General features: G+C 45.1%; 5 protein-coding genes, 2 non-coding genes and 2 pseudogenes across 7 annotated transcripts in view; 4 read left to right on the top strand and 5 right to left on the bottom strand.

The window, feature by feature from the left end:
* Positions 1 to 7,561, top strand: part of si:ch211-153b23.3 (uncharacterized) — a 9,021-nt gene extending 1,460 nt beyond the window's left edge. The window contains exons 2-11 of the mRNA XM_056285199.1: positions 2,620 to 2,799; positions 3,089 to 4,567; positions 4,667 to 4,759; positions 4,898 to 5,002; positions 5,225 to 5,334; positions 5,425 to 5,616; positions 5,938 to 6,100; positions 6,225 to 6,390; positions 6,703 to 6,797; positions 6,931 to 7,561. Coding sequence (XP_056141174.1) covers positions 2,643 to 2,799; positions 3,089 to 4,567; positions 4,667 to 4,759; positions 4,898 to 5,002; positions 5,225 to 5,334; positions 5,425 to 5,616; positions 5,938 to 6,100; positions 6,225 to 6,390; positions 6,703 to 6,797; positions 6,931 to 7,016 — 2,646 coding nt within the window. The 5' untranslated portion in view covers positions 2,620 to 2,642 and the 3' untranslated portion in view covers positions 7,017 to 7,561. The remainder of the gene's footprint in view (positions 1 to 2,619; positions 2,800 to 3,088; positions 4,568 to 4,666; positions 4,760 to 4,897; positions 5,003 to 5,224; positions 5,335 to 5,424; positions 5,617 to 5,937; positions 6,101 to 6,224; positions 6,391 to 6,702; positions 6,798 to 6,930) is intronic.
* Positions 7,562 to 50,171: 42,610 nt separating this feature from the next.
* On the bottom strand, positions 50,172 to 55,832 carry si:ch211-153b23.4 (uncharacterized protein LOC335392 homolog). Its single transcript, XM_056292390.1, has 9 exons — positions 55,729 to 55,832; positions 54,829 to 54,942; positions 53,007 to 54,686; positions 52,818 to 52,917; positions 52,559 to 52,707; positions 52,316 to 52,428; positions 51,351 to 51,440; positions 51,126 to 51,248; positions 50,172 to 51,013 (listed from the first exon to the last, which is right to left on the bottom strand). Exons 1-9 carry the CDS (start codon positions 55,781 to 55,783, stop codon positions 50,915 to 50,917), a joined length of 2,523 nt encoding a protein of 840 aa, XP_056148365.1. The 5' UTR covers positions 55,784 to 55,832; the 3' UTR covers positions 50,172 to 50,914.
* Positions 55,833 to 56,776: 944 nt separating this feature from the next.
* On the top strand, positions 56,777 to 59,035 carry LOC130122062 (glutamine amidotransferase-like class 1 domain-containing protein 3, mitochondrial). The gene is made up of 5 exons (XM_056291092.1): positions 56,777 to 56,829; positions 57,494 to 57,606; positions 58,102 to 58,273; positions 58,408 to 58,609; positions 58,706 to 59,035. The coding sequence occupies exons 2-5, from the start codon at positions 57,499 to 57,501 to the stop codon at positions 58,896 to 58,898; spliced, it is 675 nt and encodes a 224-aa protein (XP_056147067.1). The 5' UTR covers positions 56,777 to 56,829; positions 57,494 to 57,498; the 3' UTR covers positions 58,899 to 59,035.
* Positions 57,988 to 58,060, bottom strand: trnar-ccg (transfer RNA arginine (anticodon CCG)). Its single transcript has one exon. It is a non-coding gene; the product is annotated as a tRNA-Arg (tRNA).
* A 1,542-nt stretch (positions 59,036 to 60,577) lies between the features above and the next one.
* Positions 60,578 to 84,277, top strand: LOC130109668 (glutamine amidotransferase-like class 1 domain-containing protein 3, mitochondrial; annotated as a pseudogene).
* Positions 84,278 to 84,657: 380 nt separating this feature from the next.
* LOC130109657 (glutamine amidotransferase-like class 1 domain-containing protein 3, mitochondrial) lies at positions 84,658 to 86,984 on the top strand (annotated as a pseudogene).
* A 4,375-nt stretch (positions 86,985 to 91,359) lies between these two features.
* trnar-ccg (transfer RNA arginine (anticodon CCG)) lies at positions 91,360 to 91,432 on the bottom strand. Its single transcript has one exon. It is a non-coding gene; the product is annotated as a tRNA-Arg (tRNA).
* A 26,940-nt stretch (positions 91,433 to 118,372) lies between these two features.
* On the bottom strand, positions 118,373 to 121,062 carry zgc:174917 (uncharacterized protein LOC565650 homolog). Its single transcript, XM_056295273.1, has 6 exons — positions 120,793 to 121,062; positions 119,619 to 119,811; positions 119,388 to 119,479; positions 118,750 to 118,889; positions 118,563 to 118,667; positions 118,373 to 118,470 (listed from the first exon to the last, which is right to left on the bottom strand). Exons 1-6 carry the CDS (start codon positions 120,908 to 120,910, stop codon positions 118,384 to 118,386), a joined length of 735 nt encoding a protein of 244 aa, XP_056151248.1. The 5' UTR covers positions 120,911 to 121,062; the 3' UTR covers positions 118,373 to 118,383.
* A 1,969-nt stretch (positions 121,063 to 123,031) lies between these two features.
* Positions 123,032 to 136,344, bottom strand: si:ch211-153b23.7 (uncharacterized). The gene is made up of 7 exons (XM_056293064.1): positions 136,050 to 136,344; positions 132,827 to 132,977; positions 125,946 to 126,089; positions 125,569 to 125,691; positions 125,035 to 125,280; positions 124,634 to 124,759; positions 123,032 to 124,270 (listed from the first exon to the last, which is right to left on the bottom strand). Exons 1-7 carry the CDS (start codon positions 136,190 to 136,192, stop codon positions 124,031 to 124,033), a joined length of 1,173 nt encoding a protein of 390 aa, XP_056149039.1. The 5' UTR covers positions 136,193 to 136,344; the 3' UTR covers positions 123,032 to 124,030.
* Between the last annotated feature and the right edge of the window lie 7,835 nt (positions 136,345 to 144,179).

The following is a 144,179-nucleotide window of genomic DNA, read 5'->3' as shown; positions in this document are numbered from 1 at the left end:
ACACAAGGCAAAAAAAAAAAAACCCAACAAAAAAAAAAACCTCAAAACAAACAACCTCCCCCAAAAAAACTCAAAAACCAATAAAAAGAGTAAAGGTTACAGTGCAGTACAAGATGAAAATCAAAAGCTTCAAGCCTTATTCAGCAAAAGGCAGCAGCAAAGAGAAAAGTCTTCAGCCTAGATTTAAAAGAACTGGTTGTTGTAGCAGACCTGCAGTTTTCAGGGAGTTTGTTCCAGATATGTGGTGCATAAAAACTGAAAGCTGCCTCTGGGGACAGAAAGCAGACCTGTCCCAGGTGTTGTGAGAGGTCTGGATGGGTCATAGTGTAGCAGTAGGTCAGACATATTTTGGCCTTAAACCATTCAGTGCTTTAAAAACCAACAGAGGGGTTTTAAAAACAATTATTATCAATGTATTATCAATTATACTCAATTTGGATTAAGCAGAGTATTTCTAATAGCAGGGCATTGATTCATTTCTCACTTTAAGTCAAGTCAGTTTTATTTGTATAGCCCAATATTGCAAATTACAAATTTGCCTCAAGGGGCTTTACAGCAACACAACACTCTGTCCTTAGACCCTTGCATCGGATAAGGAACAACTCCCTAAAAAAAACCTTTAACAGGGAGAAAACATAGGAAGAAATCTCAGGGAGAGCAACAGAGGAGGGATCTCTCTCCCAAGATGGACAATGTGAATGGATGTTGTGTTTACACAATTTACAGAATACAACATTGAAAGTGGATAACAGAATTATAATGGAATTATAAACGTTACCAGTTGAGTCTCTAGTGTTACCCACACAAATTACATTCGACTTTGCCGGTTGAGTCTCTAGTGTTATCCACATACATTACATCCAACTTTGCCGGTTGAGTCTCTAGTGTTATCCACATACATTACATCCAACTTTACCGGTTGAGTCTCTAGTGTTATCCACATACATTATGTCCAATGGTTTCACTTTGTGCCCTGCTTGTTTACAGTAGTATTGAGCTAAATATGCAAAATAGATATACTTATGATTCTCACTGTCCCTCTAACCATGCTATCTGGGGTGGTGGAGCCAGGTAGGGTGAAGGATAGTTATGAAGGGGCGTCCGGATAGCGTAGCAGTCTATGCCGTTGCCTACCAACATGGGAATCGCCAGTTCGAATCACACTGTTACCTCTGGCTAGAATTGTGACTGTAGGGACACAATTGACCATGTCAGTTGTGTCCCTGCAGACACAATTGACTGTGTCTGCGAGTGGGAAGCCACATGTGGGTATGTTTCCTGGTCGCTGAACTAGCACCTCCTCTGGTCGGTCGGAGCACCTGTTCAGGGGGGAGGGGGAACTGGGGGGAATAGCGTGATCTTCCCACGTGCTGCATCCCCCTGGCGAAACTCCTCACTGTCAGGTGAAAAGAAGTGGCTGGCAACTCCACATGTATCGGAGGAGGAATGTGGAGTATGCAGCCCTCCCCGGATTGGCAGACGGGGTGAAGCAGCAACCAGGATCGCTCAGAGAGTGGGGTAATTGGACAGGTACAGTTGGGGAGAAAAAGGGGAACCCCCCCCCCAAAAAAAGGTATGAAGCTCAGGCCATCTCTCTAGCCACACTGCTAGCCTGGAAACTGCTACTACAATTCTGTAAATCTGAGAAACTCCCAATGTTTGATATGTGGCTGAAGGAATTAGGAAATGTATTACTAAAATTAAATTCACTATGTTAAACAGAGAGGGACTCTCTAGGAAAATCTGGTAACCGGTCGTCAATCTGATTGGAAAAATAGGTCAACTATGTCATAGGGTCATACCTTGTAACTTATGTGATGAATTATGTGTAACTTCTCTTTTGTCTTACCACCAATGTTTATTTTCTTTTCTTTTGTTGTTGTTTTTTTACTAATTCACTGTGCATTTGTTGTTTGTTTGTTCTGTTGTATTTCTATACCGCTTTTCAAAATCAATTAACAGATGTTATCAAATCAAATCAAATGTCTTTATTTCGAACATCCAAAATAAAAGAAAACATGACCAAGCATAAATTTAAAAAAAAATCAAAAACAAAAAACAACAACAACAAATGATAAAAATGAAGCCAGAAGAATTCAACAAAAGAATTCTCAATAGAGAACCCAACAAATATATATCTGAAAAGGAGCAGGAGGAAGTTATTACTTATAATTCCCTACCTCCGCTAATGCTCACTTAATAAACCTAAATAATAAACTTAGTTTTTCACATATCAGAGTATGTCATTCTCAATATTTATCTGAGAATGACTTAATGAAAAAAAAACAAGCAATAAAAGCAATAAAAAAAAACAAAAAAAGAAAACAATAACAATGATTTCCAAAAAACAACAACAACAGCATGGGTGTCATGGTCATAAGAGAAGCAAAACCCAAAACCTTAAAAAAAGACATACGCATGATGTATGTTTTAGTCAGCAAAACAGAACAATAAACGCGCTACGACACAAAATAGCAAAATGATCTAACTGGATGGAAAATTCCTATGAATTGCATAATTGGTTATGGTGTCAAAATATAACTTGCAGATTGCGTAATTCATTGTTGAATGTTTCTTCTTTGTCGATTGGGCCATCACTTCCTTTGTTTGTTCTTTTAGCTGAACTTGAGAACAGGCTTACCATGGCAACATCAAATGATTTCCCTGCCAGTTTCTATGGTGAACCGGGAGTACTTGGCATGCTAGCCAATGGGATCAGTGCATTCCTTGTACTTCTACAGAACTTCAATGCTGCACGCACTGGAATACAGCCAGAAGGGGTAGAGAACATTCTTGCAGGTGAAACGTCTGGAAAATGTGATTTTATTTATGGTGCAATTTTAGCCAATTTCGAACCTGTACATTGATTTACTGCCTTACACATTAGCCACTACTCCACATTGTGGTCTGTGACAGTTACAGTTCTGATGTTGCCCCAGTTAAATTACTGTTTTTTACACATTTTCACACAAAACAATGCACAAGTATGACATTCCTGAATACAGTGGGGGTACTAGTATTGATACATAAATGCATAAGTAAATGATGTTAGAGAAACAAAAAACTAAAACTTATGCCTCCATTGCAGGTGTTCATCTCATCGTGATTGGTGGTATATGTCAACTGATAGCTGGCTTGCTGTCATTCCGAAAATATGACCACCTAAGTGGCACTGCTTTCATTGGGTATGCTGCTCTCTGGGCCAGTTATGGTGCTACCCGGATCTACAATGGTGCTGCAGTTGAAACTCCCACTACAGAAATGATCCTACCGATTATGAACAACATGTCCTTGTCAGATAACCTGACTCTTGCTAGTAATTCATCCTCGTACCTAACAGAATCAGCTATCTCCGGCCTGATACCCTATATTCTACTCTCTTTTCTCCTTGCTTTTTGCTCTGCCACAGTCAACTACATCATGCCTTTTGTTTTTGGGGCCATCACGTTAACCCTAGTGTTTGAAGCAGTGGCTCTGGTGGCCAGTTCATGGGCACTTGTAATCTCTGGGATCCTGGAGCTTCTCATTTTGCTCTTTGCTATCTACGGCTCGGCTGCACTTCTTGCCAAAGGCCTCACTCAACGTTTATCACTCAAGGGCTTTGGAACTCCCCTCTTCAACGTCCTTCTGCTAGGCACGGCCAATTCAGCAAGTAACCAGTCTGTTGGCCAGGAGAAAAAGAAGAACACAAAATATGCTGAACCAATGGCCCTGGGTTTTTTATGCGACACTGTTTCTCCATTTGTCTTTCTTTTCTACAGCTTTGGATATATGAAGTCCTTTGCATTAGGTGTTACATGGGTCTCTATTATCTCAGGTGCCCAGCTGCTCTCCAGCTACTATGCCCACTTGCGCCAAGATTGCTACCATACCACTAAGTTTGGCCTTCATGCTACATACTGGCTTATCAAGGCCTGGGAGGAGTTTGTGGCATATACTCTGATTATAGAGGACAGTAAAGTGGCTTCTGCGAGAGAACACATGGTGGGGAACTGGTTCTTTGTGGCAGCAGCTTTAGTGCTCTGCATAGGAAGCCTCAAAACAGATACCATGGAGTTGATTCATAATGTACTGTTTTTTCTGCTCACAATCTCCACTGTCCCCCAGATCCCTCTTAAAGGATACTACATATTTTTTGGTGTAGTCTGCTCCCTGTTTACCGCAGCTTCACTATATGGCACCTTCTCCCGTCTCATCAACTCCATTGCAGAGAAATCCCTGATCCCTGTAGGCTTCCAGCCCATCTCAAATGATAAACTTATGAGGATTCTGGGTTGCTGCAGGTCCAAAGTAAGAGATCAGGGGCTGTCAGTCCATACTGATCAGACTCCAGATGCCTTGTTCTACCTCTGCAATGGTATGGCAGCTCTCTCAGCACTCCATACTAGTGTGTCCAGCATGAATTCTTCCTTTCTCCATCTGACTGTTCCTTGGGTGCTCATATCTGGAGGCCTCATCCAGGCATATGTCAGCCGGCTGCAGGTCCGGCAAGGAGGACGCTTTGGATCGGTTATCCCATCCTTTTACCTAGCAGTGTGGGCTGCCTGGACTTGGTTTAGGTTTGCAGGTATTTTTGTTTAATTTGTTTTGCTCTATAATAAGTATAAAGGTTACTGAAATACACACAACATCATTGTACTACTATTAACAAATCATACTGTTCCAGGTAACTTGCTCCAGCATTCTGCAACGGCAACCTCCGGTTTCACAGCGGGAGCCATTGCTTTTCTGGTCATTAATGCTTTCCTTATGCTGATTGGTGAGCTCAGTTAGATTCTATTGTATATAGGCACAAATAGTTATGGTTATCTTTTTATTTTAACCAACAGGAAATGTCATTCTGTTTTGCATGCCTCAGCAACTGTATGATTGTAATTTATTCCATGGTCTTTTTCAGCGGCATACAAAAACTTGGTTCTGCTGTTTCTAACAACAATCATGGAGGTGGTACTGGTGTGTTTCCTTCTCTCCACCCTGCAGAAACTGCCATACCAACTAGAAAGTAAGGAGTTCTTATCATACCACCACTTAAGAATCACATTGTTATACTTGTGAGTACAAATATTTGGACAATTTGCCACTTGGTTCTTTGAATGATCAAAATGGATCTGCAATTTTTTTGAACAGAACGTTTTAGGAACAGAACATATAAGGCTTAGACTTAACCTCTGTCTAAAAATAGAATTTTGATATTTATAACATTTCAGTAAATTTATTCTTACAGTTGCCATGCTCGCAGTGTTCTCAATAATTTGTATATATGGAGCCTTGGCATCACTGGTCAACTGCATCTTCTCACAAACACTGCTGCCAATGGGCCCATGCATATTAAAGGTGATTGCTTGGGAACTCCACATTCTATTCTATTCAATTCTATTCTATTCTGTTCTATTCATGAAAAACTCTCTCCATCTATGACCTCAGCATGACAAGAAGCAGGAGGCAGCCCAAGAGCTACCTTGTGCTGTGGCTGACTCTCGACTTACAAGTGGTCTTCTAAAGATCTCTGGACTACTGGAGGAAGGTGGTGTGTGTGGTATCCCAACTGACACAGTGTATGCCCTGGCTGCATCCTGCAAAAAACCCCAGGCCATAGAGAGGATCTACAGCATTAAAGTAAGAATGGAGGCCATTTGGTGTCATAATATTCTGTAGTGTGCGACATGTCCCAGAAACAAGTGCAGCTATCTCTATTACTGACACATGATATATGTGAAATCAACTATGGCGAACAGAACTGTTTATTCTAAAACACTTTTTAACTGACTTTTTTGTGTCTATTTTTCCTGCTTATCAGTGATTTGCCTGCTTCTTTTAATGTAAAATACACTGACTGTATTATTATCATTATTAAGTTTTCAAACTGCATTTTGTTCAAAGTTCAGTCAAATATTTTGTGTTAAAACATAAACCTATATCATCTTTGACCACTTGCAGGACAGACCAGCAGAAAAACCCATTTGCATTTGTATTTCAAGCGTGGAGCAGCTGGTGGCAGTCAAACCCCCCTTCAGTTCGCTTCTCTGGGAGTTCATGAGAAATGTGTACCCTGGAGGCATCAGCTGCATCGTCAGCAAGGGAGACTGGCTCTTCAGACTGGGTATAGACACCCTGCCTGCTAAAACTGAACATCTATCCTATAGCAATCAGTTTGCACTATCTTTAGTTCTCCTAAAATCTGTTATGGCCAGGGATCCCCTTCACCTTTATTTTGCCTTGTTTAGGTTTGGGACCAGCTTATGACCGTGTGGGGACAAATGACAGCATCATGATCCGTGTCCCTGACCACACCGTGACCGCACACCTGTGCCACATCACCGGACCGCTCGCTATTACCTCCGCCAACCCAAGCGGTGAACCGGACAGTACGCACCACAGCATGGTGATCAGGTAAGCCGCACCTCACAGGACTCTGTTGTGCTTAAGTCCTCAAGATTGGCTGTTTCAAACCATGACTACTGTGCATCATGTTTTAATTTCGAGAGCACTGCAAAGTTTGGTGCTTGGATTTCAAAGTAGAAGAGGTTCATTGCTGTTGCTTTCACTGCAGCAAATGTGATCTGTTTCATCAGAGGGGCTGGGTGTGTTTGGTGTACCAGAATGCCAAATATATAAACAAACCCTTTATTTGTATATTGTTATTCATGCATGATAACGTCACATACTTCATTTATTCTCTTCGATAACAACTGTTTGTTGCAGCCGACTGGGACACAAGATCCAGGGGGTGCTATGTGATGGGGAGTCTAATGAAGTTGTGGCCTCCACTGTGGTCAACTGCCTAAAGATTGATGAGGGTACAATGCAGGCTCTTTTTCAGTGAAACTTGTACAGTTTACAAATTAATATCAGTCCTGGAGGATAACATGAATAGCTCAGTGACCGCCCCCCCCCAGCATCTAATTCAATACTGTGTTCTTGTTTCCACAGGGACCATTACTATTGTGAGGGAAGGCTGTGTCCCTGCAGCTAAAGTTCGACAGATCTTTGACTGTGTGAAAAGCAGTATGCTGTGATGCTTTTTTTCCCCACTCAGGAAATATTTTTTAAATGGAAAATATCACTTGAAAGACTTATTGAAGTAGATTGGAGGTTGGAAATTTGAAAAAAAAAATGTAGTTTTATATTGTTTGTTATTTCTGAATATATAAACCATGTCAGCGTATTAGTTTCAGAGGATATAATAGCATGATTGTTTTAAAAATAAAGTTTATTATAAAAGTATGAATTATTTTTGTACTTGTAAGTCTTAATCACCCTACATTTAGGTTAATGGGAATTGTTAATACTTTGTAATTTTGCTTCCTTGCTGCTCTATGTTTAAACTAATTTTATAATCTTGGATAGAATATTTTTTTAAACTTTTTTTCTCTAATGCAGTATGAAAATATTAGAATATACAGGGAAATTAAGTTGTTCAAAAGGGACAATAACTCAACAAAACTTATAAATGATCAAGCTATTCTTTCACTATTATCTTTGATAGCTTTTTCAGTATGGAATGCCATGTCAATTCTATGCAGTGTTTAATGTTATTCACAACTTTGAAATAAAACTATTGCATTTATTCAAAGTGGGTCCGTCTCTATGTTTTTTATTTTTTATTTTTAAACCAATATATAAAGAGGTCATTAAATCATTATGGTAGAACCGACTACTGTTTTCATCATTGAATAAATAACAGACTGACTTACCGGTACAGATTTAGGACTCCAACAAAATAAAACTAGGAGTTTTATTTTTTTTAAAAAGAGAAGAAGAAGCTTTTTAACATCAGTCTTACAAGAGCTGAAAGTAACAAGGCAGTGATTAAACCAAGGTTAATGAGGCAGAGCAAGCGTTAGATTAAGGGTTGGATTCGACACATCAAATATTAATCCAGCGTTATCCAAAAGAGCATTCAAACAGAAGAAAAATGTGCCACTATTTGAATATTACAGTTGTGAGTGAGATTTTGTTGTCGAAATTATGATTACAAGAATCTTTTCCCAATGATTTCTCCCAAAACGAGGTCTGAAGTATTTGAAGGAGTGTTATTTGAAAACTAGTTTTGGTTTGATGTTAAATTTTACATTACCAAATAGTTTGATGTGATGAACCTCAGCTGGATTCTTGGTATATGGTATTTTTGCATATGTAAGCAGGTAGTGTAATATAGTGATATCGTGTGAAGTGTCCATGGTTATTGTGATAATAATAATAATAATAATAATAAAATAATAATAATGAAAAAATAATAATGCATTTTATTTAAAGGTGCTTTTCATAACACTCAAGGTCAATTTACATCAAATACAATGAATTTAATGCTGTTAAAGTGAATATGCTAGTTTAAAAAGGTGGGTTTTAAGAGCAGTTTTGAAATCTGTAATGAAGTCCAGTATGCAGATGTGATGAGGAATGGAGTTCTAGAGTTTGGGTGCAGCATAGGAAGAAGCCCTGGCACCCATTGTGCTGAGGGTAATGGCTGGTAGTGTCAATGGACCTGCTGATGAAGACCGCAGAGAGCGAGATGGAGTGTAAGTCTGAAGGAGGTCTATGAGATAAGCAGAGGATAGATTATGAAGAGCTTTGATTGTTAATAATACAATTTTATAGTTAATCTGCTGTGATACAGGAAGTCAGTGTAATTGAAACAGCAGGGGAAAGACATGTTTGAATGTGTAGTAACCCGTGCTGCAGAATTCTGGATGAGTTGAAGTTGGTCAGTAAGTTTGTTTGGGATGCCTGCCACGATCGCATTGCAGTAGTCAATGCATGATGTGACAAAAGCATTGACTAAGACTTCCATGGATCATTGTGTTAAAGCAGGGCGTAGTCTGGAGATGTTTTGTAGATGGGAAAAGGCAATCCGGGAGACATTGTGTATATGACTGGAAAAGGAAAAGGTGCTGTCTAGGATAACACCAAAGCTCTTAGCCTAAAAGGAGAAAGGTATGGTGGCTCCAGAAATGGTGGCTCCAGAAATGGGGAGTGAGTGTGGTGGCCAGTGATACAGAGAAATTGCAAAAAAAGTCAATGAGACAAGGATCCTTCAAAATAAGACTTTTATTGACATATCAACAAAGTCTGAGTCAGGTCTGCAGAGTGACTGAAAATCAGACAAAAGCCTCCCTGTCTTTATACCATTTACAAATCTAGTGAACAATCTACTTGCGTCAGTCAATGTCCTGCTGTTAATCAAGGTTCTTGTTGATCAGGACATGTTGGCGGAGCAGGAGCCTCTCTATCGATGCAAGGATGACGTTAGGATGTCTTCAGTCATCGCCCTTTGACAGTCTAATGGTTGTCTTGACATGCTACTATTGTTTTTCTGAGTAATACATGATGGAATGTCGCTCATCATACTTTTGGGCATAAACAAGTTTATCTTCTAATGACGTTATGTCCTGGTTATATGGCCTTGTGCTACTTGCCACACTTGTTTGTCACTCTAGTCACATGAAATGACGGATACCCACATGTGCCCTTACGTACTACCATATGAGCAAATATTAGTTTTTGAAAGTGTAGATTTAATGCCAATGAGGGGTAGCGCAGTCTTACAATGGTTGAATTCTGGATAGTTGTTAGTCATCCATATCTGTATATCATGGAGACAAGCAGTGAGGGTAATGGAGGGGAGGGTGGAAGTGGGTTTAGTGGACACATAAAGCTGTGTATCATCAGCATGAATATCATAATACCAGAAGATGTTGCCAAGAGGGAGGAGGTAAATAATAAATAGGAATGTTCCCAACACTGAACCCTGTGGAACTCCAAGAGGAACTATCAAAATTTCTAACCGGTAATTCTGAATTTGTACAAAATGTGTCCTGTCTGTAAGGTAGGAAGCAAACCATTGATACACAGTGCCCCCAACTCCAATGCTAGCCAGATGATCCATGAGGAGCATGATATGATCCATGATAAACAACTAAAACAGAAATGGAAGGACTGCAGTGTTAGGGGGTAAACAAAGGAGTATATTCTTTTTTTGGGTTGTTGGCATTGGAGGGAAGGGGGGTGTTTCTCTTTCTCTTCTACTATTTTGTACTGTATCATACTCTGTTGTAATGGTGGTGTAATGTGTGTTTTTTTTGTTTTTTGTTGCACTCATTTAATTGGTTGCTTGTAAAGTTGGAGATCTCAGAAATGTACCAACTCCATTCCTTATCCGATGCGAGGGTCTAAGGACACGATGTTGCTGTAAAGCACCTTGAGGCAAATTTGTGATCTTGGGCTATACAATACTTGACTTGACTTGATTGCACTTATATTTATCGTGCTTGAAAAAGGCATCTGTTAAATGCCCGGTCTTATTGTCTTCTGAAAGAACTAAACAATCACTGTGGCCTTAACTGTTCAATTCCCCCAGTTGCATTTCAATTGGCTCTTCACTGTCAGTCAGTCAATGGTCGCTTTTACTGACAGAAACCACCCAGCATGCACCTCTGAATTTGCAGCCTCCCACCTCCAAGATATCCTGATTTGCCACTTCAAATCTATGATGTGGGGAAATTAGCAGAGCTCATCTTTTCAACGCAGGGGGGGTTAAGGTCAGACCCATTTTGAAGGTACTAAATGATTAAAATGTGGTTATCAGTGTGTATAGAATGTATTTTTGTATTTTCAAATGACAAATTACTTGTATTTTAATTAAATACATTTACTCATACCAGTATTTTTTCTTTTATTTTGATACATTTGAGGATCAAGCATTTGTAATTTGTAACAAGATACTTTTTGATATATTTGTACCCATCTCTGCATGTACCCTGGTTCTGCTGAATGACAGAAGCGAAGCAGGTGTGGGCTTGGCTAGTACTTGGATGGAAGACCTCCCGAAAAAACTCAGTTGTTGCTGGAAGTGGTATTGGTGGGTCAGTAGGGTGCAGTCTTCCCTGTGGTCCTAATAAAACAAAAAAACTAAATAAATGAATACAATCAATGTGGCAGGATGAGGAAAAACACAGGAGACGAAGGCGAGTTTGAACTTTATTCCTCAGCTCCAAAACCAAGCTGAAACAGGAACAACCTTGCACCAGAGAGCCCGGGAACATAAACCACGCCCCCAGCTCACAGTCCTGCGGGGTGAGAGGCATAGCCCCTAGTGTCCGCCACAACAATAAAATAATGGGGGGAAATTTCAATGCCCCAGTGACGTGACGGGGAGACTGTGCTGTAGGACAGTGGTTCTCAACCTTTTTGGGGTCCTGGACCCCCTGTGTATTTTTAATCTACCCTGAGGACCCCTCCACCTGATCTTGGGGGAGGGGGGTTGCAATTTGTAGAAACAGTAGAAACTGCATTCTAGCATTTATTCACTCTTTGGGGCAAAAATAAGAGCTTTCAGTTGTAACTTAGATTTAGTTAACAAAACAGAATTCTTATGCAGTAACGTTCAGATATATGTAACAAAACAGAATATGTATTCAGTAACTTTCAGATATATGTAACAACAGAATTTTTATGCAGTAACTTTTAACAATGCAAACGGGAGCGAGATCTCTTATTAAAATACAATAAATTACACTTGTGAAACAGATGTAATTAGAGAAAAAAGTCCTGTTACTGTTATGTATGCACACATCGACAGTGCTGCATTTGATTTGGTGCTGTTCTATTGTGCTGGGATCGATTGGTGATGCCTGCGGGCTCTGGGTTGTTTGATCGGGTCTGCCTTTGATGCCGTGTCAGTCTAAATAAAGAATGCCACGGAGAGGATGTGTCGAGCGACAGCGCTGTGTCCTGACGTGATTTAAAAAATACAATATTGGCGACGAGGATGGCTGATATCTCTCTCCCACCACCTGCCCCCTTCCTGGCATTACCTGGCGAGCCTCCGGTACCATGGACTCGCTGGCTACATAGTTTTGAAAATTACATCATCGCCTCAGGGCTCGACGACGTGAGCCAGGCTAGGAAGACGGCTCTGTTGCTACACTGCTTGGGAGCAGAGGGTCATCGTGTGCTCGGGTCTCTGGGGAACGTCACAAGCTTTGCCGAAGCTGTGGGACTTATGAGCACCCATTTCGCTGCTCCACAGAGTGCCCTCCTTCGGCGATTTATATTCCGTCAGCGACACCAACTGCCTGGTGAGTCTGTGCGGCAGTACGTAGCTAATTTGCGAGGGCTAGCTAGCTCATGCAAGTTCGGCGCGCTTCAGGACGAGATGGTTCGTGACCAGCTAATCGAACACACCAACAACGCAAAGGTGCGTGAGACTCTCCTGCTGGAAAAAGACGATCTGCTGCTGTCCAGAGCAATTACCATCGCACTACAGGTTGAGGGAGCAGCTGAGTGTGCTGCTATGCTAAATACACAGCAAGTGGCCACCTCCAGTCAAGCTGCCAACGACTCCTCCCTCTACTCACGGCTGCCCCTCGGGACGCAACCCAACCAGAGCGAGGCGGGCGCCGACTCCACTGGGGACGTCTTGCAACTGCAACGACGGCGTTCTCGGCCCCGCCCTCAACAGTCCTGTGGTAACTGTGGGTCTCGGTCTCATGTTTCAAGGGCTCAGAACTGCCCTGCCCGTGGCCAGACATGCCGTAGCTGCGGTAAGCACAATCACTTTGCCAACGTCTGTCGATCTTCCCCGGCTGGGTCAGAGGGCCACACCCCCCAGTCTTCAACCGCCGTCATTCACAAGGTGAGCTCTGGGCCAGTGTCATTCAAATCATGCACAGTCAACATTAATGATGTGTGCATCCCCCTGCTGTTGGACACCGGTGCAAGTGTGTCTCTCCTGAATGTTGATACCTACAGTCAATTTTTCGGTTCACTGCCACTGTCCGCACCCTCAGCTGTCCTCTGTGGGTATGGTGACTCCAAAATCGATCTGGTTGGCTCTCTCCAACTGACTGTCCGCTATGGAACCAAGCTGGTGCCCAATGCAGTTTTTCATGTGGCACGCCGTGGGGCCAACCTGATGGGCCTGGACCTGTTCTCCGCTCTGGGGTTCTCCCTCTTAGACACAAGGGGGGCAGCAATCCTGACTGTCGCCACACCTTGGCAGCAGAAGTGGCCATCGCTGTTTATGGGGCTGGGCTGCCTCTCCGCCTTCACCCATCAACCTCTCCTCAACCCTGCTGTGAAATCTGTCATCCAACCACTGCGCCACATCCCGTTGGCTCTCCGTGATGGGGTCTCTGCCGAGCTGCAACAACTGCTGGAAGCTGGCATCATTGAACCGGTGGACGCATCACCTTGGGTCTCAAACCTCGTGATGGCTAAGAAGAAGTCGGGGGGCCTGCGTGTCTGCGTCGATCTACGTGCAGTAAATAAGGCAGTGGTCCCTGATAAGTATCCACTGCCCACCTCAGAAGAACTCACTGCTCAGTTCTATGGCTCTGAGGTGTTCTCCAAGCTCGACCTCAGACAGGGGTACTTACAGGTGCCCCTCCACCCCAGCAGCCGAAACCTCACAGCCTTTGTGACACATGCAGGAGTGTTTCGCTACACCAGGATGCCTTTCGGTCTCAGCTCCGCCCCTAGCTGCTTCCAGAAAATCATGGTCTCCGTGCTGGCTGGCATACTGGGCGTGGCCATTTATCTGGACGATATAGTGGTACACGGGCCCACCAGTGAAATCCACGACAAGCGCCTTAACATGGTCTTCGCAGCCCTGTCCAAGCACAAGCTAACTCTCAATGCTGAGAAATGTGTCCTCTCTGTGCCAGCCATCGACTTCGTGGGGTTCCGGCTGTCAGCGAGCGGTGTAACTCCACTACAATCCAACGTGGACGCCATTCAGGCCATCCCTGAGCCCAGCTCGGCCGCCCAGGTCGCCTCCTTCCTGGGTATGACAAGTTACTACCTGAGGTTTCTTCCCCAGTACTCTGCGACCACAGCCCCCCTGCGCCAGCTGCTGCGTAAGGACGAGCCATGGGTGTGGTCAAAGGCATGCAGTGACGCTGTGCGTGATCTCAAGACTCAACTGACTTCACCACCAGTGTTGGCTCACTTCGACATCTCCAGCTCCACCTTTGTGACCTGTGACGCATCAGCCACAGCGATAGGGGCCGTGCTGTCTCAAACCCAGAACGGTGTGGAGAAGCCCATTGCCTTCGCCTCCCGTGCCCTCAACCTGACCGAGCAGCGGTACTCCGTGGGTGAGCGTGAGGCATTAGCCTGTATCTGGGCTTGTGAAAGGTGGCACCTCTACCTCTATGGCCGCTCCTTCACCCTCAGGACAGATCACCAGGCCCTGACAACGCTGCTGTCCACTTCTGGGACAGGCCACAAACCCCTGAGGCTGCACCGTTGGTCTGACCGCCTCCACCAGTACAACTTCGGCCTGCAGTTCACCCCAGGCAGAGACAATGTTGTCGCCGACCTGCTCTCTCGCTCTGTCTCCACCCCAGCTCCACAGACGGACACTGACTGTGTGGAAAAGGACATTGTCCAAATGCTACACACACCCCTCCAGGCCACTGTCTCTCTGCAGGAGCTGAGGGCAGCCTCCGAACAGGACCCTGTCCTCTCCCAGCTCCGCACCTACATCCAGAACGGCTGGCCTCACAAGGTCCCAGAGGAGCTGGCTGCGTTCGCCCGAGTCAGACAGGAGCTCTCCTGCTGGAACGACACCTGCGTGGCACGTGGGTTTTGCACAGTGGTCCCAGCTGCTCTCCGTGCACGTGTTTTGAATACGGCGCATGAAGGCCACCTGGGCATTGTGAAACTGAAACAGCGCTGCCGAGACCTGGTGTGGTGGCCGGGGATAGACAGAGATATTGAGGCTCTGGTGAAGGACTGTTCTGCCTGCCTTGTGAGTGGCAAGACTGGCCACCAGGCTCCCCCACCCCTGCAACCTCTCACCTGGCCCTCTCAGCCCTGGGAACACCTGCAGTTGGACATTTGTGGTGAGATCCATGGAGTTCCCCACCACCAACGCTTCATGGTGGTCGCCTACGATCTACACTCAAAATGGCCTGAACTCACCACTTCCGGCACTGTGACCTCACAGATCATCATCGACTTCCTGGACTCTCTTTTCTCTCGCTGGGGCCTCCCAAAGGCCATCACCACTGACAACGGCCCTCAGCTGGTCTCTGCTGAGTTCACTGCTTGTCTCGAAAGCAAGGGCATCCGTCATATACGCACTGCGTACTACCACCCCCAGGCCAATGGCGGCATTGAACGTTTTCACCAGTCACTGAAGAACGGCCTCAGAGCACACATGGCCCAAGGGTGCTCTTTCACGCAGGCCATCCGTCACACTCTGCTGCACTATCGGGCCACACAGCACTCGACCACAGGCGTCTCCCCAGCCTCTCTCATGCTAGGCCGGGAACTGTGCATGCCCCTTGACAGGCTCCGCCCCTCCACACCTCAGGCACCTCCCTCTGGGGTCAGAGCCTCAGTCACTCGTCAGCAGACGCGGATGAAGCAACGGTTTGACCAGTCAAAACGAACCAGGGTGCCAGACATCAATGTGTCAGACTGGGTCAGGGTCCGCAGGCCCCACAGGGACAATAAAATGGCTTCATACTGGTCCTCTCCTCTCCAAGTCACCCATCAGCTGGGCCCAGCCACTTACCTCCTCAGCGATGGCACTCGGTGGCACTCCAGTCGTCTACGGAAGGTGTCAGCTCCGCCACACACAGCTGGTGACACAACCATAGCCATTCCCTCAGCATGGCGAGACGCCCCGGGGCTTCATGCAGCTCCTACACGGGCCCCAGACATTTCTGGGCCTCAGCTTCCCCTGCCATCTCCCTCCCCACCTCGGCCTGCCCAGCCTCAGGCCGCCCCGCGACCTGTTCGCACACGTTTACGCCCTGGCCACCTAGAGGACTTTGTGTCAACCTTTCATGTTTGAAATCCTGCCGGGGGGGGGGGGGGGGGGAATGTTATGTATGCACACATCGACAGTGCTGCATTTGATTTGGTGCTGTTCTATTGTGCTGGGATCGATTGGTGATGCCTGCGGGCTCTGGGTTGTTTGATCGGGTCTGCCTTTGATGCTGTGTCAGTCTAAATAAAGAATGCCACGGAGAGGTTGTGTCGAGCGACAGCGCTGTGTCCTGACGTGATTTAAAAAATACAATAGTTACCCTTTATAGTTTAGGTAGATAAAGGTCTCAGTCACATTTGAGTAAAATAATTCTATTTCTATAAATGTTATAGGATCTTTTTTAAAAGATATTTTATTTTCACGGACCCCTTGCAACCCCTTTGCTGGCCGTGCAATGTGCATGGCCAGCAAAGCCTCTACACCCCACTTAAATGGGCTCACAACGCACCTTCCAGCCTCTCCTCTGGTACTGATCCATCAGCTCCTGGTACTTGGACCACTTCTGCTCATTTGCTTCCTCCATCCGGTCCTCCCAGGGAACCGTCAGCTCTATAAGGAGCACCTGTTTTGAAGAGGCTGACGATAGTGTAACCGAGCATATTTCCGCCCACTGCGGGATTCAACCCATGGTTCTTTCCATGACACCGAGTGGATATTTGGGTTGTACGTAGCACTGAGATCTGTTTATTCGATCTATGTGGGGGGAAAAGATACCGCATCATCAAAACCCAGACTAACAGGCTGAGGACCAGCTTCTTCCCCAGAACTGTAGCCTCCCCCCAACACACACACCTGCCCATAGCTGCTGAGGACTAACTGCTACTAAAGCCGCTGCAGTATGAACAACTATGTGCAATAATCCCATGCACTATTTTGAACTTGAGAAGCCGCTGCTATCTTTTATTGTCTCATTATCATTTTTGCTACCTCCCTTATTTTTTTACTACCTCACTTGTTTATACTAAATGTTGTCTGTCCTTGTTTTTATCTTGTTTTTTTAATCATTTACTTTGTCTAGTGCTGCTGGTCTGAGAGTCACCAAATGTAATTTAGTTGTATGCGCACAATGACAATAAAGTTATCTTGTCTTATCCTATCTTATCTCTTTCTTTTTTCTTTCTCTAATGTGTTTTGATACCCCCCTGCCCCCGCTTATTGTTCACAGCAGTTGAGTTTGTATTGTGCAGCACAACTTGCATTGAATTTGAACTATACATCCAGCCATCCATCCATTATCCAAACGGCTTAACCTGCTCTCAGGGTATACAGTACAGTGGAATTGAGTTTTAAATGTACTATAGTAGCTAAATTAACCTGAGAGTAGGTGAGAAGGGGTAGGAAAAAGTAAGTGTATACTTCCTCCTACTCCTTTTCGAACATGTAACAAATAATCTGATGCATAAGGAGATCTGTTCGCTGAGTTTGATGTGTGGATTTGTTTATCACTTCAGATTATTGGCAATGGCTTATCTGTATTGTAATGATTGGGAAAGATGGTTTTTCTCCCTGTTAAAAAGTTTTTTTTTTTAGGGAGTTGTTCCTTATCTGATGTGAGGGTCTAAGGGCAGGATGTTGTGTTGCTGTAAAGCCCCTTGAGGCAAATTTGTAATTTGTGATATTGGGCTATACAAATAAAATTGACTTGACTTGACGGCCGCTGAATTGATGATGGCTATGTGCTGGGGCAGTGCAAGGGACTATGGGACTGTTACGTTCAGTGTTCAGATAGTTGTTTTATAAATGTTGTGTTCGTTGTAGTATTGTTTGTTTGGGGTTTGACTCGGACTGGGTAGATGACTATGTTACTTACTGACTGTAGGGCTGTGACTAAGATTGACATGTTCAAGAACGAGGTTGTTAGGGGAAGCCATTGTTTGATAACCATGGGAAGGGGCAGAATAAAGCTGCATTCCTGGGGTTGTGCAGCGTATGGGACACAGGAGCTACCATTCCAAAATGCATCCTTGCCTCTTGCCTGTCCTTTCCCAGCAGTGGCGTTCGGTTCTGATGGAGTATGGGACACGAGAGTTGCGAAGAGATCTCGATTTCTCCATTCTTCCATGCTGGCTCGCCACAGTATGTTACAGCCTGCTTATTTACATATTCGATGTTTCTGCTTTTCAATGTAGGACAGCTGAAACTGGTTTGTTGAGTGAAACACTACTTAATCGGATCGTATGAACAAGTTGAAGACAACCTGGGTTTTCTGTTGATATTGGACATAATAGAACCACTCTTGCTTCCTTGTTCTGTGACTAAGCATGCGATCATTTTCTGGTATGAGATGGTTAGTTTGATAATGTAACAAAGCGTGAAATCATTGGTGATACGTCACTCATTAAGCATGCCTACTTCCTGCTTCCTGTTGGGCAGCTGGCTCCTGACACCTCAACTTGATGTGCTATCTCACATCTTATGACAAGTTAAGTGGACAATACGACAATCTGCAAATACCAGAATTGATGGACTCATGAAAGAGGTTCAAGATGTCAAATACAGCCTTCAATTCTCTCAAACCCAAATTGATGACCTGAGAGCGAGGGAGAAGAAAGTTGGTTCATTTGAAACAATACTATAGTCTCTGTCCTCTCAGTGCATGAACTCTGGAAGCAAAGACATCTTATCCAAAATTTATTATTTAGAAAACCAAGAGTTGATGAAACACTGTAAATATTGATGGTCTCATACAGGACAAGGTCTATGAATCTGGGTCAGATCAACAAACTGAAAATTGATCCAAAGTCTGTTAAAATTGAAAGAGCCCACCACACTTGAAATGTGAAACTGAACTCTCCATCCATCCATTCATTATCCAAACCACTTATCCTGCTCTCAGGGTCGCAGATATGTTGGAGCCTATCCCAGCAGTCATTGGGCGGCAGGCGGGGGGAGACACCCTTGACAGGCCACCAGGCCATCACAGGGCCAACACACACACACACACACACACACACACACACACACACACACACACACACACACACACACACACACACACACACACACACACATTCAAACCTAGGGACAATTTAGTATGGCCGATTCACCTGACCTGCATGTCTTTGGACTGTGGGAGGAAACTGCAGTCAAACTACTCTGAGAAAGTAAAACCAATTGCAGGGAAATTCTTACGGTACAAAGACAGAGAACTCATTCTTGTCAAGAGATCACCTCAAGAACACTACAATTCATGTAAATGAGGACTTCCTCTGAATTGCTCAGTAAGAAGAGAGGAGAACTCACTCCAGCAATAACAAACCAGGGAACGAGGAAAATATGTTGTCGTTAACCATGACAGACTAGAAGTTAAACCAGGACAGCTTCAGTGGATGACAGAAACTGCACACATACCACAATTAACTATGTGTTTCTCTTTCATTTATTATATTTGAAGTCACCATCCTCCTTCTCATTAGACATTGAGGGACTGTTCTTCCTTGTTCTATGCTATAAATAGAACAAGGAAGAACAATAATTTTCACTGGTAAGAGATGGATTGGTTGACAATATAAAACAGGATGACAGCATTGGCAGCAATTGAAAAACGTTAGATAAATACATCAAGAGCTAATTACACCAATTTATCATCAGATTTAGACATTAAGCATTCACTCCCACTAAGACCTTCCATCACTAGAGCAAAGTGGAAATTCTGTATGAAGTTTTAAAGATTATTTTTAAAGCATTTGTTCATTGGGATTTTGATGAAAATTAAATTAAGGATACAATGTAGACGGTAACATACAATTTAGACAATTACTCCATCCCTCCTCCCCCTAAACAGCTCATCAAGGAAAGAAAAATAAAAGAAAAAGAAAAACAGGAGGGGCAGCTATGGTAATGAGATAAAGTACGTAGTGTACTTTAGACAAATAAAGTACAGTGACTGTACAGACAATAGAGCAGTAACAACATGAGGTGTGTCATACAAATGTAGCGCATAGCATAAAAAATACTAGCTATTTGAAATGTAAATGTACATTCTATAGTATCAAACTCCTACATAGGACAAAAGTCTAGAGTGTGTTGCAGATCTTCGCTTTCAAGAAGATGTAGAAAATGGCCCTAGATTTTGTAGGAGTCATAGAGATTACGTTTGAGACTCTATGTTAGTTTCTCCAGTGCAAGAAAGAATGATAAGTCTTTTAAGCCAGTGGCTGACGTGAGTGGCATGACACATTTTTCCAGTAGATAGAGATCAGGCATTTTGTGTGACTTAAGCAGAGATCAACCATTTTAATTTCTTGTCTTCTAAAAAATTGATTTCAAGAATATAGGCCCAAGGTGCAGAGTTTGGGACTGAGAGGGATGGTTTTAGAGATTATTTTGGAAATTAAACTTACTATATGCGTCCCCGGATTACGAATGAGTTCCGTTTTTTTAGTCTGTTCTTATGTCGAATTTGTATGTAAGTCGGAACAGTTACGTATAGTTCACATCTAGCGTCAATTAGTCAAATGTTTGTCTCAGTATATAGTACATATTTTACCTAAAACATCGTAAACATAATAATGCAGTAATAATAATAAATCTAACTACAGTACAGTATTCATAATGAGAATGTGTATAGGTATAAAAACATCAATTAGTCAAATGTTAGTCTTATCATATATCATTATTATATTTTAATTAATTATATATTATTATTATATAGTATATATTGTAGCGTTCACCGCTATTACAAAAACACACTTCAAAACTTACAACCAAACGTTGCTTTATTCATGGCTGTTGTTGGCCATTGCCACGTCGTACAGACCGCCATTAAACCTGACACCTGACTCACAGGAGGTCGTCTCTCTCTCCAAAGACCCGACTCACTAACCCTTGACCCGGCAACAGTGTACCCCCCCCCCCCCCCCAGAATAGCAAAACATCTCCCCCAACAATGTACAACTAACGCTTAACCCCCCCCCCCCGGGAACCTGAACACACTACAATATTTTACCTAAAAAACAACACAAACATAATAAGTCAAGTCAATTTTATTTGTATAGCCCAATATCACAAATTACAAATTTGCCTCAGTGGGCTTTACAGCAACACAACATCCTGTCCTTAGACCCTCGCATCGGGTAAGGAACAACTCCCTAAAAAAATATCCTTTAACAGGGAGAAAAACAGCAAGAACCCTCAGGGAGAGCAACAGAGGAGGGATCTCTCTCCCAAGACGGACAATGTGCAATGGATGTTGTGTTTACACAATTTACACAATACAACATTGAAAGAGGATAACACAATTATAATGGAATTATAAACTTTATGAAGAATATGATGTGCAGGATGCCAAGCGGTGTGCAGATGCCACCGGAACAGCCGAGGACCCAAGCCACACGACCAGCATCACCATGTAAAAATAAAAAAATAAAAAATAAAAATAATTAGTTACACATCTTAGCGAGAGAAGGATATAACATTGAAACAAGATAACAAAATTATATGGATTCATAAGATATATAAAAAGAAAATATGATGAGGGGGATGCCAAGCAGCGTCCAGGTGGCGACGGAGACCATGGGAGGAGGACCGACCGCACGTGCACACAAGGGAGACTTCACATGACACCATTCACGCACAGAAAAAGAGAAATAAGAAAACATAATTTAGAGAGAGAGGAAAAACACGTGAGAGAAGAGAACAGTTTGCAATAGTCATTAGTCATAATCAAATAGTCACGTTCTATATGTTATGATCTCGTCGGCAGAATAGTGCTTGGTAAATTCATTGAGACAGAAAACTGACCCACCATGCAGTACAGGTTGGGAAGCATTCATCTTAAAGGCAACTAATTGTAGGCTAAGGCAAAAAGACGAGTTTTAAGTTTGTATTTAAAGGACTCAACAGACTGATTGTCTGATGGCAGCAGGCAGGTTATTCCAAAAGAACGGGGCCCGATAGGAAAAGGCCCTGCCACCAGCTGACTTCTTTTTAACTTTGGGTACACACAGGAGCCCTGTATTTTGAGAACGAAGAGCTCGAGATAATGCAGTAATAATAATAAATGTATCTAAAGTACAGGATTTATAATTAAGAGAGGGAATGTCTGTATAGGTATAAAAAACCTTAAACAAACATGTCTTTGGGCGTCTGGGTAGTGTGGCGGTCTATCCCGTTGACTACTAACACTGGGATCGCTGGTTTGAATCCCCATGTTACCTCTGGCTTGGTTGGGCGTCCCTACAGACACAAGTGGCCCTGTTTGCCGGTGGGGAGCCGGATGTGGGTATGTGTCCTGGTAGCTGCACTAGTGCCTCCTCTGGTCGGTTGGGGCGCCTGTTCAGGGGAGAGGGAGAACTGGGGGGAATAGCGTGGCCCTCCCACGCACTATGTCCACCTGGCGAAACTCCTCACTGTCAGGTGAAAAGAAGCGGATGGCCACTCCACATGTATCGGAGGAAGCATATGGTAGTCTGCAGCCCTCCCCGGATCGGCAGAGGGGGTGGAGCAGTGACCGGGACGGCTCGGAAGAGTGAGGTATGAAGTATTAGTGGATGACAAGGCAGACAACCAGAATAGGGTTTAACATAACTTTACACCACGTTATGCTCAGGCATCAATTCATAATACATCACTTCCTGCATCACTCCACCTAGCATCCTGTCCTAATTAACATCACAACATTCCCCCTACTTAGCTGAAGTCCCCGACAGACTATAACAAAGGTAAACATATTTTAACAGTCCTGTGTAATAAACAAGAACTCAAATGCAGTGTCTATCAAATGCATTAAACACCATTTGTCCACATATCATTGAAATGATTCAACTAATGCATGTACATACCTCTCACTTACAACAGTATAAGATTTTATTTTTTTAAAACCAACATAGTTAAGAAAAGTGTACATTAAAGATAAGGAAGATATAAGGTTTCTAGTCACAAGATGTTATCTCATAATCCTATGTTCCATAGTTAAACATAGTCCTTGTAGTGGGCTGGTTTGATTATAGCCCTCCCAGATCTTGTGTGTGTTGGCTTTGGGCTTTTGAGCTCCTCTGCATTTGTGTTAGTTTCACCAGTTGGTGTGGTAGGTGTTTCATCGGGGCCCCTGTGATTCTTTTGAGCTTCATCTTGAGATTGTGGCTCAGCAAAGCAGATCCTTTTGATAATCTGCTGCAGTTGTGGATTGTATAGCTCTCGCAGATGGCTCCTGCAACATCTGACCTTGTTTCTATTCGGTGTTTGGACAATGTAGCTCCTTGGCTCAGTGCACTTTTGCAGGACAATTGCTGGGTGCCATGTTCCTCTCTCCTTATTTAACACAGTGACATGCTTGCCAGGGTGGAGTGGAGGTAGTTCTCTGTGGCAGCTGCAGTCATGATGTTCCTTCGTTACAGTTGCTCTGTGAGCCAGATGCATTTGGTGTCCCTCTTTGCCTGGGTCTGCCCGACTTGGCAGCAAGGTGGTAACAGGCCTACCAAAGATCAGTTCTGCAGGTGAGGGTAGCTAATTATCAATAGGGGTCACTCTGACTTGTAGTAATGTTGTATGTAGATCACCCCCATTTTTCAGAGTTTTCGTCACAATTGAGTTGATATGTCGCACATGCCTTTCAACGAACCCGTTGCTTTTTGGGTAGTGGGGTGAGCTTGTTATGTGTCTTATTCCCCAGTCGGTTACAAACTTTTTAAAAGCCTGCCCTGTGTACTGTGGTCCATTGTCAGTTAGTATTTCATCAGGGCATCCAAATAAGGACATGTATATTTGCATTTTCTGTGCGACTGCTTGGCTAGATACTGGAATTTTCATTTCATCCACCAGTGGATATTTTGAATATCTATCCACAGTCAGCAAATATTGGTGCCCATTGATTTCGAATAGATCAGAGGCTAAAGATTGCCATGGCTTTGATGGAATGTCATGTGGTTTGAGAGGCTCTTTTGGATTTGCATCATGATGTTCCACACATATACTGCAAGATCTGCAAACTCTTTCAACGTCGTCATTCATCTTTGTCCAATAGACAATTTCTCGTGCAAACCGGCGTGTTTTCTCTATGCCTTGATGGCCTACATGTAACTGTTTTAAGATAGCCTCAGTCATGGAGTCTGGAATGAGAACCTGCCTGCCCTTGAATATGACTCCTGATTCCACTGTGAATTCATCCCTAAAGGACCAATAAGCACTCAGGTCTTTAGGCAGGTCTTGTATCTTTTCTGGCCATCCTGGGTGAATCAGCTCTTTTAGCGCACTAAGTTTAGGATCTTCAGCAGTTTCTGTATGGAGTGCGTCCTGTTTTTCAGAGAAGAAATGTATTATGGTGATGGTGTGCAACTCTGGATCCTCAATCTCTGCATCAATTCCATCTATGCGCTCCTCTAGCTCAATGTCACCATGGTTTTCTGGATTTGGTAACCGGCTTAGAGTATCTGCCAAGACCATTAGTGTTCCAGGTCGGTACCTTACTTCATAGTTGTACCCCTGTGTCTTGATCAGCATGTGCTGGAGTCATGGTGGTGCAGCATGCAGTGGTTTTGCACATATGGTGATGAGCGGTTTGTGATATGTTATCACTATGAATGACTTCCCGTACAGGTAGGTGTGGTGTCGCTGTATCCCATAAACAATGGCGAGCATTTCACGCTCTATGTTGCTGTATCTAGATTAGCAGTCTGTTATGGTTTTTGAGCAAAAAGCAATGGGTCTGTTGTTCTGCCCCAATGCTATATCTGGGTCTTTCTGTGACGCATCAACTTCAAGGATTAAGGGTGTGTTTGGGTCGTAATATTTTAAACATGCATCCTCAGTGATTGCTGACTTCAAGTCTTCAAAGCATTTTTGGTGATCTGCATCCCATATCCATGGTGTTTCATTTTTCAATAACCCTCTCACTGTGTGAGCTTTGTCTGCAAACTTTGGTACACAGGGTGATAGGTACGTCAACATTCCCATGAACCTATGTAGGTCATCTTGTTTTTTTTTTGGGGGGGGGGGGTTTGGCATTTTCTGTATGTCTCTGATTTTAGCTGGGTCTGGTTTGATGCCGCTGTCTCTATACAGTTTGCCAAAGAATGAGATGCTGTTCTGTTTTATTGTGCATTTGTCGGTGTTGAACACAATACCTGCTTCAGCTGCGCGTTCCATCAGGTTGATCAGGTTTCTATCGTGTTCTTCCTAATTTTTTCCCGTATACAGCGACATCATCAGCTATGCTGACCATGCCATGAAGGCCCTCGAGGATCTGGTCCATCTTGGCCTGGAAAAGATCTTGAGAGACACTTAGTGCAAATGGCAAGTGTTTCCAACAGTACCTGCCATAAGGAGTGCGAAATGTTGTCAACAGTTGTGAGTCTTCATCAAGGTGTATGGACCAGTATCCTGCTTTTGCATCGAGCTTGCTAAAGATTTTTGCATTTGCAAACTTTGGGTTCAGTTCTTCAATGGTTGGAATCTTGTGCAGGCACCTTTTCATGCTGGCATTCAGCTTTTGTGGATCTAAACATATCTGTAGGGACCCGTCCTTCTTGGTGCCATATGCAAGGCTTGAGCACCAGTCTGTGTGTTCTTCCACCTTTCGCATCACGTCTTGTTCCACAAGTTTGTTTAGCTCTTCCTGGAGCTTGTCTTTGATGTGGATGCTGCATTTCCATGGTGGGTCTATGAATGGCTCGGTGTCCTCTTTCAGAATAAGCTTAGCAGTTCCCTTGCAGTTGCCTATTTTATCAAACTGGTCTGGGTACGCTCTCTTAAGGTCTGCACAGGTTGATATTTTTGGTGGTTTTGTTTGCTTTGCCGGTGCATTTTTTCTGGTTATCATTTACTTTTTCTTTTACTGTATCCACATTCAGTTACAAGGCTTAACAGCTCACTTGTGGGTAGTCCAACTACAGCTAGCCCTGGTACATCCACAACATAGAACCTGGCATTGAACCATTTAGACTGCTTATATTGATATGGAATGTTAATAGTCCCGAGGCAAGGGAACTCATGGCCACTATATGCAGACGGTTTTGTGTGGTTCTTTTTTAGTTTTTTTTTTTGTGGGCATAGGCTTCGTTGCCATACATTTATCTAAATGTGTGCAGTGGGAGTGTGTTCCCCGAGGCCCCTATGTCTATTTCCAGACGGAGTGTATGTCTACGGCCTGGTAGATCAGGTGGTCTCACATTCAAGGTTGTGTATGCCTCCTCTGTGGGTGGTTTGCTGTCAATGCTATGCATGCACTTTTCAATGATTGTGATGGAGTAGAACTGTTTTTGATACATCTACTCTTCATCAGGTTCATGGCTGTCAACATCATCAATTTTGGACTCACTTCGTTGTCTGTGGCCCTTTCTGGATGTTTGGTGTCTGTGATGTTTGTTTTGTGGTGGGCGAGACTTACTTCTTTGACTTCTACTGGAGTATTGCTGCCGTCTGTCCTTTCTGCAGCATCTTGCCCAGTGTCCTTTCGCGCCACATGAAGAGCATTCATCATTATATGCTAGACACTGACATGGTTTATGGCTTACCACAGTTCTGACATGTTCGCCCTCTGTTTACAGCATGTACTTTTCCCGAGTGTGACAGACCAAGCTGATTTAGCTGTTCATTGCCTGCTGATAGCGCTTAATATTTTCGTCCTTCTGTTAGTATTTCAGCTAAGGAGTAGCCTTTGGGTTTGCTATACAGATCATTCCTCAGAGCGTCATGTGGTGTGCTAGCTATAATAAGCTCAATCAGACGTTCATTCAGTTCCTCATCAGTGAACTAGCATTTCAGTGCTTATGTTCTAGCTCTGGTCACAAAATCATCAGAGCTCTCGTCTGTTTTTTGTCTATATTGCATTAAGTGGAGCCTGTGGATCCTAAAGTTCACTTTCAGTTTTAGCTGACCTTCGAAAAAGTTCCATAGGCTCTCAGGCTTTTTCTTGTCTGCCTAACTGAGTCCGCTAGCATTCAGTCGTTTTAGCCCTTCGTCTCCAAAGCCACGGCATATTTTCCTTGCATCTTTGGCATCGTCTGCTATTCCCTCATCTTCTAAGTAAAGACACATTTTTTGTCTGAATAGCGAGATAGCCTCACTCAAATCAGGGTCGGACCAGTTCATTGTCGGTAAATGCGATGCCATTTCGACTATGCTATGTTTCCACTGTATACATGGTCTGCACGCTCCCGCTAGCTTCCTAGCCTGACGTAACCTGCGGCTTACACTCACCGCCTCCGAGAAGAAACTATCCTTGGACAACTCTGCGTCTCACGTCAAGCACAAAGCGGGTCTTTGCATCGGTTTTATAGGCAATCCGTTACCGCTGCCACCATGAAGTATTAGTAGATGATAAGGCAGACAACCAGAATAGGGTTTAACATAACTTTACTCCACGTTATGCTCAGGCGCCAATACATAATACATCATTTTGCATCACTCCACCTAGCATCCTGTCCTAATTAACATATCACAATAGGGTAATTGGCCAACTACAATTAAGGACAGAAAAAAGGGGGGGCGGGTCATGTCTGCATGCTCAATAACCCAGGTACGAAAATCAACTTACAACGTTGTATCCAGATGAACCGATTCAACTTTCTTTGATTAAACAAACATTTCAAATTCCCCACCTGCCGCTGCCCCCGGAGCGAGCCGCGACTGGCGGACGCTGGCCGCTTGACGCCAGAAACGGGTGCCCGCTCGGGGCTAGCCTCTCTGCCTCACCGGGTAAGTGAAAAAACGATGAGAGCATTTCACCGCTCTCTGAACGCTTTATTATTTCCACTTTCGTTAATCGTTTTCTTTTTCTTCAATATATCACCATCACTTACATTAGATTTACGCCTTGAAAACATGATTACGAGGGTAAATACACGAAAAATTTAAGTGCAAACACAACGCACGCAACAATGTTTACGCGATCCGACTTCAAATGGTGATGACAGCGTGATGTTGTTCTCCCTCGGGCCGACGAACTGCTTATGGTGCAAGTAGTCCGTCCGTTTGTTAGTACGAACCATTGTGTGTAACTCCTCCCAGTTGGCCATTCCCGGAAAACCTCCAAAGGAAGGCGCCCAGGGGAGGCTGTTGAGATATGACACCAGTGTATTTGTATGACTATGTGTTACTGTGTACTATTATTTTGTTTACGACTTTGTTTGTCCACAAGTAGACGGTGTTGCGCTTGCATGCGCGGATTGATTACATCACTGCGACGCTGTTCATTTTCTTCTTCTCCCAAAACGACCAAATAAACGAAGGCTGCATTTTTTCCCTCCAGCAGAAGTTCGGTAGTCAGTACGATTCTTTATAACGGTTTAATAATCCACTTCATCTGCGCAGAGATAGACATAAAGTATTAGTCTAGCCTTCTAACAGGTTATGGGCCCAGATAACGTTGGATTATTTAGTAGTGTAACCGGTTATTTTCTTGCCCGGTGCGGGATTCGAAACGAGTGTACTGCACCACAAGGCGACATCGCTAACCGCTCGGCTAAAGGGTCAGACCCGTTAGTTAGGGGCTAACGTGTCTTATTAGTAGTTTACAGTAGTTTGATAAAAGTACACGAAGTGTGATAACCTCGGATGGCGGGATGCGCACCGGTTAGCACGGAGTAGCAAGTTAGCAAGTGTGAAGCTAGTTAGAATCGAGAGAGGCTATCGGGAAGCTAACGGAACGCTAAGCTAAGCTAACGCTACCTAGGGAGATGGAGCGGAAGAAGAGCAGGTGGCCCACATTCAACGGACAGGCCGATGAGTATGAACTGTGGGAAGAGCGAATGCTCTGTTGCATGCATGGTGTGGGGCTGAAAACCACCATTCTTACCGAGCCCGTGAGACCTTTGACAGCGGAAGAGCAGGCCCTAGACGAGGAGCGGAACGCGGACGCCTACTGCGCATTGGCGCCTTTATTGGACAACACAAACTTGGGACTGATCTTCAGAGAAACGAAGAACTAAGGTAGAGAGAGTCTACGGGTGTTGCGGGAATATTACATTGGTAAGGGCAGACCCCGGATTGTCACTGTATGTAACATTGACTGGTCTAAAGAAAGCTGATAATGAGACGATAACCGAATACATTATCCGAGCTGAACAAATCATTACGACTCTCAAAGGGGCGGGAGAAGCACCGAGTGAGGGACTAATGATGGCCATGGTGATGAGGGGGTAACCCGAGAGATATAAGCCATTCACTCTAATGGTGACACATGGCGACAGTGAGTTGACATTGGGACAATTTAAGGCCAAATTGAGAAACTTTGAGGCGGCTGAAGATGTAGCTAATGCTACAGCATCGGACGAGACGTCCGAGAGGGTGATGAAGGCCCACGCAGCGCCTAAGAAAAAGCCAGTGAAACACTGTGAGGGAGATGATGAACAAACGGTGTGCTGGCGATGCGGTGACAAAGGCCATCGGAAATCGGACTGTTCACGCAGCGTGTGGTGCAGCTTCTGCTGGGTCAAGGGTCACATGGACAAAGTGTGCAAGAAGAAGGACCGCGCTGATGGAGCCAGGTGTGCACGCGGGCAAGGTGGCGGCGGCGGTGGTGGTCACAGAGCAGGTCGAGGTCAGGGACCGGGGAATGCTGCGGAAGAAGAGAACTACATCTTCAGAGTGCAGGCTGGAGAGACCAGCTCAGCAGGATCAGGACGACGGCAACAGTTCAAACCAGGATTGATTGTGGACTGTGGGGCTTCTTCCCACATAGTCAATGATAAGAAGTTCAAGAGCTTTGACAGCTCGTTCGAGCCAGAGAAACACTGCATGGAGCTGGCGGACGGTAAGCGCACCTTTGGTGTGGTGCAGGGCAGGGGAGATGCTACGGTATGTCTGCTCGACAGTGAGGGGCGATGGTGTAGAGTGACACTGCTGAACACACTATATATTCCATCGTACCCCCAAGAGCTCTTCTCTGTGAAGTCTGCGACAGCACACGGAGCCAGTGTGTTCTTCGAAGAGGGCAGAGGTGCCCTGATGTCACTGGATGGTACCAGGTTTGACATTTTTGTACAGGGGAAAATGTACTATTTGCAAACTGAATGTGTTGTTGAAAAGTGCCATGTGAGCCATGATATAGAAACTTGGCATGAGATAATGGGCCACTGCAACTATGACGATATCATAAAGCTACAGGATACCACTGATGGTATGCATATAAAGGGTAAAGTGTGTAAACCTGACAAAGAGTGTGCAGTATGCATAGAAGGGAAGTTTACCCAAAACAAGAACAGGAAACCTACAGACAAAACCAAGACACCACTGGAGTTGGTAAACACTGATTTAGCCGGTCCTGTGGCAAACGAGTCCATTAATGGTTTCAGGTACATGCAATCATTTACAGATGTGTGCACAGGGGCAGTGTGTGTTTATTTCTTAAAAACAAAGAGTGACACAGTGCAAGCAACCGAGAAATTTCTGGCAGATGTAGCTCCCTATGGGACAGTGCAATGCATAAGGTCGGATAATGGAACTGAGTTTACAAGCAAGGAGTTTCAAACCCTGTTGAGACGGAACAAAATAAGACATGAGACGTCCTGCCCATACTCTCCCCATCAAAATGGCGTTGCAGAGAGAGAAGGACGCACACTATTCGAGATGGCAAGGTGTATGCTAATAGATAGTGGTCTACCAAAGAGCCTCTGGCATTATGCTGTACAGGAGGCAGCCCACACCAGAAACAGACGCTTCAACAAGCACACAGGCACTACGCCATACACAGCAATGACAGGAAAAAAGTGCAACATGGCTAGAATGCAAAAGTTCAGGACAGAATGCTATGCTTACCAGCAGGACAAGGGAAAGTTAGATTCTAGATGTGAGAGGGGGCGTTTTGTAGGACACGACAAGAACAGCCCGGCCTAACTAGTCTACTACCCTGACCAAGAGAAAGTACAGAAACACAGACTAGTTAAGTTTGTACACAAGGCAACTAGTGAAAATGAGACTCAGACACCAGGTCTGCACCCAGAAGACTGGGTAAGAGAGAGAAAGTCTGTTGAGACAGCTGCAACTCAGCCTAGAGTACAGAAAAATGTACAGACTGACGGTACACAGTCAGCACCCGAGGATGATGACGAGGAGCACCCAAGGGTGACGTCACAAGCCTCAGCCCGTGGGAGGTACCCCCAAAGGGAACGCAACCCTCCGAGATACCTGATTGACTATAGTCAGGGCGACAGTGATGACGGCTCACTCACTACTATAGATTATGCATACAGGGCAGTGTGCGGTGTCCCTCTGACCTTTAAAGAGGCCATGGAATCGCCAGAATCAGAAAAGTGGTCCAGGGCAATGGACGAGGAAATGGAGTCTCTAAGAGACAACAAAACATTCACCCTTACAAAATTGCAAGAGGGGAAGAAAACAGTGGGAGGAAGGTGGGTGTATGCGATAAAGACAGATATAGACGGACACGACAAGTACAAGGCTAGATTTGTAGCAAATGGATATAGTCAGAGAGCTGGGGTGGATTATGGGGAGACATCTTTGCCGACAGCCAACCTAACAAGTGTTCGAGTGCTTCTACAGAAGGCGGCTCAGTATGACTTGATTTTACACCAGATGGATGTAAAGACGGCTTATCTTAATGCCCCCATAGACTATGACATATACATGGAACAACCTGAGGGTTATATTGAGAAGGGAGAAAAACTAGTGTGTAAACTAGAGAAGTCAATCTACGGCCTCAAGCAGTCTGGCCACAATTGGAACTTACTGTTACACGAGTGTTTGACAGGTGATGGTTTTACACAAAACCAATCAGACCATTGTGTGTACTCCAAGGAGTCAAAGGAAGGGAAAACGATCATTATAACCTGGGTAGATGATCTTATCATAGCATCAAGCAGCACAGAGATACTGAGTAAAGTGAAAAAGATGCTGTCCACAAAATTCAGGATGAAAGATCTGGGCAGGTTAAAGTGCTTTCTTGGGATGGACTTCACTCAGTCCGCCAACTGTGTAACAGTTTCACAACAAAGGTACTCTGAGAAAATATTGGAGCGTTTTGATATGCAGGAGTGCAGGGTAAGAGAAACCCCATGTGAGCAGAAATTAGACTACTCAGAAGATGCACCAAAAATGTTTGGTGTGTGAAATGTGAGTGGTATGGGTTATACCAAGTTTTTTTTTTTATTTTGTTCTATGAATATGAAAAGGTATACAGTAAGCTCATGATTCCTAAGTGGGAGCGTTGAGATATGACACCAGTGTATTTGTATGACTATGTGTTACTGTGTACTATTATTTTGTTTATGACTTTGTTTGTCCACAAGTGGGCGGTGTTGCGCTTGCATGCGCGGATTGATTACGTCACTGAGACGCTGTTCATTTTCTTCTTCTCCCAAAACGACCGAATAAACGAAGGCTGCATTTTTTCCCTCCAGCAGAAGTTCGGTAGTCAGTACGATTCTTTATAACGGTTTAATAATCCACTTCATCTGCGCAGAGATAGACATAAAGTATTAGTCTAGTCTTCTAACAGAGGCATCCTAATCAGATGCCCGAACCACCTCATCTGGTTCCTTTCGACGCGAAGGAGCAGTGGTTCTACTCCAAGCTCCCTGCGGATGTCCAACCTCCCCACCCCATCTCTAAGGCTGAGCCCAGACACCCTACGGAGGAAACTCATTTCAGCCGCATGTATCCGCGATCTCACCCTTTCCGTCACTACCAAAAGCTCACAACCACAGCTGAGGGTTGGAACGAAGATTCACTGGTAAATTGAGAGCTTTGCCTTCCGGCTCAGCTCCCTCTTCACCACAACGGTCCGGTGCAATGTCCGCATTACTGCTGATGCTGCACCAGTCCGCCTGTCAGTCGCCCGCTCCATCCTCCCCTCACTCATGAACAAGACCCCGAGATACTTGAACTCCTTAACTTGAAGCAGTAACTCATCCCCAACCCAGAGGGAGCAATCCACAAATTTCCGGTAGAGAACCATGGCCTCAGACTTGGAGGTGCTGACTTTCATCCCAGCCATTTGACACTCAGTTGCATACTGCCCCCGTGTGTGCTGGATGTCACGTTCTGACGAAGCCAACAAAACCACATCATCTGCGAAGAGCAGAGATGCAATTCTGAGGTACCCAAAACGGATATACTCCTCACCTTGGCTGTTTCTTGGGGGCCTGTCCATGAATATCACAAACAGAATCGGAGATAGGAACAACCTTGGTGGAGTCCGACACCCACCAAAAATGTGTTTGACTTTGTGCCGAGAATGCGGACACAGCTCTCACTTTGGTTATACAAGGACCGGATGGCTTATAGCAACTGCTACAGTACCCTCCACAGAGTGCCCCGGGCTACACAGTTGTAAGCCTTCTCCAAGTCCACAAAACACATGTAGACTGCCTGGTCAAACTCCCATGCCCCCTCAGCTTTTCTGCGAGGGTAAAGAGTTAGTCTGTTGTTCCACAGCCAGGACAGAATCCACATTGTTCCTCCTGGATTCGAGGTTCGACAATCGGTCTGAGCCTCCTTTCCAGCACCCTAGAGTAGACTTTCCCAGGGAGGCTGAGCAATGTGATACCCCGATAATTGGAGCACCCCCTTTTTAAATATGGGAACCACCCCCCAGTCTGTCACTCCACAGGTACTGTCCCCGACCTCCAAACGGCACTGAAGAGGCGTATCAGCCAAGACAGCCCAACAATATCCAGAGTCTTCAGCATCTCAGGGCGAATTTCATCCACACCCAGCGCCTTGCCACTGAGGAGCTTCTTAACTACCTCAGAGACCTCTGCCAAGGATATGGGTGGGGCTTCCCCTGAATCTTCAGACTCTACCTCCTCCACTGATGACATGTTAGCCAGGTTCAGGAATTCCTCAAAGTGTTCTTCTTTCCACTGTTCAACAACATTCCCAGTCTGGGTCAACAGTTCCCCTCCCCGGCTGAACACAGCCTGAGTTAAGCCCTGCTTCCCTTTTCCGAGTCGCTGGATGGTTTGCGAAAACTTCCTTGAGGCAAACCGAAAGTCCTCCTGTATAGCCTCGCCGAACTCCACCCACACCCGAATGTTTGCTTCCGTGACCGCTGAAGCTGCAGTCCTTCTGGCCTCCCGGTACCTGTCTGCTGCTTCAGGAGACCCCTGGGCCAACCAAGCCCGAAAGGCCTCCTTCTTCAGCCTGACGGCTTCCCTTACAGGTTCTTAGGTTGCCACCCCGAGAGGCAGTTACTGTGTGTAACTCGAGTTTTTAAAGCAATAGGCTTTACGGAGGTCGGTTTATACGTGCAGGAGTTCGTAAGTCGGGTGTTCATAACCTGTACTTCTTTCCAAAATGTTTGCATCTTCTCACATTCCCAAATCAAGTGGAAAAGGGGTCCTTCATGAATTTGGCATTTAAGTCGGGTGTCTGGAATGTCTTGAGCAAATTAATTTATCTTTACATGGATAATGTACATTCTCATTATCCATTTGTATTGAATCAATTTAAAATCTAGTTTCCTGAGAGGCCTTGGGCCTTAATGCATATCTGGCTCCATTCACAATCCAGAACATCCTCATGCAAATATTCACTCCATGATGTTCTTTTGGAGTCAGATGATTCTTTAGAATAAGATGAGAATATATCGTGGATGTTCTCTACTATGTTGGTGCTGGGTTGTTAACTGTTCTAGTACTGTTATAGGGTCTTTATGCATTCTCAATAATCCAGGAAATCACTGAAAGTTGAATCAGTTCATCTGGATCCAACATTTATTGAGAGAAACTTTTCATCCGTCATCTAAGTGATCTCTTCAGTCTCAACTGACTGCAGATATTCCCACCCTTATAAACAATACAGTGGCATAACGATGGAAAACAATGATCGGGTTCATATGCAAATTGCCGTGACCATTAGCTAGAGTTACAATGGCAATTTGTACTATTCACAAAGGATTGGGGAATAGTTGCAATCGCAGCATTGTAATATGGTGACAGATGTATATATGACAGATAGTTGCCATCTATGTGAAGAGGAAATGACCATCCCTTGAACTGAGGGGGGGGGGGGGGGCAAAAGTACATTTGTCCTGTTATAGGGGGACAGTTTAGGGAATTGTTTTGCTTTGAGCTAAAAAAGCTGCGCATCTAAGTATTTAAAGAAGTAGGACTTTGGAACATTGTGTTTTCCTTAGAGCTTATTAAATGACATCAAAGTATTCCCATTATAAAGATCTTTGATCCTACTAATGCCCTTTTTGTCACCACTGCCTGAATCCTAGTTCATTCTTCCCAGGTCTGAAGTCTGTTACCCCAAATAGGGGAGAAGCGAGACTGAGGTGGAATTTCACCTTGAGCATTCTGTGCCTCATGCTATATCAACAGAGTCTTCTTTCTGCTTGTTTCCTGTTTCTCAGGGGTTGCCACAGCGGATTTGACAGTTTCCGTCAGTACTCTGTGAGGGGACAGCATTGATGGCGGTCTTGTCAATCCGCATAATGATTTCACAAAATTTTACATCGGATGCCCTTCCTGACACAACCACTAAACCTATGGATGGGGGCACAGGTAAAGCATTGGATGCCATCCCAGTACTCACAGACTTGCACCCATGCCTGTCGCTATCAGAATGCTATATCAACAGAGTATTTCTAACAAATGGCTTGAGAGGGATTTTCTTCAAATTCTTACAAGAATCAGAACATGAGTATGCATTAAAGCCTAGCCCCTTTGAGGCCAATTGGGCTGACCAACAGTACCATAATAGGTTTGGTACCTTTAAGCCCCCTCTGTCATATGGGAAATATAGTTAAGTGAGGCGAAGCCTTGGACATCGGAGGGGCTGCGAGTGGGATAGATTGAAATAAGTATAGAAATATGGGAAGGATGTTCATCTTAATGTCATTTATGCAACCAATCAAGGAAAGGGGAAGAGAAATCCACCTGCTTAAAGATTTGCTCACTTTTGATATAACTGGATCATATTGGCAGGAATTAACAAGCTCAGATGAGGGGTAATAAAAATACCAAGATAATTAAATACTTTGGAAGCATTCATGAAGGGATGTTGAATTGTGGGAGTTTTCCCTGTTTATTGAGAAAGAGGATAGAAGATTTAGTTTTATTCACTGAATACTCTGAGCATTTCCCAAATCTATTAATCACATCACTGAGAGCTGAGATAGATCAATCCAGGACTGTCAGAAAAAGAAGCCATCATCTGCATCTTAAGCTTTACGATGCTCTACAACAGAAATTGAAATTCCTCTATTAATGGGTGATATCTAATAGCGACGCCAAAGTGTTCTAATGCTGAAACACATAGCAGGTGGGACAGAGGGCACACTTTATGTTTTCCACGATACAGATTGAGCGGTTTAGAAGTAATGTTATTGGTCACAACCTCTGTCACTGGTCCAAAGTACAGGATTCTAGCCCACTGGGTAAAGTCAACACCAAATACAAAATGTGAGAGTACCTCGAATAAATATGACCATTCAACTCTATCGAATGCTGCCATGTTGGTTCCTAAAGATTTTTAATCTCATAATGTGGACAGGTTCTATTTGTTCAACTGACAAAGCCTGGGTAATTGGTCATGGTTTTAACTAAGAAATACTTGTTGGACTTGCTCAAGAAACTATGGGTTTCTTTCAGTTTCATTTGTGAGAATCATGACCATCATTTTACAATATCTCTGCTTTCCAATGAGGGAAAATGAAACTGGTTTATTGAATGATGCAATACTTAATCTGATGGTATGAACAGGTTGAAGACAGCCATACAGGTTTTCCAATCATATCTAAAGTCATCATATAACAACTATTTCTTCCTTGTTCTGTGTATATCATGCAATCAATTTCTGGTAAGAGATGGTCAGTTTGATCATAGCATTGGTGATAAATCACGTGTTAGGCATGCCTGCTTCCTGCTTCAAGTTCGGCAGCTGAATTAGGTTGGGCTCCTGACACTCCAACTTGTTTTAACTTTAATTCTAATATTTTTAAGACTTGAAAGTATTTAATCCAATGTCCTACCTGACATCTTATGAAAAGCTAAGTGGACAAGCAGCCAAAAGTTGTAAATATAGTTTTTGCAATTTCTGATATCTGGTGGATCAACTCTACCTCAGCTTACTTCCTCTGCTGTGGTTGAATCAGCCTAAACAAGTGACAATGACACTCTAGATTGATAAGGCCCCAGGGGATCTGTTCAGTGTTGAAAATCCATCCATTGCAACTTCAGCATCAGGTAAAGATGTCCCGTAATAGTAATAATAATAATAATAATAATAATAATAAGACATCACTAATGATGAGGACTATGTCTCTATGGAGACCATGAAAACAACAACAGAAATTATTCTATGTGGAAATTCTTAACAGACAAGAGGCAAACTTCATGTTCTTCACCACGATGATCATGGGATCTGCAACTACCAGAATTGATGGAATCATGAGAGAGGTTCAAGAGGTCAAATACAGCCTTCAGTTCTCTCAAGCCCAAAATGATGACTTGAGAAAGATGGAGAAGGAAGTCGGCTCATTTGAATCACAACTGCAGTAGAGCTGTCAGAATTGGCTAAAAATGGCATTCGATTATTCCTTCTAAAACAGACATAAGTTCGAACCCATTTGAATATATTTTTTGCGCGTTTTGTCCCTAAGAGGGTAAACTAATACAGCGAGAGACATAACTACTTGTAAAGGTATATTTATTTCAACGTAAACATGTCTTAAAAGATCAGCACACCTACAAATAAATAAAATAATGTCCTATACCATAAAACTTAACTTAAAGACCATAGACCTCTGTCTCTCTCTACGTCCTCCTGGCAAAACTCCTCACTGTCAGATGAAAAGAAGCAGCTGGCGTCTCCACATGTATTGGAGGAGGCATGTGGTAGTCTGCAGCCCTGCCTGGATCGGCAAAAGGGGTGGAGCAGTGACCAGGGCGGCTCAGAGAGTGAGGGGGGGTTACAATTGGGGAGAAAAAAGGTGAAAAAAATTAACAGGATGAAAGCATTGGTGATATGTCACTCAGTAGCAGCAATTGGAAAAAATCGATACATATGATCAAAGACTAATTAGGCCAGTTATCAGATGTACACATTTGGCATTCACTTCAAGATTCAAGATTCAATATTCAAGATTCTTTATTTGTTACGTCCCATATACAAGTACAAGAGATTTAATTCTTGTCTTTCGGCACCTCAACACTGCAGCAAGAATAGTAATAAATAACAGCAAAACAGAAAAAGAGCAGTAATAATAATAAATAGTGCGTGGTGTATATAGGGTGCTGTGTGTGTGTGTGTGTGTGTGTGTGTGTGTGTGTGTGTGTGTGTGTGTGTGTGTGTGTGTGTTTGTGTGTAGGCCCAGCCTTAATACATGTGCATGTGTGTATGTAGTTGTTTGTATATTTGTGTGTGTTTGTGAACGCCGAGCTACAGTTAAGGTCAAAATTGTTAGCCCCCTTTATGAAATCAAACAAAAACCTTAACTTTTCCATGGAAATGACCATAACCAAAAGTGTTTATGGTTTAATTGCTTCCAAAAGAGCAAAGACAAAATCTCCACTAAGCTTGATTAAGATATTTTACTGATGCGCTGATTGAAACAAGAAAAAACAAAAATGACAAGGCCAAAATTATTAGCCCTCTGACAATCAATAGTCAACAGTGTAACATTTCTGACTCACAACTGACAACAACCTCTTATGGTAGTTCCTAACTAGGTTGGCACATATCTCTTGAGGGATCTTAATCCATTCTTCCATGGCAAATTGTTCAGCTCACCCAAATTGTTGGTTTTCGAGCATGGACATTAACCTTAGGCTCCCGCCGCAGATTCTCAATAGGATTGAGATCTGTGCTCTGAGAGGGCCACTCCAGGACCTTGATTTCTGTGTCCTTCAAAGAGTTTTGGACCAACTTGGATATATGCTTCGAGTCATTGTCTTGCTGGAAGACCCAGCAGCGACTTAAAGTTAGACTGGCAGCAGATTTCTTTACATTATCCTTCAAAATGTCAACATAATCTTCTTTCTTCATGGTCCCATGCACCCGAACAAGGTTCCCTGTGCCTGAAGCAGCAAAACAGCCCCACAGCATTATGCTCCCACCACCATGTTTAACTGTGGCAACTGTGTTTTTAGGGTTGAAGGCCTCTCCCTTCCTTCACCAAACAAAAGCAACATCCATGTGCTCAAACAGCTCAAGTTTAGTCTCATCAAACCAAAGGACAGACTTCCAAAACTCATGCCCATGTTTCAAATGTTCACGGGCAAACTTCAGTCTGGCTTTGATGTGCTGCTGTGTGAGCAATGGAGTTTTTCTTGGACAATGACCTCAAAGCCCACCACAATGAAGAGCCCTCACAACAGTCTTCTTTGAAACATTAAATCCAGAAGAGGCCAGTTCAGCAACAGTCATCTTGGCAGAGATCTGGGGATTGTTGTTGACATCTCTAACTATTTTCCCCTCTAAAGTTTTTGAAATCTTGCACTTTCGACCACTCCCACGTTTGTTTCTAACACAGTTTGTCTCCTTGTGCTCTGCAATGATGCAACACACAGCTCTTCTAGACACTGTGAAACGCTCGGAAATGACAGTATAGCCTTCCCCCTTAAGATGAGTATCCACTGTCTTCTTTCTGAGTTCCAGACTGATTTCTTTACTTTTTGGCATGATGAAATTATTTCTTACCAAGAATTTAAGAGTAGTCCCTCTAAACCAAGTGTTCAAGTGCCAGTAGCCCTGTTCACTGGAGTCCCTTAAGTAAAGTTCAATGCTGATTGATTGCTCAGGTGTGGTTTGAAAGCTGATTGATTGCTCAAGTGCAGTGTTCAAACTACACTGTGGCCTTCGGGGAGCCCACTTTGTATTTTTTTTTCCACCGACGGGGGCAGGGGGCGCTTGCGCATGCCTCTAAAAGAGGAATTACAATGACTTACAAAGATACAACAGCTGCAAGTGTATGGCCTAGTTGCTTTATGTCAGCACATCGTATAGGCTATATAAATATATACTCTCATACTCCCTCTATATAAAATAAGCTATAAACAAAGCACATCAGGCTGCCTACAATCGAGTACATCAACAACGGTTAAAGTTACCCATCACAGGCTACAGAAGAACACCATAATTCCTCCGTTCAATTAAGACATCGAGGGTCACGTAGACCTATAACAACCCAGCCACAACACATTGGGAATAACATGCCTTACCTAATACAGAATCAACCACAGAGGCCTGGGGTCAGCTGCCTTTGCTGTTGGTCCAGAAATCCATGATGTGGACGGGCAATGACTTGCCTTAATCCAAGATGTGACAAAGGGCATTGAGTCGAAACTCTCCAATGGGGGTCCATTAATATCCAGAAAAAGGAGCGATGGGAGGCTGTTTTCATGCAACCTATTGTGGGTCTTGCTGTCAGTATCATTGATGGCAGAAAATCCCCTCTCACACTCAGCTGAAGCAGGAAGGTATGTTCTACTCGCTGTACAAAGCTTTTCCAGCGTTTTGCCTGGTGCTCGGTCTTGTAAGTTCCAGTCACGGAACTCCTCGACCGCCTCTCTGGCTGGTTCTCTAAGCATTTTAGCAAGTGCCCATACTTCGTTTTCTCCATACAGAATCAAAGCATTCCAATCCTGTGGCCAAAAGTTCTTGTCCAGGGGTTTCAGCATCTGTAGGAGGTCTAATTCTGACATTCTCCCTGTGAGATTGTTGATCACAGATTGATAAAACTGATTTCGGTTAATCTTGCCCGTGCCCTTAACTATACTGCTCAAAAAAATAAAGGGAACACCTAAAAACACAATATAGACCTCGATGAATGAAATATTTCAGCTGAAAATCTTTATTTATTAGACAGAGGAATGTGTTTAGAGCAAAATAACCTAAGAATGATCAATGGAAATCAAAATCATTAGCCCATTAAGGTCTGGATTCAGAATCATACTCAAAATCAAAGTGGAAAATGAGAACATAGGCTGATCCAACTTCTGTGGAAATTCTTCAAGACGATTCAAAATGAGGCTCAGTAGTGTGTGTGGCCTCCACGTGCCTGTATGCACTCATTACAACGTCTGGGCATGCTCCTGATGAGACGACGGATGGTCTCCTGAGGGATCTCCTCCCAGACCTGGATCAGGGCATCGGTCAACTCCTGGACAGTCTGTGGTGCGACATCGCGTTGGCGGATGGTACGAGACATGATGTCCCAGAGGTGCTCGATTGGATTCAGGTCTGGGGAACGTGCAGGCCAGTCCATAGCATCAATGCCCTCGACATACAGGAACTGCTGACACACTCTGGCCACATGAGGACGAGCATTGTCATGCATGAGCAGGAACCCAGGGCCCACTGCACCAGCATATGGTCTGACAATGGGTCTGAGGATCTCATCCCGGTACCTAATGGCAGTCATGGTACCTCTGGCTAGCATGTAGAGGTCTGTGCGGCCCTCCAAGGATATGCCTCCCCAGACCATCACTGACCCATCGCCAAACCGGTCATGCTGGAGGATGTTGCAGGCAGCAGAACGTTCTCCACAGCGTCTCCAGACTCTCTCACATCTGTCACATGTGTTCAGTGTGAACCTGCTCTCATCTGTGAAGAGCACAGGGCGCCAATGGCGAATCTGCCAACCAAGATGTTCTCTGGCAAAGGTCAATCGGGCTGCACGGTGTTGGGCTGTGAGCACAGGCCCCAATTGCGGACATCGGGCCCTCATACCATCCTCATGCATTCTGTTTCTCACTGTTTGAGCAGAAACCTGCACATTAGTGGCCTGTTGAAGGTCGTTTTGTAGGGCTCCGGCAGTGCTCCTCCTGTTCCTCCTTGCACAAAGGACCAGATAGCGGTCCTGCTGCGGGGTTGTTGTCCTCCTGCGGCCCCCTCCATGTCTCCTGGTGTACTGGCCTGTCTCCTGGTACCTCCTCCATGCTCTGGACACTGTGCTGGGAGACACATCAAATCTTCTTGCCACAGCACGCATTGATGTGCCATCCTGGATGAGCTGCACTACCTGAGCAACTTCTGTAGGTTGCAGATACCGCCTCATGCCACCTCTAGTGGTGAGGGCACTAGCAAAATGAAAAACTAACCAAAGATCGGCCAGAAAAGATGAGGACAGGCAAATGGTCTGTGGCCACCACCTGCAAATCCATTCCTTTTATAGGGGTTGTCTTGCAAATTGTCTAATTTCCACCTGGTGGAAATTAGACAATTTACCAACAGGTGAAATTGATTCACAAATCAGTGTTGCTTCCTAACTGGACAGGTTGATATCTCAAAAGTGTGATTGACTTGGAGCTACATTGCATTGCTTATGTGTTCCCTTTATTTTTTTGAACAGTGTAGTTGAACATGTTTAAACAGCCCCAGGGACGTGTGCTGTTCGACCTTCTGTGTGGATTTACCTCCACTCACTTTCATTGCTTTCAGTATATCAATAGACTGCAGAATGTGGCGACTGGCATCCACTAGAGTAATGTCTCTTTGCTGACATTTCAGTGACAGGCCCTGTAGCTGACGGAGTATGTCTTTCATGCAAGCCGGATCAAGTAAAAACCCAGAGTTTATGAGATGTTTGTATAGCGCCAGGAATTTATTCCTCTCGGTGTCATTGCAAGATGCATCCTCGCTTGAAGTTTTGAAGTGGCGGGCTAAAGCAGGGTAGTTATTCCAGACTGCCTTTACAGTATTGAAACTACTCGCCACCCATCTGATGGTGAATATCTGTACAATTCTCAAAATCTGCATATTTAGATTTGCAGCTGCTTCCTCAAACAATCTCACATTCGTTGCAGACTGGTGGTACAAAGAATACAGCTTGGCAAGGAAAAACTCGAAATGATTACATCCAGCAAACCACTTTCAGAGAATCATGGACAGCCAATTCAAGGCGGTGGGCCTAACAATGTTTGGACTGGATGTTTGGAAAGTCATGCTTAAGCCTTGCAATGACTCCAGTGGCTTTGCCTGTGAGAATTGAAGCCCCATCTGAGGAGGTGTTTCCCCAAAAACTCATCATCTAATCCCGCTGTGCGAAAGCACTATCTCAAACTGTTGTAAATGGATTCTGCATCTGTGCCCTGTGGCCGCTCTACAATGTCTAAACATTTTTTTTCCAAATCTCCTTTGACACTCACATCACATCCTGATAAACAAACTGCTGACCCTCGGCCTCCCCCCGTCTACTTGCAGCTGGAGCAAGGACTTTTTAACAAACCGCCCACAGTCAGTCAGAGTTGGTCCCCACCTCTCCTCCACCATCTCACTCAGCACCGGCTCACCGCAGGGTTGCGTGTTGAGCCCCCTCCTCTACTTACTGTACACCTTCGACTGTTTACCAGCTTTCCCTTCAAACTCCATCATAAAATTCACTGATGACACCACTGTAGTCGGGCTCATAACAGGAGGTGATGAGTCCGCTTACCGACAGGAAGTCCAGAATCTGTCTGAGTGGTGCTCTGCAAATAACCTCATCCTAAACACCACAAAAACAAAAGAACTCATAATTGACTTCAGAAACCACAACCCCCCCCCCCCCAGCCTCTCTCCATAAATGGTGAGTGCGTGGAGAGAGTTCACTCATTTAAATTCCCGGGAATCCACGTTACGGACTGTCTTTCATGGTCAACAAACACCACGGCAGTGGTCAAAAAGGCACAGCAGCAGCTACATTTCCTGAGGTTACTCAAGGAAAACAACATGAGCGTGAAGCTGCTGATGTCCTTCTACAGATCCACAATCGAGAGCATCCTCACACACTGCATGCCGGTGTGGTTTGCTGGTTGCTCCGCCGCAGACAAAAAGGCTCTCCAGAGAATCACCAGGACAGCAGAAAAAAATCATCGGTTGCCCCCTCCCTCCTCTTTCAGACATTGCCCACAGCCGGACCCTCTCAAGAGCCAAAAGCATCATCAAGGACAATTCACACCCTGGCAGCCACCTGTTTGAACTATTATCCTCTGGCAGGCGCTTCAAGTCCATCAAATCCAAAACCACCAGATTCACCAATAGCTTTTTCTCAAACGCAATAATCGCACTAAACAAACATAGTTAAACCTCTCACAGTCACCCCTCGCACTTTAATGCCTGCACTTTATCCCATTGCTGCTACTTTATTAATCTTGTCTTGCTATTGTGCACTTTATTTCATTGCTGTTTTATCCCATTGCTTTTTTTAAGTCATTCTTGTCTTTTTTAATGTGTGCTTTTTATTTATTTTATTGTTGCACCACAGTGGAGTTGTACTCCCAGTTTCGTTGTATTGAAAAGTACGATGACAATAAAGGCATTCAGTAACTTGGAATTCACCTCAATGACTTTATTTGGCAGAATCGCCTTTTACTTAGTCAATGCCACTTCAATGGCCCTCTTGTGTGCAATGCTGTCCCTGTTTATATATCTTTTTTTGCAACTTGTTCTGAGCAGTGCTGCTTACTTCCCCGTTAATCCACTCCTCAGACGAGTGCGTGCCAGGTACCTTTTCAGACAGAAGAAGGGTTTTTGCGTCCCTGCAAGTGGTGCACCTCAAGCTTCCATCCTTAACGAACAGCCATGTATTACGGCTCTTCCGGTCTCTCCATTGCTGGCTGTTCCAGTTTGACGGGAGAGAGGAGCAAGAGGGGTTAGGACCGTGACCGGCCGCGGCCTCTCCCTCTGACGAGTTGTTACCTCCACCATCTTCAGCCAGAGAGGACTTTTCTTCAGTTTCTTCCTGCGGCGTTGGCACCCCGGCGGGCGGTGTGCTAACAGCGGTCGCAGGGCTTGCAGCGGGTGACTCGGTCATGCTAACGCCACTAGAACACGATTTCTTAGTGAAACCAAAGTTAATTAAACTGCCTTTTCTTTTTGACATGGCTATTGAGGCTAATTGCAAAAAGAAAATGCTAGGGACTTCTCGCGCATATCAATGGGACTCAACCTCCAACGTTTATATTTTTCTACGAATCTTTGAGTTAACACGTACACATGAGAGGAGTTTGATTTGCAGCGCAGCGCCGCTACGCCTTGATGGTCATGACAAGAATAGCATGTGTAGTTAACTATTGAAGTGAAATGGTGTTAAATCGCCGTCATGAGTGAATGACACATTCGCAATTTCACACATAATAATCCATGATGATGACGATACACAAAACTGAAATTGCATGTCAAAATAACACATTGTCAATATTTTTAGGGACCCCCCCCCCAACATTTCACAAATCACGTTTTCAGGGGAGCCCATGTCTTATTAAGGGGAGCTGAGCTCCCCCTAGCTCCCTCGTAGTTCGCACCATGCTCAGGTGTGTTTTGAAAGCAAAAAAAAAAATCACATGGGGGCTAATAATTTTGACCACCTCAATTTTCACTACATTTGGTATAAAGCAAAACTGAAGATTTATTTTACGTTTCAAAATGTACCAAATAGGGACCTTAACAATGATGAATGTTTTACTGTGTAAAGTTTTATGAATGATGCAAACATTGGGCAGAATTTTAGGGAAATGTTCCATAGTTCCTTGGGGGCTAACAATTTTGACCTTGACTGTACGTCTGTGTGAGTGTGTTTGTGTGTAAACTGATGATCCGCTGAAGACCATAGGTCAGTACCAGTCAATCCAGCACCAGGCTTAATGTCGTTAATGTTCTTTGTTCCAAAGCCTGGTTGCTTGGTGGAAAAAGCTGTTCCAGAGCCTACTGGTCCGAGCTTTGAGGCTGTGGTACCACTTGCCCAATGGAAGCAGCTGGAACAGTCCATAGTTAGGGTGGCTGGGGTCTTTGATAATTCTATGAGCTTTGCTGACACAGCGTCCATTGTATATGTCCTGGATGGAGGGAAGCTCACATCCACTGATGTCCTGGGCTGTCCTCACAACCCTCTGCAGTGTTTTGTGGTTGTCCACAAAACACTGCACACATAGACTTCCACATACTAGACCTTCCATCACTTGCGCAAGGTGAAAATACTGTATGAAGTTTCACATGCTGTGAACAGGTTCTAGTTGTGAAACTGATGAAGCCTCATTGTTTTAACTATAAAGGACTTTATTGGACTTATTCAAGAAAATATGGATTTATTTCAGTGTAATTTGTGAGAATCATGACAATTGTTTTACAATATCTCTGCTTTCCAATGTAGGAGACAGCTGAAACTAGTTTTTCAAATGAAGGAAGGGTTAATCCGGTGGTGTGAACAGGTTCAACACAACTATGTGATTTTTCCATGGGTAAGTGAAGTCAGCATATAAAAACTAATTCTTCCTTGTTCTACATGCAATCAGTTTCACTGGTAAAAAATGATTCATTTAAACGTGTAACACAGCATAACAGCATTGTTGATATGCAAGTCATTGGCAGCAATTTAAATAACTTTAGATATGATCAAGAGTTTATTGGGTCTTCAGCAGCAAAGTCATAGAACAATAATGTGCATGACAGGAATACGTGAGAAAATGTATGTGACAGCACTGACCGTCACACCCTGTTGATTTTGTGCGAACAATGAGATTCAGTAGATTTCTCCTTTGTTTTTAAGATAAGATGATACGGCATATCACTGACCTAATTCTTTATCACTCAAATATACTTCGTCATAAGGATATAACCAAACAATGCTATTGGCCACCAATGAGGAGGAAGAGTAGATGTAAAATGAGTGAAAATAACAAAAGTGGGGTTCTCCAACTGATTTATCATCACTATAAGGAAATCTGTAAGAGGAAATCTGGTACTTGCTCACACACTTCACAACAATGGGTTTTCTTACTCCAACATCTTGATCCATCCATCCATTATCCAAGCCGCTTATTTGCATCCGGGTTGCAGGGATGTTGGAGCCCCAGCAGTCATTGGGCGGCAGGCGGGGAGACACCCTGGACAGGCCTTCACAGGACACACACACACACACACACACACACACACACACACACACACACACACACACACACACACACACACACACACAATTTGGTATGACTGATTCACCTGGCCTACATGTCTTTGGACTGTGGGAGGAAACCGGAGCCCCCAGAGGAAACCCATGCAGACACGACGAGAACATGCAAACTCCACACAGAGGATGACCTGGGATGACCCCCAAGGTTGGATTACCTCAGGGTTCAAACCCAGGACCTTCTTGCTGTGAGGCGACCGTGCTAACCACTGCACCATCGTGCTGCCCGCAGATATATATATATATATATATATATATATATATATATATATATATATATATATATAATAGCTCAAAGTTGTTAAATGGCAGAACAAGTTTGTTTCGTGCTAGATGCACTCATCAGCTGCCTACATGGTTACAGTAAACCATGTAGGCAGCTGATGAGTGCATCTAGCACGAAACAAACTTGTTCTGCCATTTAACAACTTTGAGGTATAAAAAAATATATCTTTGCTTCTGAATTGTTGAGCTCTTTTTTCTACATGGAAGGTTTCATTGCAACATCCTGTGGACATTATATATATATATATAGTGCCTCCAGTACAAACTAGGGGTAGCAGTGAAAGCACTAACATCTAACTAGGTTCGGTGAGGGGTTTGCCTTGACTAACTCATGAGAGGAGTTGATGTGTAGTTGAACAGTTGACAATTTTATTGGCTCACAACAGCAAAATATACACAACGCTGACTTTTACATAAAAGAATTGAAATAAAACAAAATTGAGCTCTTTAAAGTAAATAAAACAATAAACCAAAGAAACCCCATTCAAATCACAACGCCCAATGAGTATTAGCAGTTTGAGATGAAAGAAAAGTTAATTTCTTTGTCCTTGAGTGTATGTGTTGGTTCAAGAGTTCAGTTCCTGATCCGTGAGTGTTTTGGATATGCTTCACCGATGACTATTTCTACCCGGGTAGAGGATATAGGCTGGTGTGTATGGGTTCTTATCTGGTGTCTGGAGGAATGATTCAGGCTTGTCAGACGTTTCCTGGGACAGATTCTACGGTAGGCCACACCGCTTCTATGATCATCCACAGTCTCACTGGGCTGAGCTCGCCATCACAATCTTCCAAATTCAATCTGGTAGTAAAAAAAAAAACAATCTACACAAATAGTGCAGAACAGTAAGCATTCCATTCTATATCTGTTTCTAACATGAGATCTCATTAAGTTCTTTTCATTCAGAACATTTTACAATGTATAACCAATAACCAAGGATATACTGTCATCGAATGAGATGAATTGGTTTACACCACAGCAATTGGCATTATACCACTAATACCTGAAATACTTAACATTAATAAATGAATTACTTGTATTTATCCACTCTTTTAACCTGTAACATATCCCTTTTTAACATTTTTATACATCATTTTAATATACTTTCCATTAACATGTTTTTGAATTGCAGTACCATTACTTAATCACTAAACATATACAATTCTGTTACACAAAATCAGGGCAATCACAGTGTAGCCTCAATACAAACCATTTAAGTGCGCTAACCACTTAAACCAGATGGCTTTAACATCAACAGGATACGTGCCTCGTAGCTTTAATCCTACACAATTCTCCAGCGCTTCACCGACTAAGCTAGCGCTTGGCACTAGCTAACCATTGGCGTGAGCTATCTTCTAAAACATTCAAAATGACAATGATACAGTATTGTGGCGAATTCGGGAGGCAGTCCGGGAATGGTCACAGCCGGGATGCGAACCCGTGTCTCCCACTCCGCAGGCGACAGTGTTAACCAGTCAACTAAAGGGTCCGACCCGTTAGTCAACTGGTTAACGTTGTCGCTTGTGGAGTGGGAGACACGGGTTCGCGTCCCGGCTGTGGCGACGGTCTCCCAGGCTGCCCCCCGAATTCGCTGCATTGGTGTCAGAGGTGAGACCGTGAGGTCATCGGAAGCGTATGCGCCCAGAGGCGTGAAGGAGCTGATATGCTTAAGCGCTTTCCGAAGGGGGGGGAAATGTAACGTGCATGGATAAATAGACACGTTGGCCCCTGGTTAACGGGTCGGATCCTTTAGTTGACGTGTTAACGTTGTCGCTTGCGGAGTGGGAGACACAGGTTCGCGTCCTGGCTGTGGCGACGGTCTCCCAGGCTGCCCTCCGAATTCACTACAGTATGCACCAAAGAGAGTTCTAAACACTAACATTCTCATAACTATGATACAATACGTACCAAAGTACAGACTATTCAAACGTTAGACATTCTTATAAGTCCGACTGGTTTTATGAAGAGTATTTAGCAGCTGATGAGTGCGCGACGCACGAAACAGGCCTGTACTGCAATGTGTTAATGTTAAGTCACCCTTTGACTTGCGGTGATGTACATTGCTGTATTTATGATTTAAGGCTTTGCAGTCAGTTTCATGATTTGAGCATCTTCAGTGAATTAAGGTTAAGTTTGGTGTTATGACAAAAGCACCGGCTTTGTCGAACGTCCCTACAGACACAATTGGCCGTGTTTGTGGATTGGAAGCCGGATGTGGGTATGTGTCCTGGTCTCTGAAATAGCGCCTCCTCTGGTCGGTCGTGGCGTTTGTTCGGGGGGGGGGTGGAGGGGGGTAGCGTGATCCTCCCATGCGCTACGTCACGCTGGTGAAACTCTTCACTGTCAGGTGAAACGAAGCAGCTGACGACTCCACATGTATCGGATGAGGCATGTGGTAGTCTGCAGCACCTCCCCGGATCGGCAGAGGGGGTGGAGCAGCGACCGGGATGGCTAGGAGAGTGGGGTAATTGGCCAAATGCAACTAGGGAGAAAAAAGGGGGTAGAACTTTTTTTAAAAAAAGTGACCAAAAGCATATGGAAAACAAAATAGGTGAATGTCAATAATGTGCTTTTTATTAGTAAAAGAACGACAAAGAAGTATAAGCACTATGTATTTACTTATCATACCATTTCTGCTCAAAAAACTGGTATTTCATACAAATGACAATTATATATACATGGGTACACACCGCCATGGTTACAAAACTGTTCATTTGGTGCAGTTTCATTAACAGCAAAGGAAACGCAAACAAAAAGCCGGTGCATTTGGGGCAAAAGTGCACTTTTATGCACAGAAGCAATCACAAGATATAGAAATGCATTTTCGTGTGTTTTTTATGTGCGTTTTTTTTCTCTTATTGTTCACAGTAGTTGAGTTTGTATTGTGCAGCACAACTTGGTCGGACGTCGCTACAGACACAATTGGCCCTGTTTGCAGGTGGGAAGCCGGATGGGTGTGTCCTGGTCGCTGCACCAGCGCCTCCTCTGGTCGGTTGGGGCACCTGTTCAGGGGGGGGGGGACTGGGGGGAAGAGCGTGATCCTCCCGCGCGCTACATCCCCCTGGTGAAACTCCTCACTGTCAGGTGAAACGAAGCGGTTGGCGACTCCACGTGTATCGGAGGAGGCGTGTGGTAGTCTGCAGCCCTCCCCGGATCGGCAGAGGGGGTGGAGCAGCGACCGGCACGGCTCCGAAAATAGGGTAATTGGCCAAGTACAATTAGAGAGAAAAACGGGGGAGAAAAAATACACAAACTGGTATTTTGCAAAACCGACAAGGACAAAGATACAAAATTGTCTTTAATTTTGTTTTCATTTTGCTTTTATTTCTGACCATTTTGTCTTTTAGGATTTTGTTTAAGGGGATTGTGTGAGCATTATTTCTGTATAAACGATATGACTAAAACAATGATGCTACTCCTTTGGGTAACACGCCAGTATAAGAAAAGAACAGGAAAAATGCAAACATAAAAAAAGAAACAAACTTGCAATCAAGGAAAGTTTAATCACTGTAATGAGCATGTCATGAGAAATGAAGTCGACATTTAATTAAAATACTGCATCATGTAAAATATGACCAAAGGACGCTGGCCACTGTGATTTCAGAACACGTGGGATACAACATGAAACATCATAGTACAGAGCGCTTTCTTTTTGAGTGTGCAAGTTTACACATTTATTTTTCTCTCACACAGACACCTTCCATCACTAGAGCAAAATGAAAATACTGCATCGAGTTATAATGAATCTTAAATACATTTTAAAAAAAGGTTATTGTTCGTCTCTCCCTACGTGATCAAATATAATTACAAACTTTATAGACTATTTACAGTTAACTGTCTGTCAATGTAAGAACTTTTTTCATTCAGCAATGTCTCTTCTCATACGCCACATCATGTTTTCCTTTCAGGCAGTATTTAGTACTGATTTGCGTGTTTCTGTGGCACATTTCTGGTGACAGGTTGGGTCAGGACCGGGGAGGTCGGGTGAAAATGAACACGGTGTCGAGGTTGTTTTGTTACTCCCCCCGCCTCCTCCTCTGCTACGTTGTCTGTCCTCCCCTGACTATGTGTCCGGTTGAGAGTCTGAAACATCACTTTCAAAACCAGGATTCGTCACCCCCTGTTCGTGTCGCCTTTTCACCTCCTCGAAGATTTGGAGAACCTTGGTTTAAGAAACAAAAGCAAGGATATTGCTTACACACCAAATAGAAGAAAAAAAAACCCATAAAAAAACAGAAACTTGTGCATTGACTGCAATGGGACATTTGAAATACCTTAGTTTTAGGGATTAGACCCACTCTGAAGAAGCCAATATTTCCTGTTTCAATCTTGGTGCAGTCAACCACAGTAGAGGCAATATTTTCTGGGGAGGGCCCATCGCATAGCACACCGTCCACCTAATCATGAAGAATGAACATATGGTTTGCCGGAAAGAAAAAAAAAACAACTCGGTAAATGCTTATTTTATTAAATGCAGGTGTGATATCAAGTCTCATCACCTTGTTACCCAGCTTTGCATAAACCTGGTTGTGATGGGTCGTGTCTGCCTCCCCTGTAGGGTTAGCTGAGGTAACCGCAATGGGTCCCACCTATAGAGAGACAGTTGCTGTATTCACTACTGGATTTGCTCAGCAGTTTGAATAGACCTTTTTCACAAACACGGCAGACGTACCTCCACTTCATCAAATAGGGGTAAAGATCAGCTCTCGCCATTGCCAGCAATGTTAAAAAGCCAACTTTCTGTCGCCTTCGATCCGGTCTGCGATCACTTATGTGTTTCAACACAGCATACAACACAATACAGGTGTTGTCATTGACATAACTTTGTTTCTCGATCAAATCACTTTTTTTTGGACCCCCCCTTTTTTTTCTCCCCAATTGTACCCTACCAATTACCCCACTCTTCCGAGCCTCTTCCGCGCCGGGGAGGGCTGCAGGCCTCCACATGTCTCCTCAGATACATGTGGAGTCACCAGTCGCTTCTTGTCACCTGACAGTGAGGTGTTTCACCAGGGGGATGTAGCGCGTGGGAGGATCACGCTATTGCCCCCAGTTCCCCCTCCCCGCTGAACAGGCGCCCCGACCGACCGACCAGAGGAGGCGCTAGTGCAGCGACCAGGACACATGCCCACATCTGGTTTAAATCACTTTTTTTTTCTAGTCATGCAGTCGTCTGACAACAGAAACATAAGGATATGTCAGTGACAACACCTGTGTGTTATACAGTGTGTTGAAACACAAGTTGTCACAGGCAGACTCAAAGGCAATAAAAGGTTTGTGTTTTAACATTGCGGGCAATGGGAACAATTGATCTTTATCTAAGTCAAGTCAAGTCAATTTTATCTAAAACAAAGTGAAAGTACACCAGTGATGTTCATAAAAAAGGTATATTCATCAATCAGTTGAATGAATAAGACCTTAAATAAATGTTGCAATCCATATGACTATGTCTTTATCGGGTTACCAGATTTATCAGGTGTGTGGCCACTGCACAGTCTGGGTTTCTGATAGCAATGCTTTGTGGAGTCCCAATGTGTATGGCTGCTTCCCCTAAACCAAAGGTGTCCATCCATGGGCCTAAGTAAGACAGGATGATTGAAATAAGACCTTCAAGCAAAAAGGCACGTACACACAAACAACATCAACAAAATACTGACCCCCCCCCCCACACACACACACACATACACACACAGGAACACACAAGTACCTCTGGGTATAACCATGCTGATGGAAGAGGGCCATGCCGCTTCCATAAAGTCCAAGAGTAATGGGCTCAGCAGGTGTCTGACCAGCTCTAGCTGCTTTATGGAAGAGATCCACAGAGACATGGGCCGGTCTTGGGCCTGCTTCTTCACCCTGGAGTCAAACACATTTGTTCGATAGGGGCCATACATGATAGGTGAATGGATGTATGCACAAGACTGAGTGAAAAATAAAATGAAAGATAAAGGAAAAGTGAAACTCACTTGAAAGCTTTCACAACAGCATCAGGTCTATTACAAGCTGCCACCAACACATAGACGGTGTCTGTAGGCATTCCACATATGCCGCCATTTTTCATAATATCTACAGAGGGGATACAATAACAAAGTGTCATTTACACAAAAGGACTGTAACTGAACAAAACATAGATATATTAATCAAGTCCCTCTCACCTGCGATCTCCAGGACAGAGGTGGCTTTGCGGGCTTGTACATGTGGACAGACATCTGTGCCTCCTCCTACCCCACTCAGCTTAATTAAGGGTTTCCCTAAGGGGATTTGAGGGGACTGGAAAGTGCTGTTGAAGATGTGAGCCATGAAACAGTAGAAACTAACAAAGCCAAAGATGATGGTGACACCAATGTCATAACCAAAGGGCAGGGCCCCGACTGCGTCAAGAAGGAAGCTAATAAGTATGAGTTGGAAGCAGAAGGCATAGGCAAACCAGGCTACATTAACCAACAGCGCTGCAGCTGTTACTAAACCATTAAATAACATGAAACTGATAATCCCAACAGCGACATTAAAACCTCTGTTTTCACCATACAGGCCTCCATATCGTGTCAACCCCCATATTGTCCACATCATCCCGTAAAGCATAAAAGCTGTGCTTTCAAAAGTTTTACCACGTGAGAAAGCCACTGACCCACAAATCAGCTGGAGCACCCCACCAGCCACTACCACCCAAGGCAGGACAAGGACAAAGAGAGGATGTCTCTCACCAACAGTGGCTGTGATGGCAAAAGTAGCTAGCACACTGCAGGCATGGCCTAATGCTTCTGAATCAGCGTATTTGGAGTAGCCCAGATAAGGTGCGTTAAGGTCTTTATCGTGTGGTCTGAGAGTGAGGCCATTCATCCTGGTCGCCAAAACTGTGAATAAGCCCTGCCCTGTGGGAATCTTGGTGGTGGAGATCTTATTGAAGGCAGTGACAAAAAGCATGCCGGCAGAGACCACAAATATTGCTGCCTGTACACCCTGGGTTCCTGCTTGGAAAAAACCTTTGGGCTGGGCAGCGATGGAGATGCAATAGGCCACAAAAAATAGCTGGTAAAAACCCTCCAACAGGCTCTTCTGACAGCTAAACAACGCCAGGATGAAGAATAGTATAGAGAACACAACAGGGAAAGGAACAGGTGAATAGGGCTGAATGGGATAGAAAGTAAGGAGAGCACTGTATCCCTCAGCAAACCTCAGCAGAGCCATGAAGCCATAGAAGGTGGCTGCTAGTGGGTCCATGTTGCGGTAAGATAGGACACACACACCAAGCTGAAAGACCCCAGCTGTCCACAGCCAGGGTACATGACCTGTGAAGAGTTGAGGGACCACATGTAAAAGGGGGCAGGCTAAAACACAGGCAGACAGCAAGTTCATTACTAAGCCCACCAACACCACATTATTGCAGTCCTGGTTATGGACTGTTTTCTGCTCAGTTTTTCTCTTCAAGCCAGTTCCTGGAAGCTCAACTTTACCGTGGGTGATAAGGGACAACAGTCGCCCAAAACCAAAGTAACCCCCTACAAAACAAACAAAGAGATAGTTAGCAGCTACAGCAGATTGGCCAAAACCAGTGGCTGACAAAGCAGCAATTTGATGAGCACAAGCAAGGCTAATGCAGAGAGCTATGACAGATAGAACTGCTTTCTTGGCCAAGAGTGCTACGATGCCAATGAGGAAGAGGGCGAGGGTGAATGCTGCCAGGCCTGGGACCAGAGAGGATCTCAGCTCTCTGGGTTCAAGCACCCTCTGTCCCACCAGGATGTACACCAGGCCAGAACCACACCACAGGCCGGAAACAGTCAGACATAGTAGGCTGGAGAACAGATGGATGTGAGACAAGGCTCGATGGACACCTAGGGAAGAAAAAATAGGGATGGACGCATAAGGGGGTTTGGGTATGCAGGGAGAAAGCCATGATTGCTAGTCAAGAAGAATCAATATTTGATGTAGTTGATATAATTGCTAATCTGTTATAGCCACTTATAGAAAACAAACCTGCATAAGCTAATAGAGCTGCAATGAGAAGGAGCAGAATCCCTAGTGCAGTATGGGGGATGAAATCTTCCAGAGGAGAGCTGGCATAGCTGTTCACTAGGAGCAGCAGAGAACCTGTAATTCAAAACAGCATCCATTAATTATCCTGAGCTGTCTCTGAATACATTGTTTATCAAACTGCTCTGCCGTGGAATAATTAAACACACAGAGTGGCTAGAGTGAAGCATTGACTGATTCAACATTTGATGGGATAGGAAATCTCATATAGTTGGCATGCATTTGTTCCCTCCAGTTGTACTTCTACGCTGTAATTCATCTGTCGAGCAAGTAAATCTATATGTAGGGGGGCAGATATAATAGCAGTTCTATTTTTCTTCCTTCTTCCATGCATTTATATTTTTACCAAGATCCTTTTTCTTTTTCTGTGTGGAGTTTTTCCTCGTCCAAATCGACGGTCTAAAGGATAGGGTTGCTGTACAATGGACAAAATGTAATTGTGATTGTAAAGTCCTGTGGGACTAAAGTGTGAGTTATGTCTATATAAATAATCTAACTACTTGTTCAAACTATCTATCTATCTATCTATCTATCTATCTATCTATCTATCTATCTATCTATCTATCTATCTATCTATCTATCTGGTATAACAATGTTCTGAATAAGGCTGAACAACTTTTTTTTATATATCTTTTTCTGAAGTCCCCGATCAGTCTCTCATTGTTTCCTTCTTAAGGAAATAACTTTACGCCACATTATCGTAGAGTTTATTCATTCTACATTTTGCTACTGTTATGATTCACCAGCCATACAGTATTTACAGAAGAGCTTTGTCTTTGAGTGTGAATACGGCAAACACTACAACAGGTGCAATAGAAAATGTGAGTAAAATACACAGCTTACCCCCAGAGATCCCCAAAATACCCACGGAAAAATGAAGCGACCCGACATCAGCCATCTCAGACAGTCGTGTACAGTTTACTGTGTGGAGAGCATATTTTAGGCGCAGGCAGCCAGACAATGACGTAAGCATTTACCTGTCAGAGAAAAGATGGGCGTCGTTTGTGAAAACGTCGATCTTAAAGGACCATACCGATGTTTTCGCACGTACCATTTTCCAGAGGAAGGCTTTTTTTCTTTTTTTTCCTGTGATATCGTTCAGGTGCCCAACCCACTTTTACGTTGACGTTGCCATGGAGAAGTTCATGGATGTTGAAATCCCCCCCCCGGGATATTCCCCCCCCCCAAAGAAATCCGCGCTTTTAGTTGCATTATGATTGTAACATTCTGATATGCAAATTATAACTGTGTCACGGGGCAAATATAACAACAATAATGATAATAACGTAGACTAACTGACCCCCCCCCCCCCAAAAAAAGGTTAAACGTGCGTCACTTTGATGGATGTTCAAGTTCAAGCAACACTCGACTTCCTGCAACATGATTTTCATACTGCACCGAATGGACACCGACGGGAAAACGCATTAGATAAATGGCAGGGAGTAGCCTAAAACGCAATTTCTAGTAAATGAGCTTAAACACGCAACAACACTTTTTTTTGTATTTAACAACTTTTAAACTTCAGTATTTCCTTAACCAGCGTCTGTATCATTGTTTCGGCCAGCATCAGTTGAAGACAGAGCTTTTATAATGACGGTGATGTTTTGAACTGTCTCGGAGAGAAAGCCAGGTAGTATACCCCCCCTACAGAGGCAGAGAGCCAGGTAGTATACCCCCCCCCCCCACAGAGACAGATGGTGCGTATTGTTCACATCAGCTGTTTAAATAGAGGCCAGTATTTCCACTGCTGGGAATGACTTGGCAATTCGTCCGAAGCGTTATATGATCCCGCCAACTTCCTTAAATGATGCCAGGTCTGGAGAGGACTATGAAGGAGGGGACGGGACAAGCGGGCAGGTATATAAAGAGTGTGCAACCACACAATGCACCACATTTAAACAGCACCGTCAACTCGTAGCGCCAGACGACTTCTACTTCTTCCAGGTGAGACGTTTTCTATTCACGTTCTTTTGATTCGTTTTATCATGACGGTTGTGGGAAATATTGTCACGTCAAGATTTAGAGACGAGAAACACTTTTCTTGAACATTAACCACTGAATCACAGTATAGGCTTTGACATGTATGACTGTTCTCCTGTCTATAAGAAAAAGCATAACAGTTATTGAAGCTGTTATGTGTTTTGTTTTTTTATCTGATTCTTACACATCATTTTAGGTTTTCCACCCTCATTCACACCAGCTGGGATTTAGCACTGCGTCATCTCTTTGTCTGGCTTGTGTTTAGATGTGTTACCTGGTGATAGCACACCTGTGGATTCTCCGTCACTCAGCTTCGTAAATTTTTAATAAAGGCAATTACTGCAGGTGGCAAATGAGAAGTGTAGTCATTCTAACTTCCCAGCCACTGATGACAGTGAGACAGGAAATGTTCTTTAAGAAAAGAAAGTTTTAAAAAAAGAAAAAAAGATATTATCAGTGTCAACCACACCCTCCACCCACCCATTTTCACTCCTCCTGAGGGCACGATTGTGTTTTATGCAATCCAAACTGCTGTACTTAGAAAGACTCCAGCATTTGTGTGTGTGTGTGTGTGTGTGTGTGTGTGTGTGTGTGTGTGTGTGTGTGTGTGTGTGCGCGTGTGTCACAGAAACCATGGTGAAGCGTGTCGCAGTTATTCTCTCAGGCTGTGGGGTGTATGATGGCACAGAAGTCCACGAGGCCTCGGCTGTTCTGGTCCATTTGAGCCGTGCTGGAGCAAAGGTAAAGCCATGCACAAAGCTCGTTTCTCCACTTCTGCTAGAGCAGCACCCACAGAGTCACGCCTCCTTTAAATGGTACATTTAAATAGCCTGGTTGCAGTCAACACTTAAAGCTAGACGACTCATTTCCTGCACATGAGAGTCCCACAGTTTGCCAAGATCCCAAAATCTCTTTACACTGCCACGTTACAGCTGTGGTTACCAATCATATGCAATGGAGGACCACAGTTTAGTCCTCTCCTGCCAACCTGAAGGTATGGAACCAGCAGAAGAGCTCACAATAATGATTTAAGACTAACATTAGCATCACAGAGGTTTGTATTTTCACTTTGTGAGCATGAACCAAAGTTCATATTATGACATTTATTGGACATATTGCACATAATCCAGGTGGGATTTGAACCCACAATCCCCAGCTCCGGAGTCTGGTGCCTTATCCATTAGGCCACTGGATCGGCATTGTTTGGTGACGAATCTTCTTTCTTGACCCTTGCAGGTGCAAATGTTTGCTCCCACTGCAGATCAGATGCATGTTGTGAATCACAGTGAAGGAAAACCCACAACAGAAAAACGCAACATCCTGCAAGAAAGTGCCCGTATCGCCAGAGGGGATGTGACTGATCTAGCCAAGATAGATTTTGCAGCTTTTGATGCCGCCATCATTCCAGGTGAGGTTGACAGCTCAGACATAAATGTAGATTCCTACCTTAATATATTTCACATGATGTCACATAAAAGTCATTTATGTCAAACATCCGTTTTTGTGAAAGTTTAAATCCTCCTTGCATGTTCTTTGATACAGGAGGATTTGGCGTGGCTAAGAACCTGTGTGACTGGGCAGTGAAGGGGAAGGAGTTCACCATCCAGCCCCAAGTGGAGAAACTAATCAAAACCTTCCACGAGGCTGGCAAGCCCCTGGGCTTGTGCTGTATCTCTCCTGTGCTTGCTGCGAAAGCACTGCCTGGCTGTGAGCTCACCGTGGGCCAGGACAAAGAATGTGAAAGGTGTGTTTCTATATGAGAAATGGTCAACATTTTGAGAATCTGCATTAGAAAAATGTAATTATAGTTCTAACTCCCCTTTTCTCGTCTCTTTCCCAGATGGCCCCATGCACAGACTGCTGCCACCATGAAGGAGATGGGTTGCAAATATGTGAATAAAGATGTTGGGGAAGTGAATGTCGATGTTAAAAATAAACTGGTCACCACCAGTGCTTTTATGTGCAATGCTCTCTTTCATGAAGTTTATGATGGAATTGGTGTCATGGTAACAGAGGTGCTGAAAATGGCTTAAGGGATGTGAAATGCCATCCCTTAGGACTGTTTTTGATGTTGAAATGTGCCTCAAAACCACATTCAGCTGATGTATTTCATGAGATGTTGTACTGTACATGTGTATCAGTGTTTTTAATGAAACATTAATAATTCCAAGACTCTTGCTGTGGAGTGTTTTTATTTATTTATTTATTGCTCTCCTGAAAAAAAACTACACACATATACATACACATATATACACCAACACCATTTTTAATATGATGGAGTTTAGTACATACTGCATTTGGTTTCAAAACCTGCAATATGCATTTAAGATTGTTAAGTACTTTTGCCTAGTGCATAGTATATGTATCAATGTAATGTTTTAAAAACCCTGGACTTGGACAATTCAAACCAGGGAAATATAAGCATCATGCGAAGTGGGTTATGAAACTCACAATCTAGATAGATATAAATAAAATCTTGTTTCATTAAGATTCTAGATGAGGTTATGCCTGGGTCCTAATTATAATTGTAATTAAAGCCGCAAGCGGCGTTGGGAGGGGTCCAAACATTGGCACTGTTGCGCCTCCTATGGAGCAATTTGAATGGTTTTGTCCTCATGATCATATACCTTCACCCAACGTAAATAATTAACGCTATGATACGTAGGGGCCTTTTATACACCTAGTCTGTAATAGACTACCGTTTCAACATTAAACTAAACCGCTGTTGGTAATGTAATAAAGATTGAAGAATCTTGCTTCAGAAACAGTAGCCTACCCGAGTTTCCAACTAGATATGACAATGTCGGATTACTTGGGTCGCCTGTGTCCTAGACGATTACCGTAATTTTTTAAAATGTCGTAACACTTCCATCGCTTCAGAAACATGTGCCAGAGTTTCCAAAACTGGACCAGACGGTGTCTGATTTCTTGCGTCCTAGCCGACTGCCGTAAAAAGAAAAAGTATGTCGTTAAACCCAGGTGTCCTGGCGTGTGGTATGTAGAGCTGCAGCGCTTCCACACCAAATAAGTCAAAATAGCGGGCAAACTATATGACTGACATAGGTGGTCCCAATAGTAAAGTTGTTGAGCACATTGAGATGCATGGGTCGATTAAGTTTTGTGTTGATCTGACTTATGCTGTGGGAGTTATGGCCTTTTAAGCATGACCCTTTGTTATAGCGCCACCATCTGGCTGACATGGGTGATTTGTAGTGCCAGAGTAGTAGGGGGCCGTATGAATGCACCTACCAAATTTGGTTGGTCTAGGACTTATGGTTGCTGAGCCTCAGACACGTTTAGCTGAGAAACCGCGCCCAAACTAATACAAGTCAAAATGGCGGGCAAACTATATGGCTGACATATGTGGTCCCAATAACAAAGTTGTAGAGCACATTCAGATGCATAGGTCTGTGCAGTTTTGTCTTGATCTGACTTATGGTGTGGGAATTACGCATGACCCTTTGTTATAGCGCCACCATCTGGCTGACATAGGTGATTTGTGGCGCCTGAGTAGTGGGGGGCCATAGGAATCCACGTACCAAAGTTGGTTGGTCTAGGACTTACGGTTGCTGAGCCTCACACACTTTTAGCGGAGAAAAATAATAATTATCCTAACAAATACAATAGGGTTCCACCAGCTTCGCTGCTTGGACCCCTAATTAGGAGTGTCTAATGTCTAGTCACCCCTTAAGAGACAAACTGAAGAATCCACATGGTTGCTGAGGATGACTTTGACTTGTATACGCAGCATAGGGTGTGTTAGTAAATGGGGTGTATGAGAGGTTGTTTTGCCTGCAAGTGGATATCAAATCTTTATTTTACCAATTCAAGACAAGCGTAAAGAACAATATGATTTAGCTCAAAAATTCACGCTAATTTAAATGCCCCCCCCATCTCTTGCCAAGAAAAGAAATGTTTATCCCCATGTATTATACATCGTTACTTTAAAATTTTTGTTTTAATGTATCTTATTATTTATTTCTTTATCTTATATCTTATCACCGTGATCACTGGCAGTGGTATAATTTTTACTGGACTTAAGACGTAAGGAAAGCACACTGTGATTCAGGGGATTTCTCATCAAAAAGTAGTAAGTTTATTACTAAAACGTAAATATATCCTTATGAAAACATTAAAAACAGTCTTCCACCCAAATCATCCTTTAAATTAAGCTGTATTGTTTTCGTGTCGAGTCATGGTTGATACATTTAAAGACATTACATCAATTTGCATTTTGTGAGCATGAACCAAAGTTTCCACTTCATATTATCACATTTATTTGTCACATTACACTTAATCCAGGTGGGACTTGAACCAACAAGCCCTAGCTTCGGAGGCTGGTGCCTTATCCATTAGGCCACTGGATTTGCGACGGTCACTGATTAATCCTCTTTGTTGTCCCTAGCAGGTGCAAATGTTTGCTCACTGCAGATCAGATGCATGTTGTGAATCACTGTGAAGGAAACCCACAAAAGAAAAATGCAACATCCTGCAAAAAAGTGCCCGTATCGCCAGAGGGAATGTGATTGATCTAGCCAAGATAGATTTTGCAGCTTTTGATGCCGCCATCATTCCAGGTGAGGTTAACAACTCAGACATAAATGCAGATTTCTACCTTAATGTATTTCACATGATGCTGCATAAAACATGTATAAAAGTTATTTTATATAAAACATCAGTTTTAGTGAAAGTTTAAATCCTCCTTGCATATTCTTTGATATAGGGCAATTTGGTGTGGCTAAGAACTTGAGTGACTGGGCAGTGAAGAGGAAGCCCAGATAGCAAAATGCCATTGAATCAACATTGAAATGTTGCCAGGCAGAGGAATTGAAGCCACATTGATTTACCACCTGGATTCACTGTTGAAAGCACTCAATATGTTCAATGTTGAAATGGCATCGAATGTTCATTGATTTCTGACATTGATTATATGTTGAAAGTGCTCGTTATGTTCACTGTTGAAATAACGTTGAATTTTCAATCATAGCTAATATTGAATCAATATTGATTCAGCTATTATCTGAAAAGTTAAATTTAGTTTATTTGACATTGAAACAATGTTATAATAATCATTTATATGCTATATAGCATGCTCTTCGTCTGGCCTAGAATATACTAAAAGAAACAGAAGAATCATCATTTTTTTCTTTATTGTACAATTTTAAGTTGAAATCACTTTGAACCTGAGGCAAACACCTTGAGATACCACACTATCAAAACCACAAATTCGAAATATTTTCTGTTATCGTATACACTTTTTCAGTCACTACTACACCACTGGGTTTAACTTGGGCTATAAGATAATATACATGTAAATTATTAGTGCAAAGTGAATTTTAATCAGAAACTCCAGAACCATTCAGGCCGTCAAATTATCTACCCACAAGCCAATAGCACATGAAACAATGCTAAATGATAAACCAATGATAAAATCTAAAGTCTATTTTAACTATTTTAGATAGCTATCGCCCAAGAGCTTTCCAAAACATTTGCTCATTGATCGTGTAACGGGGGCAGTCCTATGCTGTTCTATGCTGGTCAGCCTGCTGCATGCCCGTCACTCTCATCATTAGCTCTGCGTTGTGTTCTAGTTGGGTGGGGCCCCAGGTGTTGTGGGGGACCCTCAGTCTCTCATCATGATCAAGGAAGGAGGGGGGACACACAGGACTCAATTTGGCCCACCTTGCCATTTATTTTGGTTTCAAACCCTTCGACAAACGTCCAGTCCTCCAGCGGGAGCGGTGTTTCTTACGGACGTGGGGGTCGAAGTTTAACCACTGCCCGGACTTCACTCGTGTGCGTTAGAAGGAGAAACCGTCCACGGGACTCCGATGTGAGAAAGGATAAACAAGTATTTTATCCCACAGCTTGCAGTATCTTCTTACAGGGATACTCAAGGTTACATTCTCCTCAACCAGCAAAACTGTCCTACGGTAAGAAACACGTGTGGCTCGGCTCGATCGCTGCTTGAGACTCCTCCCACAAAACAAAAATGGCCTCTGCCGCGTTCCCTCTTCCGTGTACCCACAAGACCTCTCTCTTAAAGCGACAGTACACGTATATGACGGTCGTTGTAAAACATACATAAAAGTAAATAATGACATAAAATAAAATGTAGTAAACACAAATAACAGCACACAGACAGGATTTGGTGATATTTCATACTCAAGCAAAATAAAATAAAAACATTAATTTTAACCTGGTTACAATCGTAAGCTATCTCCGTGCCAATTTCAAACGGACCAATCAAGAATTGTCATGTTGAGACAACAACGATCAAAGCATGACATGTAATATAAACAGTCTTTAACTTCCTTTTCTTCCGTCAGTCCTCTTTATCTCACCCCTTCTCTGGTGCATAACACAGCCACTTCTTGACGACAAGTTCAGCTCCAACATCTTTCAGTCACTGTAATATCCGTAGACGCCTTGTCTTACTGACATAAGAATAATTCAAGAACGAGCCGACTTCGTAGGTTCTTAACTCTGTGTAGCTTTTACTAGCGTTCATCCGACATACAACCTTCATAACATGCGCTTCTCACTTCCTGTATATGTCACACGCACTGCACGTACATCCGTGAGTAGGTCAAGTTAAACACGTGACCTTTCATTCATTACATCTCCCCCTCTAAGATTATTTTCTAAACATTTCTCTGAACATTTACTGCCAACAATTTTAACCTGTATATCACCCCCCTTTTCACAAAAAAATAAAAAATCTCCCACAGTACACAAGTCCATACGCCTCACAAATCCAGCCGGATTGCTGGCTTGCTCACCCTGCCAGAGCGAGTAACATATGGTGTGGAAGTTGGCATTTCTGCTGCTCGGGACTCATCCGTGTTTCCACTCTCCCCTGGAGTGACATGGTCAGGATCCCTGCTGACAAAGGTGAGTGTTTTAGGTGTGGCCAACAGGTGGCGCCTGTTCCTTCTGTAATGTTCACCTTGAGCTGTCTCCACTATGTAGGATCTGGGAGTGGAGCTCTGACTGTGAACAACTGCTGGCATTGTCCATGTTTTCTGTCCATCAAGTTTGGTGAGTACTGCGTCACCCGAGTTCAGTGGGCGCAGTGTCCGCACGCCGTTCCTGCGGTTGTAGTAGAAAGCCTGCCTCGATTTGGCTGCGGCGTCAGCGGTTTTGATCAGTTCCTCTTTAGGCCAGGCCGGTTTCAGGTTATGCTGCAATGTGGGTAAGGTGGTTCTGAGTCTCCTACCCATGAGCAATTCCGCTGGACTGGCTCCAGTGGAAGAAGAGGGTGTAGCTCTGTATGTCAACAGGGCGAGGAGAGGGTCTTCCTGCCTTAATATGCTTTTGGCTATCTGAACAGCCCTCTCTGCCTGTCCATTACTCTGGGGGTAGTGTGGGCTTGAAGTCACATGGATGAAATCATAATCCTCACTGAACCTCCTCATCTCTTCTGAAACTAGCTGTGGCCCATTATCACTAACTACAATTTCAGGGATACCAAAACGTGCAAATGTAGCCTTCAGCCTAGCTACAACCTGACTGCTAGTAGTTGTTGGTAGATTTAGGATCTCCAAAAACCTGGAATAATAGTCAGACACTATCAAGTAGTTTTGCTTTTTGTACTCACACAGGTCTATGCCAACTTTCTGCCATGGTCTGGATGGGAGCTCACTTGACATTAAAGGCTCTTTTCTCTGTGTGTTCTTGTGTTCTCTGCAGAATTGACATTGCTGTATCTTTGTTGTAATGTGCTCTGTCATTTTGGGCCACCACACTGACTGGCTAGCTCTCTCTCTGCACTTAGCTATCCCCTGGTGCCCGTCGTGTATTCTGTCTAAGATCACCTCCCTCATCTCTGTGGGAATGACGATACGACTGCCTCTGATGACTAAACCATCTACCTCAGATAACTCCCCTCTCACCTGATAAAAGTCTCTGACTGTCTCCGGCACTTTATCGACATACTCAGGCCAGCCGTGTCTGATGAAGCCCAACACTGTCTGGAGCTGCAGATCCCCATCCGTGCTCTGTTTTATCTCCTGCATCCTTTGAGGTGTGGCAGGCACCTGGCACACGATGGCATCAATGTGCGCTGCAACATCATCATGAGAAGCACCATCTCCGTAGCACTGCTCTGGGCCTCTGGAGAGTGCATCAGCCACAGCTAAAGTTTTGCCTGGTGCGTATTCAGCCACTGCATTGAAACGCATCAGCCTCATCAACAGTCTCTGGCACCTAATGGGCACATTATCCAAGTCTTTGCTGTTCATGAGGGGCACTAGTGGTTTATGATCGGTGACAAGTCTGAAATTGTCAAGACCAAACAAGTACTTCTCGAACCTTTCACATGCCCAGACGCTGGCTAAGCACTCTTTCTCGATCTGTGCGTACCTTGTCTCTGCGTCACTCAGCCGTCGGGAGCAGTAGGCCACGGGCTTCCAGTGTTCCCCGTGCTGCTGGAGCAGAACGCCTCCCAGCCCGTAGCTGCTGGCATCTGCTGACACCACCGTAGCCTTAGTGACGTCGTAAAAGGTGAGTACCGGGGCGGTGGCGAGTGCTGCTTTAAGGTCTTGGAATGCTGTGTTCTGTGCAGGTCCCCACAGCCACTCTGTCGTTGCTTTAAGCAGTCCATAAAGCGGCTGACCTACAGTGGACAGCTCTGGGACGTATTTTGCCAAATAGTTCACCATCCCGAGGAACCTCTTGAGTTCCGTCACGTTCTGGGGCTGAGGAAAGTTCTCTATTCCGGCCACTTTGTCCGGGTCAGGTCTGATGCCTGCCTCGTTGATGATATGACCAAGGAAGCGGACTTGTTTCTGTTTGAACTTGCATTTCGCTTGGTTCAGTTTGAGACCTGCTGTTTCAATGACCCCCAGCGCTTCTGCTAGGCGCCGGTCATGGATTTCCTCAGTCTCTCCATGTATAAGGATGTCATCCATGTACACCTCTGTGCCCTCTAGCCCGGTCAGAGTTTCCGCCATCTTTCTCTGGAAAATCTCTGGAGCACTCGTTATACCAAATGGAAGGCGGCAGAAAGCATGCCTCCCAAATGGGGTGATGAAAGTGGTGAGCCCCCTGCTGTCTTCATGCAAGGGGATCTGGTAAAACCCACTTGCTGCATCCAACGTTGTGAAGAACTTTGACCCTGCGAGCCTTGGCATTATTTCCTCCATAGTGGGCAGCACGTATTTCTCACGTTTCACCGCTCGATTCAGCCTCCTGAGGTCAGCGCAGCAGCGAACCTCTTTCTTGTTCGGTTTCAGCACCGGCACCATAGCGGCGCACCATTCTGTGGGCTGAGTCACTTTTTCAATAATGCCCTCATTTTCCATGCGCTGCAGTTCTTTCTTAACCAGTGGTACAAGTGGCAGCGGTATCCGTCTGGCTGTATGCACCGCGTATGGCTGGGCACCCTCCACCAGAGCTATTTTCACTGGGTCTGTTTTCAGCAGTCCACTTGAACCGAAAACTCCACTGACCTCATTCATCCGCTTCACTAGACCCATCTCCACTGCCTCTGGACGACTCAGCAGACAGTTGCCTCTCCCCTTGATCACATACACTGGAAAGGAGTATTGTTTCTCCTTGTATTTGGTTGTGGCTTGAAACTGTCCTATGCAGCTGATGTTTCCACCTGGGCTTATGAAGCATGTGTCAGGAGGTCCCAGTTTTATGTTTGGCTTCAGCTTTTTAAATGTCCCTTGGTTGATAACAGTAGCGTCAGCCCCCGTGTCAATTTTAAAGGTTATTGGTACATCACTTATTGTTAAACTAACAGTCCAATCTTCCTGACTGCTCTCTTTGCCAACTTCTCCCAGAAAGTACAGCTGTTTAACCTCTTCAGGGACTTCTCTCGCCGCTTTAGAGTGACATACACGCTCCCAATGTCCCTTTTTATGACACTTGTTGCACTTACTGTTCGTTGCAGGACACTTCCGCTCATCGGTGTGCTGCGTCTTGCCGCACCTCCCGCATTCGTCTACTTTGTTGGTTGCCGGACTGCCGCCACCATGACGCTGTCCGCCCTTTTTGTTTTGGCGTTCGTCCCGCCATCGGACAACATTGACGTTAGCCAGCAGGGCCTCTGGTTGGTTAGCTTGGAGGCTGAGCTGCTTTGTTATTGCCTCCGCCTGGCGCACTTGTTCAATGACTTTCACCAGAGTAAGGTCCGCTGTGAGCTGGAACTGACGGGAGAGCACCTTATCTTTTATGCCCACTACCAGACGATCTCTGATATGTTCATCCCTCTTGTCCCCAAACTCACAGTGTTCAGACAGCTCATACAATGTCCGGATGTACATCTCCGCTGTCTCTCCTGGCTGCTGGCTACGTTGATAGAAGCACGCCCTCTCATGTATGATGTTACGGCGGGGAATAAAGTAGTCGTCGAACTTTTTCAGTACGATATCATAGTCCACTTTATCACCCTCCGCCGCTAAGTCAAACGAGCTGAATATCTTTTCAGCCTCGCTGCCCATTGCATAAATCAGCGAACTCACTTGAATCTCCCCGTCGTCTTTATCCAGCTTTGTCGCGAGCCTGAAGCGCGAAAACCGTTGTCTCCACTCCGGCCATTCAACGGGGCAGTCAAACTTGAATTCACTCGGCGGATTAAACTTCGGCATGACCGCTCGTGTTCAGATACACAGACTATTCTGACACCATGTAATGTCCGTAGACGCCTTGTCTTACTGACATAAGAATAATTCAAGAACGAGCCGACTTCGTAGGTTCTTAACTCTGTGTAGCTTTTACTAGCGTTCATCCGACATACAACCTTCATAACATGCGCTTCTCACTTCCTGTATATGTCACACGCACTGCACGTACATCCGTGAGTAGGTCAAGTTAAACACGTGACCTTTCATTCATTACAGTCACGTTGACGAGCAGCCTCTGGAAAGGAAAAAAAAAAAGAAATAACAGATTTTAAGTTTGATGGTGGTGCTGTGGAAATAATTGCAATGGTTTACTTGGCTGTAGCTTATTTGTGTAGCCTATTTCTTCACTTCTCTCGCTCCTCGCTGGCTCCTCTCGTAACACAACTCTGAAAATAAAGAGAAACAGAGCAAAATCAAAATGAATGCAGTCAATGCACTATGTGAGTGTAACCAGGTTAAAATTAATGTTTTTATTTTATTTTGTTTGAGTATGAAATATCACCAAATCCTGTCTGTGTGCTGTTATTTGTGTTTACTACATTTTATTTTATGTCATTATTTACTTTTATGTGTTTTACAACGACCGTCATATACGTGTACTGTCGCTTTAAGAGAGAGGTCTTATGGGTACACGGAAGACGGAACGCGGGAGAGGCCATTTTTGTTTTGTGGGAGGAGTCTCAAGCAGCGATCGAGCCGAGCCACACGTGTTTCTTACCGTAGGACAGTTTTGCTGGTTGAGGAGAACGTAACCTTGAGTATCCCTGTAAGAAGATACTGCAAGCTGTGGGATAAAATACTTGTTTATCCTTTCTTACATCGGAGTCCCGTGGACGGTTTCTCCTTCTAACGCACACGACTGAAGTCCGGGCAGTGGTTGAACTTCGACCCCCACGTCCGTAAGAAACACCGCTCCCGCTGGAGGACTGGACGTTTGTCGAAGGGTTTGAAACCAAAATAAATGGCAAGGTGAGCCAAATAGAGTCCTGTGTGTCCCCCCCTCCTTCCTTGATCATGATGATGATGATGATGATGAGAGACTGAGGGCCCCCCACAACATCTGGGACCCCACCGAAAATAGAACACAACGCAGAGCTGATGATGGAAGTGACGGGCGTGCAGCAGGCTGACCAGCAAAGAACAGCATAGGACTGCCCCCGTTACATTGGTGCCGTGACCCTCCTGGATCCTGAGAGTGACATCAGTTGCTCGCCGCGGGAGGCTGCTGTCGTCATCAAGCCCCAGACGTCCTCAGGTATTTCTATAGACTGTACGCTCATGTTACAGTGGACTGGAGTTGAGCTGTGTGGACACTGGACAGTCATAGCTGTGGTTACCATGGACTGGGCTTGTGAACAGGACATTTGTATATACTGAAGGAAGAAAAACACACGAAAAAAAAAGGAAAAAAGGTTAATGTTGATGTGATTGAAGGACTCGTGTGAATAATCTATTGATGTAAACTACTGGATATGTGCATATGTGATTAATCTATTGGTGAATTTGTTGATTGTGTGTGATTGTTTCAATCGCTTAGTGATTTCTAGATTCAATTATTTAAATGAATTGAGCTTTTCACTTTTTTATTTTATTTTTTATTTTTTCTGAGTGTTAGAGGTAGGAACATGGCAGAGGGTGGTTCGTACGTAGGTGGGGGTAACATTGCTCATCAGGATCTTTTGGATCGCCAGTGTGCTATGGAGAGGGGGTACCAGTTAGATGTGGGTGGGGGTTTACGGCTAGGTGTAGGTAGGAGTTTCGGGCAGCTCTTAGAGGACGGGGAACCAGACACCAGAGCACCAGGACCTAGAGACCCGACCACATTTGGCACTCCTCAGTTCACCTCCACACGCTACGTAGAACGGGCCAGGCCAGGTATCAGCGAAGGGGCTGTGCTAGGTAACAGCGAGCAGCCAGTGGGTGAGTTAGCAATGCTCATTACTCAGTTAGCAGAGAAGATAGGAGAGTCAATCACTGCTAAGCTGCAGGAAACACAAATGCTTAGAAACACACACACAGACAGTGCTAGGTCTGCTGAACAGTGTTCGGAGACAGTGCCTACTGTTAGAGTAGTAATGCAGACAGATGCTAGGGAGCCTCCTATTTTCAGGGGCGATAGCTCTGATAAGTTTACAGTTCATGAGTGGGAGAGCCTTATGACATTGTATTTGAGGAAGCGAGCCATTCCAGTTAGTGAGCAGTCACATGAGATTCTAGCTAAGCTTATGGGGAAAGCAAGGGACGTGGTGAGGATAAAGCTGCGCAACACATCTGTCGACCACATAGCGAACCCCCACATTATTTTTGATGTACTGAAGCAACACTTTAGTGACTTCACATACTCGAGCATGCCCCTGGCGGACTTTTACAGTACGCTGCCCAAGCCAGGTGAGGACGCTATGGAGTATTGGATTAGGCTTAATAAGACAGTGGAGGTGGCTGACGAATGCTTGAAGTGGCAGGGCCGTAGTATTGAAGAGCCAAGCCACGAGGTAAGCATGATGTTTATCAAACACTGTCCAGATCAGTCTCTTGCCAATGTTTTTAAGTTCAAGTCCGCAGGGAAATGGTCTGCTAGCGAGATCCAGGAGAGGCTTGATGAGCACATGCTGGAGAGGAAGTCCCGTGTTGCTGCAGGTGGACAACGTGAAGCAGGCGCGGTAGAGCATAGGTTCCATTCACAGGTTCATGTCCCTGTAGTCGACATGGCTCCCGACTTGAACACGACCGTGCCGGTGGTGCCATCTCCCGTCCCGGCTCATGCGTCATCTTCTATACCATTTTTTGCAAGGTCTCCTACACCGTCTCCCGCACCGTCTCCCGCACCTGTCTCTGGCGGTGATGACTATATGAGGAGTTTGGTGAGCTTGCTAGACCGTTTGGTCACAATGCAGACTCAGGTTCCAGTTAGCGCTGCAGTCCGGACACCGACGCTGACTCAACCACCAGCTAACGCCGTAGGGTGGGTGCCAGACACACCACAGAGGTTGTGCAGGATTTGTAAGTCTCCGGATCACTCCACATTTTCCCACTGCAGCCGGGAGAACCGATGTATAAATTGTTTGTCTCCTGGTCATTGGAAGAGGGACTGTCCTCACCCTCAGCCGCCCAACCAGCTCCGTTCTCAGCCTGGTGGAAGAGCTGGTCGTCAGTCTCGTCCGTTAAACTACTAAACCCACACCTAGAGAGGGATGGTGTGGGTAAAGTAGATGTATCCCTCACTGATGTCTCCGACCTGGCTCACTTGTATGAAGACAAGTGTGCCAAAGCACCTCAGGGTTCACGTATGGTCATTCAGGCGACACAGAGGATTCAGGCTTTCAGTGACTTGTTCTATGCTCCTGTTCTTGTCAACCAGAGTGTGCAGCTTAATGGCATGTTGGATACTGGCTCTATGTCATGCAGTATCAGTGAAAATGCAGTAGAGAAGCTCCGCTCTGGGGGTGTTTTACCTGAGAAGCAGCAGCCTGAAGAGAACATTGTCTTGATTGGCTGCGGTGGTCTGGAGACTAGGCCTGATGGTTTTTATGACCTCAACATGCAGCTTTATGGTGTTTCCTTTGTCATACCCACTCTGGTCGTGCCCGGTCAGCATGATGATCTGATAGTCGGCACAAACGTCATTAAACATGTGGCCCATGTACTCAAGAGTGGTACTGAGTACTGGGACATCGCGTCCGGACAGGAACATCCGTCTAGTCCTGACGTTGAACAGTTCTTGTCCATGTTCACGAATGTAGAGCGCTGGAGGGGTGGTGCAGTTCCTGAGAAGATAGGTACTGTTAAGCTCACCCAGGCCGTGACACTCTTACCGAGGCACGAGCACTTAGTCTGGGGCAGACTTCCTGCTAAGGTGCCTATGTCAGCTGGAAGCACTGTTGTTGTGGAGCCGACAGACTCCAAGGCCATGCCACGCAGTGTACTCGTAGGTCGACTTGTCACACCGCTCTGGGGTGATAGGTGGGTACCCATGACTGTTGTCAATCCATCTGACAAAGCCATCACGCTGAAAAGGAACTGCAAGTTGGCTGATGTGTTTCCATGCTTGGCGATTGAGGACTTTAATGTTTTCCAGGGACTGCAATCAGTTGCAGGGAGGCATGAGTCCAACGCCACAGATAGTGCCTGTCCGCCTGTCCAGCCGGCTAGGAGTTTGTCAGAGCTCGGACTCAGTGACATTGACCTCAGCTCCTGTCAGGTTAGTGAGGCATGCAAGTCCCAGCTCACTCAGCTGCTCACCGAGTACCATGACATCTTCTCCAGGGACTCTCTGGACTGTGGCGAGGTCACAGGATACACACATCGCATCCATCTGGTGGATGAGAGCCCCTTTCGCTTGCCCTACAGGAGGGTTCCCCCAGCCCACTATCAGAAGTTGAGACAGGTTCTCACTGATATGGAGGAGAAAGGGATTATCCGGAAGTCCTCGAGCGCATACGCTTCACCACTGGTTATGGTGTGGAAGAAGGATGGCGGGCTTCGGATCTGCACTGATTTCAGATGGCTGAATGCTCGGACCTTGAAAGACGCTCATCCCTTGCCACACCAGTCGGACTGTCTTGCCGCGCTGGGTGGTAACTGCCTCTTTAGTACGATGGACCTCACCTCTGGCTTCTTCAACATCCCAATGCATGAAGATGACAGGAAATACACTGCTTTCACGACTCCCCTTGGGTTGCATGAATACAATCGCATGCCACAGGGCCTTTGTAATAGCCCTGCAGCCTTCATGAGAATGATGATTGGGATCTTTGGGGATCTGAACTTCACGAAGCTTTTGTGCTATCTTGATGATCTTCTTGTCTTCGCGCCGTCAGAGTTTGAGGCTCTGTCGAGGCTCCGCACTGTGTTTCAGAGGTTGAGGGAGAACAACTTGAAACTGGCTCCGAAAAAGTGTCATCTGCTGCAGAAGCGGGTGCGGTTTTTGGGCCACGTGGTTGATGGCGGAGGTGTGTCTGTCGATCCCTCCAAAGTAGAGGTCATCTCCAACATGACAGTGCAGGATCTCATGGAAGGTGATGGGTGCACGCCTTCTGTTCGTAGGATCCAATCTTTCCTTGGTATGGTATTTTACTACCAGCATTTCCTCCCGAACTGCTCCTCCGTGGCTAAGCCCCTGTTCGCCCTTACAGCTGGACAAAAGAGGAGGGGGAGGTCAGCTAAGGATAAGAAGCCCCATGGCAGCTTCCGTAAGCTTACCTCCGCAGACTGGACGGTGGAATGTGGGGAAGCATTTGATCTGTTGAAGACGATGTTACTGGAGTGTGTGGTGCTTGCCCATCCAGACTTTGAGGTGCCTTTCATTTTGTCGGTCGATGCGTCTTTGGACGGACTCGGCGCGGTGCTGTCTCAAGTGCCCCGAGGAGAGTCCAAGGCCAGACCTGTTGGTTTTGCAAGCAAGTCCCTCAGTGCCTCACAGCGGAAGTATCCAGCTCATAGACTGGAGTTCATGGCGCTGAAGTGGAGTGTTTGTGAAAAGTTCAGCCACTGGCTGAAGGGTCAAAGCTTCACCGTTTGGACAGATAATAATCCGCTGACTTATCTCCTAACGAAGCCGAAGCTTGACGCGTGTGAGATCCGCTGGGTGTCTAAGTTGGCGTCTTATACTTTCGATCTCAAACACCTGCCAGGGAAGAAAAACGTGGTGGCGGATGCCTTGAGTCGCGACCCTTTTTCCAAGCCCGTCAGTCAGAGGCTACTTAGGGAGCCCTACCCGGCCCTTGTTCAGGAAGCCGACGGGGTTGAGGGGGACTCTGTGCAGGATGTTTTCAGACTCAGTTGCCAGTCCCAAACAGTGAGTAGTGCGCGATCTGGGTTTGCTGGTGATGCAGCTGAGGTCAGGGCTTTTTGTCAAGCCAAATGTGACTGGCCTGATGCATCAGTATTCACAGCACTCAGTTTGGTCCAGCACGTTCAGCATCTGTCGGGTGGTCAGGATACACTGCCAATGTTATCCACCGAGGAGCTCAGGTTGAGTCAGGAGCAGGACCCCTGCATCTCCAAGGTGTTGCCCTTTGTCGCTGTTCGGAAGCGGCCATCGAGACGTGAGAGGCATGGTGCTGACCAGAAGGTCCTCAGGCTGCTGAAACAGTGGGAGAAGTTGGAAGTCAATGATGGTGTCTTGTACAGGGTGACAAAGGACCCAGTGTCCAAGCAGAGGCGGTCTCAGTATGTTTTACCTCTGAGTCTGAAAGACAAGGCACTGTCTGGCATCCACGATCACGCTGGTCATCAGGGCCAGGACCGTACTCTCTCTCTTGCAAGGCAGCGTTTTTATTGGCCTGACATGGAGAGGGATATCAGAGCATATGTCAGATGCTGTCGGAGATGTGTGTTTGGGAAGACCCCAGAGCCAGCTGCTTGCGCGCCCCTGGAGAGCATTAAAACCTCCGCACCGATGCAGCTTGTGTGTATGGATTTCTGGTCCGCTGAGGACAGTAAGCAGCGGTCGGTCGATGTCTTAGTGGTTACTGACCACTTCACTAAGCTTGCTCACGCGTTCCCCTGCGCCAATCAGACAGCGAAGCAGGTCGCCAAGAAACTCTGGGATCATGTATTCTGTGTTTACGGGTTTCCGGAGAGAATACATTCTGACCAGGGCACAAACTTTGAGAGCAACCTGATTGCAGAGCTTCTCAGGTTGGCGGGTGTAGCGAAGTCCCACACGACAGCCTACCATCCTATGGGTAATGGCGGGACAGAGCGGTTTAATCGCACGATGGGGAATATGCTCCGTTCCCTTCCGCTTCAGCAGAAGCAACAGTGGCCTCAGCAGATCCATTCTCTCACGCTCGCGTACAATGCCACTGTTCACGAGACCACGGGTTACGCACCTTTCTTCCTGATGTATGGGCGTGTCCCAAGACTGCCGGTGGATGTTATGTTCAGGCAGGTTTTGCATGACCCTCACGTTGTTGATTATGACTCTTATGCTCAATCTCTGCTTTCCTGTCTAAGGAGTGCAATGGAGATCGCTCAGAAGCACTCCACGGCTGAGCAGCAGCATCAGGCGCGACAGTACAACAGACATGCCAAGGGCACTGTCCTGTCTGTCGGGGATCGTGTTTTGGTTGCGAACCAGAGTGAGCGAGGGAAGAGAAAGTTGGCTGACAAATGGGAGAACGGAGTGTACACGGTTGTCGGTGTCAACCCCAATATCCACGTCTACAAGATTCAGGATGCAGAGGGGCACACCAGGGTGGTGCACAGGAACCGTTTGTTGGAGGTCAACTTCTTGCCCCTTCCTGAGTTAGATCAGGGTGAGGAGTCCAGTACAACCAGTCAGTTGCTTGACTGCGCAGGGTCCGATGAGGAGGACAGTGCAGATGGCCTGACGGTCTCAGGGGATGCAGTGGGGCTAGCAGTCTCATCACTTGGAGACTCACCTAGATCTGAGTGGGCAGAAGCGGAAGAGTTCATTCCGTCTAGTCTGGTAGTCAGTCCTGTGGGGGCCACTGCTCAGTCTCCACCCAACACACACGCACCACCCAACACACATGCACCACACATAGAGGCATCACACTCACTCGATGTAGGTGTTATATCTCACACTGATTCGCACACAGGGGCACCACCCTCACTCGATACAGATGTTGCAGCTCGCACTGTCTCACGCACACAAGTAGAGAGCGATGGTCGGGTTAGGACACGCACAGGGAGGGTGGTGAGGTCAGTGAACAGGTTAATAGAATCTATGGCTCAGATGCCATTTCTACGGAGTGTGAGGGTTTGAACTTTGATGGAGGTTGGAGTCATTCAAACTAGTTTAATGTGAGTTATTAGGTGTCTATCAGACAGGGTTGTTTTGGGCCAAGTGCATGGTGTGGCGTATCAGGCGTCACATTGATCTAAGGGAATTCTGAGACTTGATCAACCTCATTATTTTCTGGACCTCGTAACCGAGGTAGCTCCTAAGTTGACTGGAGGACTAGGTCCTTCTTTTCACTTGTGCCAGTAGTCAGTGACGGGCTTTTCCTTTCCTCTTTCTCTTTTTATCCTGCTGTCAGGATGTTGGTGAATTTCAGGTGGGGTGAATGTAACCAGGTTAAAATTAATGTTTTTATTTTATTTTGTTTGAGTATGAAATATCACCAAATCCTGTCTGTGTGCTGTTATTTGTGTTTACTACATTTTATTTTATGTCATTATTTACTTTTATGTGTTTTACAACGACCGTCATATACGTGTACTGTCGCTTTAAGAGAGAGGTCTTATGGGTACACGGAAGACGGAACGCGGGAGAGGCCATTTTTGTTTTGTGGGAGGAGTCTCAAGCAGCGATCGAGTCGAGCGACGCGTGTTTCTTACCGTAGGACAGTTTTGCTGGTTGAGGAGAACGTAACCTTGAGTATCCCTGTAAGAAGATACTGCAAGCTGTGGGATAAAATACTTGTTTATCCTTTCTTACATCGGAGTCCCGTGGACGGTTTCTCCTTCTAACGCACACGACTGAAGTCCGGGCAGTGGTTGAACTTCGACCCCCACGTCCGTAAGAAACACTGCTCCCGCTGGAGGACTGGACGTTTGTCGAAGGGTTTGAAACCAAAATAAATGGCAAGGTGGGCCAAATTGAGTCCTGTGTGTCCCCCCTCCTTCCTTGATCATGATGATGATGATGAGAGACTGAGGGCCCCCCACAACATCTGGGACCCCACCGAAAATAGAACACAACGCAGAGCTGATGATGGAAGTGACGGGCGTGCAGCAGGCTGACCAGCAAAGAACAGCATAGGACTGCCCCCGTTACATGAGCTACCATTGCAAAAAGCTGGGGGGAAAGTTATGATGCACACATCTGTCAAGAGGTAAACAGTTGCTAAGCAAGCAATGAACTGCCAAATGAGCGTGTAGACGAGATGGACACCGTATTTCAAGACTGCACTGTCCATCCTAAAACCGGACAGATGGCCACCATTGAACAACTAGCCAACTCTATAATGTTAACGTAGCTGGCGCCATTTCAGCTGCGCTTGCCGCCAAATTAACTTTAAATCAACTTGCTAAAGCAGTTCACAACACAAGTGTTACATAAATGGAAGACTGTATTGACAGCTGCTTCAAAGATTTGTATTAATACAACTTTCTCGCTAAACTAACATAGCTAGACTAGCTAGCTATGTTAGTTGTTAATAACTAGCTAATGTTAGCTTGTAGTGGTTATGGGGATACATAATTCCCCTTATTGAGCTAGTAGGAACATTGGTTTACAGCTGCTGTTTTCTCAGTTCGGGTTTGCAGTGATACACTTCCGCTGCGCGGGCTTTTGGTTGTTGTTGTAATGGTGGAAGGAAGAAATGATGCACGTTGTGTAGCCGAAAGAGAAAGTTGTCACGACTCCTGCTTGAGCCCCTCTACACTGGTGACCCCGACGTTTGTCTCTTGTAGTTATCAGAGACAATCTTTCGAACGAACATGGTTGACGAAATCAACGCGGTTTCTCTCAAATTGCCAGAGTTCTGGGAGTCATCGGCAACGACATGGTTCGCCCAGGCGGAAGCGCAGTTTGCTATCCGCAAAATAACGGATGATGCTACTAAATACTACTACGTGGTATCGGCGCTCGGATGTTCGACTGCAACTAGAGTGGTGAGTCTCCTTACAAATCCTCCGGCGGCAGACAAATACAAGGGGCTCAAAGATCACCTCTTGAAGATTTTTCAACTTTCCGACGCCGAGAGGGCCCACCGTCTCTTTTCTCTGCAAGGCTTGGGTGACAGCAAGCCATCCGAGCTCATGGACACAATGCTGAATCTGCTGGGACAGGCGCACACACCTGATTTCCTCTTTGGCCAACTGTTTCTGCGACAACTGCCTGCTCAGGTGCGGACCGCTTTGGCTAACACCAGCATTACCGATTGCCGCAAGCTAGCTGAAGAAGCTGACAAGTTCTTCCTGGCAAGCCAACAGCAGCACTGCGCGTCCGCGCTCACCCCTGCCCACCCCCACACGCCAACACCTGGTGACTCAATGGTGGTCGCCGCGGCAACCCCCGGTCGGCGACAGGAGCCCGGCCTGTGCTTTTACCATGCAAAGTTCGGGGCCAGAGCAAAAAAGTGCAACTCCCCGTGCAATTTCAGCTCGTCGGGAAACGCCAAGGCCGGCGCTCACTAGTGGCCATGGGCGTCGGCGTGGAGGACAACAGGCTACTTTTCCTGGAAGACTCCATCTCGGGGCGGCGTTTCCTATGCGACACTGGGGCGCAGAGGAGTGTCGTACCTGCATCGAGGGTGGACGCCCTGTCGGGCGCTCACGGCCCTCCCATGGAAGCTGCTAACGGCAGCTCTATCCGCACGTACGGCACGAGGCACATTGACATGTGTTTTAACGGACAGCGGTTCAGCTGGGATTTTGTCACCGCCGACGTGGCATTTCCCCTCCTCGGTGCAGATTTTCTTTGTGCTCATGGGCTGCTGGTGGACGTCAGGAATCGACGCCTGATTGACGCCGTCACCTTCGCTTCACACGTGTGTGCACTCAGCGATACAGGCTCCGTCAGGCTGTCCGGCAGGCTCTCCAACGAGGACGTGTTTCTCCATCGTCTCTCTGAGTTCCCTGACCTCACTCAGCCCACATTCTCGTCATCTACGACCAAACATGGGATTGAGCACCACATCATCGCCACTGGCCCGCCGGTGCACGCCCGAGCTCGGCGCCTCGACCCGACCAAGCTCTCTGTCGCCAAGGCGGAGTTTGAGAACATGGAGCGCCTCGGCATCATCCGCCGCTCCAGCAGCCCGTGGGCTTCACCCCTCTACATAGTGCCTAAGCCTGGCGGTGGGTGGCGTCCATGTGATGACTACCGTCGGCTCAATGACACAACAACACCGGACCGCTACCCGGTCCTACACATCCAAGATTTCTCCGCCCACCTGGCTGGGAAAGTGATCTTTTCCAAGGTGGACCTCGTCCGTGGATACCACCAGGTGCCCGTCCGTCCCACTGATGTCCCCAAAACGGCTGTGACAACTCCGTTCGCACTGTTGGAGTTCCTGCGCATGCCATTTGGGCTCAAGAACGCCGCGCAGTCCTTCCAACGCCTCATGGACTCAGTGTTGCGGGACCTGCCTTTCCTCTTTGTGTACCTGGATGACATCCTGGTCGCTAGCACCTCCGTGTCCGAGCACTTGTCCCACCTCAGAGCCCTTTTCGAGAGGCTCAGCCTGCACGGGTTGATAGTTAACCCGACCAAATGCCAGTTTGGTCTGAGCACCATCAACTTTCCTGGGCCACCGGGTCACCAAGGACGGGGCGGCCCCCCTTCCAGCTAAGGTGGAGGCCATCGCAGACTTTCCATGCCCACACACGGCCCAGTCCCTCCGGGAGTTCATTGGCATGGTGTCCTTCTACCACCGGTTCATCCCCCGGGCTGCCGATCTCCTCCGCCCCCTATATGAGGCTCTGAAGGGCACAGCACCCAAACACGCCGTGGACTGGTCTGCAGAGAGGGACAAGGCTTTTACGGATGTGAAGGCCGCCCTGGCTGACGCGGCGATGCTGGCACACCCTGTGTCTGGAGCACCCATCGCCATCACGACGGATGCTTCGGACCGCTGGTGTGCAGTGATACACTTATGCTGCGCGGGCTTTTGGTTGTTGTTGTAATGGTGGAAGGAATAAATGGTGCACGCTGTGTAGCTGAAAGAGAAAGTTGTCACGACTCCTGCTCGAGCCCCTCAACAGCTAGTTATTAACAAATGGAAAGCACCATAGAAACGGAGAATTCCATTCGGTGGGTTTTTTCAGAGCAAGCTAGCTAATTTTAGCAGTGTTAACCCACTACAGCCGACCCCAGATGAGCATCAAACTTCACAATTATTTAAAACAACCAGCAGAGTAATGTGTCATGGCAATAATGTGCTAGTTAACATTAGCCTTAATTAAAAGGTCATGACTTACCACACACTGACAGAAAAGGACTATGAGGACGGTGTGAAGGACCAACGGTTTTGCGTTGTACTAGCCTAGTGAGATGATCTTGCAAGCTCACGTTCTGCTACACGACGTGTGTCAGTCAGCTGACAAAAAATTCAAATCAGTTGAGCGCCAACAGAGAAAGCAGTCTAGCCAATCACAGCCTGGCGGGCATTGTGCACACTGAGACAATATTGATTCAATGTTGCTATTTCAATCCTGAAAACATAACCCTTATTGCAATGTTGATTCAACATTGTTTTTTTGAACGTTTAAACTGTGTCTGTTATCAAATGTTGAATCAATATTGATTTCTCAACCTCAACCAAAAACGACCATTTTGACCATGATTCAATGTTGAATTAACAACTTTTACTATCTGGGAGGGGTTCACCATCCAGCCCCAAGTGGAGAAACTAATCAATACCTTTCACGGGTTGGCGAACACCTGGGCTTGTGCTGGATCTCTCCTGTGCTTGCTGCCAAAGCACTGCCTGGCTGTGAGCTCACCGTGGGCCAGGGTAAAGAACATGAAAGGTGTATTTCTCTATGAGAAATGGTCAACGTCAGTTGAGAATTAGTGTTGAAAAATGTAATTTATAGTTCTAAGTCTTCTCTTTTTTCTCTCTCTTTTCCAGATGGCCCCATGCCCAGACTGCTGCCACCATGAAGGAGATGGGCTGCAAATGGAATAGACTGATTTTATTAGGAAGCTGATTATTGATATAAGTTCAATAGGCAATACAAACTGTCATAGGGAGAGAAGGGAATTCGTTTATAAACAGTTTATAAGTATAAATGTAAAAAGTTTTATGAAAACAGTCTTGTGAAAGAAGTTAAAATGTTTGAGTCCTGTGAAAGAGGTTAAAACCTGGGGAAAAGGAGTTAACAACGTTAAGGTAATTGTGGTAGGTAATTGTGATAAACAAGACAATGTCTCTGCTCAACAGACCCCCCCCCCCCACCTTGTTTCTCATTACAGTGGAGCAGAGAATTCAAAATGTCAGGCTAGATTGGTGAGCCAGGGCAAAAAGACAAACTTACCTTCTCCAGTCTAGCACACCAAATTGAGCAAGGCATCAGCAAGGGATTTCCTGAAATAGAAATAATTGATACAGTGATTGGAGCACTAGCACCAAGCTTACAACACACACAGCTACCTGGAGGGAAAAAACATCCTTACCTTACCTACATTGAGGAGGATTCTCAGGCCCCATTACCAAGAAAAGCGGGCAACAGAACTGTATAAACAACTCACCTCAGAGGTTCCAAGTAGTAAGGAAACCCCACAAAATTTCCTGATGCACCCTAGATTTGAGACAAAAAAAAAGAAGAAAAAGTCCTGTTTGTTTTACAGGAAGTAGAATCTGGTCTAAGTTGCACAAATCAGAGTCAAATTGACAGCCTAAACTAGCACAGACAATATCTGGCCTCACCTGTAGTGCAAGAAAGCATCCCCCCTCCCAAGTTCCAGTATCCACAACAAAGTTGATGGCCTCCTCCAGGAACAATACGAAGAGGAGATACAGCACAATACCAACAAAGGTTCTCACCACAGCATCAGTATCCTGCCCTGAATCATGGACGTTTGAGAAAATGTATTGGCTGCCAGCAAAGTGGAAGTAAATTTTGCACCCATTGCTACAGATGCGGTAGTAGTGAACACTTCCTCACAGGTTGTAGGGTGAGAGAACCAGACAAGACAAATATGGTCCTTTAAACAGGAGAGAGTTACACCCACGGGACAGGGAGTAAGCCAGCAACAGTGGAATGTCCAGTATTGCTCCCACTGTGATGTCTCGGGGAAAGAGCAAAGACTCCAAAGATATGCATCCTGTAAAAAAGACACCGTTCTAAAATCTGCCAAGCTGAACATTGGCTAAACCATAGAAAATGATGCAACCAGCACCCACAGGAAAACCAACACTCTCACCCAAGGGCAAATGCCACCCACACAATAAAAGAGGACAACCATTCTCACCTTGTTGCTCTGGTAGGGAAATGGTGTATGGTTTGAGTGCTACATACAAGGCTGCAGAACTCAAGCATTATGGGTCACAGGCTCCTATGTTTGTATTGTTGATGAAAAGTGGAAAAGAAGACATTTGCCATGAGAGGAATTAAAAGATATCTCTTGAGTTCCTTGATGCACCTGAGAAGTTGAAAATCACAGCTGCTCATGGACAGAGCATACCTTATAAGGGTTTCATTGAGGTCACTTTGGGAGTAGCTGCAGAGGGAACCAACCCAAAAGAACTTGTCCCCATGCTAGTCACAGCCCATCCTGAGCTTCAATGTCATTGAGTGTATAATAAAAACTAGCACTACAGAGCAACTGGATGTTACGAGAAGAGAACAGTTGCATGAGACTTTAACAGCGGCTTTTCATAGCCTTGAAAAATAACATGTTACAGCCTTCACTGTTCTGGTGACTGAATCAGGAACTGAATCAGGAATGAGGAACACTTTCTTTGTCATTTTACCTCATGTACTTGTGCACATGAAGTGAAACTAAATGCCATTTCCCCCAGCCCACAGCAGTGCAACATAAAGACAAAAGCACATTCAAGACCTAGAGGAACACACATATTCAAACTAATATATATATTATATATATATATATATATAAAATCACTGTCCAGTGGAACAAACACCAGCCAGGAAGACTGTTGGAACTGCCGGTCGGCATGGGCTAGCAGTTAGCCTAGCCTGCCCTGATTACACATCCTGTCAGACCGCCCTCCATGTCGCTTGCTCGGGTGCAGCTCCAGGCAGGGGCCATGGTCCCTGTGGCAGCCGGACGAAGCAGACCAAGCCCTCCTAGCCAATCCAGCGCCAGCTCTCCCAGCCAGACACCCTTGACACACCTCCTCACACGCCACACGACAACATAAAAAACTCCAGTCAACGCCAGGTGAGGCCGCCGCCAGACCGCCCTTGATGTTATCGGAACTTCCGGTCTGCATGGGCTAGCAGTTAGCTTAGCCTGATCTGCTTTCGCATCCTGTCAGACCGCCCTCGGTGTTACTTCCTCGGGTGCAGCTCTGGGCAAGGCTGCAGTCCCTGGGCCCACAGTGCAGCAGACCAAGCTCTCACAGCCGATGCAGCGCCAGCTCTCCCAGCCAACAAATGAAGACATAAATTTAGATGCAGATGTGAAAAAGACACTGCACTGATGGCACTGGGTGAGACCACCGAAAATGTGAATTCGCGCCACCATCTTCCCACACCAATACTGGGTGAGGCCGCTGCAAACGTGAATTCGCTCTGCCATCTTCCCACACTGGAAGCAACTTCTGAACTGCCGGACAGTCATGCGACTATGTTGTGAAAACAACAAAAGAGAAAGTCATTGCACTCAAACACACCTCTGTTCAGATTGACTGTAAGGTGCAAACATGGCCACTGAAAAAAGACACCACACTTGTCTTTGAGCCTGATATAAATCCTCAGTGGGTTGAAGGCATTGAGTTTTGTTAGACGTTAAAGCTCAGAAGTGGTGTTTCACCTTGCATTGTTCTTGATGTGCAAAATCCCACTGATCATGACATTGAGTTGTCAGGAAGAACTTACAGCAAGTTCAGGGTGTGTATCCATCTACTGTTTTAGAGAACCTCAATCATCGCCCTCCAGTGTCAGTAAGTCAAGTGAATGCAGAGAGTGAGTAAGTTACTGACATTCAATGGAATCCACCAGTTGACCTGAGCCATCTGAGTGAACCTGAAAGAGTAGTGGTGCATAACATGCTTCACAAGGAATGTTGACCATTGGGCATGCTGACACACAAGTAGACAGTGACCAAGAGACACCAATGTGGAGTGCTAACAGGCCTGTGGTTGAAGAAAGGCCCATAACAAAGGCCCCGACCCACTCCCTGATTGGTGTTTCAGTTCACCTGCGCCCATTTGCCTGAGTGACCCCGATTGCCCAGCTTCACTCCCCTGTTCCCCTTTCTCCGATTGGATGTTCTGTTCTTGCCCTGTCCTGCCCACAATCTCCCTGATTGGCTCCCCTACGTGTATATACCTACCCCCCCCCCCCCCGGTTGCCCTGGCTCCTTGTCGGATCGTCTCACAGAGACTGTCAAGCTGGGAGCAGGAAAGGAAGACCCAAATGCACCACTCAGAGACAGACGGGGCTGGAACAACGCTTTAAGGTACAGACGCTACAGACAGCAGAGAAGGCTTGGAACGAGACGTGGTGCAACCGGCGACCAAGAGTCAACACATGTGTGTCTTTGTGAGTGTCTCTGTGAGACGATCCGACAAGGAGCCAGGGCAACCAGGGGAGAATATATACACGTAGGGAGCCAATCAGGGAGATTGGGTGCAGGTGCACAGGACAGGGTGGGAACAGCACAGCCAATCAGAGAAAGGGGAACAGGTGAGTGAAGCCGGGTAATCAAGATCACTCAGGCAAATGAGGTGCAGGTGAACCGAAACACCAATCAGGTGATGGAGGACAGGCGAGCGTCTATGACCCAGATCACACAACCATGACATCCTGTGCTTGTTGCCAAAGCACTGACTGGCTGTGAGCTCACCGTGGGCCAGGACAAAGAATATGAAAGGTGGGTTTCTCTATGAGAAATGATCAACATCATTTGAGAATCTGCGCTGGAAAAATGTAATTTACAGTTCTAACTCTCCTTTTCTCATCTCTTTCCCAGATGGCCCCATGCCGAGACTGCTGCCACCGTGAAGGAGGTGGGCTGCAAACAGGAATAAAAATGTTGGGGAAGCACACATGTCGATATTAAAATAAACTGGTCACCACCAGTGCTTTTATGTGCGATGCTCTTTCATGACGTTTTTGATGGAGTAAGTGTCATGGTAACAGAGGTGCTGAAACTGGCTCAAGGGATGTGAAAGGCCATCCCTTATGGCTGTTTTTGATGTTGAAAATGTGCCTTAAAATCATATTCAGCTGATGTATGTCATGAGATGTAGTATTGTACATGTATTATCGATGTTTGTAATGAAACATTAAAGACTCTTGCTGTGGAGTGTTTTTGTTCATTTTTTGCTCCCCTGAAAATATAATATATATACACACATACATATGTATATACACACCAACACCATTACTAATATGATGGAGTTTAGTACATACTGTATTTGGCATCAAAACCTGCAATTTGCTTTTAAGATTAAGTACTTTTCTTTAGTGTGAAGTATATTTATCAATGTCATGTTTTAAAATAAAACCCTGGACTGGGAAAAAAACAAACCAGGGAAGTGTAAGCAACATGTGTAGTTCAAAGAAGGGTGAATCTGTTCGTCTGGATACAACGTTTATGGCAGATATGTTTCATCACTCAACTAAGTGACGTTTTCAGTCTAAACTGACTGCAGGTATACCCGCCTCTCATAGACGACTCCTTTCTTGCATGAGTCCCACAGAGTCTCCTCTGCCAAGATCCAAAACTTTGTTTATATTGCCACGTTACAGCCGTGGTAACAAATCATTCACAATGGAGGGCTATAGTTTAGTCCTCTCCTGTCAACCTGAAGGTGTGAAACCAAAAGAGCCCACAATGATGTTTTAAGGCTAATATTAGCATCACAGATGTTTGTATTTTTCACTTCGTGAGCATGAACCAAAGTTCACATTTATTGGGCACATTACACATAACCCAAATGGGACTTGAATCCACAGCTCAGGAGGCTGGTGCCTTATTCATTTAGCCACTGGGTCGGCATTGTTCACTGATGAATCTTTTTTCTTGACCCTTGCAGGTGTAAATGTTTGCTCCCACTGCAGATCAGATGCATGTTGTGAATCACTGTGAAGGAAAACCCGCAAGAGAAAAACACGACATCCTGCAAGAAAGTGCCCATAATGCCAGAGGGGATGTGGCTGATCACAACTTAAATCTCGACTCATGTCTTGCACATGGGAATATCACAGAGTTCGTGCTGTGAAGTTCCCAAACTGTTTATGTTGTCACATTACAGCTGTGGTTACCAACCAGATGCCATGGAGGACCATGGTTTAATCCTCTCCTGCCGAGTAGTTGAAGGTGTGAAACCACTGGATTTGCAATGTTCACTGATGAATCCTGTTCGTTGAGCCTGGCAGGTGCAAATACTTTCCCCCACTGCAGATCAGATGCATTTTGTGAATCATTGTGAAGGAAAACCCACAAAAGAAAAACGTAACATCCTGCAACAAAGTGCCCGTAACACCAGAGGGGATGTGACTGATCTGGCCAAGATAGATTTTGCAGCTTTTGATGCCGCCATCATTCCTTGTGAGGTTAACAACTCAGGCATAGATGTAGATTTTTACCTTAATATATTTCACATGATGTTCCATAAAACCTGCATAAAATCATTTAATACCATACATCAGTGTTTGTGAAAGTTTAAATCCTCCTGGCATATTCTTTGTTACAGATGGATTTGGTGTGGCTGACATGCTGAGTGACTGGGCAGTGAAGGGGAAGGAGTTCAGCATCCAGCACCAAGTGGAGAAACTAATCTAGGTATTTTACGAAGGCTGGGAAGCCCCTGGGCTTGTGCCATCGGTGTCGCCGGACCATTTTGCCAGGGTTTAACCCCAAACCTTTTGAGTGTAACCCCGAATATAATTTTAAATTCAAGCCTATGTGAAGCTCGACAAAAAATCTAAAGTGTGTGAATGTCTGATAGTCTTCGTAGCATAACAGCATGTCAAAGTCAATGCAGGTCTCAAAGCTAACTCTGTGTGTGTGTGTGTGTGTGTGTGTGTGTGTGTGTGTGTGTGTGTGTGTGTGTGTGTGTGTGTGTGTGTTTGTGTGTGTGAAAGAAAATTTAATATTCCAATAACTTATATTAACATAAATACATTTAACTTTTTTCCCCTCTAGTCTGGTACTGTAGCATGTCAATAAATGTTTGACGACAGCAGTTGTGAAGTATTCTGCTTCTATTCAATGCTAATACTAATTACTAACAACTACTAATATTTCTAACGTCACAATTCATAATTAATCTGGAGAGTAAACAACAACTTTTGAGGTCAGCTTTTCAATTTTTCAATGATTAAGATGTGAACTTTTAATGTAAATTAGGTGTCAAGAGTGCATAAAAAAGCATCAAAATAGAGCTTGTTAATCAAAGAAATTTCCGAGCAAGGATCCCCCGGACCCCCCTATAGAAGTCCAGGCTAAACCCCAGACGTTCTCAAATCCTGGAAACGCCCTGGGCTTGTGCTGTATCTCCACTGCTTGCTGCCAAAGCACTGCCTGGCTGTGAGCTCACCGTGGGCCAGGACGAAGAATGTGAAATGTGTGTTTCTATATGAGAAATGGTCAACATCATTTGAGACTCCGCGTTGGAAAACTGTAATTTACAGTTCTAACTCTCCTTTTCTCATCTCTTTCCCAGATGGCCCCATGCCAAGACTGCTGCCACCATGAAGGAGGTGGGCTGCAAACATGTGAATAAAAACGTTGGGGAAGCACATATGTCGATGTTCAAAAATAAACTGGTCACCACCAGTGCTTTTATGTGCTATGCTCTCTTTCATTAAGTTTTTGATGGAATAAGTGTCATGGTAACAGAGGTGCTGAAACTGGCTCAAGGGATGTGAAATGCCATCCCTTATGACTGTTTTTGATACTGAAAATTTGCCTCAAAATCACATTCAGCTGATGCATTTCAGGAGATGTTGTACTGCACATGTGTGTCAACGTTTTTAATGGACCATTAATTATTCCAAGACTCTTGCTTTGGAGTATTTTTGTTCATTTTTTTGCCCTCCTGAAAAAAAAAACACATACATACATATAAACACACATACACATATATACACCGACCACCATTACTAATATGATGGCGTTTAGTACATACTGTATTTGGCATCAAATTCTACAATTTGCTTTTCACATTGTTAAGTATTTTGCTTAGTGTGACGTATATTTATCAATGTAACGTTTTAAACACAAACCCTGGACTGGGAAAACACAAACCAGGGAAATAAAAGCAACAGGTAAAGTGTGTGATGAAACTCACAAACTAGATAGATATAAATAAAATCTTGGTGGCTGAGGAGAACTTTGACTTGTATACGCAGCACAGTGTGTGTTAGTAAATTGTGTGTACGAGAGGTTACAGGTTTCGCTTGCATGTGGATATTAAATGAAAGAAGAATATGATTTATCTCAAGAATTCAAGCTACTTTAACCAATTTTTCCATCTCTTACCAAGAAAAAAACCCCAAAAAACTCGTATCCCCAGATACTCTTACAGTACAGTGCTCTCTTATACATTTTAGCTTTTTCATTTTTCCTTTTATTTCTTTTCTTTTTTTATTTTATATCTTATCACTGTGATCACTGGCAGTGGTATGATTTTCACTAGACTCAAGAGAGGGAAAGCATATTGAGTTTCAGGGGATTCCTCATCAAAAAAGTAGTCAGTTTATTTGTAAAGCTTTATATCCATATGAAAACATAAAAAAACCCCAACCCTGAGCCCCCACTAAAATCAGTATATGAGTCAGTATACGCTTGGAGCATACGTTTAAACTAAGCTGTTGTAGTGGTTATGGGGCTACATAATTCCCCTTATTGAGCTAGTAGGAATGTTAGTTTACAGCTGCTGTTTCCTCGGTTCGGGTTTACAGTGACACACTTCCGCTGCGCGGGTTTTTTGTTGTTGTTGTAATGGTGGAAGGAATAAATGGTGCACGTTGTGTAGCCGAAAGAGAAAGTTGTCACGACTCCTGCTTGAGCTCCTCTACACTGTATTATTTTTTTGCCCATTCACTGCTGATACATTTAAAGACATTACATCAGTCACAAGAAAATGCTAAAGTTTAATTAGAATTTTAACATAATTTAAATGAACATCCCTATTTTCATAAGCAAAAACTACCCAGATTCAAAGAATTCCAATACAGATGTTTCTGAAAATAGTCGTGACAGCCCCAGTAGGAGGGGGAAGCAAGCTAACACTCATGGACTGTTGTTGCACAAATGATTTAACTGGTCTCTTCCACTGACCACAACGGTCTTTTGGAATTCAAAGAAAGTTGAATTAGTTCATCTGGACACCACGTTTATTGACAGAAACGTTTCGTCACTCATCTGTGATGTCTTGAAAAAAAAAGTCTGTCCTTTGGAACCTTCTGGGACACTCAGTGTCCTATTACGAAGACAGTAATAATGTAAGAGGTAGTGAAATTATAGAAATCATGGACCATATAGGGCCTTGTGATGGCCTGGCTGCCTGTCCAGGGTGTCTCCCCGTCTGCTGCCCAATGACTGCAGGAATAGGCTCCAGCATCCCTGCGACCCTGGGAGCAGGATAAGCATTTTGGATAATGGACAGATGGATAGACCATAAAGAACGTGCGTTTTTATTCAGTTTCTTTTTACCGATTTGGCGTATAAACAAGTGAAGACATAATGTAACACAAAATCACAGTGCCCTCTCTGGGATGTGTTGGGATCACTGGCATGAACCAGAGGTACAGCATGGAACTATTGAAAATTTGTGAGCCGAAGGACCCCTCTCCGAAAATCGCCACCTTAATGTGGTGGAGGAGTCTGGGTGTCCCAGTGATCCTGGGAGCTGTGTGGTCGGGGGCAATATCACAGATGTCCATCATGGATCTACTGAAACAAATTCAAAATTAAATCTGTGAGGCTAAGGACAACCAAAACTCTTCTCAAAGAATAAAAAAAGGTAAGGATAAGGTGAACTCATAGACATACCTGTATGTCCAGCCACTGATGACAATGAGACAGGAAATTTACTTTAAGATATCAAACTTAAATTAAAAAAATCTCAGTGCCAACCATACCCCCCACCCACCTATTTTCACTGATGCTCTGGGTACGATTGTCTTGTATGCATTCCAAACTTTGGCACTTGGAAAGACTGCAGGCTTCTGTGTTTTGTGTGTGTGTGTGTGTGTGTGTGTGTGTGTGTGTGTGTGTGTGTGTGTGTGTGTGTGTGTGTGTGTGTGTGTGTGTGTGTGTGTGTGTGTGTGTGTGTGTGTGTGTGTGTGTGTGTGTGTGTGTGTGTGTGTGTGTGTGTGTGTCACAGAAACCATGTTGAAGCATGTCACAGTTATTCTCTCAGGCTGTGGGGTATATGACGGCACAGAAATCCATGAGGTATCCGCAGTTTTGATTCACTTGGGCCATACTTGAGCAAAGGCAAGGCCATGCACATAGCTTGTCCTCCACTCCTAATAGAGTAGCATCGCACAGAGCCATGCCTACTTCAAATGGTACCTTTAAATAGTGTGGTCACCATCGAAACTCGAAGCTTGGCGATTCACTTCCTGCACACGGGAGTATCACAGAGTTCACGCTGCTACGTTCCCAAACTGTATATGTTGCCAAATTACAGCTGTGGTTACCAACAAGGTGTCCTGGAGAGCTATGGTTTAATCTTCTTCTGCCTAGTAGTTGAAAGTGTGAAACCAGCAGTCGAACCCACAGTAATGATAATTTTACACTTACATCACATTCGTTTGTATTTTGTGAGCGTCAACCAAAGTAACTACTTAATGTAATTGCATTTATTTGTCATATTCTATATAATCCAGGTGGGGCTCAAACCCACAATTCCGAACTCTGGAGGCTTACCCATTAGGCCACTGGATTTGCATTGTTTGCTGATGAATCCTCCTTCTTGACCTTGGCAGGTGTAAATGTTTTCTCCCACTGTATGCAAAAAGACGTGTCTTGTCTGAGATGTGTTGGTACCAGTGGCATGAACAAGAGGTCCATCATGGATGTATTGAAACAAATTCAAAGTTACATTTGTTAGCCCAAGGACCATCAAAATCCTGTTCAGAGAATAAAAAAAGGTAAGGATAAGGTGAACTCATAGACATCTGAGACAGTTATTCTCTCAGGCTGTGGGGTTTATAAGATGGCACAGAAATCCATGAGGCATCAACTGTTCTGGTCCACCTGTGCCATGCTGGAGCAATGGTAAGGCCACACACATATAGCTTGTCCTCCACTCTTACAAGAGCAGCATCCCACAGATTCATGTCTCCTTTAAATGGTACAACTCACTTCCTGCACACAGGAGTATCACAGAATTCATGCAGCGATGTTCCCAAACTGTTTACATTGCCACATTACAGCTGTGGTTACCAACCAGGTGCCCTGGAGGGCCATGGTTTAATCCTCTCCTGCCCAGTAGTTGAAGCTGTGAAACCAGCAGTAAAGCAAACAATAACAATTTAAGGCCAATATCATCATCACATACATGAGTAGCTTTCATTTTGTGAACATGAATCCAAGTTTATATTTGACGTTATCACATTTATTTGCCACGTTCTACTTAATCGAGGTGGGACTTGAACCCACAACCCCCAGCTACGGATGTTGGTGCCTTATCCATTAGGCCACTGGATTTGCATTGTTTGTTGATGAATCCTCCTTCTTCACCCAGGCAGGTGCAAATGTTTGCTCCTTCTGCATACAAAAAGACATTTATCTCTCTGACTATCCCCCTTCTTCGCCAACCTCTTCCTCCATATAATTCCCTATACTTCCTCATTCCACCACCAAGTCTCGTTGTCTTCCTTCCTCCATCTAGATGACAAACCAAGTAGCTTCCTAGCTGTCTCACTCACTATTTCTGCAGTAGTTGCCAATCTATCCTGCAACTTTTCGCTACCCCTCAGTGCCTGTCTTAACTGCTCACAACAGTCCCTTAATTTTCACCATTAGATCCTTAGCTCTGCCTTAATTCTCTTCTTATTCTTGATCTCCAAAGTCATCGTTTACTCTGCCAAGATCCCAAACTCTGTTTACATTGCCATGTTACAGTTGCCGGTTTCTGGTTCTCTCCTGCCTAGTTGAAGGTGTAAAACCAGCCCACAATAATGATTGAAGACTGATCTCACCGTTACAGACATCTGTAGTTTCAAGTTTGTGACCATGATTTTCCAATTTCCTGCTTGATGTTAAGACATTTATTGGCTATATTCCACATAATCCAGGTGGGACTTGAACCCACAATCCCCAGCTCCGGAGGCTGGTGCCTTATCCATTAGGCCACTGGATCTGCATTGTTTGGTGTTGAATCCTCTTCCTTGACCCTGTCAGGTTCCAAAGGTTGCTCCCACTGCAAATTAGAAACATGTTGTGAATCACTGTGAAGGAAACCCCACAAAAGAAAAATGCAACATCCTGCGAGAAATCGCCAGTATCACCAGAGGGGATGTGACTGATCTAGCCAAGATAGATTTTGCAGCTTTTGCTGCCGCCATCATTCCAGGTGAGGTTAACAACTCAGACATACATGTAGATTCTTACCTTAATATATTTCACATGATGTTGCATAAAACATACATAAAATCCATTTTACATCTATTGTGAAAGTCTAAATCCTCCTTGCATATTCTTTGATACAGGGATATCAAAGATCATCTGTCTCCATCTCTTCCTGTCCTCTGCATCTTCTTCTGTCACGCCAACCACCTGCATGCCTTCCCTCACAACATCCAAAGATCATGTCTCCATCTCTTCCTGTCCTCTGCATCTTCTTCTGTCACGCCAACCACCTGCATGCCCTCCCTCACAACATCCAAAGATCATCTGTCTCCTCTCTTCCTGTCCTCTTCATCTTCTTCTGTCACGCAAACCACCTGCATGCCCTCCCTCACAACATCCAGAATTCTCTTTGGCCTTCCTCTTTTCCTCTTGCCTGGCAGCTCCATCTTCAGCATCCTTCTCCCAATATAATAATAATAATAATAATAAAGGGCCCAATTGCTGCACAAGACCAGAGCCTGGCAATCAGATCCTATCACCATCACATCATCAAAGATGGAACAGACCCAAAATGCAGAATCTGTGGAATGCACGAAGAAATCATCGACCACACTGTCTCAGAGTGCCTGGAACTGGCAAAGACCGAGTACATATACAGGCACAACAAGGCAGCAGCATACCTGCACTGGAAGATCTGCAGGAATTACAAGATCAAGACGACTGAGAAGTGGTACGAATATTATCCAAAAACGGTCACTGAGAACAATGATGTGACCATCCCCTGGGACATGCCCATTCACACTGACAGAGAGATAAACGCCAACAAGCCCGACATCGTTATCAGGGACAGGAAGGAAAAGAGGTGCATGCTCATCGACATGGCAATACCATCCGGGAAAAAAACCTTAGTGAAAGTCACAGAGAAACTGACTAAGTACAAAGACCTGGAGATTGAAATCAACAGGATGTGGGGTATAAAGACTGAAACAACAGCAGTGGTCATCGGAGCTCTAGGACTCATTGTTATGTATGCACACATCGACAGTGCTGCATTTGATTTGGTGCTGTTCTATTGTGCTGGGATCGATTGGTGATGCCTGCGGGCTCTGGGTTGTTTGATCGGGTCTGCCTTTGATGCTGTGTCAGTCTAAATAAAGAATGCCACGGAGAGGTTGTGTCGAGCGACAGCGCTGTGTCCTGACGTGATTTCTAAATACAACATTGGCGACGAGGATGGCTGATATCTCCCTCCCACCACCTGCCCCCTTCCTGGCATTACCTGGCGAGCCTCCGGTACCATGGACTCGCTGGCTACATAGTTTTGAAAATTACATCATCGCCTCAGGGCTCGACGACGTGAGCCAGGCTAGGAAGACGGCTCTGTTGCTACACTGCTTGGGAGCAGAGGGTCATCGTGTGCTCGGGTCTCTGGGGAACGTCACAAGCTTTGCCGAAGCTGTGGGACTTATGAGCACCCATTTCGCTGCTCCACAGAGTGCCCTCCTTCGGCGATTTATATTCCGTCAGCGACACCAACTGCCTGGTGAGTCTGTGCGGCAGTACGTAGCTAATTTGCGAGGGCTAGCTAGCTCATGCAAGTTTGGCGCGCTTCAGGACGAGATGGTTCGCGACCAGCTAATCGAACACACCAACAACGCAAAGGTGCGTGAGACTCTCCTGCTGGAAAAAGACGATCTGCTGCTGTCCACAGCAATTACCATCGCACTACAGGTTGAGGGAGCAGCTGAGTGTGCTGCTATGCTAAATACACAGCAAGTGGCCACCTCCAGTCAAGCTGCCAACGACTCCTCCCTCTACTCACGGCTGCCCCTCGGGACGCAACCCAACCAGAGCGAGGCGAGCGCCGACTCCACTGGGGACGTCTTGCAACTGCAACGACGGCGTTCTCGGCCCCGCCCTCAACAGTCCTGTGGTAACTGTGGGTCTCGGTCTCATGTTTCAAGGGCTCAGAACTGCCCTGCCCGTGGCCAGACATGCCGTAGCTGCGGTAAGCACAATCACTTTGCCAACGTCTGTCGATCTTCCCCGGCTGGGTCAGAGGGCCACACCCCCCAGTCTTCAACCGCCGTCATTCACAAGGTGAGCTCTGGGCCAGTGTCATTCAAATCATGCACAGTCAACATTAATGATGTGTGCATCCCCCTGCTGTTGGACACCGGTGCAAGTGTGTCTCTCCTGAATGTTGATACCTACAGTCAATTTTTCGGTTCACTGCCACTCCGCACCCTCAGCTGTCCTCTGTGGGTATGGTGACTCCAAAATCGATCTGGTTGGCTCTCTCCAACTGACTGTCCGCTATGGAACCAAGCTGGTGCCCAATGCAGTTTTTCATGTGGCACGCCGTGGGGCCAACCTGATGGGCCTGGACCTGTTCTCCGCTCTGGGGTTCTCCCTCTTAGACACAAGGGGGGCAGCAATCCTGACTGTCGCCACACCTTGGCAGCAGAAGTGGCCATCGCTGTTTATGGGGCTGGGCTGCCTCTCCGCCTTCACCCATCAACCTCTCCTCAACCCTGCTGTGAAATCTGTCATCCAACCACTGTGCCGCATCCCGTTGGCTCTCCGTGATGGGGTCTCCGCCGAGCTGCAACAACTGCTGGAAGCTGGCATCATTGAACCGGTGGACGCGTCACCTTGGGTCTCAAACCTCGTGGTGGCTAAGAAGAAGTCGGGGGGCCTGCGTGTCTGCGTCGATCTACGTGCAGTAAATAAGGCAGTGGTCCCTGATAAGTATCCACTGCCCACCTCAGAAGAACTCACTGCTCAGTTCTATGGCTCTGAGGTGTTCTCCAAGCTCGACCTCAGACAGGGGTACTTACAGGTGCCCCTCCACCCCAGCAGCCGAAACCTCACAGCCTTTGTGACACATGCAGGAGTGTTTCGCTACACCAGGATGCCTTTCGGTCTCAGCTCCGCCCCTAGCTGCTTCCAGAAAATCATGGTCTCCGTGCTGGCTGGCATACTGGGCGTGGCCATTTATCTGGACGATATAGTGGTACACGGGCCCACCAGTGAAATCCACGACAAGCACCTTAACATGGTCTTCGCAGCCCTGTCCAAGCACAAGCTAACTCTCAATGCTGAGAAATGTGTCCTCTCTGTGCCAGCCATCGACTTCGTGGGGTTCCGGCTGTCAGCGAGCGGTGTAACTCCACTACAATCCAACGTGGACGCCATTCAGGCCATCCCTGAGCCCAGCTCGGCCGCCCAGGTCGCCTCCTTCCTGGGTATGACAAGTTACTACCTGAGGTTTCTTCCCCAGTACTCTGCGACCACAGCCCCCCTGCGCCAGCTGCTGCGTAAGGACGAGCCATGGGTGTGGTCAAAGGCATGCAGTGACGCTGTGCGTGATCTCAAGACTCAACTGACTTCACCACCAGTGTTGGCTCACTTCGACATCTCCAGCTCCACCTTTGTGACCTGTGACGCATCAGCCACAGCGATAGGGGCCGTGCTGTCTCAAACCCAGAACGGTGTGGAGAAGCCCATTGCCTTCGCCTCCCGTGCCCTCAACCTGACCGAGCAGCGGTACTCCGTGGGTGAGCGTGAGGCGTTAGCCTGTATCTGGGCTTGTGAAAGGTGGCACCTCTACCTCTATGGCCGCTCCTTCACCCTCAGGACAGATCACCAGGCCCTGACAGCGCTGCTGTCCACATCTGGGACAGGCCACAAACCCCTGAGGCTGCACCGCTGGTCTGACCGCCTCCGCCAGTACAACTTCAGCCTGCAGTTCACCCCAGGCAGAGACAATGTTGTCGCCGACCTGCTCTCTCGCTCTGTCTCCACCCCAGCTCCACAGACGGACACTGACTGCGTGGAAAAGGACATTGTCCAAATGCTACACACACCCCGCCAGGCCACTGTCTCTCTGCAGGAGCTGAGGGCAGCCTCCGAACAGGACCCTGTCCTCTCCCAGCTCCGCAGCTACATCCAGAACGGCTGGCCTCACAAGGTCCCAGAGGAGCTGGCTGCGTTCGCCCGAGTCAGACAGGAGCTCTCCTGCTGGAACGACACCTGTGTGGCACGTGGGTTTTGCACAGTGGTCCCAGCTGCTCTCCGTGCACATGTTTTGAATACGGCGCGTGAAGGCCACCTGGGCATTGTGAAACTGAAACAGCGCTGCCGAGACCTGGTGTGGTGGCCGGGGATAGACAGAGATATTGAGGCTCTGGTGAAGGACTGTTCTGCCTGCCTTGTGAGTGGCAAGACTGGCCACCAGGCTCCCCCACCCCTGCAACCTCTCGCCTGGGCCTCTCAGCCCTGGGAACACCTGCAGTTGGACATTTGTGGTGAGATCCATGGAGTTCCCCACCACCAACGCTTCATGGTGGTCGCCTACGATCTACACTCAAAATGGCCTGAACTCACCACTTCCGGCACTGTGACCTCACAGATCATCATCGACTTCCTGGACTCTCTTTTCTCTCGCTGGGGCCTCCCAAAGGCCATCACTACTGACAACGGCCCTCAGCTGGTCTCTGCTGAGTTCACTGCTTGTCTCGAAAGCAAGGGCATCCGTCATATAAGCACTGCGTACTACCACCCCCAGGCCAATGGCGGCGTTGAACGTTTTCACCAGTCACTGAAGAACGGCCTCAGAGCACACATGGCCCAAGGGTGCTCTTTCACGCAGGCCATCCGTCACACTCTTCTGCACTATCGGGCCACACAGCACTCGACCACAGGCGTCTCCCCAGCCTCTCTCATGCTAGGCCGGGAACTGTGCATGCCCCTTGACAGGCTCCGCCCCTCCACACCTCAGGCACCTCCCTCTGGGGTCAGAGCCTCAGTCACTCGTCAGCAGACGTGGATGAAGCAACGGTTTGACCAGTCAAAACGAACCAGGGTGCCAGACATCAATGTGTCAGACTGGGTCAGGGTCCGCAGGCCCCACAGGGACAATAAAATGGCTTCATACTGGTCCTCTCCTCTCCAAGTCACCCGTCAGCTGGGCCCAGCCACTTACCTCCTCAGCGATGGCACTCGGTGGCACTCCAGTCGTCTACGGAAGGTGTCAGCTCCGCCACACACAGCTGGTGACACAACCATAGCCATTCCCTCAGCATGGCGAGACGCCCCGGGGCTTCATGCAGCTCCTACACGGGCCCCAGACATTTCTGGGCCTCAGCTTCCCCTGCCATCTCCCTCCCCACCTCGGCCTGCCCAGCCTCAGGCCGCCCCGCGACCTGTTGGCACACGTTTACGCCCTGGCCACCTAGAGGACTTTGTGTCAACCTTTCATGTTTGAAATCCTGCCGGGGGGGGGGGGGGGGAATGTTATGTCTGCACACATCGACAGTGCTGCATTTGATTTGGTGCTGTTCTATTGTGCTGGGATCGATTGGTGATGCCTGCGGGCTCTGGGTTGTTTGATCGGGTCTGCCTTTGATGCTGTGTCAGTCTAAATAAAGAATGCCACGGAGAGGTTGTGTCGAGCGACAGCGCTGTGTCCTGACGTGATTTCTAAATACAATACTCATGAAGAAGGGAATGGAAAATTTCACCAACTGTATCCCAGGCAACATCAACACCCATGCAGTCCAGAAGATCGCACTACTAGGAACAGCCCACATATTACGACGACTACTGTCAATCAAGTGACATCTGCCCTATAGTGCCTCAGGTCCATAGTTTGGACCCGGCTCTACAGGATGTAGAACAGGAAGCACGGATAATAATAATAAAAAAAATAAATAATCACCATCATCATCATCATCGTTACATTTATATAGCGCTTTTCTAGACACCCATAGCGCTTCACATGAAGGGGGTAACTCACTTCAACCACCACCAATGTGTAGCACCCACCTGGGCAGGCAGCCATTTTGCGCCAGAACACTCACCACACATCAGCTTGAGGTTGAGGGGGAGGAGTCATTAAGCCAATTACATGGGGGGATGAAGGCAAGGCAAGGCAAGGGGCAAGGGCAAGGCAAGGCAAGGGGCAAGACAAGGCAAGGGGCAAGGCAAGGAAAGACAAGGTAAGCAAAGGCAAAGTAAGGCAAGGCAAAGGGCAAGGCAAGGGGCGAGGCAAGGCAAGGCAAGGCAAGAGGCAAGGCAAGGGGGAAGGCAAGGGGCAAGGCAAGGCAAGGGGCAAGGTAAGGCTAGGCTAGGCTAGGCAAGGCAAGTTAAGGCAAGGCAAGGCACGGGGCAAGGAAAAGGGCGAGTAAGGCAAGGCAAGGCAAGGCAAAGCAAGGCAAGGCAAGGCAAGGCAAGGGGCAAGGCAAGGCAAGGTAAGGGGCAAGGCAAGGGGCAAGTCAAGGGGCGAGGCAAGTCAAGACAAGGTAAGGGGCAAGGTAAGGGGCAAGGTAAGGCAAGGCAGGGCAGGGCAAGGGGCAAGGCAAGGCAAGGCAAGGCAAGGCAAGACAAGACAAGGCTAGGCAAGGCAAGGCTAGGCTAGGCTAGGCTAGGCTAGGCAAGGCAAGGCAAGGCAAGGCAAGGCAAGGCTAAGCAAGGCAAGGCAAGGCAAGGGGCGAGGTAAGGCAAGGCAAGGGGCAAGACAAGGCAAGGGGCAAGGCAAGGGTAAGGCAAGGCAAGGCAAGGCAAGGCAAGGCAAGGCAAGGCAAGGCAAGGCAAGGCAAGGCAAGGCAAAAGGCAAGGCAACTGTATTTGTATAGCACCTTATCATCGCAGCTGTCATTCAAAGATAAGAAAGATAAAGATAAGAAAAAAAACATTATAAAAGCATAAAATAATATTGTAGCGAATTCGGGGGACAACGCAACCACAGGAACAGCCGCGGCCGGGAAGCGAACCCGTATCGCCCGCAACGCAGGAGACGTCGCTAACCGCTCGACTAAAGGGTCAGACTCGCCGGTTAGCGGCCAGCGTGTCTTCTTATCCATGCACGTTACAATATAAATACAGACAAATTTTATAAAGGTACAGACAAGTTTAAAACTGAGTGAGTAAAATAAATACATGTGCCACAAAACTGATTAATTACAAGTAACAACAATCGGAGCAGAATATATGAAAATAGCAAAATATACACACACACACGCACACACACACCAAGAATTTACCCATAGGCCATAAGGTTTTTAACCTGCTTTTAAATGTGTCCAGTGTGGGGGCCTCTCTCAGGTCCTCAGGCAGGGCATTCCATCTACTTGGGACATAAATTAGGTGGCCAGATGGAGAGAGCCAGGTTGGGAATTTTGCCAGGACACCAGGGAACCCCCTACTCTGGGATCAAATATACCCAGCATCTCTCCTCTGCACATGTCCAAACCATCTCAATATCGCCTCCCTTGCGTTGTCTCCAAACCATCCTACCTGAGGTGGCCTTCTAATATACTTATTTCTAATCATGTCAATCACCATCATTCCCAATGCTTAAACTCTGACTCCTCAGCTACACCTCCTGTTTTTTCGTCAGTGCCACCATCTCCAAACCATACAACATAGCTGGTCTCACTACCATCTTGTAACCTTCCCTTTAACTCTTGCTGGTACCCTTATGTTGCAAACCATTCCTGACGCTCTTCTCCACCCATACCACCCTGTCTGCACTCTCTTCCTCACCTCTCTTCCACACTCCCTGTTACTTTGAACAGTTGAGCTCCAGTATTTAAACTCATTCACCTTCACCACCTCTACTCCTTGCATCCTCAGCATTCTGCTTTCCTCTGTCTCTTTCACGCATATGTATTACGTCTTGCTCCTACTGACTTTCATCACTCTTCTCTCCAGTGCATACCTCCACCTCTCCTGGCTCTCCTCAACCTGCTCACAACTCTCTCTACGATCACAATGATTCCTGTGTAATCTCATCCATCAGCCTGTATATCACCATTGCAAACAAGAAAGGGCTCAGAGCTGAACCTTGATGTAATCCTACTTCCACCTCTAACTTATCTGCCATTCCTACTGCACACCGAATCGCTGTCACACTGCCCTCATACATATCCTGCACCACTCTCACATACTTCTCTGCCACTCCTGACTTCCTCGTACAACACCAAATCTTATCTCTCGGCACCCTTTCATATGCTTTCTCTAAATTCACAAAGACACAATGTAACTCATTCTGACCTTCTCTATGCTTCTCCATCAACACTCTCAGAGCAAACATTGCATCTGTAGTGCATGACATTAAACCATACTTCTGCTAGCTACCCATCCCCCTTCCTCTTACTAACCTAGCTTCCACTAATCTTTCCCATATCTTCATTCAAAATGAAAGATTCAAGAACTTTATTGTCATTGTGCCAGGCACAACGAAATTACAGGTGTATCAACCTCAAACTGGTGCATACATAAAGGAGATAAGAAATATAAAATATCAGCAATAACAAGTACAATTTGTGAACAATATAAGTACAAAAGATAGATAGATAGATAGATAGATAGATAGATAGATAGATAGATAGATAGATAGATAGATAGATAGATAGATAGATAGATAGATAGATAGATAGATAGATAGATAGATAGATAGATAGATAGATAGATAGATAGATAGATAGATAGATAGATTGTTTGTTTTAATAGCCACACGGCAAGGCTGGTGGAATTTGTTTTTGGTACACTTTACACTCTGCAGCACAGTACATACATGGACAACAACAGACACTCCACATATTAGCACGAACAATACAGTTACACAATAACAGAAATGAACATATCACACACAACAATTAGGCGAATGGTGGTGTTTATGCAAATGGTGCGTGAGGAGAGGACTATAGGGAGGAATTCAGAGTCCTTATGGCTAGGGGCAAAAAACTGTTTGCGAAGTGTTTAGTCTTAGTGGACAGTGACCTGTAGTGCCTCCCTGAGGGAAGTAGCTGGAAGAGGTGATGAGTAGGACGTGAGGGATCGGAGATGATCTTTGCTGGCTTTACAGTCTGGTTAGTACATAGAGATTCAACTGAGGGGAGTGGGTTGCCTATGATTTTGGAAGCCTTGATGACAATCCGCTGCAGTTTTTTCCGTGTTTGACTGTCCGTGCCACTGTACCATATTGTAAATAGAAGATGTTATGATGGACTCGATTTTACTCAGAGCAGTTGATGTTTGATCTGGTATTTTTTAAGCTGCCTAAGAAAGTAAAGTCATTGTTGAGCTTTTGCAATGATGTGTTTAGTGCTCATTTTCAATTTCAGGTTATTGCTGATGTATGTTCCAAGGAATTTAAAAGACTCGGTGGTGGCGATGGGGTCTCGTTCATTTGTATGAGTGTTTTAGGATTCGGCATGCCTCGGAATACAATAATGAATTCTTGGATTTTGGCTGTATTTAGCAGAAGATTGTTGTTTGCGCACCAAGTAACAGCTTGGTCTACTTCAGTGTGGTACTGAGTTTCATCATTGTTGGAGATGAGGCCTACAATGGTTGTGTCGTCTGGATATTTTATTATTTTCACAGAACTATCCGTGGATGTAAAATGGGAAGTGTAAAGTGAGAAGAGCCAGGGGGACAGAACACAGCCCCGAGGAGCACCTGTACTGAGGGTAAGAGGGTGTGAGGTTAGGTTATTAACCTTCACCCTCTGTGGCCTGTTCCACAGGAAGCTCTGAATCCAGTGGCATATGTCTGTGTCAATGTTCATATCCAAGAGTACGGTAAAGAGTTTGAGCAGGTTGATGGAGTTGAAGGCGAAACTAAAGTCTATTCACAGGATGCGTGCGTAGGTGTTTGGTGATTCCAGGTGTTGCAGGACATGGTGCAGGGCTATGCTAACTGCATCTTCAACAGACTGGTTGGCTTGATGGCAAATTGATATGGGTCCATCATTGGGGAGGTGCAAGATTTCAAGTGTGACAAAATTCATTATCTTATTCATTATCTTAGCCGCTTATCCTGCTCTCAGAGTCGTGGGCAAAATCATGCGCTTAAATCATCATTTTGTGTGACAAAACGATGTGCTCAAATGCTTTCATGGCCACAGATGTTAGGGCAACTGATCTCAGGTCATTGAGGCAGGTGATCTTTGAGGACTTGCAGGAATAATGGTAGAGAGTTTGAAGCACTGTGGGACTATACATTGACTTAGAGAGGTGTTAAATATGGTGGAAAATATTGGGGCCAATTGTGGTGCACAGTGGCTCAACAAAGCAGGGCTGATGCTGTCTGGCCCTGCTGATTTCCCAATGTTCAAGTTCAAGTTCAAGTAGTTTATTTGTCACATGCACAGAAATACAGAGTAAAACATGCAGTGAAATGAAAGGGGGTACTCAGTCTGTCACTGTTTGAAAAAAGACATAGGCCTAGTATATAGAGATAAAAGACAAAAGATCAGTGCATTCTTAAGTCAAAATAAACAATAAATAAAAATTAAAAACCTAGCTGTCTCAAGTATGTGAAAGGTCGTATATGTTGAGAGTTCTTATAGCCTGTGGATAGAAACTTCTCTTTAGTCTCTCTGTTTTGGCCCTAAGACTACAGAGGCATCTACCAGACCCCAATAGCCTGAGCAGTCCGTTGTTAGGGTGAGAAGTGTCGCTCATGATCTTCATGGCTCTTGTCCTCACCCTTCTGGTGTAAGTGTCCTGCAGGATGGGGAGGGATGTTCTGGTGGTGTGTTCTCTGCAGGTCAACTCAGTCACAGGCAGAACAGTTTCCATACCAGGAGGTGATGCAGCCTGTTAGGATGCTCTCCACAGCCGAGGAATAGAATGTCTTCCGGATGGAGGGTGAGACCTTGAATTTCCTCAGCCTTCGGAGGAAGTAGAGCCTCTGTCTGGACTTCTTTAGAGTGTGCTGAGTATGAAGAGTCCAGGTGAGGTCCTCAGCGATGTGTACGCCAAGGTATTTCAAGCTGGAGACCCTCTCCACAGGTTTCCTGTTGATCTTTAGTGGGTTGTATCCTTTCCCCTGCTGTCTCCTGAAGTCCACCACCATTTCTTTCGTCTTGCTGACGTTCAGGGTCAGGTTGTTGAACTGGCACCACTGTGCCAGGTCATCTACTTGGTTCAGATAGGCCTGTTCGTTGTTGTTGGAAATCAGGCCTATTACCACTGTGTCGTCTGCAAATTTGATGATGGAGGTGGAACTGTCCGTGGCTTTGCAGTCATGTGTGTAGATGTTGTACAGCAGAGGGCTCAGCACACAACCCTGAGGAGCACCTGTGTTGAGGATCAATATTCCGGAGGTTAGGCTGCCCACCCTAAACACCTGGAGCCAGTCAGTGAGAAAGTTGTACACCCAATTGCATAACGGGGTGTTGATTCCTAACGACCTCATCTTCGTGACCAGATTGAGGGGGACTATAGTATTAAATGCTGAACTGTAGTCAATGAACAGCATACGTACGTAGTTCCCTCTCCCCCCGTCCAGGTGGGTTAAGGTGGTGTGTAAGAGGTTGGAGATGGCATCGTCTCTGCACCTGTTGTTCTTAGAGGCAAACTGGAGGGGGTCGAATGAGCTGGGCACGGATGAGCAGATGAAATCTTTCACCAACCTCTCAAAGCACTTCATCACTACTGACGTCAAGGCCACTGATCGGTAGTCATTCAGGCATGATGGACTGTTGTTCTTTGGCACAGGGACAATAATGGACCGCTTGAAGCATGAGAGGGCGACGGCTTGGGCCAGGGATGTGTTAAAGATGTATGTAAACACTGGAGCTAGCTGCATAGCGCAGGATTTTAAGACCCGACCATGGATCTCGTCAGACCCTGCAGCTTTCTTGCCACCCCCCCCCCCCCAAGGATCCTCCTCACATCGCTCTCAGTGACGTGCAGCTAATGTTCGGCTTCTTGAACGTTGCTCTCACCTCATTCTCCTGGATGCAGAAGGGCGGCATTGGAGTAGGAGTAGGGGGGATGGCTGGTGGAATAGGTTTTTCAAACCTTGCATAAAACTTATTTAATTTATCTGGGAGGTTATGGTCATTATCTGGGAGGGAGCAGGGGCGTTGTTTTCTTTTGTTTGTTTTTTTTTTGTTTTTTTGGGGGTTTTTTTGTAATCTGACATTTCCTTAAGTTTTTTCCACATTGCTCTGGAGTTACTGGAAGAGATTTGTTGTTCGAGTTTTGTTGCGTAGCTGGACTTTGCTTTGTGGTGGACACGTATTGGGGACAGAATTCAACCCAGGAACTAAGGGTTAAGTCATGGTTGCCCTGGCAGGTTAACGCAGGGTTAAGTTATGGTTGTCCAGCCAGTTTTCTGGTTATTCTTGCCACCTCCGCTCAGTCGAGCTGTGGGTTTTGTTTGTCTCGCTGATTTACCGTGGATTAAAGAAAGTTGCCTACACGGCTAAAGTGTGAACCTACGGTCTTCTCCGTTACTTCGGCTCTACACTGGTGACCCCGACGTCGGTTTTCGGATAAGTTTTCTGAAACCACACACATTATGGCTACGAACGCCGTTGCAATTAAACTGCCGGAGTTTTGGGAGTCTTCCGCGGCTACATGGTTCGCGCAGGCTGAGGCACAGTTCGCGCTCAGAGACATAACAGCAGACGAGACCAGGTACTACTACGTAGTGGCAGCGCTGGGGTGCGCTACGGCTTCCAGGATAAGCGGTTTCATAACCAACCCACCGGCCGATGGTAAATACGCCGCACTTAAACATCTCCTCCTTGAAACTTTTGAACTGTCAGCAACGGAGAGAGCACGTCGCCTCTTCGCAATTCAGGGCTTGGGAGTTGGCAAACCATCGGAGCTAATGAGCAGGATGTTAAACCTACTGGGTCAAGAAAAGCCATGTTTCCTGTTTATGGAGCTGTTTCTGCGCAACATGCCGCCCCACGTCCAGACTGCGCTCGCTAACTCCACCATCACTGATCCCCGTGAGCTGGCAAAGGAGGCTGACCGATTCTTCGTCGCTACACAACGTTCCTCCCATGCCGGGGTGCTGGCTCCTACCTTCACTGGCCCCCCGCCGACATCGCGGGCGTGGCCCGACGGTGGCGCCACAGCATCAGACCGCTACAAGCCCTCTGGACTCTGTATGTACCACGCTCGATTTGGTGCGAAAGCTAAACGGTGCCGTTCCCCCTGCAACTACAGGCCGACGGGAAACGAGAGGGCCAACACTCAGTAGTGGCCATGAGTGTTGGCGATACGAGCAGGCTACTCTTCATCCTCGACACCATCTCCGGTCGGCGATTTCTTTGTGACACGGGCGCACAGAGAAGCGTGCTCCCTGCTACTGACGTCGACATCATGGGCGGGGAGCGGGGCCCCCAGTTGGCGACGGCTGACGGCAGCCCTATCCACACCTACGGCGTGCGGTCTGTAGAACTGTGTTTTGGTGGACAACGTTTCACGTGGGAGTTCGTCATGGCCAATGTAACGCTTCCCCTCCTCGGAGCTGATTTTTTGTGCGCTTACGGTTTGCTAGTGGACATTCAGAACAGCCGTCTGGTCGATGCCTTAACCTTCTCCTCCTTCGCATGTACGCGGAGGGAAGCGGCCTATGCAGGTCTAGCCAACTCTCTCTCAGAGGCAGACAAGTTCACCCGCCTCCTCGCTGAGTTCCCTGACCTCACCCAGCCTACCTTCTCTGCACCCACCGCTAAGCATGGGGTGGAGCATCACATTGCTACGAAGGGGCCCCCGGTCTACGCCAGAGCCAGGCGTCTCGACCCCGCCAAACTCGCCATTGCCAAGTCTGAGTTCGAGCACCTGGAACGCATGGGGATCATCCGCCGCTCTGACAGCCCGTGGGCGTCCCCACTCCACATCGTCGCTAAGCCTGATGGAGATTGGCGCCCATGCGGGGACTACCGCCGACTAAATGACGCCACCACGCCTGACCGCTATCCTGTCCCGCATATCCAGGACTTTTCTGCAAACCTGTCTGGCAAATGCGTCTTCTCAAAAGTCGACCTGGTCCGTGGTTATCATCAAGTTCCCGTGCACCCCTCAGACATCCCCAAGACAGCGGTGACAACCCCATTCGGCCTATTTGAATTCCTACGAATGCCATTTGGACTCAAAAACGCGGCCCAGTCCTTTCAGCGGCTGATGGATTCAGTGCTCCGTGGCCTTCCTTTCATCTTCGTCTATTTGGACGACATACTCATCGCCAGCGCCTCCGAGGAAGAACACCTGTCCCATCTTCATGCCCTCTTCACACGCCTCAGCCAGCATGGGCTGATCGTCAACCCGGCGAAGTGCCGGTTCGGGCTGACAGCCATTGATTTCCTCGGGCACCGCATCAATGGGGACGGGGCAGTCCCCCTGCCCTCAAAGGTGGAAGCGGTGGCGGCCTTTCCGCGCCCTCAAACAGCTCGTGCGCTCAGGGAGTTCATCGGGATGGTGACATTCTACCACCGCTTCATTCCTCGAGCCGCCTTTATCATCCGGCCACTGTACGAGGCGCTGAAAGGCATGTGCCCCAACCAGGCGGTCGACTGGACAGCAGAGCGGGACCGTGCGTTCACCGAGACTAAAGCTGCGCTCTCCCAGGCTACCCTGCTAGCGCATCCTTCACCTACAGCGCCTATTTCCATAACCACGGATGCATCGGACTATGCTGTTGGTGCGGTTCACGAACAGTGGGTGGGGGGGGCTTGGCAGCCTTTGGCCTTTTTCAGTCGCCAGCTTACACCCCGAGAGCGCAAGTATAGTACTTTTGACAGGGAACTCCTCGGTCTCTGGCTCGCCGTCCGGCATTTCCGTTTCCTGCTAGAGGGCCGCGAGTTTACTGCGTACGTGGACCACAAGCCCCTCACGTTTGCCATGTCCAAGACGGCCGAGCCATGGTCCGCTCGCCAGCAGCGACAACTCTCCTACATTTCGGAATTCACTACCGACATCCAGCACGTCGCTGGTAAGTCTAACCAGGTAGCTGACTGCCTGTCTAGGGCAGTGATTGGAGCGGTCCACCTAGGCCTTGACTATGCACAGATGGCTGCTGACCAGGCCACGGACCCGAGCATCCTCCGTCTCCGGGCCTCCGACACGGGGCTCCGCCTGCAGGACGTTCCTTTCAGCGACACAGGTGTCACCCTCCTGTGTGACGTCTCCACAGGACAGCCCAGGCCCATCGTCCCGCACAGCTGGAGACGCCCCGTATTTGAAGCTGTGCACGGCCTCTCTCATCCAGGCTGTAAGCCATCCGTGCGCCTGACCTCTGCTAAGTTTGTGTGGGAGGGACTTAAGAGAGACGTGAAAGCGTGGGCCGACTCGTGTGTTGCCTGTCAGCGGGCTAAGATACACCGCCACATTAAGGCGCCCCTGGAACGCTTCGCAGTGCCGGAGAGACGATTTGACCATGTCCACGTCGACCTGGTTGGTCCCCTACCCCCCTCCCATGGGTTCACCTACCTCTTCACTGTGGTGGACAGGACTACGCGCTGGCCTGAAGCTGTTCCCCTGGCATCCACGACGTCTGCTGATGTGGCCCGGGCTTTTATTGGGTCGTGGGTCTCACGTTTCGGTACACCTTCCGACCTTTCATCTGACCGTGGGCCACAGTTTACCTCAGAGCTATGGAATGCTGTGGGTGAGGCTCTGGGCGTCAAGCTTCATCGCACTACCGCCTACCACCCTCAGGCGAACGGCCTATGTGAGCGCTTCCACCGGTCCATGAAGGCTGCGCTTCGGGCTACTCTCAAGGACTGCAACTGGGTTGACAAGCTCCCATGGGTCATGCTGGGCCTGCGGACCGCCCCGAAGGAAGACCTACAAGCCTCCTCTGCGGAGCTGGTGTACGGCACGCCGCTGCGAGTCCCAGGCGATTTCATGCCCAATGCAACGCGTCCCTGGTCAGCTGTGGACCAACGAGCCTCCTTGCTGGACGGGGTCAGAGCTTTCACACCCGTCCCTACCGCCCAACACGGCGCTCCGGTGTCCCAGGTGCCCCCAGGTCTGCAGTCAGCGGACTACGTGTTCATCCGTCACGACGCACACCGCCCCCCTCTGCAACCCCCTTATGACGGCCCCTTCCGCGTCCTGGAACGGGGAACTAAGCACCTGGTGGTGGATTTTGGGGGCACGGCCGAGCATGTTTCAGTGGACCGAGTTAAACCCGCACACCTGGACTTGACGCAGCCGTTGGAGTTAGCCCAACCTCCTCGTCGCGGTCGTCCCCCGGCTCCGCCTCCTCCCCCCGTGGAGGCCCGAGCTGCCTGTTCTGCTCCTCATGCCGACCTCCACAGGCCCGCGTCAATGCCTCCCACAGACACTCCGGCCCCTGTTATCCGGAGCCGCCGCGGACGGCCTGTCGTCCACCCGCGCCTGCCTGACTTCGATTACTAGGGCGAATTCTGGGGGGGCTCATGTGGTGGACACGTATTGGGGACAGAATTCAACCCAGGAACTAAGGGTTAAGTCATGGTTGCCCTGGCAGGTTAACGCAGGGTTAAGTTATGGTTGTCCAGCCAGTTTTCTGGTTATTCTTGCCACCTCCGCTCAGTCGAGCTGTGGATTTTGTTTGTCTCGCTGATTTACCGTGGATTAAAGAAAGTTGCCTACACGGCTAAAGTGTGAACCTACGGTCTTCTCCGTTACTTCGGCTCTACAGCTTTTCTTATTGCAGCACGCAACTTATACTTGGCTGCTCTGTACTGATCCCTGTTTCCGTTTTTGTATGCCCAGTTCTTTTCGTTGTGTAGGAGGTGTAATTATTTGCAGAACCAGGTTTTTTTTTTATTGCCGTACAATGTCACGGTTTTGGTAGGGATGCACATTTCCTCGCAGAATTTGATGTATGACGTCACTGTCAGTGAGCCCATCGAGGGAGTCGCAAGCTGCACTAAATATATTCCAAATTAGTGCATTCAAAACACCCTCGAGGCGTTTCAATGGCATCCACGGACCAGGACCTGACAGACTTGGATATTTTCTTGATGGATTTAAGCTTTTGTCTGTATTTTGGGATGAGGAGTAACAGTGTGGTCGGACTTCCCCAGTGGAGCCCTCGGGAATGTAAGGTAAGGATTTGAAATTGAAATGTAGCAGTGATCCAATGTTTTGTTTTCTCTGCTATGGCAAGTGACTCGTTGCTCATAGTTCGGTAGTTCGAGGGAAAGATTCGTAGGGTTGAAATCACCTAACACGATGACAGACGTGTCAGGGTTGGAGTTTTCAACATGGGAAATGTGTTGTGAGAGTTTGCTAATGGCGCCTGTGTTAGCATTAGCTTGTGGTGGAATGTAAACGCCAACTAATAAAACTGAAGCGAATTCTCTCGGAAGATAATGTGGTCTGCATTTCAAACTGATGAATTTCAAACTGATGAATTCAACATCATAGGAGCAGTAGCGACGAAGGCTTGTTGTGTTGTTACACCAGCGCTGATTGACCATGAGACAAATATAAGCAGTATAAATATTGTAACGTGCATGGATAAGAAGACACGCTGGCCGTTGGGTCTGACCCTTTAGTCGAGCGGTTAGCGATGCCTCCTGCGGTGCGGGCGACACGGGTTCGCTTCCCGGCCGCGGCAGTTCCTGTGGTTGCGTTGTCCCCCGAATTCGCTACATTGGTGTCAGAAGTGGGATGGAGCGACCATAAGGCCATCGGAAGCGTATACGCCCTGAGGCGTGAAGGAGCTGATATGCTTAAGCGCGGGGATGCGCTTCCCGAAGGAGGGGGGTAGTGTAACGTGCATGGATAAGAAGACACGCTGGCCATTGGCCGGCGGGTCTGACCCTTTAGTCGAGCGGTTAGCGATGTCTCCTGCGGTGCGGGCGATACAGGTTCGTTTCGCGGCCGCGGCAGTTCCTGTGGTTGCGTTGTCCCCCGAATTCGCTACAATATAAACAGTATACGGTATAAAACACAATACAGTTAATGATAAAATACAATTTACAAGGTGCAAAAACATCAGCAAAAAATGCAGAAAAGATGCGGTGGACAGATATGAAGTGGCTTAAGGTGACGTGAGTAAATATTGCACGTTCCCACTGGTGTCAGCGCATCAGTCTCATCGGACTGAGGAGATGTCCAAGTTCATTAGTGGCACATTTGGAAAGAAGCTGTTTTTCAGTCTCTTTGTGCGTGTGTGGGTTGGTCTGAAGAGCCTACCTGATGGGAGGGGCTGAAACAGATGGTGTCCTGGGTGTGTAAGAGGAAATAACCTTTATTCATCCCCTAAGGGAAATTCAGGTGTAGATAGCAGCAAAGACGGTAAAAAGAACGACATCAACAGGGCAGAGCAAAAGCGGTGGATAGATAGATAGTAGAGGCCAGTCACCCCGGGATCAGAACAATACTAAACCTAGCATTAATGCTAACAATACTAAACAGCATCATAGAAATGAGATCAGCATCTACACATATGAATGAATGATGATTTAATTCAAACACGTAAATAAGCAGGATATAACATACGCACGCAACTTATACTTGGCTGCACTGTACTGATCGCTGTTTTTGTATGCCCAATTCTTTTCTTTGTGTAGGAGGTATAGTTCTTTGGAGAACCGGGTTTTTGTTTTTTTATTGCCGTACAATGTCATGGTTTTGGTAGGGATGCACATTTCCACGCAGAATTTGATGTTTGACGTCACATTGTCAGTGAGTTCATCGAGGGAGTCGCAAAATGCACTAAATATATTCTAATTGGTGCATTCAATACACCCTCCAAACGTTTCAATGGCATCCATGGACCAGGACCTGACAGATTTGGATGTTTTCTTGATGGATTTAAGCTTTTGTCAGTATTTTGGGATGAGGAGTAACAGCGTGGTCGGACTTTCTCAAGTGGAGCCCTCGGGAATTCACGTGAAGTGTTTGAAATTGAGATGTAGCAGTGATCTAGGGTTACCAGCATTCTATCCCAGGAAAACGGGACAGGAGGGACGGGAGGGCGGGGGTAATCAAGAAAAAATTGCCAGAGTAACAGCCTACATGACGCTTTGTATAGGTAGCCCAGAGCCTTAGTATATAATAATAATAATAATAATAATAATAACAATAAACTTTATCTGTATGGCACTTTTCATACAAACAATGTAGCCCAAAGTGATTTTACATTTCAACACGGAAGATACTATAGTAGGCTAAAGATATAGAGTACACATATGTCTGTTAAAAATATATCCATACATAGAATAATAATAATGTAATTGGTTATTTTTTTTGCCCGGTGCGGGATTCGATACGGGATGTACAGCACCACAAGGCGACATCACCAATCGCTGGGCTAAAGGGTCAGACTCGTTAGCTAAGGACTAACGTGTCTTATTAGTAGTTTACAATAATAATAATAACTTTATCTATCGAGCACTTTTTGCTGTTAAGCTTATTGTTACAGTTACATGCTGTTGTAGCTCAGTCCGTGTTTAACTGTATGATATACAGATGAAATATCGCACGCAGCAACTTTGTCATTTTCAGTAGTAGTCGTGGCGAGGAACTTGCTAATGCTAAATGTGTGGCAGGACGAGGAAAAACACAGGAGACGAAGACGAGTTTGAACTTTATTCCTCAGCTCCAAAACCAAACTGAAACCGCCTTGCACCAGAGAACCCGGTAACGTAAACACGCCCCCAGCTCACAGCCCTGCTGGGTGAGAGGTATAGCCCCTAGTGTGTCCGCCACAGATGCACACGCACCTTTAGCTTGTGTCGTCCTCTTGTGCGCGGCGGCATGTTGTTTCACGTCGTTTTCTCCTCCGTGGCTGATCTGATCAAAAATTCCCGATGACACAGGTTGCAGAAAACTCCAGCCAAATCGCCACTGACAGATTTAACCCAATTATACTGCTCTTCCCACTGCTTATTGTATGTATACAAATTTTTCTTTTACGGAGGGCTCGAATTGCCACTTGCGCTCATTTTTCCCAGCAGGATCGAGGGGAAGAGACGAGTAAGTTACACATAGGGGCCAGTTAATTTAAAATGATGCTTCTTTCCAGCTGAACGCCACCCATCGGTATTCGCACACAACACACATAGGCCAGATTTAAAGGCAGTATACGTGTATATATAAAATATTTTTTAAATCATTCAGATACGGGACAAATGTCATCCCATACTGGACGAACCACTTTTGATCTAAATACGGGACGTCCCGGCTAATACGGGACAGTTGGCAACCCTACAGTGATCCAATGTTTTGTTTTCTCTGCTGTGGCAAGTGACTCGTTGCTCATAGTTCGGTAGTTCGAGGGAAAGATTCGTATGATCGAAATCACCTAACACGGTGACAGACGTGTCAGGGTTGGAGTTTTCAACATGGGAAATGTGTTGTGAGAGTTCGCTAATGGCGCCTGTGTTCGCGTTAGCTTGTGGTGGAATGTAAACACCAACTAATACAACTGAAGCGAATTCTCTCGGAAGATAATGTGTGAAGTAATACTTGGGGTAGTATTGGTCGAGGATCAATGACCACACCGGGTTATAGAACTCAGGTTTAATCGTGGCTCAGTAGGCAGACATAATAACCATACATGGTAGTGGTGTAACCATAATAACAGTCCGGGTAGTACATAACACCTAGTGTAGTTCCAGTGGATATACATGGCGTTATATCACTACAATGTGGACTGCATTTCAAACTGATGAATTTTAAACTGATAAATTCAACATCATAAGAACAGTAGCGACGAAGGGTTGTTGTGTTGTTACACCAGCGCTGATTGACCATGAGACAAATATAAGCAGTATAAATATAAGCCGTATAAGGTATAAAACACAATACAGTTGTAAACTATTAATAAGACACGTTAGTCCCTAGCTAACGGGTCTGACCCTTTAGCCGAGCGGTTAGTGATGTCGCCTTGTGGTGCAATACACCTCGTATCGAATCCCGCACCGGGCAAGAAAATAACTGGTTACACAGTTAACGATAAAATACAATTTACAAGGTGCAAAAACGTCATCAGCAAAAAAACCAAAAAAAAACCGCAGAAAAGGTGCGGTGGACAGATATGAAGTGGCTTAAAGTGACATGTGAGTAAATATTGCACGTTCCCACTGGTGTCAGCACATCAGCCTCATCGGACTGAGGAGATGTCCGAGTTCATTAGTGGCACACTTGGAAAGAAGCTGTTTTTCAGTCTCTTTGTGCGTGTGTGGGTTGGTCTGAAGAGCCTACCTGATGGGAGGGGCTGAAACAGATGGTGTCCTGGGTGTGTAAGTTAAGATAACCTTTATTCATCCCCGAAGGTAAATTCGGGTGTAGATAGCAGCAAAGAGGGTATAAAAAAAAGAAAAAAAAGACATCAACAGGATAGAGTAACAAGAGGTAGATAGATGGATGGATAGATAGTAGAGGTCAGTCACCCTGGGATCAAAACAATACTAAACCTAACATTAATACTAACAATACTAAACAACATCATAGATGTGAGATCAGCATGAATGAATGAACGAATGAATGAATGTAGATTTAATTCAAACATGTAAATAAGAAGGATATAACATACAGATAATCCACTGCCAATAATCTGAAGTGATCAACATATCCATACATCAAACTCAGGGAACATATCTCCATATACAGCAGATTAATTGTTATATGTTCAAAAAAGGAGATGGAGGAAGTGTACACATATTTTTTCCTACCCCTTCTCACCTACTCATTAATTCAGCTACTATACATTACAAAAAGGAAAAAAATATGTATAACAAAAAATATATGACCAAATAAATATATATATATATATATATATATATATATATATATATATATATATATACACTACCGTTCAAAAGTTTGGGATCACCCAAACAATTTCGTGTTTTCCATGAAAAGTCACACTTATTCACCACCATATGTTGTGAAATGAATAGAAAATAGAGTCAAGACATTGACAAGGTTAGAAATAATGATTTGTATTTGAAATAAGATTTTTTTTACATCAAACTTTGCTTTCGTCAAAGAATCCTCCATTTGCGGCAATTACAGCATTGCAGACCTTTGGCATTCTAGCTGTTAATTTGTTGAGGTAATCTGGAGAAATTGCACCCCACGCTTCCAGAAGCAGCTCCCACAAGTTGGATTGGTTGGATGGGCACTTCTTTGAGCAGATTGAGTTTCTGGAGCATCACATTTGTGGGGTCAATTAAACGCTCAAAATGGCCAGAAAAAGAGAACTTTCATCTGAAACTCGACAGTCTATTCTTGTTCTTAGAAATGAAGGCTATTCCATGCGAGAAATTGCTAAGAAATTGAAGATTTCCTACACCGGTGTGTACTACTCCCTTCAGAGGACAGCACAAACAGGCTCTAACAGGTACTATTTAATGAAGATGCCAGTTGGGGACCTGTGAGGCGTCTGTTTCTCAAACTAGAGACTCTAATGTACTTATCTTCTTGCTCAGTTGTGCAACGCGGCCTCCCACTTCTTTTTCTACTCTGGTTAGAGCCTGTTTGTGCTGTCCTCTGAAGGGAGTAGTACACACCGGTGTAGGAAATCTTCAATTTCTTAGCAATTTCTCGCATGGAATAGCCTTCATTTCTAAGAACAAGAATAGACTGTCGAGTTTCAGATGAAAGTTCTCTTTTTCTGGCCATTTTGGGCGTTTAATTGACCCCACAAATGTGATGCTCCAGAAACTCAATCTGCTCAAAGAAGTGCCCATCCAACCAATCCAACTTGTGGGAGCTGCTTCTGGAAGCGTGGGGTGCAATTTCTCCAGATTACCTCAACAAATTAACAGCTAGAATGCCAAAGGTCTGCAATGCTGTAATTGCTGCAAATGGAGGATTCTTTGACGAAAGCAAAGTTTGATGTAAAAAAAATCTTATTTCAAATACAAATCATTATTTCTAACCTTGTCAATGTCTTGACTCTATTTTCTATTCATTTCACAACATATGGTGGTGAATAAGTGTGACTTTTCATGGAAAACACAAAATTGTTTGGGTGATCCCAAACTTTTGAACGGTAGTGTGTATATATATAGAAGAACCCCGCTACAATGTAGCGGTTTGGTTATCCACCCGTCTAAATCTCCCTCCTCTTCATCCTGCCAGCTAACCGCCTTCCCCCTGCCCCTAAACCCCCCCTACTCCAACTCCCTCCTCCAAAATGCTCAGAATCATCTGAAATGCCGAGAAAAGTGGTTTTTAGCCATTTTTAGAAAATGCATATTTTGCATAATTATGCATAATTATTATATTTTAATTTTCTGCTATTTTTCTGGTCCTCTCTGGAACAATACCTACCACCTCCAAAAAAAAATTAGGATCATAAGTGCATTTTTGCAAAAATGCATTTATTTTGCATAATGCCAAAACATTTCGAAGTCCCAGAATTTTTTTTTTATATAGGTGAAAAAATCAAAGATGCTCAGAATAATCTGAAATGCCGAGAAAAGTTGTTTTTAGCCATTTTTAGAAAAATGCATATTTTTCATATTTATGCATAATTTTAAATTTCTGGGATTTTTCCCTTACTCTCTGAGACAATACCTACCACCTCCAAAAAGAATTAGGATCATAAGTGCTTTAGTTTTCGGTCCCGCTATCTACACTAACTAACACACACACACACACACTAACACCACACACACACATTACGAAAATATATGAGTAGATAATATATATATATATATATATATGATTCAGTGAGTCAAGTAAATTTTTTATGAGACAGTACAAGCCTGTTTCATGCCATCGCTGGTACGAAACGGGCTTGTACTGTTTCATGCCTCTTATATATGTATTTCTATATATCTATCTATATCTATCTTTTATATATATATGGCCTCCCTTCAAGAAGAGGGGGGAACACAGGGTGACATACAAGAGTGGAGGAAAGTGCACACAGGTGGAATATATCTTGTGTAGAAGGCACAATCTAAAAGGGATTGGAGACTGCAAGGTGGTGACAGGGGAAAACGTAGCTAGGTAGCATCAGATGGTGGTCTGTAGGATGACTTTGGAGACCAAGAAGAGGAAGTAAGTGAAAGCAGAGCCGAAGATCAAATGGTGGAAGTTGAAGAAGGAAGACTGTTGTGTAGAGTTCAGGCAGGAGTTAAGACAGGCACTGGGTGGTAGTGAAGAGTTGCCGGATGGCTGGGCAACAACTGCAGAAATAGTGAGGGAGACAGCTAGGAAGGTACTTTGTGTGTCATCAGGACAGAAGAAGGAAGACAAGGAGACTTAGTGGTGGAATGAGGAAGTACAGCAAATTATACAGAGGAAGAGGTTGGCAAAGAAGAAGTGGGATAGTCAGAGAGGAGAAGAAGAAAGTAGACAGGAGTACAAGGAGACGCAACATAAAGCGAAGAGACAGGTGGCAAAGGAAAAGGTGTATGGTGAGTTGTATGACAGGTTAGACACTAAGGAAGGAGAAAAGGACTTGTACTGATTGGCTAGACAGAGGGACCAAGCTGCAAAGGATGTGCAGCAAGTTAGGGCGATCAAGGATAGAGATGGAAATGTGCTGACAAGCGAGGAGAGTGTGCTAAGAAGGTGGAAGGAATACTTTGAGGGGCTGATGAATGAAGAAAATGAGAGAGAGAGAAGGTTGGATGATGTAGGGATAGTGAATCAGGAAGTTCAGTGGATTAACAAGGAGGAAGTGAGGGCAGCTATGAAGAGGATGAAGAGTGGAAAGACAGTTGGTCCTGATGACATACCTGTGGAGGCATGGAGATGTTTAGGAGAGATGGCAGTGGGGTTTTTAACTAGATTGTTTAACACAATTTTGGAAAGTGAATGCCTGAGGAGTGGAGAAGAAGCATACTGGTACTGCTTTTCAAGAACAAGGGCGATGTGCAGAACTGTAGCAACTACAGAGGTATAAAGTTGATCAACCACAGCATGAAGATATGGGAAAGAGTAATAGAAGCTAGGTGAAGAGGAGAGGTGACGATTAGCGAGCAGCAGTGTGGTTTCATGCCACGAAAGAGCACCACAGATGTGATGTTTGCTTGTTGATGGAGAAGTATAGAGAAGGCCAGAAGGAGTTACATTGTGTCTTTGTAGATTTAGAAAAAGCATATGACAGGGTGCAGAGAGAGGAGGTGTGGTATTGTATGAGGAAGTTGGGAGTTGCAGAGAAGTATGTAGGAGTGGTGCAGGATATGTATGAGGGAAGTGTGACAGTGGTGAGGTGTGCAGTTGGAATGACAGATGGGTTCAAGGTGGAGGTGGGATTACGTCAAGGATCTGCTCTGAGCCCTTTCTTGTTTGCAATGGTGATGGACAGGATGACGGACAAGATCAGGCAGGAGTCTTCATGGACGATGATGTTCGCAGATGACATTGTGATCTGTAGTGAGAGTAGGATGCAGGTTGAGGAGAGCCTGGAGAGGTGGAGGTATGCACTGGAGAGAAGAAGAAAGTCAGTAGGAGCAAGATGGAATACCTATGTGTGAATGAGAGGGAGGACAGCGGAATGGTGAGGATTCACGGATTTGAGGTGACGAAGGCATAGTATGAGTTTAAATACTTGGGGTCAACTGTCCAAAGTAACGGGGAGTGCAGGAGAGAGGTAAAGAAGAGAGTGCAGGCAGGGTGGAGAAGCATGTCAAGAGTGATTTGCGACAGAAGGGTACCAGCAAGAGTTAAAGGGAGGGTTTACGAGATGGTTGTGAGACCAGCTATGTTATATGGTTTGGAGACAGTGGCACTGACGAAAAGACAGGAAGTGGAGCTGGAGGTGGCAGAGTTGAAGATGCTAAGATTTTCATTGGGAATAATGAAGAAGAACAGGATTAGGAATGATTATATTAGAGGGACTGCTCAAGTTGGATGGTTTGGAGACAAAGCAAGAGAGGCAAGATTGAGATGGCTTGGACATGTGCAGAGGAGAGATGCTGGGTATATTGGCAGAAGGATGCTGAATATGGAGCTGTAAGGGGAGAGGATAAGAGGAAGGCCAAATAGAAGGTTTATGGATGTGGTGAGGGAAGACATGCAGGTGTCTGTTGTGACAGAGTAAGATGCAGAAGACAGGAAGAAATGGAAACGGATGATCCACTGTGGCGACCCCCTAAACGGGAGTAGCCGAAAGTACTAGTAGATAATCCAGTGAGTCAAGTAAATTCTTTACGAGACAATACTAGCCTGTTTCATGCCATCGCTGGCATGAAAATATGCATTCCTTAAGATTCTAGGTGGAGTTATGCTTGGGTCCTAATTATAATTGTAATTAATCATGCCTAATGTCTAGTCACCCCTTAAGAGAAAAAATAAGAATCCACATGGTTGCTGAGGATGACTGACTTGTATAAGCAGCACAATGTGTTAGTAAATTGTGTGTATGAGAGGTTGTTTTGCTTGCAAGTGGACATTAAATGGTTATTTTACCAATACAAGACAAGCATAGTAAAGAAGAATAGGATTCAGCTCAAGAATTTACGCTGAATTAACTGTTTTTCCCCCACTTCTTACCAAGAAAAGAAACACTTATACCCAGATACTCTCCCAGTACAGCGATCTCTTTTCATACATCTTTACTTTTCAATTTGTTTTGTTGTATTTTATTTTATTTTATTGGGTTTTTTTGTGGTTTTTTTTACCACTGGCAGTGGTATAATCATCACTAGATTCAGATTCAGGGATTTCTGGTCATACAAGTAGTCAGTTTATTTGTAAAGCTTAAATACATCCATATGAAAACATATGAAAAAAAGTCCTCTTCTTGAATAAGTTTATGATGTATAGAAACACATTCATGTCACACAGAGCGTACTTTTGAACTAAGTTGAATTGTTTTCTTATCCATTTGTTGCAGATAGATTAAAAGACATTACACCAGTCACCAGAAAATGCTCGAGTTTAATTAAACTTTTAGCATAATTCAAATGAACATCTTTATTTTCATATGTAAAAACTACACAGATTCAAAGAATTCCAATACAGATGTTCCTGAAAATAGTCATAATAGCCCCAATAGGAGGGAGAAGCCAACTGACATTCATGGACTGTTGTTGGAGAAATGATTGAACTGGTCTTGTCCACTGACCACGACTGTTGCTCGGAACTTTCTGGGACGGTCAGGGTCCTATTACGAAGACAGTCATAATGTAAGAGGTAGTGAAATTATAGAATATGTAGACCATACGGAATATAAGTATGTATTCAGTTTCTTTTTACCTGTATGGGGTATGTACAAGTGGGGACATAACGTATCACAAAACCACAGCGTCTTCTCTGAGATGTGTTAGGATCACTGGCATGAACCAGAAGTCCATCATGGATCTATTGAAACAAATTCAAAGGACCTAAGGACCATCAAAACCCTTTTCCGTGAATAAAAAAGGCAAGGATGCGGTGAACTCACAGACATCTGTCCAGCCAAAAGGGGGCAAAGCACAGCTTTTTCAGCCTCTACCAGTTCCCCTGGGATCTCCTGGTTGACTGACAGCATGTTCCCTGGTCGACGTGCTTGGCGATGGGGTAATATGCCAGAGCAGTGGCTGCCTATGGGAGCACCCAGATATAGGTAGACATTCAAATATTTCATCTATGCTCCAGGTTTTTGATTTTAGAAGTTATTGTTTTGTTACCTTTATAAGTACTATGTGTTTACTAGGGGTGTAAATCACGTTTCATCATAATATGATTCTTTGGATGGTACAATATTTGCTGATATCACAGTCTGCCGCTATACAATTTCAATTAGTTTCAATTCAGGGACCTGTGAGCGATATGAAATGATATCATATGCCCATTTAACACAATCAGTGTTATCGATCATTGAATCGATACAGTGATTCAGATCATTCCACCCCTAGAATTTACTGCGGCCATGCCATAAAATCCCTTTTTAAAATCTTGAAATATTTTCATGCAGGTTTTGACACATTTATGTCGGTGGATTAATTCGGGAGGCTATAGTAGATAATATCATCAAGTCACGTTGAAGTAAAGGTAAGAGAGAGAGAGGAAAAAAAACCAGAAACAGAAAAACTGTGGTACCTGGAATGACCTGAAGGGCTCCATTCTCTTTTAGTGAGTCATCTAAAGCTAGCCACACAGACAGAACAGGACCTCCAGCAATACTCCAATACCTGTGACAATAGGAACAAGTTAGACATAACCAACCAGCCTACTTTATAAAATCCAGATACTTTTCTAGAATGCATCAATGGGTATTGACAGTTTCTACAGCAACTGCGACTTTTTATTTTTTTTAATTTGAAAGTCTACCTCATATCCTGATGCCAGGCCACATATGGCAGTTCATTTTCTTGAGGATTTTCATTGGCTTTCACTGCCAGGATGACATCGGGGCCCAAAATGGCAGTTACTGCTTGTAGCAAACGAGGGTGTTTGGCTAGGCTCATCACCCACTCGCACTCAAGGTGAACATTATGGAGATGGTACTTGGTGTACTCTTCACCTGGTGTTGGGTAAACCAGAGGCGCACAAAGATGTAAATCGTGTACATCTCACTGAATAGTAATGCTATCAACACTACATTTCATGGAATGCCAATAATGTGACACTAATTTACAATCCTTATCTCTTTCTTGTCTTCTCCTCTGTGTTGTATGTTGAATGTAGTAAGAGAAGGGCACAGTGTGTGCTATTGGCACTACCCATCTTTAAAAGAAATTAAAGCTGTCATGGGATTTTTCTCCATTAGTATTCATCTTATCCATCTGGACCATAAACCCAGGATACATAATATTAACTGGCATCTTTGCCAGTTATATTTTTCCAGTCCTAATGCCGCTGTTTAAATATTTGACTGGGTAGGATAAACATTGGTGCAGTGATGAACATGTTCCGATTGAAGAAAAAAGGACTGAAACATGACGACATTATGTTATTATGACATTATGACAGGATGACATTATGTGGCGATGCTTTTGCCACATATGCCACTTATGCCATTATGAGACATGATGACATCATGTGGCAATGCTTTTGTTGGACAGGTAATTTACCAATTCTACAATGTATATTACAGTAGAAAACTATTAGGATATAGTTTAATGCAGTCTGTAACAAATAGATTGGCTGTGTTGGCTGTGATCTGAGGATGCTGTATTTACAAGGGTGGGAACTCTACTGCTGAGCTGACGGTATACAAGCAACAATGTCCGGTACACTTTGTAGTCCTATCTGCCAGAGGAAGAGAGAGATTGGGGAGATGACAGGTTTCAGCTTTGAAGGGAGCAAGCATCAAGCCAAACAGTGCTGAGGGTTACTGAAAAGTTATTAGGTTCACAGTTTGAAGCCTATGATACACAAGCAGCATTTCTATTAACCTCCTCTGGTCTCATGAGTTCATCTCATCATTCCCGGATTTTCTCTACTCATTGCTTCAACCTGCAGCAAACCCCATACACCTTTTTATTGAACCCCCCGTACTCACTGAATTGCTTCTCCAGCTCAGAGAAGGCACGCCTGGCCTCAATCAGCTCGGTCTTGCTCAGTATGGGCAGCCCTGTTAGGTAGCCCTGCTTGTTGTATATCTCCTGTAGCCTTGCCATGGATGTGGTTGTCTCTGGAGCGCTTCTGGTGCTACTGCTGCTGCTGCTTCAGACTGCCACTGCTACCTAAACGATTCTGTCAAAGCATGTTTGAAAGACAGGGGGAAAAACAGAGGATGAGAAGAGAAGGGACGGAGTCGAGAAAGAGAAGGTTGTGGGGACAGTGGAAGAGAGAGAGAGAGCAGGGTAAAATATCTGTTAAATAGTCGGTGCAAAAGAGTGTTTCTGTTCTCTAAAATTAGAATCTTAATCATGTTTTCCAACTCATTCTCAAGGCACATTTCAACTGTATATAGGTACATATGCAGGGCTTTGCCTTGCCCTAAAGAGATGCTGCATGAATGTCTTGAGAAGGAAAACATCTGACCTCAGTGGTTAGGTGAGCTGGAGCACCTCCCTGTCTCAACTGCCCTACAAGACCAATATAACCCGAGAGACGGTCCACAAACACCTCATTGAACCAACTTCACTGTTAATGCCACACCGTTCCTGCTACACTGGGGAATCGTCTGTTACTGTCTCTTCACTCAAGGCAAGTAAGGTCAGAAAAGTGCAATGCTGTCAGTAGGTAAGGTGAAGAAAACTGGTCGGCGGCGTCCAAGTAGTGTAGCAGTCCATTCCGTTGCCTACCAACATGGGAATCGCTGGTTCAAATCCCCGTGTTACCTCCGGCTTGGTCGGGTGTCCCTGCAGACACAGTTGGCCGTGTCTGCAGGTGGGAAGCCGGATGTGGGTATGTGTCCTGGTCGCTGCACTAGCGCCTCCTCTGGTCGGTCGGAGTGCCTGTTCAGGGGGAGAGGGAACTGGGGGAATAGCGTGATCCTCCCATGTGCTACGTCTCCCTAATGAAACTCTTCACTGTCAGGTGAAAGGAAGCGGCTGGCGACTCCACATGTATTGGAGGAGGCATGTGGTAGTCTGCAGCCCTCCCCAGCTTGGCAGAGTGGATGGAGCAGTGATCAGGACAGCTCAGAAGAGTGGGGTAATTGGCCAGATACAATTAGGAAGAAAAAAAAGGGGGGGTTAATAAATAAAAAAAGAACACTGCTCAGCCCATATGATCTTTTTTTTTTAATTGTCAGAGACATATCCACTCTCTCTCCGTAAAGAGAACTGTTAGCCACCTGACTGATGTTGGTGATAGAGAAATGGGGATCCCATGGATCTGAACTGAGGAAAGAAAGAGACTGAAAAAGAGTTGGACACAGAGAAAGATGCTGAGAGAAGAGAAGGATGAGAGGAGTGAACGAGAAAGGAGTGAACGAGAAAGGAGAGCATCAGGAGAAGGGACCGGGAGGCCCGCTGCGCAATAAAAACTCGATTCATTACTGCGTCCATACCTCTTGTTCTTCTCTTTTTCTCCTTCTGGCTCCAAGTCCTGATGGATACAGCCCTCCTCCTACATGTTAGTTATTTTATACTTCACGGAGGGATGAGATGCTGGAAACTTCAATAGCTTCATGAACCATATAAAAGTACGCACAACAGGCTTAGACACTCCCAGAAACTTGAGATACAATGAGGAAAATCATTTAGCTTGTCTTCCTCGTCGAGACAACGCCTTTACACACCTTTGCGTTGAATCTATGAAAATTTCCAGGGGAAAAACATGTAGGGTGAAGGTTACATCTCCGTCAAGTAATATAAAACCAGTCCTTCTCTCAAATACCAGCTTGGTGCACATTAACAAGGCTGGCATCACATTTCAACACCAGTTATTGGGGGATTTATAGAAAAGAAATGAGGTGTGTCAGAGCTATCAAGTCAGGATTACCCCAAAAGGTTGCATGAAATAACCATTGATATAAAATTGGTCAGACAAATGAGGAAAAGTTCCTTTTGAGATGAATCAAGACCCCCCCCCACACACACACACACATTGACTCTTCCCAATCATCACAACCTTATTCAGCTGCCCTCTTTCTTCCCAGGAATATGCGGCGTGGAAGAGTGATGATCGATAGGACACAGGCATTTATGTGTGTGTATGTGGGGTGGGGGGTGGGGGGGATTTCAAATAAAGTCTGGATAATAATCTGTGTTAATGACATCACTAAATTTTGATTATTGCAAATAGGGCAGTATGAAGATAAAGAATGAGGGGAAACACCTAAGGACTAGTCAATAGTTTATTAGTTTGTACGGAAGCAATGCATTTTATTATCTATTATGTTTATTTAAGTCTCTGAATAAATAGTCAAGCACAAAGATATCCGCCTGTCATTGGCAGATTCAGTGTTCCTCAGTTTTCCTGTTTCTAAACTTATACGTACATAAAAAGTTTGTTTTTACACTTATGTATGCATGTGTGTGTGTGTGTGTGTGTGTGTGTGTGTGTAGAAAGAGAGTGTGTCAGAGACAGTGACAGGGCAATTTTCACATATCAAATAAAAAAAATAGAATTTTTTTTTTAAAAACGTCATTTAGCCTGTAACGCTGTAAAAAAAAATCGCAGAACATTACGATGCTCGTATTTGAACTAAATATCTACTTAATAGACGATACATGTCTTTGTTTTGTTCTTACAATACTAATCCCATTAGATTGGTTGATACATTAAGGGACTATGAAGGATATTTTCCAAATAAAAACAGAACAAGGTATTAGAATAACGAAAAATATTTCAGGAGTTTTAACATCATGTGAGGAATCTAAAAGGTGAGGAAACGAATGAACAAATGAAAATGGAAACATTACATCATGAAATGGGGACTGCACAAACGGGTGCAGCAGGAAGTGTCCAGTAAGAAAAGGAAAAGGAAAAAAACCCTCCAACTCGGTGGGGAAAAGCCTAAAGGCAAGAAAGCATGATGTCACTTTTAAGATTAATGTGATTTGAGGTCCGATTTAGGGGAATGCCCGGGGGGGGGACTTTGGCAACATTTCAGCATTTCAGCATCCTTCGTTAAATCATTAAACACCCAATTTGTTGGCCGGCGCTGCTGTATGATGTACTTGGGAGTAGCAATACAATTTTGATAATCAACTCATATTATTGATTTGTGAAACAATTGGTCATTCATATTTTGAAGGGTGAACACTCATACACGCCACTGTATGTGTGCGCGTGTGTGTGTGTCCATGCATGAGTGATTATTGTGGGCATTCTCTCCTTAAGACTTAGGAGTGCCCTTCGTTGTCCCTGTTGCCATGCTTGGGACACAAAGGGTGGTGCTGTTTCTGTGGCTGTCCTCTGGTTCCGCCTTGTGTTTTGTTGTCACCACCTGGTGGTTGCTGCTCATTGTTGCAGCGGTGGATGAGCACAGGGTCTTTGGCTGTCGAAGTTTTCTTCAGCAACAGTCGCTGTAGCACCTGCTTGTCGGACCGCTCCTTTCTGAAGTCATCTTCATAGACCTTCAGCTGCAGGAATACCAGCATCAATGATTAAGTCAGTGAAAGGCTGTGATGTGCTAAAGAGGAGCTTTTCTTGGGAATCTCACATGGCAAGCCCGAGGTGAATTTATGCCACACAATTTGGCAACATTGAATACTTAAAAGTCTTTATGTATGTATCTGTGCCAGAGAGAGAGAGAGAGAGAGAGAGAGAGAGAGAGAGAGAGAGAGAGAGAGAGAGAGAGAGAGAGAGAGAGAGAGAGAGAGAGAGAGAGAGAGAGAGAGAGAGAGAGAGAGAGAGAGAGAGAGAGAGAGAGAGAGAGAGAGAGAGAGAGAGAAAACACCCAAGCCACTAGCATTAGCTGTCCACCACATCCATTCAACTCTTACCTGTTCCTGCAGTAGTGCCACCTGTTGACGCATCTCTTCCTTCTTCTTCCTCAATTTCCGGTTCTCCTGGAGTGTGTGTTTGTGGTCCTTGTGCTCTGTCTCATATTCAGCCTCATAGATCTGGGTCTGGTGACACAAGACATTAGTATGGTGATGAGCCAGTACCTGATCCTTATCATAGCCATTGCCATGCTGTGTACCGTTTCCTGATAGTGTAAAGCAACCATTTGGTGGCACTGTTCACTATCTAATTGATGCAGGCAAATATTCCCATCTAAGCACTGAAATGAGTGTAAAATAATTCCTTCACAAGTCTTCCCATGGAACAGTGTGTTGACATCAGTTCTACTCAGTTCATCGCATCATATTGCAGTGATGCTGGATCAAAGGGAACAAATCACCTGACATCGCAGTGCCTCCAGCTGCTCTTTTAGGTCCTCCACCTCTCGCTGATGCTGTGGCCCCGTGCCCAGTGTTCCACTAGAGGCACTGCTGCCCCAACTCTGGCTCTGCAGCCCTGCCTCTGGGATGAAAGAGAGGGAGGAGAAGCAAGGTGGAGGTATGGCACCAGAACTGGACCCCAGGATGGGACCCCCGGGGGCATCAGAGGTGGGGCAGGACTCTGGGGTCATAGCACTGAGGCTGGCCTGCAGGAGGGGTATGGGAGAAACAAGGGAAATCAGTGCTAGCAGTTAGTGTGTAGTTATAGATTACAGAATACAGAAAGACAGACTGACTGACTTGACACAGGCAAATGGACTAACAGTCAGACTGACCTATGGACTGACAAACAACTGACAAACATTAGCAAAGAATGGGATGAGAATGTGTTTCAATGAACGAATAGACAAAGATGGACAAACTGATTAACTGACCAACGAGCCTCAAGCCAACCTGAAGGACAATCATGAGAAACAAATGAACGGTCTGCTCACTTCACAGTCTTTGGTAGTTTTTATGTTGTACATTCTGTTCTCAAGAGTCCTGATGTATTTCTGCAAGTCTTGGTTCTTCTTTAATTCCTGCATCAGTGTGTGCTCATAGAACTCTCTCGCACTCTGCAATCACAAACGCATTCATGAAAGATTCTCCTTACCCACATGTGCAAAAAATTGTGCACTGAGAAAACATTGTCCAAACGATATAATCTAGGTATATTTGTTTATTTTCATCCAAACTCGGGTAAATGTGAATTTCTAGTGTGTGTGTGTGTGTGTGTGTGTGTGTGTGTGTGTGTGTGTGTGTGTGTGTGTGGGTGTCTGTTGATGCAGTATGCATAAACCATATGTGATTGTGTGTGTGTGTGTTTTACCTGTTCATGTTCTACTTTAAGCAGCAGTCTGTTGTTAAGTTGTCTTATAGCAGAGTTCTCCTGCTCTAAAGACTCCACTCTCTGCTGTAAACCCACCATGGCACTGCGATACACCTGGTCCCAGTCTTCGTTCAGCCTCATCAGCTGAAATACAATACCTCAATCAACCTTTCATTACTATTGAAGCCTTCATTGCTATCACTACTATTATTCTCGTGATCTGAGTGGGTGTCCCCATGATAACGTTTGAGTGACAGCTGAAGGCCAATGTTGCTTGGAGACATTCAGTCAACTTTTCTGGTCATACAGTTCGGAACTTTTTACAAGGCAATAAATATCACATTTCTAATAACTAACATTTATTTTCTGGCACTCAACATGGCAAACTGCCAATCAAATTTCACCATTCAGTGTCTTGAAGAAACGTTTGTATGCCACTCAGATAGCACAAAGAACTTTTTCAACTTTGGTCGGTGTTACTTTTTATGGTAATATTAAGTATTATCATATATTAAAAACACACATTCCCAAAACTAACTTGTGCTGTATCAGCATTTGTAGGGCTATCCCCTGACTGCAACAGCAGCCACTGTTTCTTGCCTCAGTTGAAGAATGCAGTCAGTTTGAACCAGCTAGTGTTAGCCACACGTTGTGGCTAGTTGTTTATGAAAGCTATTGTTATTAGCCTCGCTATAACAACATTATAAATTGGTACCATGGTCTTTAATCTGGGCCTGTAGATGCATGTGGGTTAAAAATAGGTACAACAAACATGCATTCAAGTGCTCACTTATGCGCTGTTGAGAATTGGTTGTATGGCTCCAGGCTTCAAAATCAGCTGAGAACAGAAGCCACTTTGTTTATGAGCCCAAGAAATAAAGTGCATTCATTCATTCAACTTCAGCCACTTCTCCGGAGTCGGGTCGTAGTGGCAGCAAGCTAAGTAGGGTACTCCAGATATCCCTCTGCCCGGCAATGCCTTCCAGGTCCTCCTGGGGGATCCCAAGGCGTTCCCAGGCCAGATTGGACATATAGTCCCTCCAGCGAGTTCTGGGTCTACCCCGGGTTCACCTCCGAGTTGGCTGTGCCCAGAAAACCTCCAAAGGAAGGCGCCCAGGATCCTAATCAGATTCCCGAACCACCTCAACTGGCTCCTTTCGATGCGAAAGAGCAGCGGCTCTACTTCGAGCTCCCTCCGGATGTCCGAGATCCCCACCCTATCTCTAAGGCTGAGGCCAGACACCCTATGGAGGAAACTCATTATAGCCACTTGTATCCACGATCTGACCCTTTCGGTCACTACCCAAAGTGCATGACCATAGATAAGGGTTGGAACAAAGATTGACTGGTAAATTGAGAGCTTTGCCTTCTGGCTCAGCTCCCTCTTCACCACAAAGGTCCGGTACAACGTCTGCTTCCCTTTCCTGAGTCACCAGATGGTTTGCCAGAACTTCCTTGAGGCCAACCGAAAGTCCTCCATAGCCTCGCCAAACTCCTCCCACACCCGAGTTTTTGCTTCTGTGACCGCCGAAGCTGCAGTCCTTCTGGCCTCCCGGTACCTGTCTGCTACTTCAGGAGACCCCTGGGTCAACCAAGCCTGAAAGGCCTCCTTCTTCAGCCTGACAGCTTCCCTCACCACCAGTCTCCACCAGTGGGTTCTTAGGTTGCCACCTCGACAGGCACTGATGACCTTATGACCACAGCTCCTGCCTGCCACATCTGCCATAGAGGCTTTAAACATGGCCCACCTAGACTCCATGTCCCCAGCCTTCCTCGTGACATACAAGAACTTCTTCTGGAGGTGGCAGTTGAGATGTTCCCAGTTCACCCTCACTACACGTTTGAGTTTGCCAGGTCTGTCCGGCAGCCTTTTCCGGAGTTGGCCAAGGTGGCATGCGCCGGGTGAGTGTGGGGATACTCACAAGTCCCCGGTTGAGTGCCGCCCTGTTGGAGTTCTGCCCGGGGAATGAGAGGGTCGCCTCTATACAACTGCAAGTTGCTGGGGGGAAGGCTCTGACTGTTGTGTGTGCTTATGCACTGAATAGCAGTTTGGAGTATCCGGCGTTCTTGGAGTCTCTGGGTGGTGTCCTGGATAGGGCTCCACCTCGGGACTCCATAGTTCTGCTGGGAGACTTCAACACTCACGTGGGCAACGATGGAGAAACCTGGAGGGGTGTGATTGGGAGGAACGGCCTCCCTGATCTGAACCTGAGCAGTGCCTTGTTATTGGACTTCTGTGCGAGTTATGGATTGGCCATAACAAACACCATGTTTGAACATAAGTTAGTTCATAAGTGTACTTGGTACCAGAACACCTTAGGCCGAAGATCGATGATAGATTTTGTGGTCATATCATCAGATCTGCGGCCGTATGTTTTGGATACTTGGGTGAAGAGAGGAGCAGAGCTGTCAACTGATCACCACCTGGTGGTGAGTTGGATCAAAGCTAAAGTGCAATGAACAAATTTGAGGCTGTAAATCTGCACCATAAACTCTTGACACAATTCCCAAAAAACCTCACCTACTAACCTTTGATCTGCTCAGATGGAAACACAAACAGGGACTCCTAACTACTACACCCCATTACAGAATATGTAAACTTAGACACTGCAGGCTAGCTGAAGTCGGTGTGGTACACACCTATGGTTGTGTTTTGTTGAGTGGGCAACTGAACCTGCTCTGAGGGGCTGACCTTGGAAAAAATAACTTGTCGAAATAAGATGTGGTGATTGGCTATAATTCACAGATGGGCAATACGATCCAGAAAGGGCCAGTGTGGGTGAAGGTATTTTTTCCAACCAAGCAGTTCCACACCTGAGTCTACAAATCAAGGTCCTTAGCAAACGCTGTTGGTTGACTAATAGAATCAGGTGTGTAACTGCTTGGTTGGAACAGACCTGTACCGACACCAGCCCTTTCTGGATCATGTTGCCCACCCCTGAACATAGATGGATAACCAAAGCCACGCCTACCAGTAAAAGCTGAAATAGGTGGTGCCCCATGAGAAAAAAAAATCTAAAATGCAAATTTTGGCTTCTTGGGTCATGATTTTTTCCCCCAAAGAGAGACAGACTATACACAGACTAAATACAGAGCATTTGTATATTTTTGTAACAAAAATGCCTTGCAGTTCATTCCAAGCTTGCGGGACATGAACGAAAATGCAGATTTACCCAGCTCTTTTTGGGGGGTTGGGACCATAAGGAGAATTTTCTCTGATGATCTCGTGCTATAGCTACTGGAGAAATATGTTTGCAAACTGGATATGTACTGCAGTAATTTATCCAGTAAAGTGTTTGCAATGAAAATTAACATATTGCTTTTTCTCCTTAAACATGGTGAAGTCAATCGAACTATTTTATATAAGTTACAATAATGTGTATGTATAATTGCACCAGTTACAACCCGCAAGGCAGCATGATAGACTACATGATTTTTTTCAAAAGAGATGAAGATGCATACATATAAATTACATAACCATAGTCTAATACTGACAAAAACGTACTTTGGACTTATCATTTTCTAGCAGTAAAAGGAAAACATTTTTTAAACAAAAATGAAAACCTAACCTTGGTCTGAGTTTTTTTCTTTCTTTTTTTTTAAGGAGGCTATCAATATGGACACCAATGGCCAACTTGTTATAAAGCCAGATGCTAAGGTATTTGTGGGAGGCAACCTTCTCTAGATGAGTGCCATCTAGTGTTAAGACCGTACAATCAGTGGGTGATTAACAGGAATGCGTAAAAATCATAAATTCGGTCTTTTTAGAGTTTAAAACCAATTTTAATTTAACAAGTGACATCGGCAATAAGTGAAAAGCAGTCTGTAAAAAATCCATTGCCACTTTTAAAGATGGTGCCACAGTATAAATAATAGTATCATCTGCATAGAGGAGGACCTTTGCTAGATTTAATCCTACATCAATATCATTTATATATAAACAGAAAACAAATTGGTCTCAGGATAGATCCTTGAGGAACGCCCGTCTTTACTATTAGAGGTGCAGAAATAATGCAGCAAATGATTTTTTTTGTCATCCAGAGCAGTAATAATATCAGTTTGTGACTGATATGGCTGCAGTTGTACTATGCCCTTGTCTAACACCTGACTGAGTTTTACTTATGATATTATCAGACAAAAAGTGTTTTAGCCGTTTATTTATAAGGGATTCAAATACTTTAACTGTAACAATCTGCTATGTTATGTTAACCCTTAATTTTGCTTTAATTTAACTTTAAAAGATCAGGAAGAGTAGAAGGTGTCATAGACCCTGATGATGATTTAACTAACTTCCAAAATTTACTGGGATCATTAAGGTTCTCATTTATCAAGTCAAGGTAGTATTATTTTTCTTTTGCATTTTTAAATCAATTTAGTGCATTTATTTTTTAATGCCCTGTACTATACTCAGCACCTGGTATCATTTCTTCTAAATGCAACCAAATGTCCTGTGATACTTTGTGTGTTTTAAGAAAACCGCTAACCCACGAGTATTGACAGCATGAATGCGTTTGTAGTTTGTCATTTTAATAGTGAGAGCCGGCCCAAGGCATAAGCGAACTAAGTGGTCGCTTAGGGCCCCCGCGCCAGCAGGGGGCCCCCAAGAGCGCTTGAAATATCAAACACGACAAGTTGATATATTTGTGTGTGTGTGTGTGTGTGTGTGTGTGTGTGTGTGTGTGTGTGTGTGTGTGTGTGTGTGATATATCAGTAGTAATCACCAAAAAACAAAAACTAAATATTTTGATATAATGTTGTTAAGACTGACAAATTAATGCTACTGGTTTAATCATTTCCACTGCCTATGTCAGAGCTGGGGTCAGGTTCTTTCGCATTATAACTGTAAGCAGTACATCGCGACAGTATGTCACCTAAAAGGGTTTATCCGTCTGGTGCAGAGAAGCGAAAGAGGAGGAAAGCAGAGGAGGACAAAAAACAGCAGGATAAAGGTATGTTTCCACAACCAATTACGGCATGTTATCTTGGACATTCACTAACAATAACGTTCGTTAAATATATGCCTCAAACGAGCAAATGAACATTGAGGCAGTGCTGAATGAGAAGAGATTGAGGACCACAAAAAGGATGTTTGCCTATGAGGCAGCTGATGAGCCAGAAGCTGACACCATGAAGAGACCGGAAATGTCCTTTTTTAATGCTGTTGTAGACTGTATTATTCAGTCTTTGGAGGACCGCTTTAGGTCTCTGGGGGAAGTCAGAGACAACTTTGGAGTGCTGCTGAAATTCCGCCAACTTGACCCACAGATACGGAGGGGTCAGTGTAGGCTTCTTGGGGAGAAACTCGCATGTGGAGAAGAAGCGGACATTGATAGGAGTGAACTGGCTACAGAAATGGAGAGTCTTCCAGAACTCCCCCAAGCCAGTATGACATTATTTGAGCTCCTGACTTACCTGTCTGAAAACCATATTTGTGAGTTATATTCAAACCTTTGGGTAGCTATAAGGATAGTCTGCACTCTCCCTGTGACTGCAGCTTCTGCAGAGCGCAGATTTTCCAAGCTGAAATTGATAAAAACATACTTAAGATCTTCCATGGCTCAAGAGATTGAGTGGACTGGCACTTATAAGCATTAACAATACAGTTGGCCGCGAGATCTCCTACAATGATGTCATTAAATGACTTTGCCTCCAGAAAAGCCAGGAAACAAAGATTTTAAGGAGAATGATAAATTAAAGCACTTTATTTTGGGATATTTTCTGAAGCATTAGCACACCTTTGAACACTATAGTTTTCCAAAAAGTTTTTATTCATCTACATATTCTTTAAGCTTTATTGTTATATTATTAGATGTTAGAAGTTTCTCTGTTCATTGTATGTCATTATTTAAGTTTCTATTTAATTTATTTAATATTGTATGTTTTTTCATTTGCATTTTATGTAAGAAAATAATTTATTTCTTTGCTACTGTTCTGCACTTTTGCACAGTTCAAAAGCAATTAAAATAGTTAACTTGTTCAGTAAATGCATTGTCTGCTGGTTTATTTGAAGACTTTCCAGCACAGTAGTAAATCATGACTATGGTATGATAATGATCAAGCATGGACATAATATTGTCGATGGTGGGAGGGGGGTTTAGCATGGGGGGGGCAAATCAAATTCTGCTTAGGGCCCCATAAAGCCTTGGGCCGGCTCTGCTACTAGTTACGGTCGAGTAGGGCTTTCCTAGGCGAAAAAGTGCTGCACATACTGTTCCACATCCTCACCATAGCAGCCAAATGTGGACGAATAAGGCGGGTGTTAATGAAATTAAGTTACAGTCTTTAACTAAAGGACGTAACAGACCAAGCACATGGAGGCTCATCCTTTATCAACAGATACTACAAAATCAATATGTAAAGGTTCAGCCATGTTTTTTTTCCCCTTTGTTTGGTGACAGGTAAGGTGTTGACATAACAGCAATGGCAATCCCGTTTCATTTTGAATGGATCTCTTGGCTTTTGAGTGGTCAAACATCCAGTGCAACAATGCAATTACCAATACCACTGTAGGTGGCAGTAAGTTAAACAAAATGACAGTCTTCAGGGCTGTAGCTCAAAGAGTTGAATTCACATAAGGACAGTAAGAAAATTCACTCTCCAATATGTGTATGCAGTCCCATTTTAGCACAGGGTGTAGTACAAGAAAAAAAGAAAGAAGCCTTTTTGTAAGGATTTTTGTGTTTCTCTCTTGTGCTGTAAAAGGAGGGGTAATGGCTGCATTATGGTGAATATGTTAGCTATGAATCATACTGTAGCTGTGGGTTTTCACCAAGCTTCCACAAATTTCACATCTTCTTCTTCTTGGAGTCAGAGAGAGCTATTTGTCATTCTGTGAACAAACTATTGGAACGTCCATGTCTCGATTTTGAATGTATTGGTACCTCTTTATTGACCCTGCGTAGCTCCGTGTTCTTGTTGAGGAGCAGCAGTTTCTCTTGGTCCGATGAGGTCACAGACATACTCTCAGTGATCAGTGTGACCTGTTCCTCCCCAGACAGCAGCCTCTCACCCACAACACCCTCATCCTCTACCCTGTAGACACACACACACACACACACACATATACAGTAAAATACAGTACTATAAACGAAACTGTGATTGACAGCCTTACCTGTTAATGGACACACATGTTTACAGCCTTGTTGGAAACATCAGGGTACTTTTGAACACCCACTTGCGCTAAGTGCACTTATAGAGTTAAATCTGAGCCATTATGCACTCCCACACACATACGCATGTACAGCCACATTGTGAGCTCATACCTGCACATATTCTCTCTCTCTCTCAACCACACACACACACACACACACACACACACACACACACACACACACACACGCACAAAATCTATGCATCTGCTGCTGTGGCCCCTCGAAGAAAACCTGTTTGACTATCAGAATTATGAATATATAAATAGCCTCTAGAAACAATATGGCGGTGATCCCTGGAAAATGTTAACTTCTACTTATTCACTTGCAAAATAGAAAAGGAAAAATATTTGAAAAACACTAATTAGTCTGATCAGCCTCCTTTACACCAACTCTTTTATGGGGTTGTGTGTAAAAGCGATAGCCAAAGGGGAAGAATGCAGGGGATTGAGGTCCATAGGGGATTTATCCAGAGAATAACACACAAGGAGAAGTAACGCTCTGCGGCCCCGGGGCTTCTCTTCACAAACACAGATGGATGTAAGCAAAAACGAGAGCTGCAGCACAATGGGAGATCACAATCTGCAATCATTTCTCCTTCCACTTACGGCTTACCTCCTCCACAAATGCATGTTTTCACCCACTTGTGAACAACATCCTGCTTTGTGAGAAACAGTTTGGTAGGAGCAATTCACACAGATGTAGTCCTGTATTCCCAGGTCAGGAAGTGCATACGAGGATATAGGCTCACAGTCTAATTGGTTTCAAATTACCACATAAACTGCAAACCCAACATGACATGCAAAGCTTTTTTTGTTTTCCTCTGGAACTTACTTGCCGGTGGTACACATCGAGTATGTCCTCATTAAACTGGTGCATGTGTTGACTTTCTTTCTTTTTCTTTTTTTTGTGTGGATTTTTCCCCCTTTTTTCTCACTAATTGTACCAAGCCAATTTCCCCACTCTTCCGAGCTGTCCCAGTCGCTGCTCCACCCCCCTCTGCTAATCCGGGGAGGGCTCCAGACTACCACATGTCTCCTCCGATACATGTGGAGTCGCCAGCCACTTCTTTTCACCTGACAGTGAGGAGTTTCGCCAGGGGGATGTAGCACGTGAGAGGATCACGCAGGACACATACCCACATCCGGCTTCCCACCCACAGACACAGCCAATTGTGTCTGTAGGGACGCCCGACCAAGCCGGAGGTAACACGGGGATTCGAACTGCCGATCCCCATGTTGGTAGGCAACAGAATAGAGCGCTATGCTACCGAGACGCCCCATATGTTGTCTCTTTTTAATGGCAACCACACAGGGTTGTGTTCCAAAAAAAGGAAAGTGTTCACACATCTAAAATGTCTCTCTAAATCTACACTATTTACTGTGGATGATCAATCTAAGGTGGTTTCGACGTGTACAAGTTGTTCCACTCAAAATCGGTAGTGCTGTGAGATAATGAAAGCTTTGGTTTTGAGACAAATGCTGATGTCAGATGATGAGCACCTACAAACCCATATCCAAAAACCCATCACATACGCAACAAAACCAGTGGTCTCAAGTCTCCCTGATCCAGTCCCGTTTCTGCTGGTGCTTTTCTGACAGCTGATCTATGTGACCTAGTTTTAGAAAAGTTTTCAATCATATGGCTGCTTGGAAGGACACCAAGCTGCCACTGCCTCCACAAGCAATGTGGTAATTTATCGTTATCGAGCATAAAAAATAGGGAGGCAATATTGTTCCCTCTCCTGGACGGCGGATCTAATAATACCACCGGAGACACATTACCGTGTGCAAGTGTTCAGTGAATAGACTCTGCTTTTGTTTTGCAGAAGTGAAGTGTGTAAAAAAAAAAGTTAATCTATCTAAAGGCCAGTTGATGGTTTGTAAATTTAATGTCACAGCATTTATCAAACAATCTTGAGAACTATTCATATTTGTTACATAGAGCTAATGAGTGCGTGACGCACGAAACAAGCTTGTACTGCTATGTATTAAGTTTTTCCTACTATATATATATATATATATGTGTGTGTGTGTGTATGTGTGTGTGTGTGTGTGACCACCATTAAGTTTCAATAGATACTTTGGTTTGTTGCTCTAGAATAAAAAAAGAATCGGGCGTCCGGGTGGCGTGGTGGTCTATTCTGTTGCCTACCAACACGAGGATCTCCGGTTCGAACCCTCATGTTACCTCCGGCTTGGTCCGGGAGGGAAGCCGGATGTGGGTATATGTCCTGATCGCTGCACTAGCACCTCCTCTGGTCAGTTGGGGTGCCTGTTCGGGGGGGGGGGGGTAGCATGATCCTCCCATGCACTATGTCGCCTGGCGAAACGCCTCACTGTCAGGTGAAAAGAAGTGGCTGGTGACTCCACATGTATCGGAGGAGACATGTGGTAGTCTGCAGCCCTCCCCGGATCGGCAGAGGGGCTGGAGCAGTGACTGGGACGGCTCGGAAGAGTGGGGTAATTGGCCGGTTATAATTGGGGAGAAAAAGGGGGGGGAAAAAAGAATTAAAAAATAAATGTATGTATTGGGTTCAATTGCCCTTTTGCTTATTCTTCATCAATTTCATTCTTGTGACATCAAGTGAAATTAACACCTCATCAGTCCAAGATTCAACGTTGAACAACTCGTCATGATGTCACTCATCTTTATGATCTAATGGGAAACTCCACAGTCACTCTTTATTCCTCTTTTCATTGAGCCACGCGATCAAAAAGTATCTAAGACTCTCTTGCTCTCAAAGAAACCCCAAAAAAACTATATATAATGATAACCTAGAAAAGTATCAGAATTTTTTCGTGCTTCTTGATTTTGGTCGAAAACAGATGTTAAAAAACCCTCCCACTCAATTGTGAAAATGAAACCAAGGCACACACAGAGAAATCTGCCTCAAACAGGATAATCAAATGTGGCATGTCGCCGTGTGGTAATACTGAATATATTTCACACATACCTTGATTCTACAGTAAATTGGTCCTCCTGCGCGTCCTGACTGAGGGTGTCATCAACTTGGGGTGAAGTCTGGTGATCTGCTGCCAGTGACAATGATGACGACAAGGACAACAAGGATAGCGAAGACATCGGTTCTCCCTCCATGGCTCAACTGATCTTACTGAAACTCCGAGTGGATCAAAATGAACTAAAACGCTGTCATACGGGCTCAGTGATGTTAGTACTCATAATGTCCCCGGTGACTACATGGTGGAAAGTAAACATGATTAACAGTGTCGGTACGTGACAAAAGAGGAAGCTGCCCACACCTTCCTCCACGCAGTGCAAGGCTAGACAAGTATAGGAAGTCAAAACTCAAAACCCATGAGCTATGTTCCGGTTTAATGCAGTGGACTGGATGTTTGACGCAAATAGCTCATCTTTTTTTGTTTACTTTCCATTTCGCCACATAGTGTGATTATTTTATTTTCACAGTAGGTTTTTGTCTAACTTTCTGAGGACCTCTTGTGAATTCATGTTTTATCAGCACTATGGGGGATGTCACAGGGAAACTCCAGTGGCGTTTAATACAACACAGTTGACCTATGTATGCATTTGTCTGTGTGTTTTTGCATGCGTGTGTGTGTGTGTGTGTGTGTGTGTGTGTGTGTGTGTGTGTGTGTGTGTGTGTGTGTGTGTGTGTGTGTGTGTGTGTGTGCATGTCTGATGGTGGGTGAGTGTGGGTGTCTGTGGTGCAAGAGACAATGCTGTTATTCTTTAAGAATAAGCAGCTCAGAGGAAGGCTGCTAATGACGGAGAGGAATTGATAAGTACATAACTGATAAAAATGATGACACCTTCATTTTTTTTGCTGTTTAATTATAGGGTCAAGATCACTGACGCTTAACCCATTACTTGGCATCAGTGGACGTGGGTTTAAACAAGGAAATTAGCAAATTACAGGTTCAACCATGTAACAATTCAGTAAATTAAAGGATTTTTGTTAATTATGTTCCTCTTAGTCAGGCTAAGCCGCCTTTCATTAAGACTAACGGAATTTAATTGTCCGCCTACCACTTGCCATATTCCCTCCAACAGCTTAAGTCGATAGATTCTACACCGCTGCTGGTGAAGAGCTTGTCTGAGAAGAAGAAATAGTCCAGATCTGACTGGAGATATGCACTGTGACTTTTATACAGAGATTTGAAGGAAAAAAAAATATCCCCTACAGCTAATAAATGTCTCACTTGTGCTGAGAGATCTGGAGAGTAAACCTCAAAAATACCAAACAGCAGCAAAGCCCATGGCCCTGGCCCAGTCAGCCTCGCTATCTGACGCTTTTAATCACAGTGCACGGTCCGGCCACAAAAGTTAAAGATCAAATATTTCCCTTTAGATGAAACTGTCTGTCTGTATCTCACTCCAGTGAACCACTGAGGATCACAGCAGGCAAGGTTTGTGTTTGTATTTGTGTCTGTGCACCCAACAATCAATGGAGTGTATTTGTGTATGAGGCAACCATAGGGCTGAGTTAAATTGACTTTGGATTTGCTCTCTAAAGCCCGGGTGTGCGATGAAAGCAGAAGAAGGAACAAAATATGTTAGTGCAGCCTAACGGCCACGACTTGCTCCAGTGGCTCCATCCACATGCTTACGCCATCTATCATTACAGAATGCCAGTCAGAGTATTGCTGTGTCAAGCAGAGGCTTTGCTGGGAGGCCCAATGAGGTAGCAGGGATGCCATGCCTTTATTGACCCGGTCCTCTGTCAAAGCCAAGGACAAATGGGCTGCGGCTCCACGGGGGAATCGATTTTTAACCTAATAGGAGATAGTGGAGTGGGTCAGAGAGGTCCCGGGGAGAAGGTAAGATTGAAAACTAGACGATTCCCCTGAACTACCACAGAGTTTATGGGCACCTCTCCAGGAGAATGAATTACTGAATCAGGCTCTCTAACAACACCTGACCTGGAGTTCTGTGTTACACATCTTGATTGGCGCAAAATTGTTACAATTTTATAGAGGGGTCTCTCTGAAGGTAACGGTCATAGCTTGTTCCCACCTGTAGAAGTTTAACTGACATCGATGGAGTTTGACTAACCACTCTGTGGTCAATTATGAGATAGGCTTTCCAAGCTTATGAGATAGTCATAAGTGAACAGCGCTGTGTTTGAGTTGCTTTATTAAAGAAAATCCAGTCATTCAAGTAATTCTTTAATGGACAGTACAAGCCTGTTTCATGCCATAAGCAATGATCAACTGTCAATAGAGCAAAACAGCAAATAACATATCAACTGCCTTGCCATGCACATCACGTGCACAACATCTAATGGGGAAGGGGGAGGTGCCTATGTTCAAATACATGTGATCGCTAACCATACCAGTAGGAGGGGGAGGGGGAGGGGGAGGTTGCATACAAGGGTAATGGCATTTGTCTATTGGCATTATCTGTTTATAATTACAAAATAGATGCTTATATCTATGTCTGCAACTGCTGGCCAATTAATTCCTGTTATTCAATGTGGACATTTCTGGTTTGCAAATGATAAAACACTTTTCAGTTAGACATAGGTTGCACATTTTACTACTGGTTGAATATGCTTTTTTTTTTGAGAGGATTTTCCAGGTGGTTCAATAATTAATGTTTCTGTCCGCCCATGACCAAATATAATGGCTTAAAATTCTTTTCATTCCTTAAATGGTTGTTTCTAAAGCTACACATGTGCATTAAACCTTGTTTTGAATGTTCCCTCTGTTAGTCCGACATATGTCTCTATTTTGCCATTTTATGTATATATATAAAATATATTGTTCAACAAGTGAATCTGGTACTGGACGTATCTGCTCTAGCTACTTCATGTCAAAACTTAACCATGCATTAATCCTTAAGTTGCAAGACAAGTGAAATGTCATACTAATTGGGGGCAGTATGCATAAACACTCATGTTGGCAATTTTGGAAAATGCACACATGCATGTACGTACACGTGAACACACGCACACGCATGCATGCACCCACCCACCCACACACAAAGCATTAGTGCTTTGCTTGCTTGTTGCTATTGGCACCAATGACTCAATGCAACTCTACAGTTCAGTCATGACCTTGCAGTCTTCAGGGCACTTGCAATACTAAAACTGCTCTGATTGGAAAATCAAGCAAACATGGAGACTGAATTCAGTGGAATGCTTATCCAGAGATACTTTTTTCTTCTTCTTCTGAGGCACAGCAGTGCATAGAATTGATTCTTGCTTTGTGGTCTGGAACATGATAGATCATTTGCATGCAATACAGGGGAAAGGAGCAGAAGCAGGGAGAGAGGGAGAGAGTGAAAGAGATGCACGCTGAGGCATAAATCATTCTTGTCCTCCAAGGAAGAAGAATGAGTTAGCATGCAGACACTAGCAGCCGAAAGTCATTGAAAATACAGGGGCCGTCAATAATAAAAAAAAAGGCTTTTTAATTAAAAATCTGATAGAACATGATGTTAATCTCAACCTTCTTCTGCTCTTATGATTAGTATCAGCAAGATAAGAAGAAGCAAGTGTTTGAAAATGGAGGAGTTGCTGTTGTTTTAAAACTGAACACATAAGTCAGACCCATGTTATTGTGGGCATGACTATTTGATGTCTTGTAAGTTAGTAATCTGTGTAGAATCGGAGTTGTGTTTAGCATTTCAGCGCTGCATGCAGCATCAGATCTGAATGTTGCTTTGTTAGGATGGCAGGCAAACAGAGCTCCCTCATGAAACTTGCTCGGTGGGTAGTGGAAGCACTTTAGAAGATGCTGATATAGGCAAAACAAATTCAAAGCCCATCAAATTGTATGCATATTACATGCAATGACCCTCTCTGGAAGGTTGCTCTTTGAATAACATCTAAATGCAATATCCTCCAACTCAGAGCAGGAGGTTTTATCAAGTTACAGACACGAAACCAGACTGCCTGTTGCCAAATGAGAGACAAATGAGGTAAGGTTGTAATGTGTGATTTTATTTAAGGGGGCACCTGAAGGGTTGCACCAGGAAGTGAGAGGCAGCAAATGGACAGACAGGAAGACAGACAGACACGCAGAGGCTGTGCATTGTATCATGTACAGAGTACGATGAGGGGCCAACCAAGCCAAAATATATTCTGGCCTGCTCATATACATATATTCTCCTTTCAAATACACATATATTTTCATTCTTACACCCACACATTTTTATTCTCATATTTATATATTTTAACTCACACATTCATACATTTTACATTCATTTATTATTATTATTGTGATTATTTTTATTATCATATTTTATTATTTTGTTTCTTTTATTATTATTACTTATTATTTATTATTTATTTATTCATTCATTTAATTTATTTTACGCTCATAGAATACATAAGAATCTTTGTAACTTTAGAAATGTGATTATTTCAGAACACTGAACCAACCTCTTCCAGAAAAGTGTAAAATTGCATCAAATACAGAGATTAAAGATTGGATTTTTAGCTTTGTTCAATTAATATATAATCATATGACTTTCTTGTTCTTGAATATTTTTGTGTTTAGGATGATCCACGTGTTTATTTTTGTCCCACAGTAGGTACACACTGCTGCCCAATTTTTAAGAAAATAGTCATGAACTGCAGGACAGGGGAGAGACTGTGGTTAGTGATATTTTTTTCTTTTTTAATGTGGCACTCTATTAATTTCGCCGGGTCATTACAAAATGTTCACTCTTCACTATTAATTTAGCCTTTTAATATTCCCATTAAGAATTAATGTGGCCCCATTCTGATTCTGAGAGTGGGTGGACTCATTAGGGGGAAACTCTCGATATGGCTGTTCTCTGCCCTGCCATGACGCAATACATTACAAACTCCCTGCTGCACTTTCTGGATTTTGTTTCTGTGTGACTCTCTCTAAAATCTACCCCTAACAGGGCATAAAACATTTGAAAGTGCTGTTGCATAAATGCTCCATGTTCACGATTCACAACTGACTTCATAATTTCATATAATAAATAAATAAATGTATTTTGATGTAAAGTTAAAACATAAATCTGATGTGATTTGATGGACAGTAAATTAATTTGTTACAGTTAAAACGCAACACGGCACACGCTCAGGCATATAAAGGGCAGCTTGACACAACGATTTGGGTCCTAACATCTGCGACAAGAAAATGCATTTGCTGCCATTGCTGGCGAACCATGAATGAGGTTTTCAAGCGCTGCATGTGGTGAGCGTATGTCTGTCATGAGGCTCCGCTATATTACACTGAAGGTCAGTTATTGACGTCTGAAGCCAAAGCAGACAGTCCAAAGAAACTTCCGAGAGACTCCCAAGCCAAGGACGTAAGAACCTCTTTTCATATGACAAGCGCCCAACGAGTTATCACGGCGTGACTAAGACGTGGGTGTATCAGAAAAATCACGACGTGCCCAAGCAATAAACGCCCGTTTCAAAGAACCGACCCGTGTCTGTGTTGTCGTGAAGAGAGTTACAGCGAGAACTCGCCTGCTCAACACGGGTAGGAGAGACGACAAGACTGCAGCGGGTAACGACGCGACGAAGAACCAGCATACCAGATAAGCAAAGCCCATAACGCATTGTCGGCATAGCGACCGCAAGCAACAGTGATTTGACTGTGTTGAAAGCGCAACTTTTCATGCCAAAGCCAAGAAGTGCTCTATCACAACCGTTAAGGTGGTGTGAGAAGTGGTTCGACATGGAACTGCAACTAAACTCAGATCATCGCCTTGCGTACTGTGCTTAGCGTACATGTTTGGGGATAAATCTAATGTGCCGATGTTCGGGGTTGTTACATGTCATAAGGTTTGATGCAAGGGGAACGCCACCCCTCAAGCAAGGTATAATAGTAACTTAACCCCATAAGCAAGTGAACAAGTTTTTAGTAAGAGTTAAAGAAAAGGACATTATTATAAATATAAATTTAAGATTTGTAAAAATGTTGTGTTTTATGAAAAGTAACCGAGTTTAAAAGGCAACTTATGTGAAGTTTACCATTGATGTGAAAACCTGTCTTATGTAAAGGATAAATTATCTAATACATTTCTAAGCATATTCCCTCTGCAATTAAGGTTTATACTTGCATATTTGTGCCAAAGTAATTCCCAATCTTCTTATTTTTTTGTTTTGAAATTGAAGTCAACTTGAAGTCTAGATAAGTTAAATAATGGTAGTTATCTTGATGCAATATTGAAGTCTATATTTAGAAAATTAGGCTTCCCACATAGTCTTCAAACAGTTGTCAAGGAATTCATACAGTTTGTAATATTTAACTTTCCTGACTACTCACATTTAGGCCTACTGTAGCTTACATTTACACATAGCCTAGTAGAAATCCAATTCAAGCTCAATAGTTACACAGGTTCCATAGCCATTCAAGTTATCTTAAGATGTCTGACACAAGGCTGAAAGGCTGAAGAGTGTACAACGTCAGTACAGAATCATCTATAAGAAATTGAGGTATCATGCAAGAATAGGTAAGGAAATGTTGACTGATGAGGCCTCCGAGGATGAATTAAATGAGCCAACTGAGAATATGGAAAGCACCTGTTCTGATGTAAAGGTAATTTATGAAGAGTTGCATCGAATGCAAACTCCTGAACCAGACCAGTGGCGCAGAGTTGACACGTGCATATCACTTTCAGCATTCATTATTCAAAAGGCAGAAAGGCAACTTGAAGGGCATACAACAGATGAAAAGGAAGAACCTTGGCCTGATGTTGGATCGATCCTAGACTCAACAAGTTCTTTATCAAGGCCACTGTCTCATCAATCAAAATGTGGTTCTACCCACTCTAGCATCCACTCAGTCAATAGAAAGGAGACTCCGGCTGAAGCTACCGCATCCCAGGAAGTTTTGGCAGTGTTGGATGAACAAGAAAGGGAAGCGACAGAACTTCAAAGGCTAGAGGCTGAAGATAAACAACGGCTGGCACAGTTTGAATCTGAGAACCTAGCCAGACAACAAGCAATGGAAGACAAGTGTAGAAAGCTTAAATGCCTAAAAGAAGTGAAGTTGAACGCTGCAAGAGCTTGAGTAAAAGTCTACAAGTTAAAGAAAAAATTGACCCAATCGATTTGATGCATGATGTTGAACCAGCAGGAGAACTTCAAATTCTTAACCTCACAATTCCTCCAGTTATTCCTCAATCTCTGCCAGTCACAACCCAAGCCCTCCATGCATCTAGACCCCCATTCATTCCTCAATCTCTACCAGTTACAAGTCAAGCTCCTAGTCCTCAAAGTCTGCAACTTAGAGAGAAGTTCACAACTTGGAGAAAATTATTCCATTGCCATCAGTTTTCACACAAACGCTCATTCGAACAGGCAAGTTGCACATTTCAACTTCTGAAACGGCTCTAAAATGGCCTCATCTGGAACAATTGGCAGACAAGATTCCACTGCCATTGGATTGTGAAGTAGGCCTTCTGATCGACTATGACTGCCAACAAGCCCTTCTTCCAGTGGAGATCCTGTCTGGTGAAGGAAATCATCCATAAGCAGAGCAAACTTATCTTGGCTGGAGCATCGTTGGCTGCGTGAATCCAGCAAGTGACTATGGTGATGCAATAGGAACCAGTCACAGAATCAAAGTGCAAGTAACACCTGCTGTGCAGCCATCAGTTGAGCTGAAGAGAGAAGTACACTCCATGTGCACAACTCAAGTCAAAGAGATCAATCCAAAAGACATAATCAAGGCTCTTGAATCTGATGTCACAGATATCACTACGGATGATAACCCAGTTTCTCAGGAAGACCATTTCTTCTTGTCCAAAGTGAAAGAAAATATAAGGCAGAAGGAAGATGGCCACTACGAACTCCCACTTCCTTTCAAGACGGACAAACCTAATCTCTCAGACAATAAATGAAGTGCAGTTCAGCTGAAAGAGTCTAATTGGTTGCAAGGACCCGACTGTCTTTGGCAGCAGAATCTTCCATGTGAAGAGAAAATGGTGGGAGAATTAGAAATGACTGACCCTGAGCTTCGCAAAGCTGATGTTCATGCAGTCAAGACAAAAGAAGTGAATTCAATGGTGAACTGCTTCACTAAATCTTCTGACTGGTCCAGAGAAGTGAGAGCTGTTGCCAGGCTCAAGCAATTTGTCAGAGAATTCAAGGGACTTCAGCCAAGAATGAACG

The sequence above is a fragment of the Lampris incognitus genome, chromosome 1 (genome assembly GCF_029633865.1).
Source record: "Lampris incognitus isolate fLamInc1 chromosome 1, fLamInc1.hap2, whole genome shotgun sequence".
Taxonomy (NCBI): domain Eukaryota; kingdom Metazoa; phylum Chordata; class Actinopteri; order Lampriformes; family Lampridae; genus Lampris; species Lampris incognitus.
This window is presented reverse-complemented; position numbering and strand designations above follow the sequence as displayed.

Bases quoted from the DNA above. Each gene is read 5' to 3' on its own strand.
- si:ch211-153b23.4 (XM_056292390.1), bottom strand. From the start codon at position 55,783: ATGGCTGATGTCGGGTCGCTTCATTTTTCCGTGGGTATTTTGGGGATC. The intron at 54,687-54,828 runs GTTTGTTTTCTA...TTTCTTCCCTAG, and splicing joins AGCTCTATTAGCTTATGCAG to GTGTCCATCGAGCCTTGTCT. The intron at 52,708-52,817 runs GTGAGTTTCACT...GTTTGACTCCAG, and splicing joins GCTGTTGTGAAAGCTTTCAA to GGTGAAGAAGCAGGCCCAAG.
- LOC130122062 (XM_056291092.1), top strand. From the start codon at position 57,499: ATGGTGAAGCGTGTCGCAGTTATTCTCTCAGGCTGTGGGGTGTATGAT. The intron at 58,274-58,407 runs GTGAGGTTGACA...TCTTTGATACAG, and splicing joins TGATGCCGCCATCATTCCAG to GAGGATTTGGCGTGGCTAAG. The intron at 58,610-58,705 runs GTGTGTTTCTAT...TCTCTTTCCCAG, and splicing joins CAGGACAAAGAATGTGAAAG to ATGGCCCCATGCACAGACTG.
- zgc:174917 (XM_056295273.1), bottom strand. From the start codon at position 120,910: ATGGCAAGGCTACAGGAGATATACAACAAGCAGGGCTACCTAACAGGG. The intron at 119,812-120,792 runs GTGAGTACGGGG...ACCCAACACCAG, and splicing joins TGAGCTGGAGAAGCAATTCA to GTGAAGAGTACACCAAGTAC. The intron at 118,471-118,562 runs GTAAAAAGAAAC...TCTTCGTAATAG, and splicing joins CTTGTACATACCCCATACAG to GACCCTGACCGTCCCAGAAA.
- si:ch211-153b23.7 (XM_056293064.1), bottom strand. From the start codon at position 136,192: ATGGAGGGAGAACCGATGTCTTCGCTATCCTTGTTGTCCTTGTCGTCA. The intron at 125,281-125,568 runs GTGAGCAGACCG...CCCCTCCTGCAG, and splicing joins AAACTACCAAAGACTGTGAA to GCCAGCCTCAGTGCTATGAC. The intron at 124,760-125,034 runs GTGATTTGTTCC...TTGTGTCACCAG, and splicing joins TGGAGGCACTGCGATGTCAG to ACCCAGATCTATGAGGCTGA.